This window comes from Aythya ferina (genome assembly GCF_964211825.1).
Source record: "Aythya ferina genome assembly, chromosome: 20".
NCBI classification, from domain to species: Eukaryota; Metazoa; Chordata; class Aves; order Anseriformes; family Anatidae; genus Aythya; species Aythya ferina.
In genome coordinates this window covers 6195616-6336771 of record NC_140318.1, presented here as the reverse complement: position 1 = coordinate 6336771, position 141156 = coordinate 6195616, and the positions used below count along the sequence as shown (strand labels likewise).

General features: G+C 51.6%; 2 protein-coding genes and 3 long non-coding RNA genes across 8 annotated transcripts in view; 1 reads left to right on the top strand and 4 right to left on the bottom strand.

Annotated features, from left to right (window-relative positions):
* The window catches only part of PPP1R26 (protein phosphatase 1 regulatory subunit 26), a 12641-nt gene extending 12269 nt beyond the window's left edge, over window positions 1-372 (bottom strand). The window contains exon 1 of one of the 2 annotated variants that reach the window (XM_084494206.1): window positions 223-372. The gene's annotated coding sequence lies outside the window, so the exon portion shown is untranslated. The remainder of the gene's footprint in view (window positions 1-222) is intronic. The other variant, XM_084494205.1, reaches the window with a different exon arrangement.
* A 41487-nt stretch (window positions 373-41859) lies between these two features.
* LOC311421791 lies at window positions 41860-43114 on the top strand. The gene is made up of 2 exons (XR_014685004.1): window positions 41860-42019; window positions 42641-43114. It is a non-coding gene; the product is annotated as an uncharacterized lncRNA (long non-coding RNA).
* Window positions 43115-65322: 22208 nt separating this feature from the next.
* On the bottom strand, window positions 65323-88046 carry LOC311421860. The gene is made up of 3 exons (XR_014685083.1): window positions 87924-88046; window positions 67815-68066; window positions 65323-67248 (listed from the first exon to the last, which is right to left on the bottom strand). It is a non-coding gene; the product is annotated as an uncharacterized lncRNA (long non-coding RNA).
* A 4369-nt stretch (window positions 88047-92415) lies between these two features.
* On the bottom strand, window positions 92416-93781 carry LOC311421888. The gene is made up of 2 exons (XR_014685098.1): window positions 93234-93781; window positions 92416-93029 (listed from the first exon to the last, which is right to left on the bottom strand). It is a non-coding gene; the product is annotated as an uncharacterized lncRNA (long non-coding RNA).
* A 9571-nt stretch (window positions 93782-103352) lies between these two features.
* OLFM1 (olfactomedin 1) lies at window positions 103353-134705 on the bottom strand. Of its 3 annotated transcripts, none has more exons than XM_084494215.1 (6): window positions 134192-134705; window positions 121783-121932; window positions 116592-116747; window positions 114055-114274; window positions 108259-108365; window positions 103353-105107 (listed from the first exon to the last, which is right to left on the bottom strand). In XM_084494215.1, exons 1-6 carry the CDS (start codon window positions 134255-134257, stop codon window positions 104433-104435), a joined length of 1374 nt encoding a protein of 457 aa, XP_084350341.1. In that variant the 5' UTR covers window positions 134258-134705; the 3' UTR covers window positions 103353-104432. The 3 variants fall into 3 exon arrangements, with proteins under 3 accessions (XP_084350341.1, XP_084350340.1, XP_084350342.1); XM_084494214.1 differs by lacking the exon at window positions 134192-134705 and adding an exon at window positions 123897-124325; XM_084494216.1 differs by lacking the exons at window positions 103353-105107; window positions 108259-108365; window positions 114055-114274 and adding an exon at window positions 114470-114829 and having other exon boundaries at window positions 134192-134695.
* Between the last annotated feature and the right edge of the window lie 6451 nt (window positions 134706-141156).

Sequence of the window (141156 nt, the reverse complement as noted above, 5' to 3'; positions counted from 1 at the left end):
CAGCCGGGGGACAGCACCGGGCACCCCCCGGGGCCGGCGGGGCTCCCTCTTCCCTCGCCGTGCCCGCCTCAGGCCGGGCCGAGCGGCGCCGCCATGGCTCCCCCTTCCCGCCTTCCGCCGCCCTCCGCCGGGCTCGGCCTCGGCTTCGGCCCCGCCGCCTCCTTCTCCTCCTTCTCCTCCTCCTCCTCCTTTTTCCTCCTTCTTCCTCCTCCCGACCCTCACCTGCTGCCTCCGCGGAGGTGACCGAGGCGGGGACGAAGCGGGGAGCCAGGCAGCGGCGTCCCGGTGCTTGCTTCCCTTCTCCCCGGGGGCCGCTCGCAGCCTCTCGGTCGCGCCCCGTTCCCCGGCTTCCGAGCGGCCGCTGCCCGCCGAGCTCGGTGCAGGGGCGGGCGGTTCTTCCTTCCCTGCCCCCGGCCAGAGGGAGGCATGCGCCGCAGGGCTCCGCCGGGGAGGCGGGGGGCGGCCGGGCCGGGCCCTCGGTGGCCGCCGGTGCTCGCTGAGGGGGCGGCGGGGCAGCACCGGGCGGCACCGGGCAGCCCCGGGTCGGTTCGGCCCCGTTACCGGGGCTTAAAGAGAGGCACGGCCGGGCCCCTAGGAAGGAGGCTGCAGCCCTCATGGCTCCTCTGTAAGGGGAGGAGGACAAGGGGGCGGCCGGTTAGTCGTGGGTGCAGCCCCACGGTGGGGAAAAAGCGAGGTGTGGGAGCCGTACCTCGGCCCCCCCCCGCTGGAAACACGCGTGTGGGGTGGGTGGGAGCGTGGCCCCGGGCTGTGGAAATAATCCCCACGGGCTGCAATGTGCTGCCCGCAGGAGAACTCGCAGCGTTTCCTTCGGGGAGCAAAGGGAACCAGGCTTAAAATGTCAGCAAAGCTATGCCAGCTGCTGTCCCAAACCTAAAGTTTGGGGTGTAACGCCCAAAGTGGTTATAAGAGCCAAAGCCTGCTTTATTTGTTTGTTTTCTTTCCAGAAACTTGCTGCTACAAGTACAGGTTACCCACTGGAAAACCCCTGTCCTGACCCACCCGTGACTGTGCCCTTGCTGCAGGGCCACATCCATGCTGACGGTGTTACAGATCCCAAAGCACCAGGATCCTCCCTTATGGGACACCCGTTTCAACCTGCTCCTTCACCTGAAGCTTCAGGATCACTCACAGCTTTTGGTTTCTACATCTTCACAAGCACTTCCATTCTGACTTTCTGACTTTTATGTTAAATAAAAAAATTAACACCTTAACCACAGGTGCTGCCCGTTCTCATTTTGCCAGTGCATTTTATAGTCGTGGTGCTTGAATACCTGTGATAGTACAGGTGAAACTGGCATCTTTTGGCTGGGTGTTGCTGAAATCAGTAGGGAAATGCTCAGGTGATGAAACATCAAGTGAACAGCAGTAGGGAACAGCAGGTAAAAGGGTCCCAGGATGAAGAGGGCGGCAGCTCGTGGCTGTGCAGACCAGACACTGTGCTCCCATCCTGCTGGGCTCCTCTGTGGTTTAAGGAATTATTCCCAGTGCACAAGAATGTGGCAGATGTCAGGGCCCATTGCCCTTCATAGGAGTATAACACAATCATTTTCCCTATCCCTCTCCATTCAAAGCTCCAGGCTCTTTGCATGAGCACGGTGGCTGACTGCCATTTCTGCTGCAGCTCTGACGGCACATCACAGCCCTGCAACTCAGGAAAAGTTTAACTTGGCGTTAGGGGGCAGTTTCCTGATGCGGTGTTACACATCGGTGAGAGCTAGCTTGGCTCCAAGGCGAATCCATTCTGTCCTTGCAGAAAGAGGTGTTGCTGGAGCTAGTGATGCTCCCAGATTGAGCCTGCCCTGTCCCTGGTACAGGTGCAGAGTGGGTGCTGGATGCTGCAGCTCTTTGCTGCAAGGCTTCTCTGATGTTTTTGTGCTCAATCTGCAGCAATACATCACAGGATTTGGGGCTGATGTATGCCATGTGCTGTGGAAGGTTTTCTATCTGCTTTCACCCTGAAGGTGCTTCTTCTGGGGAGCATGCAGATTTTCAGCCTGAGGCAGAAGGAATTGTGCTCTTTCCTAGATTCCAATCTCATATTCTAATCTTTTTAAGAAGAAAATTATTATTATTATTTTTTTTTCCCCAGGAGTTGCTTGTTGCTTACCTACCAGACCAGGTCTGATCCTGCTTTTATTCAGGACATGAGACAGGACCATGTTTCAAACATTCACGCACATTTATAGACTCAGCTTAATTTATCTCCTGCTCTTACAATAAATAAAACAGCTTTCTTTTCTTTTTTTTTTTTTTCTTTTTTTTTTCTGGATATGCAATAAGCTTTTATATTCTGAAATGGCTCGCTTGAATGAAACTGCTGAAAACAGCACAGCCAGCATCTGTGTGCAGAAGAAAACAATGAACATGCTTTTCCTTAGCTGCAGAATTGCAGCCCGGAGGTGAGGAAACTTTGCTCTTTTCACCATGTTCCTCCTAATGCCACTCCAAAGGAAAGAAAGGGCTCTTGTATTCATGTATCCTCCCAGGCCAAGTCAATTTGCATGTGAATGCACTTTAAAAATAAAATTAAAGTCAGAGCTATGGCCAGAAGCCTGATAAATGTGCTTGTGCACATGCAGTTGCTCGGAAGGGAGGGAGGCTGGCTGCTGCTGGAGAGCACTGCTGTCACTGGCGGGGGTGGCAGTTTATGGCCCCGCAGAACAAGTTGGCCTCCATGTGCATCCTTTCACTTGAAATAAAAACGAAGCCTCTCCCCGAGGTCCCATTAGGGATGATTTGTCTTCCTGATCCATGATCTTTGTGGAAATGAGAGCAGTGGTCCCCATCCGCGCGTCCCTGGTGGATGGATGACAAAGTCACAAGCACTAATTGGACCCCTTGTTAGGACGGCTGGGATGGCAGGGAAATGTTCATGTTTTCAAAATGAAACATCTTCCCTGACCTCAGGATCTGCTCATCCCATTTGCAGCTTATTGCAGGGGGTAGGAACAGGCTCTCATTAGAGGTGGCTCCGGCCACATTAGAGGCAAAAGCTGCTGTGGATTATCACGGCTGAAAACAGAGTTCAGGTGATGCCTTTTTTTTTTTTTTTTCTTCCATAACGAAGAAAGACAAGATTAAAACCAAAATAGTAAGAATAAAAGGACTCACCTCGCAGATGTTCCTGTTGTCTGGAAACCTGTGGCTTCAAGGCCAATTACAGTCCTCACGTGGAGCCGTGTTCGAACGCCAGGCATTTCTGCGCTGCAGTTTCGCTGGGATGTGAGTCACATCCGATGCCGGCCAAGGGCACAACCACGTCTAGGACGTGGGGGAAATCGATAGCCTCAGGTTCTGCAAAGCTTTTCCTCTGCTGGTGCCAGCTGTGAATTCACCGAGTGTGCCGTTGAGTTTCGGGGCGAAACCACTCCATTAAAGTGAAATCCCACCGGGACCTTTAAGTTTTTGGTGGAAGCCGTATATGGGAAAAGATGCGGAGTGAGCGTGGTCTGCACCTTGAGCTCAGCCAGTATTTGGGGTCCGCCTATCATGAGGCTCCACCGAGCTTCAGAAGGTCCAAAAGTTTTGGCAAAAAAAAAAAAAAAAAAAAAAAAAAAAAAAAGGCAGTGCAAGCATTGGCTTTAAATAAATTGAGTGGGCTGCTTCTCTCTGGTTCAAAACAGGGCTTAGGTGGGGCTCGAGCACCTGCTTCCCTCTTGCATGAATTTGCTCATGCTGTGAGCACATGGCACGTCCCAGGGCAGCGGTGGTGGCCCCGGTCCTGTATGTCCCCCCCTCGGTTCAGCCTGACCGCAGGCAGCACGTCAGCTGGAGTACAACTGCATCATGTAGTAACATGGCAAATTGAAGGGTTTAGTTGTTATTTAATAAATGCCAAGGAGACTCATGAGGCCTCGAAGTTATAATAGAAAGATCTAATTTAGAAAAAAAAAAAAAAAAAAAAAAAAAAAGGAATAGAGATGCCTGTGAGAGCTGCCAGCCAGCAGCAGATATTGAACATTTCTATTTACCCTCCGAGCGGAGCGAGCAGCCGTAGCAGCAGGGCTGGTGCTGCCGGGGAAATGGCACCGGGGGCTGGTGGAGGGCTGGGGTCCAGCTCTCAGAGGAGCCAGCACGAATCCCACAGCCATGGGAGGCTCCTCTCTGTCTTGCCTCAGCAGCCTCCGTTGTAGTAAATCAACCTTGCGTGTCAGATTTGTATATATATATATTTTTTTTTTTCTTATAGAGAACCACTGGTTCTGTGAAACGCATCCGGTAGAAAGTATAGCACAGAGGCATGGTGACAGAGTGTGTTTAGTGGTTTTGAGTCAAATCCGGCGAACTTCCCGTTCGTTACTGACCATTAAAAGGCAGCTGAAGGGCTCCAGGGTGCACAAGTGCCTGGTTTAGAAGATGACCCCTTTCGGTAGTAACTCCTGGGTGTCTGGCATGAGGAGACAACCCCAGAAGGACAATGCAGTGCCAAGAAGAGTGATTGAAACCCTTACAAGTAAACTTGGTATCATATGGTGCTGGACAGTTGTGAAGTGAGGGCACCTCCCTTGTATTCTGGAACTAGAATCTTTGAATGGTTTCAAAGATGCCCTTGGCACAATTCCGCTTGTGCCCGTTAGGTGTCACAGTGCTGCCTCCAGCCCCGGCACCTCGCAGAGCAGAGATCTGATCCTAAGAAGCCCCTGAGGCACCCATGGAGCAGGGACCAAGCTGTGGGAGCTCACTGGCAGGAACCTGGGGCTTTCTGCTGGCCACGGGCAGCTCTGGGACCGCAGCCTGCTCCTCCTGGGGCCGCAGGCTGAGCGCACGCAGCATCCTCTTGGGGACGAGTGGTTGGAGTTGAGTGCCGAAGGCTGGTGCCAAGCCATCGAGCAGCATGCTTGCACGGTGCCGGGGCAGCTCGCTTGTTTCCTGCATCTCAGGGCTTGGGAGCACTGAAGAACACAAGGGTTCATTCTGAGACCAAGTCCCTTTCTTTCTTTTTTAATGAACTATTTGCAGTTTCCCGCAGCAGCGCTTTGATTTTGGCCACGGGCTGGGATACGAAGGCATCGGGTGCCATGAGCCGTGGTGAAAGGTGATGGAAAGGGGTCCGGGAGCTTCCGAATGGACTTTGTAAAGGGCAAGATCAAAGCTGTACAGTGGGATTGCTTCTTTCCCTGCCACGCAAAGAAAAGCCATAATGAAACTGAGGTGCTGCGGTCGTGATATATTTCAAAAGGAAACCTCTTTGCCTTTGTGCTGCAATTGCTGTGAGCTTTGAGGGGATTGGCAGAGGAAAAGAAAATGCCCTGTACTCTCCAGCTCCTGTTATTACGGCTTTGCTGGCTTCTGCTGAGAAGTCCCAGCAAGACCACGGACTTGTCCCTGCGCTGCTAAGTGTCATGTTTGCAGAGCACCTTTCTGACCTGCCCAGGAGCATCCCTGCAGCCCCCTGGGGAACCTGCTGGGAGGGCTGGAGGCTGCCTGGGGTGCACCTGGATAAAGCCCAAGCATCACAGGCATCCCTTGGGATCACGGCACGGACCTGATGTGGACCTGATGTCACATTGGAGAGGTTGTGCCTCCCTCCTGAGCTGATCTGGGAGCAAAGTGCCTTCTCCTGAACCACGGGGTGATTTCCTCCACCACGGGGCAGGGGCATTTGTGGGCTCCCTTCTGGCAGCTCTCAAAGCTCGCAGCCGCAAGCACTGAGGCACTAAGCCCCAGAGATGGGGCTGCAGGGTGTGTGGGACACTGGAGGGGCTCGTGCCTTGCAGCACAGTGCCCGAAGCTGGCACTAAAAGAAATAGGAACTTTGTTCAGCTCCCGTGATGCGACTCCACCAACATCCATATGGGAGCTCCAGGTGCCCAGCAGAGCCGGCTGCAGCACCCTCCCAGCCCACTAGCTCCAAGCCAGCTTTTTCAAAAGGCATCTTCCCGTTTAGGAAAGCTTTTCAGATCACCTTCAAGGAGTGCTCTCTATTTTTAGCACTCGCGGACTCTCTTGGCTGCAAACAACTGAAGCCTCTTGCAGCGAATTCACAACGGGGTTGCTGGCAGGAGTTCAAAGCCTCCGACCGGAGCACGGCACAAAGGGATCGCCTTCCCCCCGAGGTCCCCGTGGAGCAGGATGAGTCCGTGCTGCCCCCACAGGATGCTGCCACCACCCCGGTCACACTGGGGTGGCCGGGGAGGGGACAGGTTGGGGTTTGCAGTGCCCAGTGGGGCTCGGTCGCCCACGGCTTCGCACATGCAAGGCGCATTTTGTGTGAGCAGGCTTTGATTAAGGATTTGGGAACTGCTGCTGCTCGGCTGAGCGGCCAAAAAGCTGCATTAAATAAGGTTTGGATCAAACCAAAAAATCACCACTGTTTTGGGTTTTCAAACTGGTTAATATATATATATATATATATATATATATATATATAAATCCATGTTGAGACAGCAAAACCACACAGCTCTTTGACCTGAGCTCTCCTCCAACAAACCAGCACAGCCACCCTTGGCCGAGCAGCCAGACAGAGCAAAAACCTCCCGGCTGCTCTGCGGGGTGCAGGCACCTCCCAGAAGCCATTTCAGGGTGGTAGGAGCAGCATTTGGCAAATATGCCCGAAGTATTTCCCTCCCCCAGTCCTCATCCTGAGCCCGGCGTGGGCCAAAGTCACCTCCTGGTGCTCCAGGGGCAGATTCCCCCTGCCGGTCCCCAGAGCTGTTGGGGATGGAGAAATATTAACCGAGCACTGCGAAGGGCTTTGGGGCAACAGAGCCCAAAGGGGACACTGGAGGAGATCAAATCCTGTCCTTTTGGACCATGTTAAAACCATAGGGAGGTGCTTGCTCCTGGATGGGGTTAGTGCTGATGGCATTATCCAACAGCCCTTTTAAAATGTCCTCTTGTCCTGGCATCGAATCCTCAGGCTGTGGTCTGAGCCCTTTGGAAAACAACCCAAACCCTCTCTGGCCCATCCTGCACCCCTGGGACAACTGGGGTGAGACAGCAGCATGGGGTTAGAGCACTTGACCCAAAATTTGGCTCCTGCAGAGTGAGCGATGCTGCACCCGTACCCGGCACTGCCCTGGGGAGCTCACGGAGATGCACCCAGTCCCATCACCCGAAGCACTTGGCTGCATCCTACACGGCGTGGGGCGAGGGCAGGCTTCCCTGCTCATCCCCAGCTTGGCCGCGGCTCAACAAAGCCACGAGCACGGGTGGGAAGGAGCGGGGGCAGCCCCCCGGGCTGTGGGGCAGGCGTGCGGGGGCTGGGAGCAGCTCGCAGCCGTGCGCGGCCCACGGGAAGGAGCCGGCTGCGAGGAGCTCGTGGGAGGAGGAGAGAACCGGGTGTCAGCAAGCGAGGCAGACTGAGAGCTGAGACGCGTCCGTGGTTGCGTTTGGGATGTGATCAGCGTTGCCTTGTGACTTGCACAATCTGCAGAGGCATGAGTGGTAGGCAAAAAAAAAAAAAAAGAAAAGAAATAAGGCAAACAGTGGGAATGGAGCTGCTGCATCCCTCGTGCTGCAAAGGAGGGAGAAGCCCTTCCCTGCGTCCCTACAGCCATTGCCCTGGTGTTTTGCTGCCCAAATCTGGATGGAGGAGCTGTGTCTGCACAAACCTGCCTCGTGCTACCGCTCTGAGCAGCGACGTGGCCCCAGCACCCTGCGGAGCAGCAGCAGGATCCAGCAGGGCAGGAGGGTGCTGCCAGGCACTCGCTCACCTCTCCACAATCCATACGAGTGTCACCGGCACATCTGTTCGGAGAGGGAGAAGTAATACAGGTCCAGCTGAGCAATGAAATTGCTTTCAGCACTGTTGATTCCACGCTCGGGGGTGTGCGGTCAGCCTGGCTGCAGGCTGGAGAGTTTTAATTTATTTTTTCCTCTCCCTTGCAGCCAGAAGAGAGATCAGTCACACACTTAAAGCAGGCAGTGCCATCATCTCTGCCTCCTGTTCCTCCCATTCCCATCCTCTGGGAAAGACAGGCCATCTAGGCTCATCAGCGAGGCCCTGAAGTCGCTCACACGGAGCCTGCCTGAAGGATTCACACCTCTCTCACAACCGGGCTGCTTTGCTCATCCTTTTCCCACACCCCATCCACCTCGGCTGCTTTGGCCTCTGCTCCGGGACCAGTAGCCACGTCTCCTCTAGATGGTGCAACAGCCATTGGACACCAATTATGCACTGTGATGTGTCCAGGACCCCTACCCACTGTGGGGTTGTCCTAAGCCCCCTGCCATCGCACCCCGGTCCCCTGCTGCAGGATGGGTGCTGTGGGGCACCCCGCTCACATTAGGGTCTGCACCAGCTGCCTGTGGAGCACCAGGGCTCTGCTATAGGGCTGCACAGAGACAAGGCGATGGGAAGAACCCAACTGGTGCATCCATCCCACTGGAGATCCATCCTCCTTGACGGCGGCAGGAGGGACACACGGAGATGTTCTGCTCCTCCAGGGCCCCCAGCACCACCCCAGGAGAGCCACCCCTGCAGCCGCAGGGATTTTATGGCTGGGGGGCTGAGCAGGGTAGAGGAAGCTCAGCTGGGTGAGGAGAGGCACCTAGAGCAAGGAGAGGCACCCGCTGGCCCAGCAGCTTGGGTGTGGGCCCCTGCAGGAGCAGAGGAAGCCTCGGAACACCTCTCACTGCAACATCCCCCTTTGTTTAGGCTCAAATCAAATAAATACAAGCTTCATGCTTTGGGTGAAACAATAGGAGAGGTTCCAGCCTAAAGAAAGGTTTTCTCCGATCGAGCTTTGCTGGCAAGCTTTGGAGCCTGTATTTTAAATAAATGTTATGGGTGCATTTTAAAACACACCATATGTTCTCCCGCGGATCTTTCTGGTAGCTGCTATAGCGTGGCTCTCAGCTGGGCGCGCTCCCCTCCGTCAGCTCTCCGGGGTGTTCGCCGTGCCACCCACGGGGCCGGATCCTGGCACAGGGGAAGCCACGTGTGGGGGCATCCCTGCCCCGGGGCTGGGCACCAGCTCCTTTCCCACTGCCACCGAAGTCCCTGCTGCGTTTGGTTTAATGCAGGTCTCAAAAAAAAAAAAACTCTGATTAAAAGTCAGGACGCGTTTGTTGGAGAGGGCGTCAAGTGGTGGTGCCGCTGGGGACCTGCCCTGCACCCCTGGCATCGTTCCCTTGCAAAGCCCATCCCTTGCATTTTTCATTTGGAAAACACCTCAAAACCCAACGAGAGGGAGAGGTGGAGAAGAGAGAAGGGCAAACAGACCCAGGGAAGCTGCAGCAGGTTTTCTTAATTCTCCCGGATCGCTGTAGATGGCAGTCCAGCCCCGCGCCGCAGCGCCCAGCCCAGCCCAGCCCAGCTCGCTAATGAACTGTAATGCATGCTGGCAAGGAGTCAAGGGATGAGCTCTGACTAAGTTTACAGCACATTTTCCCTTCTGACAGATTACTGCTTCATTTGTACAAGGAGAACTTCTCATTAAGTACATTTTTGACATTTTGTTGGGGGGGGGGGGAAAAAAACCCCTCGTGTTGCCAAGCATGCTAGAGTGCGAGTGAGGCTGAGTCTTCACAGCTTTGGGTGCTGCTTTATTTTATTTATTTATTTATTTATTTATTTATTTTTTCCCGTGCTTTGGCACCAAAGTCTCTTTTCATAATTACTTGTCTCCGAGCACAATTGCTGCGGGTGGGAGGCCCGTTTATAACCGAGCCCAGCTGAAAAACCAGCAGGACTTCGTGGTGGAGAAGCGGTGGCTTTGCGCTCCGGCACTGCTCAGATTTCAGTGCTAAGCCAATAAGGGCTGATTAAAGTGTATTTTCCAAGCAGAATCAAGTCTAACTGCTATTATCGCTGCGCTCAGTGCTGGGTGAGGCTCTGGCCAGGCTCGGGGCTGGCTGCGCCTTCGGTGGCTCCGTGCTGGGCTCCCAGATCTGTCCCAAAGCCCTGGACCCAGGGGCCTGGCTGGCACCACACAAAGCCCTGCCCTTGCCAGGCTCTTTGTGAGCCGTCTTCATCGTTATGACAGAGCGAAGACTAATTTTGGTGTTAATTATGCAAAATGGTCTTGATGGGAAGCTCTGGAGCGAGGTTGTTCCCCCCGCTGTTCCCTCCCAGCCTGCTTTGTAAATTAGGAATTTCCACATCCAGCCACGGGCAGCTTTTGCCGGACCCCTGGAGGCTCCTCTAAAGGCATTTTTTTTTTCCAGGGAGGGGAACAGCCCTTTTGGAAAATCCTTCTTCTTGCACAAATGCGAATCTTTCTGTCCCTCGGGCTTCTTTCAAGAGAGAAGATGCTGAGCAAGGCTGTTATCATAAGCTCCGAGGACATTTTCATTGATCCATATCATACTTCTAGAGAGAGAAAGCATGAAGAAGCATTGGATGATGCTAGAGATGTATTTTAATTGTGAAAAATATTGCAAGTGCCTCACAGAAAGCAAGCACTTCCAATATAAAAAGCATTTCACTTATTTTCCCTTGGAAAACACTTTTTTCTCATTACCCAAAGTGCTGAAATTGTGCTTTCCCCTATCAGCAGTGTGGCTGGGGGGTACCACGCTCCCCTTTGCTGCTCCCTGCCCCATCTGCCTCTCAGGGCTGGGCCAAAACCCAACCAGCAGCAGCTCAAACCTTCCTCCCCCTCTTCCTCCTCCTCCTCCTCCTCTGTCCTGGGGGGACAAGAGCTGCAGGAGGGCCATCAGGTGGTGACACTGCTGGCAGAGCCGACCCCATCGGATTTAGGGAACACATGCCTTCAAGCAGCATGGCTGGGTTTCTCCCTGCCCGTCCCCACAGGCTGCACGCTCTGTGCTCTGGAGCAGAGCCCCCGTCTCAGCCAAGTTGATCAAATCCTTCTCCCTTAGCGAGCGACATGCCCCTGCCCAAGAAAATCAGATTGCAGGGTCTTTTATCCACCATGGCTCGAAGTGCTGCGGCTGACTTGTTTCTGGAAGGAGTCCTGCAGATGGAGACAACCCTATGGGCGTTAGGGCTGAGTGCCACAGGCACCTGAAAGAATCTGCTTGAAGCCACGGATTTCCAAACCCGGCCACCTCCTCACCTGCTGGCACAGGGCTGTCGTGGCAGAGATGTGGGGGCACGAAAAGGAGACGCTCACTCCCCAGGCAGAAACACAAGGACTGGTAATGGAAATCGGCTACACCCCATGGCAGGATGAGTGGGCCCAAGCAAGCGTTTTTTATTTTCTATTTTTTATTTTTTTATTTTTTTCTTTTTAACTAGGAGGGCTGCAGCTCCGCACACGGTGGCCAGGCTCCCAGCAGATGGTCCCCCGGTTTCACTGCACTTGCCGGGCTGGTGGGAGAAGCTATTCTGAAAGGCTGCTGCGACATTCGCAGCACAGATCTGCCAAATGGTGTCTGGAGGAGATGGGGAGAGCACGTTGCGTTGCTGCATAAATTGGTGCAGAGATACATCTGATGCTGTGCTCTGTGGCAGGGCAAGAAGAAACCTTCGGCTGCCTGCGACCAGCGTCCCGCTGAGCCCCTTGCCGAGCTGCAGAGGGGCCGAGCCCTTGAGTTCACATTGGTGTCCCATGCCATCAGGATGCTCACCCTTCCTAAACACCTGGTCGTTCATGGCAGTGCCATTCCTCAAAGGATTACGGCTGGGTGTCCTCCCGGGGCTTCCAGCTGTGCCCACCCGCAGGGGTGCCCTGTCCCAGGCACAGCTGAAGGTCCCATGGGGCCAGTTAGATCCATTGTCCTGCTGCTTTTTGGGCAGAAAGCAAAAATTAAAAAAAAAAAAAAAAAAAGTAAAAAAATCCCCTCACCAGAAAGAGCACGGACCAGGTCAGATTTATGTGTGAGACCTCCCCCAGCCCAGGCAGGTGCCGTGTGGGGCAGGAGGATGCTGAGGGACCGGTGAGGATCCTGCTGAACCTGGCTGGGACCAAACGCTCCCTGCTGCCACCCTGCCCACAAACAGCCATGGCAGGGGCACTGGAAGCCCTGCATGGAGGCAGGGTGGCAGCAGGAGGCTCTCCGTGGAGCAGGGGGACACGGTGCCGAGGTGTTCCCACCCGCCGTGCGCCTCGGTGCCTTGGTCTCGACAGCCAGGAGGCGTCAGCCTTTGGCTCCCAGGCGAGGAAGCTCGCTCCGTTCATATAAACAGCCAGGGACAATTAACGCCCACGAGGATGACATTCATACCTACAAATTATCTCCTTCGTGGAGCAGCGATTAAACGTGTCTCTGCTGCGACAGCAGCGTAACTGAGAACCCAGGCGGCTCCCACCTGCTGTGCCTGCTGTCCCCGTGCTGTGTGCCACCCCCTGCACCCCAAATGCCTGGTCCTAACCCATGGTGGGGGGCAGGATTGGTGCTTCCAACCCCCCCAAGCCGTGTTATCAGCTCACACAGGAAGGCTGTGCGTGCCTCAGTGTGCTGCGTGGCCGCATCTCTAACTCCCCAAGGGGTTCCCTGCCCCAGGAGCTGGTTGCGATGGGGCCCTGGGATGCCCAGGGGGGATGCAGGGATCGGGGATTTGGGTCCAAACGCCAACGTTCGACGCAGGGCTCTGTGAAGAAATAATTAGTTCTCTGTTTTTCACCAGGAGTTTCTCTCCTCCCATGCCCTCTTGTGCCACGATGATGTGTCATCCCTAGAAGCTGCAGGATCATTTCCATAAGATTAAAAAAAAAAAAAAAGGAAAAAGCTCCTATTCATCATCGTGCTTTGTGCTAATAGCCCGTGCTCTTTAAAGAGGGAGCGTGGCCAGGGCTGTTCCTGCTTCCATCTTGCAGAATAAAGGATCTCTTTGCGCTGCAGTAATAACCTCTTTCATCTGATGCCCTCAAAGTGCTTTTGGACATAAATTAATTAAGCCTCACAACACCCTGTTGAGTTCAAGCTCACTCGAGGGTTTTCATCATGTGTTCAAACAATCCATTGCATCTTTGCATCACCAGTTTTCGGCAGCCCAAGGGTCACGTCCAGCTGGGGTGGGAGTGGGCGCCCGCTCAATTATTTCTCACGTGTCGCCTGCTCCTGCCAGAGCCCGGGCTGCCCTCGGGGTTAATGGTCCTTTCACACAGCCTCATCAAAAAGCATCTCGAAGCTGAAGCTGCACGGACACCCGCGGCACAGCTGGGCAGCCTTAGCCGAGCCTCTCAGCGAGCTCTGAAATATCCCCGTGCACGGGACTTGTTTCATATTTCAGCCTTTGGGGGATTTGTGACCCCCCTTTGGCACCGCCGAGGCTGCCCCCTGCCTCCTGCACAATGGGGTCCTGCCTGCCCAGGGCGAGGAGCTGAGCACCTGTGGGGCCAGGGCATGGGGCCAGGCCCCCTTGGCTCCCTTCTAGTTATAAAAATCTGGGTGTAGGCATGTCATCGAGCACTTACAGCCCCGAGGTGCCCCCAAATGTCAGGGCAGGAGCTGAAACAAGCCCCCGAGGCCAGACCTGCCCTTTGCAGGTGCCCCCCGGGACAATTTTCATCGCAAAAACCAGAACCCGTGCGTGGGCCCTGCAGCCAGGGGGTGTGCAGGGAAGAGCTCTGGGTTTGCTCCTTGTTTTCTGCAGCCCCTGACGAGGCTCTGCTTGGGCTGAAGATGTTTTTCTTCCCTGTGCCTGGTGGGCAGAGCACACGGCCCTGCTCCGAGGTCCTGCGAGAGGGGACGGGGGGCACGGAGCCGCTTGCGCGAGGCTGCAGTGCTGGGGAGCCGGTGTGCCTCATCAGCAGCATCAGGTTCCTAATTATATCCCTTTAATGAGCACCCTCACGGCTGTCAGGGGTTCCTCTGGGGCTAAGCAGCGATCTGGGCTTTTCTAATTACTTCTGACTGGTAATTTTTGTGCCCACACTAATCCTCCATTGTTCCCCTTCCTCGCTCGATGCAAAAGGCTCATTACTGGGAAATGTATCTTGCCCTCCGTCCTCCTCCTAGCACAAGCTGTTCGTCCCTGCTTTTTTTTTTCCCCCATATCTAACAGAAATTACACGTGCAGACACCGAGCAGGTGCCAGCATCACCAGCACTGGGCACTGAGGGCACCAATTCTGCCACCGTGCTGCTGTCCCCATCCTCCCCTTGCTCAGGGCAGCCAGCCCGTGGGCAGGCTTGGCTCCAGAGCATCCCAGAGAGGTTTTAATTCTAATTTTGGCTTTTGCTGGCCAGTCTTGCTGGCACAGGGAGGGTGCCCTGAAGGACACATGAAAGCGGAGGAGCTTCAGAGGGATGAGGAGAGGAGGACGCATGCTGGGAGAGGCAGCCCCTGCTCTTAGCACCACCCCAGTGGCCTTTGAAAGCCAAGTGGGAAGCTGTTTGATCTCCAACCAAGTCCTCGGTGTCTGTGATCATGATGAAACCTCTCCTGCCTGGAGCCTTTTTGGGGCTGGAGCATGGGGAAACCTCCACGGAGAGACCCTTGGGGAGGTGTAGGAGTGCTGCTGGCTTTGGGCTCCCTCCTGCAGTGCTCTGAGGGGATGCTCTTGCCCTCTCCAGGTGCCACCAGCATGGAGCTGAGCTCCAACACGGGGCAGCCCTGAGCTCCATGGGTGGTGACAGCCCCCAACGGGACCGGGGATGTTGCTGGGTGCAGGGACGGGGGTGCTGCACCCTACACGTGCTCCCCGCTGCCCTTCGATGCTTTCACCATTTTTTCCCCTTGCAGAAGGTTTTTCCAAAGCAGGTCTTGGGCCTTGAAGTGACAAGTCATTGAAGGTGGTAATTAATGGCACTGCTGAGTGCTGTGTATAAAAAAAAAAAAAAGGAAAAACTAAAGGAAAAGTGCCACTTGCAATTTTGCGATTTAATTAGGTTTGCTGCTTTTCATAGAGAGGAGTGAGGCAGGCAAACCCCGCAGGCACGGGACTTTCTGCTGCTGCTAAAAATACGAGGGAGGTGGCAGAGGGCTCTGCAGTCATGTTTTCCTGAGGAAAACTGCACAACTGCCATGCATTAAAAGCCAGAAATTAGCAAAAGACCCTTTTAATTAATTAATTCATTTTTTTTTTTCCCTGAGAACAGAAGAGCTTCTTGAAGCAGAAACTTTCAATAATTAAAAAAGGAGAAAAGAAAAATAATAGCGCTTGTTAGAGAAAGTATATGAAAAGAGATCGGTGCTGCTCCGAGATGCCACCTGTGGCCACCACTCTGCCACCAAGCTGAGCCCCCCCAGCAGTGGCTGGGCTGGCCGGGGCCAGACATGGCTGGGGAGCCCCAGAACAGGCAATTTTTTTGTAGGGTAGAGGCTGGACGGAGAGCAAGAGGAGAGCTTTTGTGGCTGCAGCTTGAACGGGAGTGTTCTCGCTTGTGTGGGTCCCATAAATCTTCCCCCCGGATGAGGGAGCGCGCGCATAAATATGTAGATCCAGGCTCCAGCCCTCATGACTTATTCACCAGCAGCATCATATTGTTTCTAACTTCGGCGCAGTTCCTGGAAACTGTGCGTTCTTCAAATTAAAAAAAGATATATGGCCTTGCCGGAGCAGCCCTAATGCTCTCCTGAAAACGCTCGGTTTGCTGAGCAGGGGCTGGCGCGGCGGGGCCGTGGCCCTGCAGGGATCCTGGGGTGCTCGAGGCGGCCACCCCTGCCCTCCCAGCACCGTCCCTGGCACAGCTCTGCCCTGACCCCCTGCTGTGAGTAAATGGTGGAAATCTTCTCCCGGGGGCTTTTCTCGCATCTCTCTGCTTGTCTTGTGCCTGTGCTGCCACCGCGGGCTTGTTCATGCTCTTCAAGCCCCAGCTGCTTGTGCCTAAATGAGCTCCCTGCACATTCGGATTTGGGATCAGGACCTGAAGGTGACAGCACCTGGCCAGAAACGAGGCAGTTTCCCTGCAACAGATGGGCGAGCAGCTCTGTTTGGGGCCATTTCCTGGTAAATGAGCAGCCCTGAGAAGGCTTAACTACAGCGATTGTTGCCCATCCCCAAATACCACGCTTAATGGACTCCATCAAGTCAAAATTGTCCTAAATGGTTCGGAGCGAGGAGCGGCTGAGGCAGTAACAATGTGGACGTGCCATTTGCAGAGAAGTTATGCCTCCCCGAGATTCATCGCTGAGCTCCAATAGCTGTTAATAAATCCTGCTTTTGCTGGTGCAAGGGAAATTGGTTTTCACTGGGGCTGGAGGGATGCGAGCAGAACGATCTGGGTGGCACCTCCAGCACAGCAGGGAAATCAGCTCCTCTGATCCTCACACAGCGAGGGGGGGGCACGAGGCTGCCTGGCCAGGGAGGGGAATCTCGATGGCTTATCTCCTTCTAGTTTGTTGGCCCTTGAAGCACGTTTACACCATTTCCAACGGGTTTTAAACTTCTCTCCATTCCCAAAATCTCCCTCTGAAAATGCCCCCATGCACAGCCCAGCCCCGCACCAACCCGTCTCCCTGCCTGTTCCCTGCCTGCTGCCTCTGTGCCGCCTCCCCCAGCTGCCAGACACCGTCCGCTTGTGGTGAAACACAAACACAGGAGCCAGCCTCTTATTTATTTTCTGCGGTTGTGTTGTTTTCCTTGCCCAACCTGCGTGCCTCGCGCGCTGGGAGGAGCGGGTGCTACAGGAAGTGCTGCGATTTGATTTGGGAATCCTTCTGCTCGGAGGAGCTGCCGGGAAGGAGAGCGGAGATCTCAGGCCCCGATAATTCATGGCTCGTTGGGAATTTCACAGCTCTGCACACAACTTCTCGTGGTGCAGGGTGGCCACGAGCATCCCTCGCCCCCATTCCCTCTGCAGCAGGCCCCATGCACAGAGATGGCTGAGATGGGGAATTAATATTTATTTAGCTTGTTTGCCTAAGAGGCACACATTTGCCTGATGTATTCTTGGCAAATCGAGGACATTAATTACCGGGTACCAGAGCACTGGAGTGCCTGTAATCCACTCCACACCTCGGCAAGTCCCTGCTCTCATATCTGCTAATCCAATATTTGGAAGGCAGCCTGCAGCGAGAGCATCGCAGAGGAGCCTGAGGTTGTGTTTCTGGGCAGCCTGCAGGGATGCTCCAGCCCAGGAGGCTCAGTCCTGGCCCCCTGCTTGTACCAGGGGCTGGGGGCTCCCAGCACCCGTTGACATTTCCCCTCCCCAGTTCCACTGACGGGGAGGTGGCTGGAAAATGTCAGAGCCCAGCAAAAGCCACGTTTCCCCTCCCATCCCCACCTCACGGAGATTAAACCAGAGATTGAGTCGCTTTGGAGAGCTGAGCAGCCCTCTCCACTGCTGCCAGAATAGCAATGACCAGGAGAGATAATTAGCTGAGCATCTCCAACCCCGAGAATTAATTGAACCTCTCCAACCCTGATAATTAATTGAACCCCTCCAACCCCAATAATTACCTGAGTTTCTCCAAACCCTGGTGAGGAGGGTGCTGACCCAGTGAGTCTTTGCTTACGGGGTTTGGGGGGTCCGAGCGATCCCTCAGCCATTTTTTCCCCAGCTCTGCCCACCCTGGGCCCCCCACAACCACCAAAAAATCCCCAAACCCACTGAAGGTTTGGGAGCGGAGCAGCAGCATCCCTCCCAGCAGCCAGCTTGTGAGAGACTCAGCAAGGTGCTCGGGGGATGGCGGGGAGTTTTTCTCCCTGCTTATTCCCGTCTAACAAGAACTGGCAGCTTTTTTATTTTCTGCTCTCCCAGGCTTTTCCAGCTCCGCCATCCCCCCTCGCCCTGCAAGGGCTTTCAGCAGGTTTCTTAAGTTTTATTGCTTTGATCCCGTAATGTGCCGTTATGCAATGAGACAAGCTCTTTCCCGTCACTTCCCTGGCTTCAGCCAGGCCTTTTGCTGTAATAGGCACAGTCCTGGCTTGAAATATTAACGAGTTTTACCTTAATTACCTTTTGTGCTTCTCAGGGCTCTTTTCATTTCCCTTCTCACTCTGTTTAATAGCAGCGACGAGCGGAGCCCGCACGGTGCGGGACCATCCTCGGAGGGATGGCAGCCCTTGTGCATGGGCACATCTTCATTTTGGTTACTTTTGGTCTTAAGGCAAAACATTTTCCCTCTGAAATTCAGCAGGTAAGAGGAGCAGAGTGTCTTACGTTTTCCCACCATTTCAGGCAAATGAGCCTCTTTCTGAAGATGAACTCTGGGGTACACAGACCCGTGCCGCCCAGATGCGGTCTCTCCATCCCACGGGAAACCTCTGCCCTTTCCCCACAGCCTCCTGGTCCCCTGTGGCCACCCCAAGCAGAGGACAGTGCCCTCAGCACTCACGGAATAAAAGGAGAAACCCGCTCCCTTCCCCACACAGGGAGTAAATCCTGCTCCCTGCCCTGGGCTGACCTGGGCATGGGAAGGACAGAGCCTTCAGTCGCTGTCTGATTTCCTCCCCCACATTTTAAACATTCACTCAGGACATCCCAGCCTCCTGGGACAGCCCAGGCGGCTGACCAAGACCCGTGGCAGTGGACATCAACCCATGCAGAGCCACTGTACAAGCCCTGGAGAGCAGGAGAGGTTTTACATCCTGAGCCCTGGCCTGAATCTTTCTCCCCATCCACCAAATCTCTGTGTTTTTCCCCAAAGCTGCTCCAGATGGGGCCACACCGCGTCGCGCAGGGCAGGCTTCTCCTGGGCAACGGGGGGACGGGCTGTGATGATGTTATTAATGCCACGGACAGCTGCAAACCCAAACTAGCCGCTTTAAAATGGTTTCTTTTTCCCATACAACTTGATCATCTCTGCTCAGATCCGCAGCTGCTCTAATGAGCTGTCTCACACGGCCGAGCGGTTGGGAAAAAAATGGGGAAGCAGAAAAGTGGTGTGGAGCTGCGGGGAGCACGAGGCTGCTGGCCTGACACCCTGCCTGGCACGGTGGTACCCCTGCAGGTCCCCAGGCCCCTCCTTTGGGGACATTTCTTGCTTTTTCAGATGCTTTCTCGGTAGAAAAGTGATGGGTGAAATTCCCTGTATCCCATCAGCGCAATGCGCTGCCACATCAGCACCAATAACTGATAAACATTTCAATAGGGGAGTCATTTCCTAACGAACCGCCTGCTTTCTCTGCTGCCACACTTTGCCTGCCCCTTAATTTCTGGGTGGTGGGGGGCTGTGAACGTGGCCCCAGGTTATCCCTGGAGCTCCTGGGCTGAGGAGGTACTTCTGCCTGAGACGCTGTGCACACACAAGCTGGGGACAGGGCTGGGGACACAGCCCCCTGCTCTGGGGGATGGCTCCCCAGCTGGGCAGGACCCCCCTGAGGGTTTATGGTGCTGAATTTTGGGGTCTCAGCCCCCCCAGGCTGCTCTTTCTGCCCCCTCTCCCCACGCTTCATCAGCCTCTGGTGCTGCAGGCGCTGGGAGCAGCTGCCACTGTCTCAGGCTGTTTTAACTCAAAAAAAAAAAAAAAAAAAAAAAAAAGCAGAGATCAATACATTCAGCAATAGATTTTCCTTCTCTCTGTTCCTTACACGACTTCCTCAGTAAGAGCTTCTGTTGGGGCGATGTAAACCTGCTCAGGAACAAGCAGCAAAGAGAGCAACAAACGGCTGCGCTCGCAGGGACCGAGGCTGCTGAGGGAGAGTGCGGAGCAGAAACCCCAATCCCCCAAATCCCCAAATCCTCCGCAGGAACAGGAGGGTCACGGGGGTGCACAGCACCGCCATCAGACCACTGGGACACGTGTGTGAATCAAACATTCCCCAGCAGCTCCTGGGGAATAACGCCCTGAAGGCCCAGATGTAAAGCCAGGAGGGACCCCTCACCCACCAAGCTTAATTTGCGTGAGCAGCTCCACGGAGGAAAGGACATCAGGGCCACGCAGCGTGCCAGGGGCTGGTGGTACATCACCCTGGGGGTGTCAGGGATGGGACACATGCCCAGGGCAGCGGGGACACGTGTCCCTTTTCTGGGATGCTCCGAGCAGCTGGTGCAGGGTCCGGCTGGTCCCAAAGGCAGGGTCGTGCTCCCTGGTCAGGCTCTGCTCTGCCAGGGCTGGGGACATGGTGACAGCCACCACTGCCGGGTGTTTTTTCCTGCAGCTCTCCCGCTTTGGAGCATCTTTTTTTCCCTGGCAAGTTTTGCTGCCAATGAATGGGCAGCGTCTGAGAGCGCGCTGTCTGCGTGGTTCATTAATTACTCAAGTTATAGGGCTATTACAGCCAAGAAATTGCATTATTAAAAAGAAATCTCTGCAGACGCTTCAAATGCGTCAACCTATTCAATAGCTGACACCGGGTCGTAATTAAAAGTAAAAAGTGTGGGCCAGAAAGGGACAAAAAAAAGGCAGACTTCCTGAATATGGCTAATGGAAACATTATTAACATTAGGAAATTGTGTACGAGAAATCACTGGCTCCTGGCCCAATTTAAATATGCATAAGGCTCCTGACATGCGCCTATGGTGATTAATAACATTAACAACAAAAAATGCTAAATTAAATTCATCAAGATGCCTTTAATGTCTGTGGGAGGCTCCTTTTCTCCCCACATCATAGCTGGCAGAGGGGGGCTGAAGCCCCCCGAGGTGCCAGGCTCCAGGTGAGGCTTTCCCTGTGCTTTCCTCGGCTCGAGGCTCGTGGGCTTGTCACCACTTTGCTTTCCTTTCCCTCTTTTGCATTTTTACATTCGTTCTTTACGAACGTCGCCGTGAATCAATCTGTCGTCGGGCCTATTCTCCACCTAATATTTCTAAATAATTTATTATCGGTGGTTTAATCCTCGAGGGAGCTCCTTCCACATTAAAGCCAGTTGTCGAGTCAGGTCATGTCCCGGGCTGGAAGCACTTCCAGACCTTTGATTTGTTTGTGTTTTATGTTTTTGTTGGGAGAGCAGTAAAAGATATGAATTTTTCCCCCCTCTTGAAATTGATTTATTTCAGTTGTTTCCTTTATTCTCTCCAATTGAACCATAACTTTCTGGCTGTTCTTGTCTCCCTCGGCAGCAGCCCTGTTCCATATGGATGCTGGGGGATGCAGCGGGATGCAAATACGGAGCAGAGCCCTGCTGCTGGGAGCTGCTAGGGACCACGCTCGGTGTCTCTCATCTCCTGCCTGGCAGGGGGGGGCCTGGGACATCCTCACCCTCATGCACAACCTGTTCCCCCCATCCCTGGTGTTTTCCAGGGAGAACATCCCCCTGGTGACCCTCCTTGTCTGGATTGTTGGGGTACAAGCGGAGCTGGCTGACCGCCCCCTCCCTCCCCATCATATCAACCCAAATCTGGCCTCAAAATCTTCAAAAAGATACAAGGAGCTCAAAAGCTGAACTCCCGAGGATGAGGGTTGGGGCTTGGAAGGAGACTTTTTTTTTGTTTTAGTGGGATTTTTTTGGATGAACCCATCACTGCCACTCCTGCGGGTGGGTGACCCCAAGGCAGGACCTCGGTGTCTCTGCAGGGCGCCCAGGAGTTACACAGCATCACTGCCAAGGGGTTCTGTGATACCTGGTTAAAACCAGCCAAGGAGAATAACATTAATCAGCATTTTTACCCTCTCCCTACGAGGAATTAAACTGTGTGTGTTCTTGGTCTTGTTCACCTTACCACTTTGGATCCTGCATGCTCTGGGCAGGGCAGCACCCTGGGTGTGCCCCTGGCTGGGCTCGCAGAGCCAGGATGTGTCCCCTGCCAGCCCCTGAACTGCAGTAATTCACACGGCCTCCAAAGTGACATAACAGAGAGATTTTACGCCAAAGAAAAGCGGAAGCAAAGCGTGGGGCTGGTCGGTGCCAGGTAGAGCCCAGGTGCCTCCCAGCACCATAGCTGTCAGCTGGAGAAGCGGCTCGTGGATGAGGAGCGGGCACAGAACGGGGATGGTGGCACTGGCAGGGGACACCATGCCGTCCTGGCTTCGTCACACGCTCTGTCACACTGGTGACAGGCTGGGCTGGTGGGGACATTCAAAAGGAGGGTGAGATTCATAAAGATCCTGAAAAAAATCCTGCTGGTGGTGGGGCAGAGCTGCTGCGGAGCTGCAGTGCTCCTCTTGCACCTCCGCGCCCCAGAGGTGGGTGCACTGAGCACGTGGCTTAAGCCAGAAACAGGGGCAGCTAGCTGGAGATTTGCATATAAAATATTGAGATCCTCAGCCCGTCAAAGTGGAAGGCAGAGCCGATGCAGCTTCTGAATAAATCATTGGAGCTAACACATGTACTTGCTCGCAGTGACGTCTTCAAGGGGAGAGTGCATGCGTGCGTGGGGTTTGGGAAAGAGGCAAAATAAAATGCTATAAAACAAAATACAGGGCACTTGTTCCCCTAAGAGCTTTTGTTAGGGAAATAATTAGCTCATCTCAGCCTCCTATAATGTGTCAGCCTAAATCTGTTCCCTCATTTGTCTCTCATCAGCTCCCCATCCATCGTCCTCCTTCGCTGCGTAAAAGGAGCGTGCCTTGGCAAGGAGCGGTATGTGGTTAAAATTTCATGGCCTCTGTGTAGCTGGTGGCCAGTTTGGGAAAACGCCGAGGTCCTGGGTCCGTGGTGCTGCCCTGAACTGGGTGAGTGCTGGCAGAGGCACGGCCACAAACAATGCGCGGAGAGCAATGCGCATGCAACGCTCGGTTCAAGGGATGCTCTAAAATTCAATCGCCTGCCAGGTGAACCTTAAAACCCATTCCTGTTAAGTATTTGATTGCTTCCCAGCACATCTGAGAGGCAGGCAGTTGTGGCAGAAGTGAATATTTGATTGCAGAATGGAGCAGGCTGCTCGGTGTGCTGACGTGCATCAGCATTTTGCATAGGAGTGAAACTGGGGAGAAGCTGCCCTCGGTGGGGGGGTGTCTGGGCTTCTCCCCCTCTCCCTGCAGAGATCCTAAAATCCTTCTGAGCCCTCCGAATGCCAGCGATGCAGAGGCAGGGAGGGCAGAGGCAGACAGAGGCACAGAGGGTGGTACTGAGCTGGAGGAGTGCTGGCAATCCCGGTGACACGGAGCCGTGCCCGTGCTAGGAATCAAATATTTCCCAGGGCGTTAATTCGTGTCTAATTAACAGCTTCTGAGATCCACAGAGGAGCAGCTTCAGCTGGTTCCCGGCCCTCCCTGGAAATGATGTTTTCCAAAATTTCTAGCATCTCCCTTAGAAGACGTCTCTGGAGTTAAATCCTCAGGACAGACTTTGGTTCTTGAAAAATGCATCGCAAGCACATCATCCCCTGCACCACCACCCGAAACTAGGGCAGGCACGGCGTGTCCCCCCCCTCCTACCCGCTGGGAGCTCTGGGCTCCTGGGGCTGCCTTAGGAGCAAGCCCTGGGTCCTGTGCCGTGGTTGCCCGCCTCAAATCCAGCTCCCCTGCTTCCACCTGCCCCCTTTTGTGCCTTTTGTGCTCCTCTCCAGAGCTGTCCTGGTGCCGTGACGGCCTCGTGGGGCTCGGTGCTGCCCTGGGACATGGCCACAGCTCCTCGTGGAGCCCAAGTCTGCTCTGCTGGCACACCCCGTGCAAAATTAGGTCTGATTGCTGCAATTAAGGTGGCGCTGGATGGTGTGTGTTGTGATAGGAAGCAATTATATGCAAATAAGAGCCTGTGCAAGCATGAGTAAACGTTTTTTTTTTTTTTTTTTTTTTTTTTCTTTTTTTTTTCTTTCCTGCTGAACCCCTGTGATTTAAAAGCCATTAAAGGGAGCAGCCTGCGCACCGATGTCAGCAGTTTCCCGGAGCTGCTCGTGGCTCTGAAAGCCATTTGCTCACCGTTGTGTGGCTCGAGCTGCATTCAGACACTTCCCTCCCGCAGCTCTGCTGCCTCTTGAACCATCATTTGGCTAAGACCTGGGCAGGACATCCCAGTCTGAATCCACGGGCATGATCCTCCTGGACATCCTGGTGCACACCAGCAGCTGGTGCACATGGTTCCTGCTGCAGGACCAGGGGTTTTCCATCCTACCTGGGGCCGCTGCCTTCTGGGGAGAGCTTGGAGCAGGCTTGGCACTTTCAGAAGTAAATGAAGTCTCTGCCCCTCAGCATCTCTGCTAATAAAGTGGCAGTAAAAGTGAGAGCTGCTGTTAATGCGAGGACGGACACGCGGGAGCTGCGGGACCAGCAGGTTATTGCCTGTGTCTGTCTGTTGTTTGCTGCTGATGCTGAAGGAAATGAGGGCAGCAAGGGCTGGATGTGGGCCGTGCAGTGTGGCCGTGGGGCCATGGGGCTCGGTGCTCTGTTAAAAGGCAGAGAGGTTGGGAAGGGACGGAGAAAACTGTGGGTTGCTGCGGCTGTGGGATGGGGCCTGGGCAAATCTTTCCCAAGGGATGGACTCAGCAGAGCTCCAAAGTGCTTCGTGAAAAGCCTGGGGTTGTGATCCCACATGGTGCTGCTGGGAAGGGGGTTTCCAACGGGGGGATCTGTGTTAGTAAAACTGCAATTCAGAGCAAGGAAATCACTGAGAAAACAAATATGGAGCCCCAATCCAGCCATTTGTAACACATCACTCTCCTGACAGTGCCGCCAAACAGCCCCAAAAAAAGCTTCAGCCTTGGAATTTTTCTAGCGCGAAGATAAATGAAGAAGATTCATGTCTCTGTTGGTGCTACATTGTTTTGCTCAGCTGGCTGCAGAGCAAATAAGATGCGGTGGTGCATTGATTTGTAGTCGGGGAGCTGTCCTCGCAAACAGACAGGCTGGGAAAAAACTTCATTTGTGACTTAAAAGGGAGAAGGCAGCAATGAGGGTGGGCAATAACAAGTTAGGGGCAGTGTGCGGTGGGTGTGGGGACAAGGCAGGGAACCCAGCATCCTGGTTAGGCTGGGCTGGGTGCTGAGGGCACGGTCCCCAGCCCAGGGAAGGAGGGGACACACGGAGGGCCTGATCCTGCACCAGCCTCAGCGGGGTGTAGGTCCGAGGGCTGGGCTCGTGCAGGGGCTGCAGGGAGCAGGTGGATGTCAGCGGTGTCACGCCTCTCCCCCGCTGTCTAGTGGGGCAAAGGATGCTCGTTCGCTTAATGGGTACATGAAACTACCAGATCAACATGGAAAAAGGAAAAATAAACTGGCAAGGGTGGCATGTTTGCACAAAGCTGGGGGTCCTCAGCGTTCTGGTACAGGGGCTTCTCCAACCAAATCCTCGGGGACAGCCAGGGCAGTGCCTGGCCCTGCTCCACGGGCGGCGAGGATGAGGAGGGCGAGGAGGATGCTCTGGGGCTGTGAGGAGGGTTCCTGCATGGCTGCTGCCCCCCAGCCCCGCTGGAACGATGGATCCGATGCAACCTTCACTTAGTAAAATTCCCCCCCCGTGCTCTCGAGAGGCAGGAGGTGATGTTAAGGACCCGGTGTTTCCAAACGGAGCCGCGCTGGCTGCGTCCTGGCGGAGCGGCAGCTTGCTTTAACGCAGAATGCAAATGAAAAGGTATAAATAAACAATTGCTAACAAATAAGTGTGTGCCTTTAATGAATATTTCATATACAAAAGAAGTCATTGACATTTTGCTGGATTGCTTCAATTAGCTCTTAAGCCTCATGTTCATGCAAATAATAAGCTTGCTTATCATAATGCTTTGTTAATCTGTTTCATAGTGTGAATTTATACAGTAATGCATCACACAGACCTCCTGCTGCATCCCTTATTGGATATAAATGACTTAGTAATTGCTATTGATCATTAAAGAAGTGCGGTGCTATTTTGGAATTAGAACATGGGGGATCTTGGAAAGGCTGCAGGATCGGGGTGGCTGGCTGCACGCAGACCTGGTTTGCATTCAGGGCAGTGACTGACGGGTCCTTGGGAGGAAAAGTCAAAATGTGCCAAGACCGAGTCTGGGGAAAAGCACGGCTGAAGTCACCGCTGGCTTCACACCATGAAACGCTCCTGGCTATGTATTCAGAACACACGTCAATATATTCCATTTCACACATCGATCCCCACTCTGAGTCCGACTTTGCTGGGAGAAGCAGGCAAACGGCCAGGCTTGCAGGGGACAGCTCACAGCCAGGGGTCAGGGCAGGCACCGGGCACAGCCACAGCTGGCCTGGGGTCCCCATCGAGGGCTGAGGGTGCTTCACCTGGAGAATGAACTGATTTTCCAACTTTCAGCTGCAATTTTCAGTAATTACAGCAAACGCACGGTCATGCAGCTTGCAGTATGTGTGATCCCAGCTCCAGATCCTGAAGCCAAGCAACTCACCTTGAAATGAACAAGGCTGGGCTTTCACTTTAAGATCATGTTTTTATATTAGAAAAACCCTTTTCATTTTGCCTTTGGGAGTTTTTGCTTTTCCTCCCCAACATTTCCTCTGTGTCCCCACTTCCTCTCACTGGAGGAGCCTTCACCAGCCAGCACCCGCTCGTGGTCCTGCCACCGCTGCCTCTTTGCAGCCTGTGTGCCCTTGGGAACCTCTCTGTGGCTCAAAATCCTGCCTGCTGGGGGCTGCCAGACCCCTGCTCACCAAACAGGCACCCCACAATGCTCCCCCAGCTGCAGGAGGGGGCATTTCCATGAACAGATCCCCTTAGAAAAGAGTTCGGGGCATTAACTCTTCTCTCCCTCGAAGGGGTGCCCTGGGACTTGGTTAATTAACTTCTTGAAAGGGCCGCGAGATTCCTCCATGACACCGCTTTTATTAAAAGCCTGCATGCACATTTCTCCCCTTCCAATTTACAGCATTTCCCCCCTGGAATGTGCTTTGATTTTTAAGCAATTTATAAGTCCTCAGGCTTTGCCTGGAAGGTAATTTATACTAGTTGGTGTTTTTATGCGTGTGTACATGCGCTGCAGCGCGTTGGGGAGAAACAGAAGAAGCAATCAGCTCTGCTGAGGCTGGTATTGATGGAAGCAGGGGGGGTGGGAGTTACCTCCAGGAGCCGCCAGCTTGTGCTGGCCTGCCCAGGCTGCTGCTGCCGCGCCAAACTGCAAATGAAGCGAGAGGCTGGGACCTGCCTGAGCTTCCCCAGGTTCCACCTGGGCTATTCGGCCACATTCCCTGTGGGATGTGGCTTGGGGAGGGTCACAAAAGCCTTTCTGGGCACGTAGGACCATGGCACGCATCCATCCGTGTGTGCTGTGTGGCAGGTGGCCCTGCTGCAAGCGCCGTGGAAAGGCTCGCGTGGCTCAGCCAGTGGGTTTTTGGGCAGCCTGGTGCTGGGAAGGTGATGTCCACAGTCACCATCAGCTCAGCCAGTGCAGCTGGCATGACTTTGCTCTTGTTTTGTCACTGGGAAAGCCAGAGGACTTCGCCAACGTCTTTATGTGACGCTAAAATGCTCCCGGAGTCACCCCCAAGCCCCCTGGGCTGTTCCAACGCGATCCTTCGCGCCACGAAAGTAATTTGTTTCACGGAGTTTTATTTATGCAAATGCCTGGCCGTATTTCATGGCATTCACATCTCCCGAGGCAGGTTTTTAATAAAGGCTGGAAGGCAGGAGCATGGCCAGAAGGCGGGCGGGTCGGAGAGCCAGGAGGTGAAGCACCGCCTGGGATTTAACGGCACCGCATCGATCCGTGCCACTGGGATGTGACCCCCAGCCCCGGCCACTGCAGCTGCTGGCATTCCTGAGGCTGCTCTGTGGCTGCCCAGCCTTTCTCTTTTCATTTATATTTTAGATCAAACTGCTGTGCACACCGCCGCCAGCCCCCTGCCTGTTGCAGTCCCCGTCCCCTGGGCATCACGCTCGTTTCCTCGTTGTGCAGCCGGTTTTCTCCTCACCGACTGCTGTGAAGCAAATCTCCGGGCATGTCGCAGCGGGAGAAGACAAAGTTGAGCTTGGGGATTTCTTTTTCTGGGCTCAGGGGCCCTAGCATCCCTTTCTCTTCTCGTTCTTGGGGAAATTAGGAAGGTTTGGGGTTGGCTTCTTGGGTTTTCAGGGGTGTTCGACTGCCCAAAGGAGAGGCAGAGCCCAGCACGATATGTGTGGGTACCCTGCTGCAGATACCCTGCATCAGCACCCTGCAGAGCTTTTTCACCACTGAGCTGTGAGAAATGCTTGTGTTTGGCTGTCCAGGAAGGACCAGAAGGGAAGAGCCGATCTTTCCCAAAGCCCTGCCAGCAGAGAGACAGAGGGGCGACTGTGGGCTCCACCAGGGCTCATCTCTGAGCCTCCCAGCCCTCGGTGGTCATCATGAGCCTCAAGGAGAGCATCTCTGCCCAGCAGAACTGATGGATTTTCCTCCTCGGCTTTCAGTTCTGTTGCTTTTATAATTTATTTACAAATTGTATGGAGGTTTGCGGCATTTCCGTTTTTTTAAAACGCTTTTCAAAAATGAGAAAAAAAAAAAGCAGTAAAGGGTTTTTCAGCTTCATGTTCTCAGGGGGACACATCTGGCACTTTGAAGAGCAGGCCTTTACGCCGGCAGTGCATTTCCATCAGCAGAAAGCCTTTGTCTTCAAAGGGCTGATTCGACTCTCCACCTGGTCTCCACTCTGTCCTGTTGGAGGGCAGCGATCAGCCCTGCTGTCTGTTTTGGGGAAAATGTCCTGGAGCAGGGCAAAGCTTCTCCTGCAGCAGCTCCCAGGCACAGCCCGCATCCATTTGGGTCTCCTTCAGGATGGGGCCAGCTCATGTTTGCACCCAAAATATCCCCTGTTCCCCTCCAGGATCCTCTGTCCCCCTCCCACACCCAGTTTGCTCCAGGTACCAGCATTTCTCCTGTTGCTCCTTGCCCAAACCAGAGTGAATAGGAAAAAAAAAAGCCCCCCAAAAAGCCACCTCCCAACAACAGGAGAGGGACTGAACCAGGAGCACCAGGGCTGATCTGCATTTAAAAGAAGGGGAACCAGCAGAAGGGACCAGGCGAGTGGTGCAGGGAGGGGAGCCAAGGGGGGAGATAAAAGGCAGAGAGGCCTGGATTTGCATGTTGTTTTTCCTCATGGCGAAAATCATTTGAAAGCTGATGTACTGCCAATAGGAACAAAAAGAGCCCCATTGGCAGTGCCCCAGGCTCTTCATTTACTCTTTTACAGCGAGGAATACTTATAAAAACTGAATAAAACATCTAATAGGTCTGTTTAGGGTTCCTTGAAAGACGTCTCCATCAAAGCAGCCGGGGTCAACCCGGTTCCCCCTGCCCCTGCTCGCACCCCCTGGCCGATGCTCCTGGTACCCACACACCCTGCCCGTGCCTGGGACCAGCTTCTGCTTCGGCACAGAGAGGTGCAGGCAGCAAATGTGAGCTCTCGATAAAGGATGGTACTGCTGCTTTTACAGGAAAACCAGAATATGCAACATAACCTACAAAATCATGACATAGCGAATCCTTATTCTTAAATATCCGAAGTAAGGGTGTTATCGGCCAAAGTAGGAAGACTTCTGGGATGTATCTGGAGGAGGGAGGAAAAGGGATGGGGAGAAGCCCTAGGGTACAGGAGGGACGTTTGTGGGGCTGGGTGTTTGCCATGCCAAGAGCACGGGGAGGGAAGGCAGAGGCAGGCAGAAAAATGTGATTACACCACAGGAGCGAGCGGCGAGCTTTGCAGGGCTCCACACCCCATTAGGCACTTGTGAAACTTGCAGACCATTAGCTGGGGCTTTCAAACTCCCGAATCCTTTCTGCAGCTGCAAACCACTTTTGCTCTGAGTCATGTCCTGGGTGTGACACGAGGCTGTTTTCGGCTGCCCCAGCTGCAGCTGGGCTCGGCGACCACCGCAGGGTCTCCAGGTGCTGCCCCACGGTGCTGGGCACAGGGGAGCTGCTGGCATCTTGCTCTGCCTCTCATGCACACCTGCCTGCAGGAAAACCTCTCTCCCATCCTTTCCTCTGCTAAATTAGCCCGAGGGGTTCATTAACCGGGGTTGCATTAAGCAGGGATCAGCTGGACCCACTGACTCGCCAGCGGGGGAGGCAGCCACATCAGGCCCCCCATGTATGCCCCAGCTGTTAATTCTTGCCTTGCTGGTGCACGGGTCCAAGCCATAAGAAAATGCAGTTGTTGATGAAATGCAACGATTTTTACCAAACCGATGAGAACAAACAGTGGAAGCACAAGGACCTGGGTTCTGTTTTATTCCCATTTCCTAAGCACGGAGCAATTCAGTAAGAAATGGCTCAGGGACAATGCTGCAACCCAGGGCATGCACCAGGACACTCTGCACTTGGCTCCTAGGATGCCTTGAAGCCCAGACCTGACCTGCCTGCCCTGGGCATGCAGATCACCCACTGTAGGATAAAGCCTTTTTCCCCCACGCTGGTTTCTCCCAGCACCGAGGCTGCTGCAAAGCTCCTCTGCAAAATGCCAGCAATTTCCAGCCCTGCACGAAGCCTCCCTTTGCTCTGCATTAAAGTCAGGAAATGCCACCACAGTTGCGATGATGGAAGTGTCCAGCAGAAAAAAATAACCTGGCCGTAAGCTCCCAGGCCATTAACAACTTCCCTGCTTGTAAAGGATCACGCACAAATACCCAGGCCCTGCTCCCATCTCCCTCACTCTCGGTGTTGGAGAGGGGGTAGGGAAAGGAGAGCAATCACTGCTGTTAATAGGTGTAAATATTTTAGAGTTTTTAATTAAATATGAGAACCATGCTGGGGATGGGAGCGGGGCCATTCTGGAATATGAGTTATCAAGAATCCGCCTTCCCAGATGTTCACTCTTTCTACCCCGGCCTCCAGGCATTTCAGACAAATAAAACAGAAAATAAATCCAATTTAAAAAAACAAAAACAAAAACACAACAACAACAAAATAACAAACACCACAGCCCTGTGTGGCAGCTTGCAGCCTTCAGGATTTTTCTTCTGCCCTGATATGAAAAAGGAATAAAACTGGGGGAAAAAGGGACCTGAGCACGTGAAGGATGCTCACCAGGATTTGGCCGTGACTCCGTGAGACAAGTTGCTGGTCTCAGAGGCAGCTGGATTTGTTTTGCATCAGCCCAGCCTAATTCCCTGCTGCTGCTGGGCTCTGGCAGAGGGGCTGCATGGCACGGATGCTCAGCAAGGAGCAGCTGCTGAGGCTGCTTCTGCTCTGGTGCTTTGGGAAGAGGCTCCTGGGGAGGTCCTCCTTGCGCCGGGGGCAGGCAGTGGTGCAGGGAGGCTGGCGCATGGAGCACCTCCTGCAAGCTCTGCACAGCAATTACGTGGTGCCTCCGGAGAGGAGATTAAGTGGATACAATTGGCCAGGATTGACCTCAATGGATCTCTCTTGATTTACACCAGCTGGGGAGCTGATCCAGGGCGTGCTTGGGCATCCGTTACGCAACGCTTGTCCTCAGAAACCCAGGGCATGGCTTGGATGGCTGGTTCTGGATAAAGGGGAACGGCACACAGCCCCTCTGCCAGGCCCCTGGTGCAAATGAAGATCGAGGCAAGGCAAAAATTCAGCCTGGAAATCATTTATACCACTCGCCCTCCACCCTGAGGACTGAGGGGTGGATGTGGATGTGCATTAGACTGATCCCTGCAAGATGCTCAGCTTCATGCTGGGGCCTTCTCATGGGAAAAACAGCCAGAGCTGCTGATCCTGCCTTTCCTCCAGGAGCAGAAAGCCGAGGACACAGCTCAGAGCACAGCTCAGGTCCAACACACGGGCATGGGGGGTGCGAGGAGCCCACCGAGCAGGGCAGAGCTGGCTGCGGGCAGCCTGGTGCTGCAGGAGGTAACAGCCATGTCCGGGGGGGCTGAGAAATTTTGCAGAGAACTCTGATTAATCCAAATCAATGCTGGTACAGTGTCAGAAAGTGAAGCTAGAGCTTTAAGGAAATGAAAACTGCAGAACCCGGGCGAATGTTGAGAATCAAGGAGGAAGAAACGTGGAGGGCTGGCTGCACTGAGTCAAGCAGCGAGGAGCTCTTATTCCTCAGTGCCTTGGAAAGCAGTGTCCGGGTGACTAACTAATAATGTTCTGTGCTGGAGCTGGGGAGCACAGTGGAGCTAAAATGGGCACAGATGGACCCCTGGGTGCTGCAGGAACATCTGCATCTTCCCCAGCAAAATGCATCACCTCCTGCATGAAGCTGGTGCCTGGGGCAAAGCGAGGCGCCAGCGGGGAGTGGATGAGCTTCTGCCGTCCTGTGATGTTCGTAATTAGTCTGTTGGGCAGCGTGACATACATTATTCGCCTCTTTGTTAATAGATGTCTCTAATAAGAGTGCCCTTAAGTGACCTCGGCGAACATTCCTCTGCTTCTACTTGGATTTATAACAGCCACGGAGCTGAGCGGTGCTGGAGCTTGGCTTGGTTTGTTCCACGTCTCCGCTCATCTGCGGGCAACTGGATTCCTCCCATGCAGACTTCAGGGCTAGCGTCTCCTTCAGCAGCTCACAGCACTGGTGAGAGAGATCCCCTGAACCAGGAGCGAACAGAAACCCCCTGGGAGGCTGCCAGCCGTGGTGTATTTGTTTAGTGAACCACCACGAACATCCTCCTGGGGCACCACACAGCCCCTCGTGGCTGAGTCCTGAAAGCTTCAGGCACTGTTTGACCCTGCTTTTTGACCCTGTCTTTTCTCTGCAATGCTGAGTGCGCCTCCCCAAATTCCCCCGTGTTCAGGGGCTGCCAAACCTCATCCCTACATCGCTCCTCTTCCATCAGCTTGTCCACCACCTGGCAAGCTGGTTGACCACCAGATGATGAGAATAACTCAGACCTCTTTGGTTCCACTCCTCTATAAGCCAAAAGAAGAATCAAGCATCATTACAAACGCTTCTTCACCTCCTGCAGAGCACCCTGAGGGAGTTAAGGCATGCTATGCCTGTCTCTGGTGCGTGGGAGCACTGCTGCCCGAGGGGTGCTCTGGGGCCCGGGATGAAGGCAGTGCCTCTGTTGCCTTTTCTTCTCTCTTTTTTTTGGTGCTGGAGCTGCAGGATCGTGGCTTGAGCTGGCAGTGGGAGGAGGGAGGTGAATTCCCTCGAGGCGTATTTTAAAAGAGCTGCAACAGATAAAATCCCAAGCAAACAGACTTCCCAAATGGCTAAAAAAGAGGGCCACGGGTAAAACAGAGGGCTGCGGCTAAAAAAAGCTGTCTGCATCCCCTTCACTGCGTGCAAGTGTGAGTGAGCATTAATGTCAGGCACCAAACATTAAATCCACTCGCTTTTATTGTGAGCTTCCCTGCGTGAGCTTTCGGGAAGGCGCTGAGCCTCGGGGGCCTTGGTGAGCTCACAGCACAGAGACCGAGGCACTGGTGTGTCCCACTCTGGCAGCAGTCGGCCCTGCTGGGAGCTGTCCTGCTCCCAGAGCAGCCACCCCGGATGGAAACATGGAAACCACCACGCTCTTTCAGAGGAGGGTGGATTATTTTTTTCCCAAAGCCTTCTCTGAGCCAGCACCGCTGGGGAGAGCACTGCAGCAGCCCTCCCTAGCGAGGATGCTGATCAAGTGCAGACCTTCGGGGACCTTTTTTTCCTCCCCAGCTAATTGACTGCCATTTGCCACTGGTAATCTCACTCGCTCGCTCTCTTTTCACGACAAAAGACTCAATTCAAGGAGGCATTTTTGGTTAGCAGCTGACCCCAGCTGGTCCCCCATCAGCACCTGTCTGATTCCCTTGCTCGGTAATTGCATGTTTGAAAGGCTCTGGGATTTTTTTTTTTTTGCTGGGATTTTTAATTGCATGCTGAAGCCAGCCTAGGGGAATATTTTTATTTTTGGAGCATTGGCTGTTTGGTCAATACCCTTCTCACCTGAGAAAGTCAGTGCAGGCGTGCAGTCCGACTTCTTAGCAGTAGTGATTTTCCATTAGCCTTTGAAACTGAACCAGCTCCGGAGCTACATGGGAATTCTTTATGGACTGTGCTCTTGATGAATCTGCATCCCGGAGCAATGAGCTAAGCTCTTGGTGAGAGACCGGCTTTGTGAGGCTGCCTCACTCAATATTCCCTCCTGCAGGAAGGGGAAGGAGGGTGGGAGGAGAGGAGGAAGAGAAGGGAGGGTGAAGGCTTAGGGAAAATAACGCGGAATCCTCAAAACTTTCCCCCGGATCTGCTTTGTAAGTTGAAAGCTTTTTTTTTTTTTTTTTTTTTTTTTTTTTTGAATCGACTTTGTTTCAAAATGTTGGTAAATGCACCTGCCCTAAGGCCTGCAGCGAGGTGTTATGTTGAAAGACAAGGTCCGGATCCCTCAGCGAAGACATTGCTGAATCTCTTGGTCCTGCAGGAGAACAAAAAACTTTCTCCTGGGACTCTTCAGCCATGGCAGAGCATTCCCACCAGCTCATCACCTGCGCAGCACATCCCTGGTTTAAAAATGGATTTCTTTCCCATGAAAATCTGAGCTGGCTGCTGCAAAGTGATACCAGCTGAAGCATATATACTGAGCACATTGTTATTAGCCCAAATGCTTTGGCTTGCTTTCCTGCTTTCTATATTTTTTTATTTTTTTTTATTCATGCTGTCGGCAAGCAAAACCAACCAGCTCCATTATGTATAATTTATTCTGGATTAGATCAAAGGAACAGTTTATGAGGTAGGTTTGGGCGTTATTTTATTTTATTTTTTTTACCTTTTTCTATTTTTTATAAATATATATTTATTCTTCCCCCCTTCCACGCTCCCAATTGCCTTTCCTGATGAGCAAACTATAAATTATTCACCAGCCCATACAAGACAAGTGCTTTTCAGGACTGGAAACCAAACTGGTGCCAGTTTTGGGGAACAGAGGTGGAGGCAGGGATGGGGAGAGGTGGGGGGGTACAATGGGAAGGCTCCAGCTCAGAGGGTTCAGGGGGTGCCTTGGGGCCCATGGAGGGGGGACAGAGGAGCTGGGGGGGCTATTTTTGGCCAAGATGCCCCTTCTGAAGCTGTGCCTTTGCATCAGAAAGTCAGAGGGCTTTTTGGCCCACAGGGAAGCACTTTGCTCTCCGCATCTCGCTTAGCATAAAGCTCCGGGGTCCTGCAACCTGAAACATGTGTTCTTGTAGCTGATGCAGGCCCTTCATTTCCCTGCAAAAGCGTTTTTAAAGCCCAGCAGAACGGCGTGCTCTGGGAACAGGGCCTCTGCTCGGCAGCCAGCTTGCTGGTGCTGGAAAAAGCTGCTGGTAATTTAGCAGGACGCCGAGCCAGGAGGCATCTGCTCGCCCACACCACCGGAGCCTCCGGGGGAATTGGGGAAGCGCCCACCCGGAGGAGGCATCCTGCAGGGCTGGGGGATGCAGGGCCAGCCCCAGGCACCCAGCTGGGATGGAGAAACCCAGGGAAGTGCCCGAGGGACCCCTTTGGCCCCTTTCTGGGTGCCAGGCCTGGGCTGGCAGCTGCTGAGCCAGTGGGTTGCTCCGTCTGTCCTCATGGTGTAATTAAGTGATGGGAAAGCATGGGGGGGGGGAGTTCTGCCATGGGATGGAGAAGCCAGGGAGAGCCCATGTAGGGTCACCCCTGTTGTGGAGCAGCATTTTGTTCCCTTTTGCCAAGAGGTCTTTATTCTGCAGGGCCCAGCCCAAGAGCCCTTGGTTGCGCTGCTAGCAAAGAGGCAAAGAACACGAGGAGACACCAGAAATACCAGCACGTTACCCCAAAAGCAGCGCTTCCGTTTTTAGTTCATTGATTTTTTTTTTTGCAGGTGAGGTCTGGAAAGAGTCTCACAGCCATCAGAGGCAAGAGAGGGAAGCAAAATATCTCCTGTCCCCACCTCTGCAGGTCAAAAGATGCTCAACCCGAACAGAGGCAGTGAGCCTCAGCAGCAAGTGGAGGAATGATTGCTCCTGCTTGCTCCTGCACGACCCTACATGCTTCTGCATGCTCCTGCATGCCCAGGGATGGGCTAGAGTTTGCTTTTTTAGGCAAATTTCCTTATGTTCAAAATTCACTCTGTTTTTCAAGTTCCCTTCCTACAAGCTCCCAGGCTGGGGCAGCAGAAGGAGGCAAAGCCCAAGGCTACGGTCCCAAAGCAAAGCTCCCAGGCATTGCTGGGGGGCATTGGTGGTGGGAAACCCTCTCCGGTCTCTCGTTTTGGGGTCTTTTTTGCTGCCACTGCAGTCTCAGGAAAACAGAGCCGAAAGACTTCCATAAAGCACAGGGCAACAGGGTATGGTTCTGCAGCTGCACAAACGCTCCCAAATGACAGCTCAAGGGCACGGAGCACTTGAACTGCATGCATGAACCTCTGCCTTCCCAGCACGTAAAACCATGTAAAACCGGTGCTAATGTCGAGTGAATACACAGCAGCAAGCGAAACGACAGCCTGCGGGGTCTGCAGCACCCCGGAGCGGCCACAGGCCTGATCCAGCTCTCGGAGGTGTGGATTTTGGGAATGGGCTTCCTAGGGCGCGTGGTGCAGGTAGGGGGGAAGCACCCTCTGGGACGCCTGCGTGGAGCTCGGGGTGCTTTGTGCCAAGTTTGGGGTGCTCACACAGGGGCAGCAAGCAAACATCATCACACAGGGGAAGCAAGAAGGCAGGGTTACTGGGAGAGGAGCGACTGCTGGCCCTGCTTTTCCAAGACAGAGAGAGAACATACCCGGCTGGGTTAGGAGAGAGACACAGCAGAGAGAAGGAAATTGGAAGGCACTGTTTGCAGCTCCTCGTTGCTCCCCTCCCAGCCACCCGCCTGCCTCCCAGGGGAAGGATCAGGGCCTTCCCCTGCCTCTGATGCAAATATTTGAAGCCAGCCAGAGCCCTTAGTTAAAGGCTGATCCCCAGTGAAGCCAGGACAGACCTCCTCAGTCCAGATGTGAAATGGGCCCTGCTGGATGAAAAGTCAAATTATGGCTCTGGCCGTCATGCCGATGAGTTGATCCAGTTGGATCGGCCCCAGCAGTGCCACTGTGGTCCCCAGGATTATTGGATGGCTCCTCTCCCTTCCAGCCTGCAAATAAAAGCAGAGGCGGGCGGTCTCCAGCCTAGCTTTGCAGGCTCTGGGTGGACCAGCCAGGCAGGCACGCCTAACCCGCGCTCATTTTCAGGATCAAAACCGGGTCAGAATACAGCGGAAACATCTGCCGTTGATCAGTGTGTCACGACAGAGCCAGCGAATAATTGTCTCTTTGAAAATCCATTATCACCTCCACCCTGTTTTGAGCTGGAAGCTTTCCGCGCTGACACGGGCTGCGCTCCGAGCGCGGATGCTAAACACAGCGCCAGATGGCTGCGGTGCTCCTGGGCTCCTGATGAAATGCCATTATCATGCACATGCGTTAATAACTCCCGCATCTTTGGAGGGTGCACGTGTGCTTGTGCACAGCTCACTTACTGAAAATCCTTCTCTTCCAGGACACCTCGCCAGCAGGGATGGGTGCGTGCTGCAAATGGGGCTGGGTGGCGCGGCCAATGCTTTGGGCATGCAGAGGGAAGCCTTTGCTGGCACTTAATCTCTGTTCCTCTGTGCTTCTCCGTCTTCAAATGGAGGTTGGTTTTTCCAAGGAGCCTGCTGGCTTTTTGGGCAGATCCCCCTGGGGAGGAGGAGGGCTGGGAGCGCACGCACACAGCGCTGGGGACGCAGGAGGGCTGGAGGAGCAGCACCCACAGGGACGTGGTGAGACATCTCCTTCCCAGCTCCCCGCTTCTGCAGCACCATTTTTTCTTGCTAAAACCGCTTTCTGCTCACTGAGCTACACGAGAAGCCCTCCCTGGTGGCAGAAGGAGGAAAGCTTTCCTGGGGCAGACAGGACGCATCCGTCACAGCCCGGCTGAGCCCATCGGTCACCCAAGGCAGCTCTGGCTCACCCTGGGCTCATCTCCCATCTCTCCTCCTCTGCACCCTCCCTCCCCCTTTGCTCCAGACAATCCCATTGACTGCAACATCCCCAAACCTTGCTGAAAGGTGCAAATTGTCTCATTGACAGGTGCTGTGCAAATTACCCCGAGATTCATTGCCGCAGCAGGGGGAGGCTTTAGGAAGACGCCTGAACATTTCTGAAGTGTAGGGTTTAATGTGATTGGATTTACAATGACTTTTAGATTGCTTTTTCTATAACTCTTCACAGACTCAGGGGCCATCTCTCTTCCTCCCGAATACGGACATTTCTCCTCTCATTTCTGGTGCGTGGATGAAGCCCTGGGCTGAGGCTGTCAGGAGCTTGGAGGGGCAGGCAGGGGGGGCTCCGTCTCCTGGTGCCTCCCCAGCTCCCCTCCTTCTTTTTCCCATTTTCTTCTTTTCTGGAGAAGCCCCTCTGCAAATGACCCTTTCCCCCCAGCCTCAGCACTGCCTTTCCAGCCCAGCACAAAACTAACAACCTGCTGCTGGCGATGAATCGGTGCAGAAGAGCACTGCCCTGCTCCGAGCCAGGAAAATGCAGCAGAGCCCTGCAGACCCACTTCCAATCGGGTCACATTTCCCCAAACACCCTCATTTTAATTGCACAGCGCTGTAGCCCCCTCCTGAGCCCCCAGACCCCCAAAGCAGACGTGTCCCAGCCGTGCCAGCAGCACCTTGGTGGCATTTGGTGCTGCCCAGCTGTAATTAACAGGGCTCCTGCCCCCCAGCTCTGCGTTAATGCACTATCAATTATTGAGGCTGAGCTGTACTTTTCCGAGCTGGTGAATAACCGAAGGGACCGCTGAGGGTCCAGAAGTGGCTGTCATCTTCTCATTAGGTATTTATTAACCGGAATTTAGAGGCTGTGCCCGCCTGTTAATGGGATCACAGCAGCGCGGCGCCTGCGCGTGAGCTGGGGTGGTGCAGAGCTGCGGGCACATGCGAGCAGGATCAGGCCCTGCGGGAGGCTGCAGAAACAAGCCCTGGCCTCCAGCTCAGGAAAACAAACCCTTGGATGAATTACTCATCTAGAGTTTATCCTGCCTACCCCCTCACATCCCAGCTCCTCTCGTTTCCTGGGGACGCTTTACTTCTTGTTACCCTCCTTCAAATAATTCCTCTCTCTGTTGATTGCTGCACCTCCTTGGAGAAGGTTTAATGAGACCAACAATCGAGGGCAAATTTACAGTCAACTTTCTGAACTTTGGTCAAATTTAAGCTGCGACGTGAGAGCAGCCAGGCTGGGAGCTGCCTGCAGCCTGGGGAGCTCGGGGAGTGCTTGCGGGGTGCAGGTGGAGCTGCTGCCCCGTGCTCCCCTCCTGGGCATCCCCCTTCCCTCCAGCCTCACGTCTGCTTGGGGAGCTGGGGAAGGGATTAGAACAAAAAGAAACAAATATTTCCTCGGATTTATTTTATTTTTTTTTTTTTCCAGTGGGAGATGCTGGGGTTTCCAATTCCACAACAAACAAACAAACAAACAAAAAACACAAAACAAAACAAACAAACAAAAGAGTTGTCTTTTTTATTTTTTTTTTTTCTTTTCTTTTTTTGACAAGGAGAAGCAGGTTTTCTGATTCTTCCCACTGGTGAAATCGATTGCCAAAATGGGATGTTTGCAGTTGGGGCTTTGAGTAAAATCCAACAATTTCTTTTAAAACAAGCAAACAAACTATATATATATATATATTCTAAGACATGCATCTCAGGGCTGAGGAAAGGAGGAGAGCAGAGGTTTATTTTTGGGGGTGAGGCTGTGCTGCTCCTGTTGCACACGCCATCGCCTTTATCTCTCCGTGGCTGCCGTGGGGTTTGATCACAGCTGGGGGCCTGTAAGCTGCCTGTAATCTCACAATATTCATAAATAAATGTGCATGTCCCAGTGCCTTTGGCCAATCCCTATTTATCCAGTGCCTGGGGGGGGGGATGCTGGTACTGGAAGGGGGCCACTAGCCCCTCACCACACACTGGGGCCAGGACCAAGCAGACGGGACCCATCCACGAGGCTTTTGGGGGAGCTTTGCAAAACAAAACCCCTCCTGGGCAGGGGGCTGGGCAGTGCAGGGTTGGAGCTGGGCTGGGGGCTTTATCCAGGACCCCTGGGCTCATGGGCATCCTCGTGGGCACTCTGTAAATCCAATCCCACTCTGGGTCCATCCATCCGAGGCTCAGCACCTCCTGGGGCCTCTGTTCCCAGCAGGGCTGCAGCCGTGCTGCATCTGCCGATCATTTCAGTAAATCTCTCAGTGCAGACACTATCGGTGTCATCAGTGATTGATATATTTGCTAATTGAGGCTTGCGCTTGGGCTGGTAGCTGGAGTGTTTTATTTCTTTTATTGTTTCGTGTTGTCTGATGATTGGCATGTTTGCAGGAGCACTTCTTTAATCTGATTTAGCAAGAGCCCCGGGGAGGTGGTGGCGTGCAGGGGCCGCGGGGATGAGCTGCTCTGTGGTGCCCTCGCTGCAAGGGGAGGCTCGCAGCAGGGAAGGGGCTGCCCGTGCCTCAGTTTCCCTCCTGGTGAAAGATAACTCAAATGGCTAATGAGAAGGTGCACTGAGAGTTAATGACGCCCCGCAGTGCTGCATTGAAAGAAAACCCTGGCAAAGGCCAGCACTGGGAAGGAGAGAAATATTTGGTTGCTTTTACCTGTGAGGGGGGTTGTCTGGTCAAACCTCTAATGAAGTAAAGGAGTGCTCCAGAAATGCCCCGGGTGGAGCAAGCGGGGAAGCTGCTGCTTCCTTCAGATCTCGGCACAAACTGGATGAATTATCCCACAGCTGGAGACCACCGATTTTCCTCCAGCACCCCAGGTTGACGGGTGGATGCTGCGCGATGCCGTGCCCATGCCCAGCACCCTGCAGCGGGCTCGGCCCCTTTCAGCGCAGCGTTTTGCTTTTGTCCAGCACCTTTGTTCGAAAATGCATGCCGGTGCCAGGAGGCAGCGAGGCTCTGCACTCACTTAAACCACCAATTAAACAATGATCATCCCTTGAACGGCGGCCAGACCTAAACCCCACTGCCCGCCTTGGAGGGGCACCAAAAGCGGCATCTGCGCTCCCCGCCCTGGAGAGCTCATCAAGCACCAGCCCCAGCCGTGCTCACCGGGGCGCTGCCCGCAGGAGCAGGGCACGGCTGGCATCTCGTTCCCCTAAATGAGTGCTGGGACCTGGTTTTATTAACCAGGTGAGCACGGCGAGGCTGGGAGCTCTGGGCAGCTGTCTGTGGCCACGCCAGCGTGCCAGGGCTCGGTGTTAATGCCCATCTGGTTGTGGAGAGGGGAGGTACGTTTGCATAGCTGGGGTAGGAAATAAGTAAATAAAATGGGGCTGCTCGAGCTGGGGAGCAGAAGCAATTTTCTTTCAGCGCAGGCCCATCTGCCGTGCTTTGAGAGCACGATCAGGCAGGAGGAGGCACGGGGATGGCGGTGCCCAGGCGGGTGGCCGCAGGAGGGATGCGATGCTGGGCTCACCGATCCCAGCCCTGCTCCCTTCACACCCCGGGGTGCTCCAGAGCCATGCAGCTCGATCAGGACAGCCACCTCCCTTCACCCCTGATGGCTTTTCTCTGCAGATCGAGGCTGGTAATAAGCAGTAAATGAGACATAATGAAGCGTGCCGTGCCCTTGGCAGCGTTCGGTCCTCGCATGACAGAGGCAGGGCTGGGCAGCCCATGGCGTGCTCGGGGCCATGCAGCCTCATCCCATGAGCAAGCTGTGGGTTAGCAGCGAGCAAGGGGGGGAGAGGAGGCAGCCAACCTCGCCAGCAAGGCGGCAAATGTGCGGTGGCCAATTTAAGCCAGCATCCTCTGGGGAGGGCTGTGTCTGCAGCCAAAGCTGACCAAAGGACCTCCAGAGCCCACCTGGCACAAGTGTGCTTGGAGAGGCAGTGTCCAACACTGTCCTGGGCTGGCTGGCTTCCCAAAACTCACAGGGCCACCCCCAGGAGAGCAGCGGGATGAGCAGAACCTGCAGCGTGCTTTGAAATGTGACCTCTCTCCAGAGCACCCAACACCCCAACACTTAGTGGTGCCGACTGTCATCGTTGCCTAATCGAGTGCAGCTGATAAATGGGGAGTGGGAACCTAAAGGCTTCGCAGCTCCGGGAAGGAGCAGGTTGCCATGGCGATGCCAGCTTTTTTCTTTTTTTTTTTTTTTTTTATTCCCCCCCTCCCTTTCCTCCTCTTTGGGGTGGAACAGGAGGAGCCTGGCAGGCTGCTGGGGGGATTTATTAGCTGCAAAATGGGCCACGGTTCAGGAATGGGGAGAAATACTGCTGCTGTGAGCTGGGCCCTGCTGTACGAGCTGGGCTCTGCGGGAGGACATAAATCAGAGCTGGGCAAACACCGGGGCAGCATGGCATGGAGCTGCTCACCTCCCTCGCCTCATCCACAGAGGGGCTCCGTGCAAAACTCCTCAGGGATTTCGGTGCAGCTGCTGCTGATCAAGGCATAACGAAAGAGGGGAAGAGGAGGGCAGGCATCTTAAAACCAGCAGGGTGTGGCCCTGGTCTGGTTTGGAGTCCCCAGGGGCTGGGCATCATTTTGGGTGCCAGCCCAGGGCTATTTTGAGGGTTAATTTTTGCACGAACCTCGCTGGGTTTTGGTCAGGTCTTGCTGGTGCCCTCCCCTTGGCTTCATGGATGTTCTCGGGGTCAGGACATATGCAGCAGGGTATGAGTGAGGGCTGTGCGGGGCAGCTCCGCATTGAGCTCTATGTTTCCCACCCCTGGGGTTAGGACCGTGCCCCAAAAGGGCTGGGGGAGGCTGGCGGGACCCCCCCTTGCTCCCCACCATCCTCCTCCTGTCTCCTGGGTCCCCATCCTGCCTCCTGCCAGCCCTGCTCAGGCTGTGAGGCACCATCTCCTCAGCGCCTTGCTTCTTAGCTCCTAACAGTGCTCTTGGAATAATTACCCGGAGTAGCCTAATGAAAGGAAACAAGAAATCCCTTAGGGGCAGTGTGCAGGAGGGCGGTGGGGAGATGGCACTCACTCACAATGAACCCCGGCCTGGAGGTGTCTGAACCACCCCTGCTGCTCCCAACAGTGAGGATGGGCTCAGCACCAAAATGGGGAAGCACCAGACACCCTCACGTCCCTCCAGCCCCTTTCCCCTGGGAGCCTCACTGATTACTCTCTGTGCATCTGGTCTGTGGGAAGCTCCAGCCCTGCTGCTGTCCTGGTTCCAGGAGACTGGAGCTGGCATAAGGGAGCTTCTCGGAGAAGAAAGAGAGGGTAACAGGTAAATAAATGTCTTTACCAGAGTGCCTTGAAGTTTTTATCCTCTTATTTCAAGTGCCGGGAAAAGAAAATGCCGATCAATCTTGAAAGAACAATATAAAGAAGAAGAGAAGATTACTGGGGAGGATGCTTGAGGATTCAGAGCCATGAGCTGGTGTAGATGCACGTAACGCCTAACATCTAATCCGAACCTCTTCCTAATCACCAGCTGCTGGAATACATTTGTTTCGGGTTCCCAGGGTGGCTCTTCTTTCGCAGCTCAGCCACGGCTCTCATGAATTTGCAGCGGCAGGGCCATGTCTGGCTGTCAGAGCGAGCGGCTCTGTGCCCAGCAGCACGGCTGGCACCCATTTGGGCTGGGGCTGCGAGGAGCTGGGACCCCCCCCCGGGCACCTGTGAGACGTTTGCTGGGGTTTGGGCAGAAAGACGATGGCACTGGAGGGGCGTTTGCTCTCTGAACCACGTTATTCCCTTGCTTCATCACTCGTCTTTCTTTTTCCAGAGTTGTTCTGTTCATTTTAGGCTCTTGGAGTGTCCCAAATTGAGCTGATTTTGCACCGTGAGCCGTGGACAGGGCTGCAGGGCCAGCAGCACCTCGCGGGTGGCAGGGGAGCTGCGCTGAGCCCGGGTCCTGGTGAGAGCAGCAGCAGCCTCCCAGAAACGAGCGGAGCTGTGTTGCTTTCCATCAAGCTCAGAGCATAAAGAATACCAGGCCAGATGGCAAATTGTGTGTGCTCCTGAAAACAACAGTAATGGATGCTGGGCTTGAACGGGGCTTTGGTGCTGTTAATACATCTCCAAAATGACCCTGCTGGCAGGAGCTCAGCCACGAGCTGCCGTCCGCCCGCTGCGGGCACGGCACAGCTTTTGGGTTTAACCTTAAAACACCTGCATGGGTGTGAAGGGGGAGAAACCCCCCTGAAGCACGAAACTGGTGACGGGTAAAGCCAGCACGTTTTGGGCTGGGATCAGTCGTCTGACCTCGATTTGCTTCGTGTCCTTGGGTAAGTCCCTGGCCTGCTGTGTGCCCCTGCTCCTCCCGCATAGCAGGAGGCAGCAGCGGAGGGTGACCAGGGGTGCTGAAGCTGCAAAGGCTCAGGGATGTGTTGGTTCCAGCAGGAACCAGCTATCCCAGCAAGGCTCTGCACCTTCCTGGTGCTTTACCACAATTAACTAATTAGCAGTCAGTGCCCCATCACGGGCTTGCACCACACAAGTCAGACATTACCTGGCGTTTCTGCATTTATCCTACAATTTCCAATTCATTTATGATGGACACATGAATGGGAACAGGAACTCAGGAGCCTGTGTGCACAGTCCTGGGCTGAGGTCCAGCTCCACAAGGCTCAGGGGAGGCACTCGGGGCCAGGACCCACAGCAAACACCCTCCACCTCGCTGGGTGCCATCTGTGGAGTGGGAAAAAGTCCGTCCTTCCCTGCTGGGGCAGACAAATAACTTCCCACTGTTGGGTCCTGGGGTTTGCAGACTGGGGCAGCCCGTCTCCGAAGCTACGTGCTGCCCCCTCCTTTAAGGCCTTCACCCAAAATCATAGCTGGGAGATGCTTTGGGGTCTGACCCCCAGGGATGACATCCTGCTGTATCCGGGTGGGCTGGGTGCACGCACGGCTCTTCCTCCAGACCTCGGTCCAGAGGAGCTGGCTCGGAGCCATCGCTGATGTCTGCTGCACTGCCCTGAAATACCAACCGAGCTGGTGAAGAGATTGGCTCCTAAGGGCATTCATCAACATCTCTCCAATGCCTTGAGGCAGTTAAAGGGAAGCCGTTCCTTGGGGACACCCGGGAGCTGCTGGAGAGGGGAGGAGATGGTGCCTCACCCAGATGGGGTCTGTCCCTGTGGGAAGAGCACCAGCCCAGCCCCGCGTCCCTCCGGGCTGCAGCCAGGAGCTGTCATTAAAGTGTGCTCAAAGCATTAAGAAATTAAATTAATTGAAGTGTGCTCAAAGCACTACCCTGCCCTAGGAGTTCTCACTGGTTTAGGAGCATCACCGACACCCCTGGTGTCTCCTGATCCGTATTGGTGGATTGCTCAGCTTCCCAGGAAAAGCCTCATTACATGCCTTTACCCCGTTTCATTACACAGCTTACCCTGGGCTTCTTCTTTACCCCTTGTTTCATTACACAGTTTATGCTGGGCTCCTCCAGCCCCACCGCTGCTCCCCTGCGACCCCACGGTGCAGGGGGGCTGCAAGGAGGGACCCCCGGCTCTCTGCATCACTGTGGCTGCTCCAGGGGGGGATTACTGAATTAACCCCAGTGCTGCCCAGTGAGCTGCTCTGACTGCTGGCCCCTTTACGAGCTGCAGAAAGCGCTCAGCTGCTTTTTGCCTTTTGCCCTTGTGCTTTTCTCCCTGCTGTGCAGGCATCCACAGGTGGCATCGGGATTGGGATTGGGATCGGGATCGGGATTAGGATCACCTCACTCCCTCCTGGCTTTGCTGACACCAATGCCTGGGTGCCCTCATCCCAGGCAGCTGGGGGGTGAGCATGCCCACCCAGCAGCCAGCCAGCCTGCATTAGGCCTGATTGCCCTCATTCGCTCTCTGATGACAGCAGGCAAAGTCACCTCTCTTTTGTGCGACGCGTGTGTTGTTTTTGCTTTATTTTTTATTTGTTTCTTCCCTTATAAAACTCATGTGAATAGGCCAGATGCGGTTTCCATAGCAACCCTCGCTCTTCCAGCGGCAGATGCTGGAAAAGGGTTTTTCAGTTTAATCCTCCTGGAAATCTCCCCAGCAGAGGCTGCTGGTATAAGATGATACTAAGAGACGCACAGCAGCGGTGGCTGGCATATTTTAAGTCCCACGTGCTTCTTTTTGCATGAGGAACCTGCCCTTTCACCCCTTGGAAATGGCATGCGTCAGGGTAAGAGCAGCAAACCTACCCTGATGCCTCTTCTTACCTTTCAGCTGCGTGGCTTCCAGAGCACTTTCCAGAGTCTGGGATGGGAGCACATCGTCCTGCAGCCCCGTGCTTGTCAAAAGGGGCAGCTGCCTTGGTGACCCCTGCCCAGCCCACCCCAAAACACCCCCAGCACTCAGCACACAGCTTAGGACATAAGAGTGACCTCCCCTTACTGAAGAAAAAAAAAAGAAAATAAAATCCTTAGGACTTAGCATGAGTGCTTCCCATTTTCCATCCACAGATCAGTCACTTGTGCATGCCATGGTCATGTTGTAGGAGACATATTAATGCCCTTTGCCACCACAACTGACCCGTTCTGGCTCCACAAGGCTGCACACATCTCATTTTCTGCTCTGTGAGTGGGGCTCTAAATGCAGGCACCTGCCCCATCCCCGTCACGCTCCGTCTCGCTCTCTAGACTGTGTTGCTGCAGCCACATCAATCAGGCTCCTTAAGGGGATGGATGGAGAAGGCAGGATTTCAGCTCTGCTTGTTTAACAAAAGTATATCCACTTAGGAAAAAAAAAAAAAAAAAAAGCCTGGATTCAGAAGCTGAAATTTATCTAGTGCAGAGTGAGCTGTTCAGCCTCCCTCTCCAAAAAACAATCCTGTAGAATTTGACTGAAAGTAACAGCCATTGTATTTTTTTTTTTTTAATAATTATTTTTATTTAACATAAATTTTGGTATAGGTTTAGGAATAGCAGGAAAGTTTCCCCTGATGAATTTTAACTCAGTGTAATTAAAGGAGTTGAAACGGAGTCAATTCCCTGCTCCCCAGTGCAGAACTGCACAGCAAAGCAACGTGCTGATTAGAGTCAATCTCCTTTAGCCATGCAGCTCCTAAAGGGAGATTTTGTTGTGTCCTGCAATCCTGGCCTCCTGAACCTCAGACCTGACTGGTGGTGGCAGGTTCCTGCTGGAAAAACATGTTAAGTTTCATGTCTCATTGCAGCAGGAGTATGGCACATCCTCACAGGGTCAGGCTCCGAGCTGCCCCAGGCAGAGGCAAACCGCCCAGCCACCGCAGACTGTTGGGAGCTTTCTTAAAAGAGTAAAAGAGGTAATTGCAAAGTGATCATGACACAATATGTGGGCCCAGATGCTGTTTCCAGAGAGCCTGTTCCTTGATCCCCAACCTGTGTGTGGAGGGAGAGCCTAAGCCCTGGTCCCAACACAGCCCTCGGCCCTCTGGGCACACCGCGTGGGGTAAAAGCCTCCAGCCTGGGCACAGATGCTCTTGCAGAGCTGTGGACTGCCGAGAAATGGAAATGAGTTAAGAGCAGAAACAGGGCGAAACTGGGATTAACAACTCAAATCTGAGCAGGAGTCAGAACATTTGCAATTCAGTGCAAAGCTCCGCTCCGGTTCCTATCTGTTTGCTTTCCATCAAGAACAACTTTTTTTCTTGTGATTAAGCTGTGGAGGTAGGGATCAGGACTCCTGGGCTCTGTTCTTAACTCTACCATTAATTTGCTTAGTTTCTTTGGAGAGGTCACATATGATTAAACATCCAGAGCTGGTGCAGGCTCAAAATTCCCACTGACGTCACAGGGACGACAGGTTTTCAGCACGGGTGGAAAAATCCAGCCTTTAACACTTCCTTTGCCCTGTCTTCCCAGGCACAAAACCCTCCCAATCCTGTGGCATGGATGGGTTTATTTAGGTTTATGGAAAGGAGCCCGCAGCATTCCCCTGGTCTGCTGGGATGGCGAATAAAAGGGAGCTGAGCACCATGGAGCCAACCTGCTGAAAAAACACCCCACCAGTTGGTTCCTGGGACCTGAGCCCCATCTGGGCGCAGGGAAGGGGAGACCATGTGGTGCAGGCACAGCCCAGTGGGCAGCTGGGATCCAAACTTGCCCTCCATAAAATGCTGGCAGAGGTGGTTTACCCGTTATTAGCATGGCCACTGTGTCCCCAAATGCCACACCATGAGAAGTGCTGGGCAGATAATTGCTTGTGCCAGCATGGACAGGCGAGCAAAAAGCCCACAGCTTCATCAGAGACGCAGTCCCATCTTTAAAGCTCTGCTGCCAGAGCCCACTTGTTTGGAAAACAGCAGTGCCTGACCCCCTGGCTGTAGACCATGGGCTTTCTCGCAGATAAATGGCATCCACTTTAAGCTCTGCTCTCTTCTTTCCTTTGTGGGTTTTTTTTTTTTTTTTTCTTGATGTGTTTGCCTGGCAGAGGCGCGGTGAGATCACGGCAAATTGTCCCATCATTCTGATTGTCAATCATCCCTTGTCAAAGTGACAAACACAGAATAAATCCCCGTTCAGAAAAGCACTCTACCTGCATACCTGGCCTTCAGAAAGGGCAATGGGCTGCTAGGAAAACACAGCTCTAGTCGCCTGGTTTGGTTTGTGCACAGCTTCTGGGACATCGCCACGGGTTGGGCAGCGTAGCACTGTCTGTCCTTTTATTTCTGAGGGGCTGTTAGGAGCGATTAAATATAATGATGGTACTTATCCCCTTTCCAGGTATCTATCATGGAGTCCAAAGTAGATGCTTTTTGCTCTGGGAGAAAGGCCTGACATTAGGAGCTGCAGGGACAAGATTGTCACAGCCCCCAGTGAAACAGCCCCTGGCTTTGGGGAGACCAGGACTGGGGTGGCACAGAGCACCCTGTGTGGGGAGCATCCCATATGCAGAGTGTCCCGTGCACTGAGCATCCCATGTGCTGAGCATCCCACATAGAGAACATGCTGGGGTGCTCAGCCCCTGCGTGGGTCAGGGCTGAACAACCCCCCCCAGTAGCCAAGGGCTGAGGTTTAGGGAAAGAGGCAGAAGGGAGCAAAATGGCAGCTCATCTATTGCCATCGAAATCAAACGGAATTCATTAGTTTGAGCATTGTGGATGTCCCAGGGAACTCCCCGCTCCAGATGGCATTTGTATTTGAATTCTCTGGGGTGTGCTTCGATCCACAGCTCTGAGTTATGTTTGAAGGATGCAAGTCCATGGTGTAACTGAAGTATAGCTCACAGAAACCTTGCAAAAGGAGGCAAATCTTCCAGCCTAAACAAAACAATTACAAAAAGCTACTTATTTTTTTTTTTCCTGTATCAAACTGTACTCCATAATCCAGAGTTAAAAAAAAAAAAAGGAAAAAAAAAAGAAGAGAGAGCAAGAGAAAAAAAGCAAAAGGCAGCAGAGGGGCAGCCTGTAGCTGCAGCATGCAGCCAGCTCCCACTTAGCATTATTTATCATCAATGATCTCCAGGCTGGGCCATGATGCATAATTCATTTTCCTTTCGGAGGCTGCATCTCGAACGGAGCAGCGTCCCGCTCCCCCTGCCACAGCTGAGCTGCGTCCTGGCTCTTCCCAAAAAGCAACGTGGGCACCTCAGCCTGCGGGCAGGGCTGCTGCTAAGTTTCTCCCTACATGTGTTGTCCCTGGTGCCTGTCCCCCTTGCTGCATCGCTTGGGTTTTTGCATGGAGCTCTGGTTGGCTGGGGACACCGAGGGAGCTGAGCTGAGCTCCACGGGCTCAGGAACAGGCTGAGAGCTGCTGGAAAGAGGGGGCAGATCCAGGTCCTCGTCCTAGACTCTGCCTCAATCCCTGCTGGTCCTGAGCTCAGCATCTGCCCCTGGGGGCATAGCACCACATCCCCTCCCTGGACGTGCAGGGCAGAAGGAGAAGGAAGGAGGAAAGAAGAGCCAGCAGCCTTTTATTCTGGGGCCCGCTTGCAAACGTTTTCTACAAGACCGGTAAATAATTAATAGCTGTTATAAGCATATTGCAGACACGAGGAATTTTTGCTGCAGATGGTCATAAGGACGTTGTCAGCAAGCTATTGACTGGAGGGCTGCGTAATCCATCGCCATCGACTGGCCGTTTATTAAGACATCTATTCATTAACTCTTAATGGACAATGAGCAGAAGTTTAATATAAAATAGAACAGCCGCAGCCCCCCAGCATGGCTGCGCTTTGCAGCGGGGAGGAAAAGTTGTGTCCTCTGTTGCAGGGAAATTGGAACCCAGCATGAAGGATGAAGAGTGAAGGGTGATAGTGGCCAAACTGTTCCCAAAATCTGTGTCAGAGCCAGAACCAGAGCCTCTGCCTCCCCCTCCCGAGGGCCAGGCGCCGTCCGAAGGCAGGTGCCCGGGTGTCTTTCCCAGATCAATTCCCCTTCACTTAACTTTGTCTCCTCAGAGCTGGCGCCTTGTTCCACCAGTAACAATAAATATATCCCACTGAGTAGGACCCACAAGTTTTCAGAGGCATTTCCAAAGCCTGGAGGAAGTGTCTGCCCAACGACTGGGCATACTGGTTGTTACTGGTTTCTCTCCCAGGTCACCAATTATTGCTGGGTGGGTTCACTCAGTGACTGGAGGAGTTCACAGCCAGCAAAGGGAGAAGAGGAAGAGCTCCGGATGGTTCCCTCCTGCAGAGCAGGAAGACACTGATGATTTATTTCACTCTCTCTCTAAGGTAATTATGTACCTAGGCAGTCTTAAACTGTGTATTTCTTTTCTCTGGCAGACCAGAACAGCCTCTTTGGTTCCAGTCTAGCAAATAAATATGTATTTACACACTTTATTAAGATGGGTATTACTTTCCCAGAAGACTGGCATAACTCTTCTGCTCGGGTATTTTATGGAAAAGCGTATTTGCACATTAGTCTGAAATATATATGATGGGCAGGACAGACCACAGAAGCCTCGGCCGTCGCAGAGCGGTGCTCAAGGAGTGGTTTACAGGGCTGTGGGTGCTCTGGGTGCTCTGGGTGCTGTGGGTGCAGCCCACACCTGAAGCTTCCCTGGGACCGTACGCAGCACATGCAGCTCTGGCTCAGCAGGAGATGTCCTCGTGACGCTCTGAGCTTTTCTCAAAATTCCCAAAATTCAGCAGTAAAATATCAAGCCAGCTCCAAAGCTGAGGAAGGTGGGTGAAATTTTGGAGAGGTTGTGCAGGGAGTTCAGCCCCTGCTGCAGCACACACCTGGCACAACCTCAGTACTGAAGCACCCAGCAGAAGCAACATGCCCGGATCGACCTGACGAGGAGGCTGTCCATAGTATGTTAATTCCAGTATAATTTCATAAAGCCTCTTAACTGTGAACCTCAATGCATTTAACACATATTAGTAGGTAATTGCAATTAATTTCTGGATAAAACACACGTCTGACACTGGCAGGACAGCTGCTCTGGTGGTGGGCAACTGTCCACCTGTGTGCGGGGCAGGATGGAGGTGCTGTTTGGCCCTGTCCTGGCACAGCTCTGTGCTGTGTCCCACCACTGCTGCAGCAACAATATCTCAAATTTGAAATATCTCAGATCAAAACTATGGGATTTGAGCTGTCCCTGGGGGAAATTTAATAAGGAATGGCCATCAGGTGTGTAATATTAAAATGAAGTGTTATGCAGGAAGGAGAGGTGGCTGCTAGGGGCGCACAGCACCGTACCAGCCCCATGGCATGGATAAGAAACATCTTGGACTTGGTGCTAAAGCAGGCTGGAAGCCTGGAAGGGGCTGGGAGCCAGTAGCAAGCTGATATTTGCTCTGCTGCTCTGCCAAAAGGGCCAGGGAAGACCTCAGGCAGGCCATAGGTATCACCATCCAATAAATGGGTGCTTGCCACATCAGCTGCTTGCTCTGAGATACCTTGAAGTGGCTTTTTGGGGGTCGCAAGTCCTACTGACTTTCCTCTTTGTGCTGTTGACAGCCGTCAGTCTTTCCTAACAGAGCAGCATCCATCCCCTTGTCCCAGCCACGCTGTCGCTTTCAGCAAAACATCTCCACATGTGCCTGATATTAAGCAATGACTGGCTTTAAGGGAACTATCTCATCTCCTTTAAATTAAGCATATGATTGGGTTTTGGCTAGATTGGGGCCTTGGGCCTTAATCTCTTTATGCCCCACTTTTTCAATCTGCAAAATAGTAATTATCTCCTTCATGGGGCTAAATTAATTTCCCATATTTCAGTGATGCTCATTTTGGCAATATGCAGGTTGCCGTTCTCCCAGAGATTGCAATTTGCATGCTGCTCAGCAAATTATGTATTATATATCCACATACACACATACACACGCACACAAATCTAAGCCTCAGGGGAAAAAACCTAAATGCCACAATGGCCGAGACAGGATGTAAGCAATAACAGAAAGGATAACAAAAATGCAATTCAGGGATTCAGAGGATTTAGTGGATGGAGAATAGTCTGGGTTGCATAAAAAGAAGGTAAGAAACTCAACCGAGTTAGGAAGTAATGAAAAGACTAATGAATATCAAACAGGATGGAAGAGCTTAATTAAGAATTAACTTTTTTTTTTTTGAGTACAGCCTGGGAGAGCCGGCTGTTGTCAATGCAGAGGACAAGGAAAGAAACAAAGATACTGTTTTCAACCCATTTGTGAATGTCAGGGGAAAAGGAATGGCAAAGGAAGTTTGTGCAAAATTAAGTGGGGCAGGCTCTGCCTTGCGGGACTTGGAGGTGTGTGGATTTGGGGAGAAGGGACAGACGTCATGTGTTTTGGGGGAATCATGAAATGAAGAAGGCTTTCACATTGCCAAGAAGTGAGGATATGGCCCAGGGCATGGCCATTCTGGGACACTGCAACACGCATAAAATGTCAGAGCTGATCCGGGGACAAGAGCATCGTGCCTTGGTGTGGGCACCTGGCTGGGTCCCTGAGCCCAGCTGGGCTTTTGGTGCCCTTGGGATTTATTGCACAATTTGCCACACATACAGGGATCCAGCACATGGCTACAATGCACAGAAGAAGAAAATCCTTTCCTAAAATTACTTTGGGAATTGCCCCTCTTTATCTTGCTCAAACAGCCTTGCTGCCTTTGCTCCCCGGGACTCGAGGCACGCAGCCCGCTGGGACCCAGCGTAGGTTTTGATTCTGCACCCACCACTCGGATGTTCCTTGTTTGTGCTGGGCTGGAAACAAGCAAAGATTACATTAGGGATGGTGCACTGGTGCAGAAATGTTGGACAGATTAAATCTTGTTTCGGTGCGGCTCTCTATCACATCTCAGCACAGCTTTGCTGAATGATAAGGCTTGAAAGGCTGCTTGCTAGCACTCGCTGGGTTAGTAATGTTCATTAAGATAAAACCAAAGACAGTCTCCTGCTTTCTGTATTCCAGAAGGACTCATTTCATAAAAAGGTAAAAAAAAAAAAAAAAACACCTTACTAAACAATCCTCATGGGAAGCTGTGGGATTTGACTTCACATTTTTTATTTATTTATTTTTTTTCCTACCACAGTCTGCAGAGAAAAAGGACAGGCAAGAGACCAGAAAGGAAAAGAGAGAAGTCAAAAAGTTACTCAGCAGCAGCAGCCTGGTTAAGTTTAATTCCAGTGCATTGACTCCGCACGGCTCCTTGGGGAATGAAGGAATGAAAGAAAAGGAGGAAGCGGAGCAAAATAATTGAAAGGAGTAATTCAATTTGGAAAGAATTATTCTGCTAATGATTTATGGCTTCATTAATGACTGATTGAACGAATGATTTTTTTTTCTTCTTCTTTTTTTTACTTATTAGGAATTAAGGCTGCTGGCTAAAAGGTTATTGGATGTCACAGCAACAGAGACTCATTTGTCTCCATTTAAATACTTAATGATCTCTATTTTCTCCCCCTCGATCAATAAGATCTAGAAGCACTCTGCTGCAAACTTTCCTGGCCTCATAAAGATGTGATCTGGTGCTCTGAGGAGAGGGAGGACAGGCGGTAACGAGGCAGGGCTGAAAGGGCACGAGCACTGCAGAGGGAAATGCTGGCTCTGGTGTGAGGCAGTGCCTTGTCCCTGTCCCCATCCCTGTCCCTGTCCCCATCCCTGTCCCTGTCCCCCTCCCTGTCCCTGTCCTGCTGTGCTGGGGGCTGCCACCGTGCTCTGACCCTGCCACTAATTCAGGGTCTGTTCTGATGGAGTTGATCACTTTTGGGGGGCATCACTGCTTCTGGCAGTGCATCAGCCCCAGTTTGCAGCTCCTGCTCCTCCCTGCAGCCCACGAGATAAATGTATTTTCCCTTTTAGGGCCCCAAAACCTTCAGTGCCATTGCATTCGGTGAGGCTGTTGGTGAGACCTGTGCTGTACACGTCTATAAAGGGAGCTAAGGCCACGCTCACGTCTGCCTTCCTGGCACTGCACAGCCATGTACATGGGTGTGCCTGTGTAAAGTAATCCACACACGATGTATGTGGGCACACACACATAGGGCACACCCAGATAATTCACTGGTGTGCGTGTTTTATGCATTGCTATTAGAAGTAAACACAATAAATGCAGACTTAGACCAGTTCACAGAGCACACATCAACACAAAAGTCTCCGGATTGCAAAAACCCCTGTGGGTGCAAGGCTACTGGGTTAGCAAAGCGATTTAAAATTCATTATCCATCACTCAGCACTCAGCCGCCTCCAGGCTCGGCAGTGCCTGAGTCAAGCGCGCGTCCTTCAGCTCTCTTCAATTAAACAGCCTCCTAAAGTTCAGGCCCTGTTAATTGGTCTCAGAACTGCTCAGTGCCAAAACTGGAACGTCTCTGCTGGCAGCGACAGCGCTGTAGGGTTTGAATATGGTTGGGGCCATACAGCACCATCCTGGCCCTGTGCTGGACCCACGCACCATTGCAGGAGCTGGTGCTGGATGCTGGAAGCAGGGCAGGAGCAGAAGAGGGTAACGAATTTATCCCTTCACCCAGAGATGCCCTTGCAAAGCCTAAATTCAGGTTGCAGGCTCTCCACCAGCTCCGGTTGGATTTTGGTGGTGCAAAGGGGCCGGGGCAGCATAGTGGCGGTGTCCCCATGGGTGCCCCCATCACTGTGCTGAGGTCGAGCTGCCTGGCAGCCAAAGCTGTTCCCTCGGTTTAGCAGCAAGATTTGAGAACTGCACCACAGCATGACCCTGTTGCTATTGGATATGATCTCCATACAGATGATATGCAAACATATTTAAGGTTTTTTCTTGTCTGTTTGCAGGAGCAATATCAATTTGCCAGGATGAGCGCAATTAACATAGCTCATTACTCTCCCACATGTAACTTATTTATGTCAAATGAACACCTCCTTCAAAGAGACTATCAAGGGGGAAATAGCTTGAGCTCTGTCTGTGTGTAAGACTGCTGCCGTGATATAACAGCACAGGTATTTTCTTTTCCCATATGATGGGAAAACTCCCTTTTGCTAAGCAGAGGGAGAGCTTGCATGGAGGCTGAATAAAAAAGACTTTGGCAATTCTTTTTGCACAAATATAGGTTTGGGGACATCACTACAGTCTGCACATTCATGGCAAATACAAACTGCCTTCTCATCCTGTGATTTTTCATAGGAATGAAGAAAAATTTTCCCCTGATGAAAAAGATTTGCAACCATTCTGAAGATATTTAATTCAAGTATTTTTCCTTTCAGATTAACCCCTTCTTCATTTTACTATAATAAACTATTAATTCATCTCATTGATAATACCAAGAACTGAAGTTAATAAACTCAAGAAGCAGAATTGCCTCTTTTGACCCTTCCTGTAAGCCCCAGGTGCTCCTGTTAGCCATAGAGGACCAGCCTGTTGCCCACCACCTCCCCATAGCTGACATCTTAAATTAATTTTACCAACAGGAGCCGTGGCTTTTAAGCCCACGGACTTAAAAACACCAGCCCAGCAGTAGAGATAAGCAGACTTGGCCACGTGTGGTCCTGCAAGGGGCTGGGGCTGCACTGGGTTGTGGCACAGGAACCATCGGTGGCTTTTGGGAGATACCAAGAACAGCAGTCAGCAGTCCCTAAGGCATTGTGGCACCTCCACTTATTTTCTCCCTGAAGAAGTCACTTTATTTCTTACATAATATACATCCAGGTGGCTATTTTATGTCTTTGGGTTGTTAGTTCCTCTTTCTTCTAAAGATTTCTAAGGGTGTTTAAAACAAAAAGGAAAGGCACACTGCTCGGTGTCTCCGCATGTCTGCGCCCCATTTCTTGACAAATAGTTTGGGTTGGGGATGCCGCTGACTCTATAGGGCTCGTCCCCACAAAGGGCTCTGCTGGTGCTCATCCCTGATGAACTCCCTGAGCTGAAGTTCCCATCAAAGGGAGGAGAAGAGCCACGGCTGTCTCCCTGCACCGATTTCCTCTGAGCGCTTACAACTGCTTTTATTACTGCTCCAAAAATATTTGGCCTAGTGATTTTTTTTTTTTGTTCTCCCCAAGGAAATATGAGGGAAGGAAAAATGTCACCGGTGTGTGTTTATGCTGGTTGGGGGAATAAAGCCATCGTCTGTGGCTGCTGAGCACAGTTCATGGGCAGGCAGAGGGGGTGTGTGAGACCAGGTGTGGGCCCTGCCACATTCAGGAGCTTCTCCCTCTCTCTGATTTTTCTCTCTTTTTTTTTCCTGCTTTTTGGCCATCAGGTGGGCAACCCCAAAGCCTGCAAGTAGTCCAGTCTTACTCGGATAAGGACACTTTTGTCCCAGTTTTTTGCTTTTCTGCAGAGCCTGACGGCTGGCTTGGATGCGGGGATGTTTTTTCAATTAGAACAACCTCCCCCTCCCTTTGCTCCTGGTCTCAGCGGAGCTTTGGAAATGTTTCTGCACTTAACATTGCATGTAATTACGGGCTTGCTGTCTCAGAAGCAGCCCCCGATGTACACAGCAGCAGCAACATCTGATTTTCAAAGCAGAGCTTGCTGGGCAGAAGGGGAAGGGAGAGGAATTGCCCAAATCTTGAGGGAGCAATGCAGCACGCTCAGCTTTTTCATCCCCTCTGTTCGGCTGGAGCTCGTGACTCCTGGTGACACGGCCACCACTGGCCAGGGACCTGGCCTCCGTGCTAGCCACAGAGGCCACAGACAGGCTCGGCTGAATCCTGCTTCCAGCACCAACCAAAAGAAATGCCAGCAAATGGGGTCTTTGGGGATGAAGTTTCCTTTTTTGATCCATGAGCCAAATTAAAAGATTATTTTTCTCCCTCAATAAACAAATCCCCTCTTCCCCTTCCTGCTAGCCAAGACATCTGCTCTGCTGCAGAAAACCTGCGCCTCCCACCACGTGTCCTACTGTCCTTTCCGTGTTTGGGTTGGTACCCTCTATATTTTCTTTGGGTTATGCCAGTCAGTCTCCTTGCTTAGATGTGGTAATAACGCCGGGGGTTTTCATATCACTAAATGCTGTTAACCTTTTGCGATTATTTGTCTTATGCGTCGGCATGTGCTGCAATACCTCTTTTGTTATCAGAGTGGGAATCCTTCAGGACCACTATCAAACACTGCGCCTGAGCGGCGGCAGGGCGGAGGGAGCTCTGTAGTGGTAATGAGCAGCTGCGTACATCTCAAGTCCTGGAGGTTAATGCCTGGAGCTTTTAAAACAGGAAAGATCAGAAATGCTGCGAGAGACGGGTTTAATAGGCAACCGAGCGCCCAGATGGGGACCCCAGAGGCAGGCTTGAAAGAAGACAAACCGACTGATTTGCGTTTGCATTGCCATCTCCGGGTGAGGGGGATGCTTGGGGAAGCTGCCAGCCCTGTGCTATAAAACAGGTGGAAGACGGAGGCTCCCCCAGCATGGGAGGTTCCCCAGGGGGGTTTACCGTGTGTTTACCCCCCCGAGATGAGCCAGATGTACATGTACAAAACTGACTTTGCTATGACTACCTGGGTACCTGCTCTGGGGCTGGAGGACACAATTTTACCAAAGTGGTTTCCAGCCCTGCAGACCTCCCCACTGCAGCAGCCCCAGCCAAGCCCCATTCTGGTGCCCCTGTCCCTCCCTAGCTCTGGGGTGGGATGGGTGCAGGGATGGGGCTGCATTTTGGGGTCCCTGAGCAGCACCCCTGATGGAGAGAGGAGCGTTTCCAGCCCCAGCCCTTCCACCAAGCTCGATGCCAATGAGCAGAACCTGTTACTTACTTCAAACTGTTCACTTTGGTTAAGGAAAAGGTCATTCTAACCCATGGAAAATGTAATTTTATTGCAGCGCAAGCTTTCCATCTTCTCCCCCATGCCCAGTAAAAATTCCCATAAGATTCATTCTCCCCTTCCTGGTGTCTTTTTCCTCTTCCCAGAGAAGAAAAACAGCAGGAAGAGAAACACACAGACTCCAGATTAGACAGATTGTGTGAAAGCACATCGTGTTTTGGGGGAGCAGAGACTCCATGAAGATTTTCCCAGCAAGGTGGCATGAGTGTACATTTATACCCAGGGGGATCTGTCACTGATCAGATTTATTTTTCCCCTTCTGATAGCAGCAAGGAGCACAGCCCATGCCCCATGCCCTATGCAATGCCCCATCCTCCCTTGTCTGGGCAGATGGAAGGCAGCAGCTTTTTAATTATTAAAATTAGTGCATCCTTGAAAATAAGTAGCCTGCTTTTGGCTCTGCAAATCATTGCTTTCATGAGAGAGAAGCAGTAATAAAATTAACTGACGGAGAGGAATAAACAAGTGGCACAGATGTAAATATTATATAATCTGCATTTCCTAAAATATCCCCAGCTTGGCATCAGGCATAGGATCGAGAAGAGAAGCGGAGCGAGGATGCTGATAGAAAACAAATAATAATAGCAGGCAAATAGTAATTAATCATTCTGTGCAAGGGTACTCATGTTTGCAGCCAAGCTCAGTGCCAGCTGCTCAAGGTGTGTGCGGGCACCCCAGGGTGCTGTGGAGCAGGGCAGGCAGGAGGATGCTGATGGTTTGGGACTGATGCTGCGAGGGGCTGGGTGCTGCCCACCAGAGCTGGGTTTTGGTGGTGTCCTTCTGGGTGCACAGAGTGACACAGCACGGGGAAACGTCAATATTGGCTCTTAGTTTGTGCCTTCTGAACCCTCCAGAAGAAAACTGGTTTTGTTTCAGTTTGGAAACCCCACTTACAACCCCTTTGCACCCTCTGCACCGCCTCAGCTTCGTGCTGGGCACCAAATCCCCTGCTCCCCTCCGTGGGTCATGCCAGCCACTCTGCCTGGACCTGGGATCAATACCCCAGGAGATTAACTCCGGCCCTTCTGCGTGGCAGGCACGCTTGACATTTCTGATCAAAAGCCCTTCCTTAATCTGGGAGACAACAAGGGGGAACTCGCTGACAGCAATCGATGGGAAATTAACTGCGCTTTAGGCCTGATGTCTCCAGCACCGAGGGGCTGCTGCGGGGGATGAACTCGTTCCTGCTCTGCAGTGCTATCAAAAGGGGGCTGATCCCAGCTGGCTCCCTCTTTTATTTTTCCCTTTTTAACCAGACTTCAAGCAGCATCTGTTGCAAAAGGACGGTCGGTGCCTCGGTGTGCACAAATTCTTTGTCTCAGTGCAGAGGTGGGGACACGGTCCCTGAGGCAGCAGGGACAGGTTTCCCCGAGTCTGCCTCCTACACTCCCAGTATCGCTCACTCCCCAGCTTTGTCCAGAAGCCGAACTACAGGCAGGCACGCTCGTCAGTGCTTTAAATGTGATTTCTCATGTCAGACACATAATCTCCACACACAAAATAGGTGAAGACCATGTTCTCCCAAGGCACGGCCTTTATCATAAGCAGCCTACCAGCACTTAGCATCCGAGTCACAGTGAAATCAAAAGAATAAAAATAAGTGAATGATTACAGAGAGCGTAAAATCTCCTGCCAAATTGTCCCAATTGCCTTTGAAGTTTCAGCCAGAGATACTATTTCTTTTGGTGTTATTACTGTTTTGAAGCAGAAATCTGTATTCTCCACAAAACCGGTTGCCGCTGTACTTTTTATAAATGCCTGCCTTCTCATCAGTGCCACATTAAACCAACATTTTGAATTCAGACCAACTACGTGAGCAGATAAATGTAGTAGTAATGGCAGGAATTAGAAAGCAGGGCAAGGACTGAGGCAGGGATGATTTACGAGACCCAGGCAGGAACAATCAAAGGCATTGGATCACCTCCCTGCTGCCCTGCAAGCACCTATTTGCATTTTATTCCTGACGGTGGGATTTTAGGGCTCAGTTCTCACCCGACCAGCAAAGAGATGTTGTTCTTTTGTTCTTAGCCAAGCAAAGTCACTGGCAAATGGGTGAGAGGACTGGAATTGCTGTTCCAGGGGCTGCCAGGGCCAGATGTCGGCACCCATTAGGGGAAGCATTGAGGTGTGCTGGGCTGGTTTCCCAAAGCATTGATCCCACTGAGCCCTGAGACACCCTCTGTAAGGATGCCACCATCAGTGATGCACAGCCACACTCTCTTTCACCAGCACCTCTGCCCCGTGCCACAGGCAGATCCCCCGGAATTAGGAAGCAGCTGCTAGAAAAGGGGATCTGGATCTGTCCCCAACCCTGGGGAGCCAGGGGCTATTGGAAATGAAGGGTGATGGGACTCCAGTGGAGTTGAGCCTGTTGTGTTGGAGACTGTTTCTCCCAATGTCGGAAGTTTTTCCATCAGCACTGGGCTTTTTCCTGTGGCAGAATGCAGTTTTGAGCCTCACCTGTAGGGAGGAGGACAGGCAGGAGCCGTGCAGGGCTGCTGAACTGTGCTGGGATGCTCCAAGCAACCTCCTCACACGCCCCGTCATCTGTAAATCAGCCACGTTGGCTCCCTGAGATTCTTTTTATGGCAATGTACTGCTGAGTATTTGATCAATGGACTGCAGGCAGATACTAAAAGGGTATGTGTGACCCCGCTGGCCCCGCATTGGAGGCAGTGACATCGGGGGCTCCTCCAGGGCAAGGTTTGCTCTCGTGCCATCAGCTGTTGAAGCACAGCTGGCTTTCGGGCGGGGGGGAGATGGAAGATGCGTAAAGAGGGGAGAGATGCGAGCACCAGGATGGATGGAGAAGTGTTGGAGTGCTGCAGCTGGACCCCACAGCCCCAGCTTCTCCTCTCTGTCCCTGTCCCCCCTGCAAGCACCTCAAGCATCCACCTGCAATGGAGCAAAACCCCACACCACCGCTTGCTGTCAGCCAACAGAGAAAACAGACGTCCCGGAGGGGTGCTGGGTCACAGGATGGCACATGGGGGTCCCTCAGCTTTTCATCCCCATCCGAGCATTTTGGAGTTTCGTGCCTTTTTTTGCTGAGCCCTCTCCTGAACAGCAATGATGCTTGTTTTCATCCATGCATTGAGCACAACTTCTGCCTAACGCTGGAAGGGACAGTTTGGGCTTTTGAAATCCATTGCACGTCCACTTCTTGGTACAAAATGCCTTTTACCTTGTGAGATGTTTAGAAAGCTGAAAAGAGGAGGGATGGGGTTTGTTTTGCTTCCCCCCACCCCTTTAAGCTTGCTTTTCATGCAGGGGCAGAAGCCAATATTTGCTCTGCAGGCTCCCTCATGCTCCTGCATGCATTTCAGCCACCTCTTCCCTTTGCCTGCAAACAAGAGGAAGGTGACAGCTGCCCCGTTTGCTCCCTTTGGTCTCCCCACGTCTCCCACCTCAGCCTCCTTCCTCCAGCTTGAACCTCCCTATTTAATCAAACAGGAAATTTTTTGCACTTGGCTCTCCCCCTGATCTAGGGCTGAAATAATGTTATGACAATCAGCTTTGCCTCATTATCAGATGTCACCACAGCCATCAGATGCAAAAACCAAACCAAGCCAGGCAAATTAAGCAGCTGGGCATTTCTGTTCTCACAGAAATCACCTTCCCCAGTACCTAAGGGCAGGGATGAGCAGTGAGAGCTCAGCAGGGCTGTGGGTCCCTCACTGCTGTGCCCACCCTGCACCTATTTTCCCTTAATTTCCACCTTCCAAAACCCGCCCCACCTCACCACTCACACACACAGACCTGGCCTGCCATCTTACGGCATTAGAAACTTCAGAAGGTCTTTAGATTTTGGAGGATCAGTGGGAAAAAATGCAAGACACCCAGGGAGTGCTCAGGCTTTGACTTCCAAAGCTCCACGGCGGAGGGCACGAACCCAGCCCTGGGCTCCGCCGCCTGCTCCCTTTGAGGAGCGGGAGCGAGGGGAAGGGTTTAGCTGTGGATGGAGCTGTACATCAGACAGCCCTTGATGCCACTTACAGACTGGGCTGTTTCAGCTCAGAGACACTCATCTACCCACTTCTGCCGCCACGCATATGTGAAAAAAAGATGTCGCAGGGATTCCTCCTCCAAAATCCCCCTGAACAAATGTTCTCTTTGGACCAGCAGTGCCTAAACCCAGGGGAAGTGGGTGGACTTCAACATTTGGAATGAGGAGACCATTAAAAACATGTCCTTAGTTCACTAAGCGGGGAAATACACTCTTTCAGCCAAAACACTCACCCGTGGAGCCCAGGTTCCTTTGCAGGCACCAGGAGGTCATCGCGCAGGGGTGGTTTGTGGTGCTCAGCAGCAGATGGGGACGGCAGTGGACACCTGGAGGTCACTGGAGGAGGCTCTGGGTTCCCTCCCAGCTCTTGTACACACGAGCAGGACTTTTAATAGCAAAGCAGGGCCTGGGATGGGTTTTGTAGGTGCTTGGCCACGAGTAATGAGGAAGAAGGTGCTGTATTGGGAGCCTCTGTGTCTAATAAAAGCAAATTTATTCAGAAGGCTCCTGAAACGTCAGACCATGACAATATCAACCTCGGCGAGCTGCTTCCTGATCTGAATCGCTAAGTGGCAGGAAAAAATTGCACCCTCCATCCTGCCGTGGAAACAAACGTAAGTGGTGACAGCAGCAACAAAACACCCTAGGGACAACCATGGAGCTGCCGTGTCCCACACCGGTCCCATACAGGGATGACCGAGATTTGCAAGGACAGAGGAACCCGAGGAGCTGGAGGTCTGGGACTTTCATGGGGTGCCACATCCCTGGCCACACAAGGTGCCTTTTGTGCTGAGTCAAGGCCAGGAGCCAGGTGGTGCCCACAGCCTTGCAGCGTGCCGGGGGGATCCGAGGCACTGCCGACCCCATCCCTGCTCAGCTCAACTTGGGAATCGCTGTTTCCTTTCAGCATGGCAAGCAGCTCCTGCACAAGCTTTTTTTTTTTTTTTTTGATCTGTGCTTGAAGCATGACCCAGCACGCTCCCGACAAGCAGCAGATGAATATGTATTGTGCCTTTTCTGTGGGTATTTTAATACAATTTTGCTGACGAGCTCTTAAATCTATTTTTATTGCTGGTGAAGTGTCTTGCTATCCCTGCAGGCGTGGGCGGAGCTGGCTGGGTGCTGCCTGCCCTCGCTGTCCCACTGCTTGCTGCAGTCCCTGGGCACCCATGGGTGCTGTGGTGGGGGTGACACATCGACCAAGGCCTGGGTGAAGCACAACCTGGCCGAAAGGGCTGGCCAGCTTGGAGGGACAAGCTGAAGGAAATGAAGGGCAGGCAGCTCTCTTAGAAGCGGGAATGTTTAAGCAATTCTTGCTTAACTCGGCAAGCCTTTCTTGGATAGAAAGTTTGCAATTATTACCTGCATCGAGACAGCTTAATTAAGCAATTAGGGTGTAAACAAAACAGAATGGGTTGCAGTGCCTTTATTTCAGAATTGCTCATGCGTGCAGGAGAGTCTCAGCTGGGGAAAAGGCCACCTTTTTCTCCCTCCCCAAACAACAACAACAAATTATTCAGATAGGTCACATCCCCAGCCACTTGCAGGGGTTTTGCCTGAATCCAGATGCAGCAAATCACAGAACAAAGCCCTGTCCTCACCTCGCAGCATGGGAGGTGATGGCTCCTCGGGGAGCCTGCTGCAGCCAGGACGTCTCGCAGACATCCCTCCTGTGGCTTCTCGGAGCTGCACAAGGAAGCAAACATGGCAGAGAGAGACGGCTCTGGGGAGCAATGTGCTGCTCCACACCCAGCAGCCATTGAGATTAACCAGCGCCAAACCACGATCAGAAGGACCCGGAGGAGCAGCCAAGGTTGGGGTACAGACACATGGGCCGGGGGTTTGCCTCGTTTGTGGACTCTCTCCATCTATTTAGGGAGACTGCAGGTCCCCAGCTTGGTGGCACGGGCACCCCTAGGTCACAGCATCATGAAACAGCGGTGGGAAGGTGCTGGCATGATGGGCAAGCTCCCCACCTCCACCGTGACGGACCTGCCTTGGCATCCTGCGAGTGAGACATCTCGATGTCACGGCCAGCAGCTCTGCATGACACAGCTCCTCTTTCTGCCGGTCTGGGGAAAGCCAGCATTTCACAGAATAAGCCTACCGGGTTTGTAAGCTGCTTAACCTCCATCTCTGGTGACCTAGAAACACCATATCTGCTTTAGTGTCCCATGTGCTCACATCCTCTCCTGCCCACGGATGGATTTGACAGCTCCTGATGCTCAGAAGACCGGCTAAGCCTGAGGCTGAGCTGAAGGAGTGTAACATGACTGGGGAAAGTATAAAGCTGAGTGATTTTTGACTTGGGTCATAAAATCTTTATGGTAAATAAGACGAACCCCTCGGGGCTTGAAACTGTAAAATTCTGGTTCCAGGCTGTTGGTCCTGGAAATTAAATTCCCATTCTGCAGCCTCAGATGTGCCTCACACACTGCTCAGCGAGAAGTGATGCTTGCCAGCCCCCGTCCCACCACGACCTCCAGGAGAAAGCAACAGGGGCTGGCTTGGCCCAGCACCCACCGGTCTGGAGCAAGCACGAGGGAGATGACAGGTTCGGAGCTCACTGCAAAAATTATGGGAGCGCTACTCTCCGAGAACAGGACCATTTCTCTACTACTTCCAGTCCGCAGTTAATAGCACGGATCCGACACATCCATCTAAATGTGTCTGACGGAGAGGGCTCCAGCTTGGCCCACGGCCAGTGCTAGCAGTGTTTCAGTTGTTTGGATGGATTTTGGGGCTGCCCTCTGTCTTTTAGGGTCTGAATTAATGGCGGCTGAAGTCAATGGGAATCTTACTAAGAACGATTACGCACACAATAGATGAGCAGAAGAATGAGAAAGGAAACGGGTTTCCATTTCAGAATATTAATCTAAACAGCTCCCTTGGGGCTGCCCCTTTAAGGAAGTCTAAAATCATATTTAAAGACTGCAGGCACAAAACACAGCTTTTTCTTAATATCTTTGGGTAATTAAAATCTGGCAGTGGGGGAGGATTAGCACACGTTATATATAGTATTTCAATTTAAACTTTTTCTGATCCCTTGAAGTTTCTACTTATTATTTTTTAAAGAAACTTTAATCTAGCTACCGTGGATCTGCAAATTAGACCTCCTGCAATAATGAGGTGCGCATCATGTGAGACTGCTGACATGTTTGATTTGGAAGATGATGGTCTGATGGAACAGACTGAGCTGTGAAGGCTGAGGACCCAGCCAAAAAAACACAGATGTGGGAAAACTGATCTCGACTGGAATTAATGCTTTGAAAGCAGTGATGCCAAGGCTGAATTAACTGAAATTTCAAGCCAGAGATGCCCAGGCATGGTCCTGCCTCCATCACGTGCCTTTGGGCTGAGGCATGGAGCCAGGCTGAGACCTAAAGCAGAGCTGTGCTGCCCTGTTTGGGAAGGAAGTGAAGTGGCTGATCCCCAAAATGGACCAGCAGAAAGCTGAGAGCTTTGAACAGGAGGAGGACAGAAGTTTGAAGCAGGAAAGCCAGGACTCCAGTAAACCACAGGGCGGTTCAGAAGCACAAACAAGAGCCTGCAAAAATAGCTTGTGAACTGATCTCCTGCTGGTTACACACAGGTGCAAAAAGAGGAGTTTGCTCCTTGGTCATGCATTAAATACTTCCCAGGGGAGTCCCAGAGGGTGGTGTGCTCCAGGATGGGGTGATGCAGCAGCCAGCCCAGCCCCAGCAGCTCTGCTTCCCCTTCTTGTACCCACATGGGAAAGAACAGCCCCGAATTCAGCCGATAATGATGAATCCTCTTTAGTCTCCCCTGACAGAAAGTCACTTTAATAATCTATAAGACATGGTTGATTGAATAGGGAAAAAAAAACAACAACGGCGCAGCAACCCAAGTCAACGCTCAATAGCAGCCCATTGTTTGCTTCCCGCAGCAGTCCTGCAGGACTGCGCCTTCCTCCCGGCTCCACTCGCCCCCGTGTTTGTGCTTTGCCTTGAAAATGTCACAGACCTTGTTCACAGTGAAATTTGAAATAAAGTACTCGGATGCCCATTGGCCACCTTGGGGGGATAGGAACAAACATGGTTATTTATCATTGGGCACTCCGGCTAGAAATAAAATATCAATTGTAATTTATCATGCTGAAAATATGGCAACATTTTTTACTCCCCGTTCCCCCTCCTTCCACCCATCAACAAAAGTGGGTGGAAGTCAAAATTGCTGAGCAAAAATATAATGTATGTACATAAGGAGAGGAAGCAAACGACTGGGATTACAATTTATTGCAGAGACCGTAGGCGGCGTATGTGATTGCACACAAGAAAATTGCCAGAGATGCAGATATTTTGCAGAGCTTATTTACTCTCTTCTTACTTTGCAAGTAAATAAGATATTCGATAAGAGATGGCAATTTTCTCACAGCCTCCAAACAGCTCCGTATTTTTGATGATGAGTTGTAATCCCGACATTTTGCCTTTGAAAACAACACACACAAAACCACCCCATCTCCCACACTTTGTATTTTCCTATCAGAATAGGTTTATTCTTGTAGGAAATTACTCTTCATTTATGAAAACCTTTTGATTACTATAAAAAAAAAAAAAACACTATGGTGCCACGCTGATGCACGGTATTGTATTTCTGAAACACCCCAGCTTCTTTTGAGAACCCGCCGGCATTGATGTGAGAGTCAGATGGCATTGATGGGGCGGGAGCTCAGGAGAGCTGTGAGGTCCCCATCCCATTGGCATTCGTCTTCCTTAGCCACATCGACTGGAAATATCTGATGCCTTTTCTTGGAGGGGCGGCTGAGGATGAGTAGTGGGGTTGGAGGAAGCAGGAGCACAGGGATTTGTTCTGCCTTATGAGTATCGATGGTGCTGGGCGTCACATCACCAATAGGACATTTATCCTCCTAATTAGTGCCATGTGCAATCCTCTCCCCTTCTTGGAGGAAACCTCCAGGGAAGTCACTGAAACATGGCTGCACCTACCCCACTTTTGGGGACACAGGGCCAGTGGCAGAGCACATGTATCCCCCCATTCATTTCTCTGATTTTTGGTACCTGGCCTCCACTGGGAGGCCTCTGACCGATGGCCAGCTGGGTGCCAAGAGCAAGGCTGGAGGAGCCAAGGGACTGATCCTGTGCTGAGCTTTGATGGATGGTGAGAGAGAAATTGGAAAAAGCAGAGAGCAGGTATGAGACAAATGAACTGCTTTACAACTGCACTTCAGTATTTTTAGCTCAAAAAAAGGAGGCCCACATGCCAGTAGCACACACACGGGCATCTTCATGCACCTTTCCTTTTCTCTCCCAGCTTTTGAGCCTGTGACTGACCTTGGCTGATGCCAATAGGTGGAGCAGAGGCAGGATTCACACCAAAACCTGTGCCTGTGCCTTTGCAGCTGCCCCCACAGCTCTGCTGGCAAGGGCAGGAGGCTGAATCCAACCTGTGCTGAGGCAGCTGCCTGCCAAGGCTGTGCCTCGCGGCACGGAGAGCTCCTGGGAAGATGCATCCCAGGCACAGAATTAGCTCCCTGCAGCTTAAAAAAGGCAGTGAATAATGTTGACATCAAAACGAGAACAGGACAATCTGGATGTCATCCAGTTTATCCAAATATTGCTATTTTTGGCTTTGTTCGAGTTTCTTTGCAGCTCAGAGGCACATCCCAAGATCCCAGTGCTTTTGATCTGGAAAGTACTGAATAATTCCCTTTAAACAGCCATAAAAGAGGAATTTTTGACACTGCAGCCATAGCAACGACTGATGTCATAAATGCAGGAGCATGACTTCATGGCGGGATGGGAGATCAGACGGAACTTTTGCTCAAGAGCAAACATCACCTGCGGTAGAGTGGGGAATAGAGAAAATTGTGAGTAAACACCAGCTCGCTGCTTTGCATAAACGTCCCTTTACCTTGAGTGCTGCTGAGGACAAACACACCCCTCCCGAGGTATCAGACCGGTCGTTACAGGCAGGGCTCTCCAAGAAGACACAATTTGGAGGCACGATTTAGCAGGACAAACCCTGCAGATATTAACCCATTCCCAGCCCTCCCATGAGGCTGGCTTCGGACTGCACAAGCTGTGAGATGCTGGATATTTCCAGGGAGATCAAGGATGCTCTGGTTCCTGCTGGCACTCACAGTGCTGTTTAGCTGTGCTAAACTTGGGTGGAGATGGAGGGTTGGTCCTCATCCCCTCAACCTGTGGTGGCAGCAGCAGATGTCCTCTCAAAAAGGGGACATTTGCTCCCTGAGTGCATTTAAGCCACCCGGGTGGCTTATGGCTAGTGGCTGCTGCAGCAAAAGACGCTGCTGGAGGAGCCCCTTGCACATCCTAGGGACAGCTTGCAGGACGGCTCACTGCTGCTGCTCCTAAAAGGCATCTTGGACAAAAATAAAATGTACCGAGGCATTTTAAATTCAGCCTGGAGGCGATCTCTGTCTGCAGCCCTTGGTTCACATCACCATCTGGCAGGAGGAGCTGAAATCCATTTCCATCAGAGGGCTTGCCAGCAAGCACAGCGAAGTGAAGGTGGGAGCTGGTTCCTCCAAAAGCAAGGGCTCCTTCGAGCTCCCTCCTCTGCCTGGCAGCCTCCCAGAGTAGCGCCCGGGGGAGCAGGAGGGTTTGACGTGAGGCTGTGTTGTCATTGCCTAAATCTGCATCGAAAAGCAAGCACAGAGAGGGCTTCGTCTCTCCAAGTTGGCCATGCACATTCTGGGGCACTGGCCAAGGCTTAGAAAATTTAACTGCTCATGGACTTTTTAGTTCATGGGCCCTTTCTTCTGGTCCTTACTGCTGTAAAGCAAAGACAAATTTCTTCTGGGGTGTTTCTTTATCAGAAATAACCTGAAAACTGTAGGCAGAGGCCAACCCCCAGCATCCCATGACAGCATCCCTGCACCCCACCACAGACACAGTGCCCATATCAGAGAGAAACCAGGAGGCACCTCTGGGTGCTCACAGTGTGCTCAACCCCAAACCAAGGCGGATCAGAAGGTGAGACAATTCTGCAAGGATACGGCGCATCTACGCACGTATTTCAAGTAATATTTTGTCAGGGAACGTTGTACAACAGAGAGGACTGTGTCTAAAGGGAGTCTAATTTTCCTCCATGACGGAGCCTGACTGCCTGCCAATACCAAATAGCTTCATTTATAAAATCTCTGTCATTGTCACCAGGCAAGTTTCTGCAGGGCTACTGAGAAATGGGCCTCGGGCCAAGCTATATTGCTTGCTTCATCATCCCGCATGTCTGTGTTGTCTGCACCAAATTTTCAAAATCTATTATTCACATCAGCCTGGGGGTTGAGGAAACAGATTTCCAATAGTTTGCAAATATCACATTTGGAACAAAAGCCGTTTCCCTTCTGCAGAAAAACAAAGGGACGTGCGTTAGAGGCCCCGGCAGGTCCCTGACCCGAGATCGAAGGGCGATGTCACTGGCTTGGCACAGACCTTGGGTAGGTGCAGGGGAGCCAGCCCTGGCTGTGGGGGCTCCAGTTTGGGCATCCTGAAAAGCTCACCAACTTGATGTCAGGAAGCTCATCCCTCCCCAGCCACAGCGTGCTGTGTAGGGTGCAGGGATGAGGAGCTCAGGGCAGAGCTCAGCTCATTCTGGGCTCTCCTGTAGCAGCCCTAAATCTCCGCCGCTTCTCACCCTGCTGGGTGGGCATCCCTCTGCCTGGGGGCTCCGTGGGGTTCCTACTACAGCAGTGGGTTTTGCTAGCATTTTCACTGCCCCAAAGGCATTTCCACTTCGTGATCCTGAGTTCCTCCTCCGCTCTTGGTAATAACTGCGTTTCAGCCACCAAAGCAGGACAAATGGCTTGACACTGATTTCATATTTGTTTTCCCAGAGATTAAATACTCTGAAATAATAACAACAGCAAGGCTTAGAGCAACAGAGGGAATTTTTCTGAGCTCATATGCATTCAGCACAGTGAAGAGACAGGAGATTACGGGGTGGGGCTGGGCTCTGCCCACAGGAAGGTACAGGATTGATTTTTCCTGAGACAATGGGTTTTGAATTAGTGCACACACAGTCCCGTGTAGCTTATAGTCAGGGGAACATTAATCTGCTTTTATGGTCCATGCCTTTAATCAAAGCCTGTTGTAATTAACGCGCACACTAATAACTCCATAAATGCAGGACAGATTTCATAGGAAAATTTACACAAAGGGAATTTTGACCAGAAAACACAGTTTGGGCTGTGTCTGACTGTGGGCACAGCCTGGGCACATCACCTCCCTCTGTTTGACCTCAGAGGCTGTTGCATGCTTTGTAATATTTGGGAGAAGTTTTCACAGCTCCTGCTATAGGGGATCAGACATTTTGGGGGTGAAGGAAGAGCCTGGTGCCTGTTCAGTGTTTCACCCCAGGTGGTCTGTTAGGGAAGAGCGGAGCCTTGAAGAGCTCTCCCCATGAATTACTGGTGACATTGCTCTCATCTAAAATCCCAGCCCATCTTGTGAATGCGGAGGGCTGCAAGCGTGGGGAAAAAGGTGCCAAAGGGGTTTCCCACACTGCAGAGGGTGAAGCTTACAGCAAAAATAATTGGCAAAAGCTGAATCTGGTGGCAAGCTGAGAAGAAAGGCGCTGGCAATGCGGCAAGCGAGGCAGATCCCTGCCCTGCCGTTGCACACCGTGCTCCGGGGAAAGAAGCCTCCTGTCACCGGGCAGGGGGAAACTTGTTGAATTAATCCAGAGATTTAACGTCCAGCTGTTGTGGAGTTTACAGGCATAAAAGATTACGGTGCTCAGAGGTCCTATGCCACAGAGACTAACAATTTTTGCTGCAATGGGGCTATCAAGAATTGGGATTGTGTTTTATGGGACTGATATACGACCCTATAAAGAAGAGACAAGATCTCTTTCTTTTCTCTCGGAGTAGCTGGGGTACCACGCGACAAAGCTGCAATAAACTCTGCTTGAGTATTCAGGTGTTCCAACACAGCAAAACCAAAGTTTTCATATTATTACTATTAATTATTACTATTATTACATTAATTTCTAAGGCATCAATCTCCATACTATCTGAGACTCATGACATAAATTTAGCACAAAATTAGCATACATTAGCTAAATTAATGTAACATACCATATGTGGCAAAAAATAACGTAACATAATGTGGAATAAATTACAATAATTTAACATTGACTCTCAGGACTTGATGAGACTGTAAATCTTCTTTAAGAACTAGGATTAAAGCAAGAAACATGAAAAAGTGGATTCATTTTACAAAGGAACAGCCTTTGCAAATGCAGCGTTTTGAAACACAGTTAATTTAGTGAAAGGTTTCATCCAATTTGCCACTTAATAGCATTGCTTTGCAATTACAACATTCTCTTTCACCCAAAGCACCTGCAGCCCTTTGCAAATAATAATTCATTTTCCCCGTGTCTCGTGGAGTCTCAGCGCCCTCGGGTTTTACACGGGGTGGAAACGAGAGGCTGATAAATGAAACCATTTGGGCAAGCCCAGCAGAGGCAGAGCTACACCCCAGTGCTGCTGCCCCCAGTCCTGTGCCCCCATTGCCCACCCGCTTGCTGCTGCTGCTCACCTGGGGCTGGGTGAAACCCCTTCCCTGTGCTGCTCAAACACAGCCCTAATGTCTGCGTGCCTCTAAGGGCATGAGCGTAGCGTGGAGGCGCTGGGCTGCAGGTGGCTGCCCCAGCTGGGGCTCGAGCTGCTGCCTCTCACCGCTCTCCTGCTGCTCCAAGGGGATGTTATATCCCATTTTCTCCCCACTGGTTTGTTTGAGGAGGCATCTGGCTTTAATGGAAGGGAAGTTTTTACCGCAATAACCATGCAGAGCTCAATTTCGCTCCTGCTGAAGCAATCCTCCCTGCTAGCTTGTGATTTAGAGCTGACAAAAAGCCCATTCTCTGGGTCCCCATCCACCTCCAGACCATAACCCTACAACACATGGAAGCCGTTAACCTATTTCTCCATCCCCGTGCGGTCTGCCTCTTGCTCGGATGATCAGAGGAACACAAGCAGCACACGGAGCTTTATTGCAACTGCTGCACTCACGTCTGCTGGGAAGGCACACGATTGCAATTTCCCCTCCACGTGAAGCGTTTTGCTGCCATTAGCTCGGGAGAGCCACGCTCCTCCGCGCCTCTGGGGGAGGGAGAGAGGAGGCAGAGTCAAGACACTGCCCTTGAAGAATGCAGCAGCGAGTATATTAGTCATAGGAAATCCATTGCTCAAGATGATGAATGCCCTTCCCTGCTCTGCTGCTGCTAGTTTTCAGAATTAAAACTGGGACACAAGTTGCAGCTCCGTAAGGACACTAATTTACGTGGTGAGTACACTGGTTGCAAACCACAGCAGAGGTGGTCTGGCCACTGGTGAGCTCTCCATTTCCAGCTCCCTCTCACGCCCAAAATTTCCTTGGCACATGCCATCTGCCTTGTGTGATGGACCACGGATGGCGCTGGTGCACACCTTCTCCCCTGTCTCTCAGAAGGGCCCCTAACCTGCACCCCCAAGGGAAGGGAGCCCCTGTGGGATATCTGCCACCCAAGCAGAAGGGGGTTGTTCATCCCAGAGGGCTCAGGAATGGACACAAGAGCCAAAAAGTAGCTGATGAGGAGGATGAGGGGACTGGTTGTTCCCCACTGCTAATCTGCAGGGTAGTTTTGAGCCCCCAGCATCCCAACCCCAATCCCCAGCTCCTTGAATGAGGTGTTTAGCCCAAGCCAAGGGGTTATACCACCAGGGAGGGCAGCTCCAGGGTCAGAGGCTGAGCTAATCCGCCCTTATGCTGCTCATCCTGAGACAAGGCCAACTCTCCAGCACTCTCTTTGCCCATGCAGGCAATGCACGAGCATCCTCCTGCTCCCACCCCACCAGAGCCATGGGGGAAGTCACTGCAGTGATGTTCCCAAGGAAATTGCCATCCCCATAAACACATAAGAGAGGAATGGAATGCAAACAGGTGGAAGGATGACAAATGCCTCAGGGCCCCCGACACACCAGGATGGCAGGAACCTGTGGGTGGAGGGAAATGTTGGTTTTCAACACAAAACCAATCCTGCACCAATTCAGAGGCAGGTGACAGCAGGGCAATTTAATCAACTGCTCCAAAACCTTTCAGGTTCAGAGCAACAAAATGCTTTAGTGAAAATATAGCAAATGAAACATTCCCAGACTTCTGAAATTCAGATCTGTGTTTCAGACAATCAGTTGAGTTATGACAACGCCAGAATGGCAATGCTGGAATTTTCTGAGGGGGGAAAAAAAACTTAAAATTGTGCTTGCTCCCAGTTTGTCACACATTTGATAGTGTGACAGAGGTTTTAAAGCTCTAGAGGTGATGAAATAACATTAATGATAATCTTAGGTGAGCAGTAAAATACACAGGTGTTGCCAATAAATCGAGTGTGCTTTTTCCACCATTGGGATGTTGGATGGATACAAGCTCCTCTGCGAGACATTTTTGTTGTGCTTTGCTGAAAGCAGCGGAGGAGGAAGGTTAAAACCAATGACAGTGCCTGTACTGGAAAGAGCCTGTGAAATTCGGTAGTTATTCATCAATTTAAAACAATGCAGACTGCGATTGAAGGAACTATTATAAACCCAGGAAGGGTAGCGTAAAACCTCAGAATTATTCATCAGTCCCCAACCCAGGCCTCTGCTTGTGCTTTTTATCTTGCAAATAAGATGTCAGATCTCTGGAGGCTTAATTCAGTCTCTGCTTCCCCAATTTGGTGGACCATATATAACGATTTGCCATTAAATATCCCACATTCACAAATTTCTACATTTATTGGCTTCATTTTAAAACATCATGGCTATCTTTTTATGTCAGCAGGAGATATGACAGAGCTCTTCGATGAAGAGAACCAACTATAAAAGGTGCTAATAAAGAAATCAATCTAACATTATAGCATATATTTAGAATTAATTCTACCTGTTCTCCCCTATCCCCCCCCCACTCCAAGCAACAGACAGCAGCTAATAACAGCAGGATCATCTGAAAGGGTATATCCCTTGATTTAAAAACTGATGTGTGTCAGGGTAATGGGATTAAAAATGAATTGCCTTTTCTAATAGCTTCCCACCAGCATCTATCTCACTGTCAGGGCTTCCCAAACAACAGAACACAAAGGCTCAGCCCAAAATTAGCCCATTTCATTTTAAGACTCTTCTTAATGGTCTTCCGAATGAATTCTCGCTATTTTGCAACATAATCTTAGAATTAAATATCAGCTAATTTATTTTTTTATATACTGGTAATGCACAACAGGGATCCTCACTTAGCAACGGTGCCTCACAGATTAAAACAGTGAATCCTTACGGGGAGATCGGGCTCTAGGAGCTTTCCTTGCTCTGTTAGCAAAGAGCAGCAGATGCCAGCCCCTCTCCCTGCCTTGGGACACAGGGCATAACCTCGTATGGGATGCTGGCAGGTTGATGGAAAGCAGAAATCCCCTTCAGGGAGTTCTCCCCTGTATCCCCTAGCCGAGGATCAGGACCTGCAGTGGTGGCAGAGAAACCAGAGGCAGGTGAGGCTGCTGGCTCAGGCAGGCAGCACCTTTCCCAAATTTATATTCTTGTGTACTCCAGCATGCGCTCTCAATTGACAATCATGTCCTGTTCTTAACTGCAGCCTTGACACCACTCTGTTTCTTTGGTGTACAAATCTGTCAGGGGTGCTGGCTGAGGAAGTACATAAAAGCATTTTTTTTCTTCCATTTGCTTGAGTCTGAGAGTTTTTACATATCCGAAGAGAAATAAAAAGATGATGAGTCTTTGATACTCTACGGCACATCTTGTGCAAAGATCACTTAGTTTTATTCGTGGTGTCTATGAAGGATCTCCTGACGCTACGCCTGCCATTCAAAGGGGAGGAGGCAGTCTAGGAAAAAGCACAGGTGGAGACAGATCCAAAATAGATGTGAGCCAGTGCCTCCCCTCCCGGCACTTCCACATGGCACACGGAGGGCTCGGGCTAAGGCAGGGTAAATATATTCATGCCTCGTGGATGGAAACAGCCCTGCAGGTACCGAGGTCTGAGGAGCTCCCCATGCAGAGGGCAGCTGGTGCAGCATCTCTGATGTGCACTCACCCTGATCAAGTCCAGGGTTTCCCAGTTCTGGTTGCAGGCTGGGACTGGGGACTTGCAATTGCAAGAGCCATCCTCCTGGGTACCAGAGGAGATATTGAAGGAGCTAATTGCAATTTCCATCTTCTAAGGGATTTATTAATAAACAGTGCAGGAAAATATCCTCTTTCCAATTATGACAAATACCTTGAAGGTATAGTGTCCTTTTAAACAAACATTAGAAGCCTTATTAAATCTAAATTAAATGCTCACTAAGGGGCATTCATTGACAAAAAGTGTTTCCAAAAGTAATGAGCAGGTCACCTCACTTGTGTATTACTGCTCAACCTTGGCTTCCCTGAGAGACAGCCCCAGATAATGCACCAAATGCTTGGCTGATGAATGACTCTGACAAAACGCTCTTGACCTTAGGAGGCACTCCAAAGTGATGAGCAGTTAATGATGAAAGGCTCCTGAAAGAAGTTGTTTTAATTTCTGACCATAACATGCAATTTTCAAGCCACTCCTCAGGGGGAGAGGGAGAAGAGTACAAGGGAAAGCGGGGAGGTGGTTGTATTGCAATATTTAACGAAACACAAGTTAACAGCATCACTGAAAAGCACTGTGCTCTCAGTTAAGGGATGCTGAAGGGGATGCACACTGCTTCCCTAAACCCCCTAAAGCCCCCTAACCAGTGAGTCTTTCCTTTAAGTCTTTGGTGGGTGTTACTCCTAACACACCCCACCCTCCTCAGCTTACAGCTGTCCTTGTGGTCTGCCAGAAGAACCCTGCTTCATGGCAGAGGGGACACCAGCTGCATGACATCTTGTCCCATCCCTTCGTGTTGTGCCACCCTACATCCCTTCTCCCCAAGCTATGGCATCAGCCCAGGTGCCTGAGAGAGTCCAACACCTGCTTGTCAGCCTGTGATTGCTCCAGCCCCTGAAGCACTCACTTTTCTCCCATTCTGAAGGCAATAAAAGTAATGAGAAGACTGATTGTGCCATCTGCTCCTGAACATTTTCACCTGCTCCAGCAAGGCAATTTGTTTCCTTGACTCCATCAGCCACCATCCCCTGGGCAGCAGCTGGGAAACCCAGCAACCTGGGTGCCTTTTCCAGCCCATACGGGCTTCTCCTGGTGCAGGGATCAAAGCAAGAGGTTTGCAACATGAGAAAGAGCCATCAAGGTGCATCCCTTCACCTGGAGGGACAGAGCAAAATGAGAAGTTGGGAAAAGAGAAAGACTTGGCCTCAAAAGTCCAGCTTTTGGGACCAAGTAGGTCCCAAGTGCTCTTTGGTAAATGATACCGAAACATCACAACTCTCCTTGGGGAATACTGACGTTGCACACTTGATGCCCTGGTAACCCCAATGATGAGAGCTCAAGGCTTCACTCAAGGTCACCAAGACAGGCAGTGGTTGATCATGGTGTGACCCCTCACATTTCCCACAGGAGCCTCCATCTCCTGCTCCTTCATCCACCTCTCCAAGAAAACGAGAGAGATTTTTTCCCCCCCTTATAGCTGAATGCAGCAAGATGTATTGGTTCAATCTAAAGGCACAGCAAATAGTCACAGGGCCTTGGCTCCAGAGGGATTTTTGGTCTTTTTTATACCAACTAATTACATTTAAACAAATTCTCACTGTTGAGCTCATTGGAAAGTGTCAGCTCCTGTTTTTGTCATTTGGCCTCACAATGCTCATTCTGGCTGCATTTGCCTAGCACTTTCATTAACCTTTCAGGGCATTTTGCTTATGGAACAGTGGGGGAAAAAAAAAATAAAATGCTACTTTGCTTGAAGTTTCAGTGCAGTTGCACTTTAATTGGCTTGTGTCCTGAATTCTGAACTGGCCTAGTCTTCATTCTGCATGCTTGTCCATGTCCACTCATCACAAAGCTAATGCCTCAGAGATATGCAATGTATGCACTTCCCACCTCCCCCCCCAAAAAAAAATAAAATATTAAAGCATCTTCTATTCTTTGCCTGAAAGGCAGGTCTCCACCCTATTCCTTAAAGCATATGGTCTTTCATGAAAGGAAAATGAAGTTGTAAAGTCTTTTGGGAACCCTTCATTGCACCTAACTGTAGGCAGCTAACTCAAAAAACTCAGTGGAGACCTTAATCATCTTAAGACAGAACAGAACTGAAAGGAGTAAATGCCTCCAGAGGGCTATTCTGAGTCACGGGAGACAGGGTGGAAGGACCTTGAGAAATCATTGAGTCCATTTCCCTTCCTCCAGGCAAGATCAGCTCCACCAAAACCACTCCTGACAGATGTTTGTCTGATCTCTCCTCCAGAATTTCTTCTGCTGCTATTTTAAGCCTATCACTTTGTGAGCACAGTGAACTTGTAAAAAAGAAAAAGAAAAAGAAAATAGAAGCCTCTTCCTCTCTGTGGAAAATGTGAACATATCTGGTAAACTGTCTTTCCCTTCAGCCTTTGCTTCTACAGAAGCAACAAACCCTGTCCGTGTTGCTTTCCTCTGTGGGGGTGATCTCTGGACCCCTCACTCTGTTCATTTCTTTTTCTGCCCATTCCTGTGCCTGATGCCTGCCTCAGAAGCTCTCAGCTTCTCACTGGGTCCTGCCCATTTCTCTTGCTCTGCCTTCCAACTACACACGGCAAAGTCAGGGCTCTAAAACAAGACTTAGCAACTACCCTTCAAGAATTATCTGAAATTGCTGTGTCTCATGCAGCCAGAAGGAGGTCAGAAAAGCAGCTCTGGTTTTATTTCATGATCCTTGCCAGGATGTGTGAAGAATGCAGGAGATTCATGCAGGATTTCACTCTGATCTTGACATCCAAGAGGCTTGAGAGACACCCCAGGGCCAGCACATTTTAAAGGAAAGTTTTTAAATGCTTCTGACCTTAGGTGAGGGCTGCTAACTTGAGTCTTTCATGAGATCCATCCTGCATTTACCAGAAGAAAATGTGCACCACTGGCAAGAGAAACTTGAAGGAGAGTGGTGTTCTCCCAAGCTCTCCTCTTGGAGCATGTTTCTCATCAAGCTCCTCTGCAACCTCCTAAGTCTCATCCTCCTACGATTTTGTTTCCTATTATAAGGAACAGCCAACTCCACAGCCCTGATTTATACCCTCTGCCTCCAGGCAATAACAACCACTTCATCACTTCCTCCAAAAACACAGGAAAAACTCCTTGAAACATGTGGCTCTTCCTGACCCAACACATAGCTGGGGATGTTTAAACCCAAAAGTTTCTTTGTAATGATCGTGATGGATGGGCTTCTGAACATTTCAGTCACAATACCTCCAGCTGGTAATGTGAAAGTGAGTGGGGAAGGAAGATCAGAGGATAAGGCCACGGCACACCTCATAAGTCAGGCTATGCAGAGCCAGGACAGCCAGCTTTGAATTGCAAAGTTCCCCTTACTGGGGAAGGATGCAATCTGTCTTGCAATGAAAGGAACAATGGGAAGATGTTAAACTTCTGGAAAGCTGATTTAGGAGACCCGGTGCTGAATGTCTGTAGGGGAACTGCCTGCTAACATTGAGTGGGATAGATGGGCCTTTCTAAAAGCATCTCTGAACTCATTCTGAGGTCTTTATTTTGCAAGGGTGGGGACTAAAGACAAATATTCACTCTTCTAAACCCCTGCATATGCAAGAATAAAAATAAGAGAATGGAATAGATGTGCTTGAGACAAGAATCACCCCAGTATGAAACCTGCCGTCCAATTCAGGTGGGCTCCATCTCACCTCTGGCAACCCCCTGCAGCCCACCTGTGTCAGGTTGGTAAAACACAGTCAGTTATTGGAAGTTTAGCCTCTCTTGCTCCTGCAGGTATAAAAGCCCCTGTGCTGTAGGTGCTACACAGAGATCCCTAGGGACAGGGATATCAGGAGCAGGACAAGCAACAGCTCCACAGCATCCCTGGCCACAGCTCTGCAGGCCATTAACTGACAGCACCCAAACGAAGGGCTCAGTGCAGAGCTGCAGAGAGCATCCATTTGAAGCTTCATTTCAGCTGCTAAAAATATGCAAGAGCTGTACCTCTCCTTCATGGTTTTCCCCTTACAAGACAAAAACCCTCCTGCTAATGCCTCGTAATCTCTCTGCCAGTCCTAGTGGCAAAGAGCTGGTGAGTCCCGAAGGGTGAGGGAGCTGACTTCTGCTACTTCTGCTCTCACAGATGGGAAGCATTAGCACTGACGGCTTGAGCTGTGCAATATGTTTTGCTCCGCAAGGAGAGAAGATGATGCTGCAGGAACAGCACGAATGAAACCGCAGAGTGGTGCAAGCCACCAGCTCAGGGCTGAGCAGGGAAGGAGCTCTGTCCTTGCTGGTCCCCTGGCAGCAACCTGGCTCACCCCACGCCTTCTGCCCAGCATCTCCCCTGCCCCAGCAGGAAGGCTCCTCCTGCCCAGCAGAGCCTCCCCGAGGGCTGCAGTCATCCGGAGGTGGTGCTGGGCCATCGCTGCACAGAAGGATGAGCTCAAAGTAATCTACTCCAGCAAGATACGGAGGCAGGTTTTGGCCAGGATCCAGGTTTTTTATTAATATCCCCGGCTGGGGGAAGGGAAAGCTGTTCTTCCTTTCATAGAGAAAGTACTGAGAAGAGGGGAGAGACATTTCTGTTCGAGCTTTCTGCTGCCTCCAGGCTCTTGCTGCCCTGGAGGGTGTCTTGTGGGCATGTTTGCAGGTCAGCAGGAAGGCACGGAGTGATGGATGTTGACCATGGAAGGACATATGTGTAAAATTCCTTTTTCATTATATACTCTGGTGTGTGGAACTGAGAGGAGGAAGTTTGCTTATTTATTTTTAATCCTAGCCTGTGAAGACACCTGACTCCTGGAGCAAATGCTCCAGCCAAAGCAAAGAAACTGCAGAATTCTGGCCAGCTCAGGGAGTTTTAGGATGAAAAGCACTGTTATCATCTCTGCTCTGTCCCCAGGGGTGCAGCGCATGGCCAAGACAGGAGGTTTCATCCCCAAAGGCTGCTCAGCCCACAGTTCCCCACAGGGATCAATTTGTGCCTTAATTTGAGCATCAGAGCTTGAGCCATGGCAAACAATCTCTGCCAATTATTTGTTTTAAGGCAGCCAAGATGCCCCAAAGCCTCCATAAGAAATTTTAAATGCAGAGCTGCTAGTCAAAAAGGAAGGATTTGGGGATTAACAAAAATATTAACAGCAGGAGAGAGGTGGAGGATGGACCCATGCAGTCCAACTTCTGTGGGTAATGTTTATTTTTAGGCTATTTTAACCTTTTCTTTTTTTTTTTTTTTAAACAGAGGTTGGGGGTAAGGCTCTAGACTGTCACAGATGACACCACTAATTTGGATTCTAGGAGGCCCTCAAGGAAGATCTCTGGTGACAGCTCTGCTTTTTTATTTAGCTACTAAAAAAGCCAAGGAGATAGAGGAGAGCCCTGAGGGCAGAGCAGGAGGACAGACCCACAGCCAGCCCTGGACAGGCAAGCTCAGGTGCATCACATGGAAATTTTGTCTCCGAGGAGCATAAACCCAGGTGACACTGGGAAGCAGGCACCCTACCTTTGGGAAATGTCACCTCATTGCAGGAGCATCACATAAGCTCTCTTCACAGGGACTCAAATTTCCCATGGCAGCCACACCATTTTTTTATTTTTTTTTTTGGAAGCAAAGGGGCTGCTTCCCTGCACTCTGGAAGCCATCAGAGTAGGCACCAGGATGTCCCTGCCCTCCTGCATCTCCCCGCTTCGCTTCCCACCTCCTGCACAACGGAGGCAGCAAAGCAAACTCCTCCTTACAGGGCCTTTGTGGACTGTGAGATTTAATTTGCCTTTCTGGGGGATCAGCTCCTCTCCTCTCAGCAGCTCCATATGATTAACCAGTTTGAATTTTCATAATGCCATCACTCATTCCACGGATACATAATGGGCTCTTGCTGAAATGAGGCTTTCACATACAAACAGCACTTAATCTGGGCTTAGTGCTTCTTCCTCACAGCTAAATGCTGCACCTTTATTTTGTCATCTCCAGCAGCAGCACATCGCACTCCCCTGCCTAGACACACTAAAGCCACCAAACACCAGAAACCCAGGAGCTTAATGACCAAGCAACCAAGCCCCAGCCAAAGTCTCAAGTTACCCAGGCAGTGAGAGCAGTTTGCTTGCAACTTGTTTACAAGCAACACAGAACAGCTTTTTTTTTTTTTTTAATAAAAATGTCTGCAGGAACAGGAGCACTTTTTCTGCACCTGTATGCCCATACTGCTTGTAACATGGAAAGGACACATCCCAGACCAAGTCTCAGCTCCAGGAGGCTGAAGCTGTAAGTGAGCTGCTTTGAAATCAGTAAATCAGTGCTCACAGGGCTGGGAAGGGCACATTGCCACCCCTCCTGCTGCTCCTCCTCCTCCCCAGGGAGTATTGGGCAAGGAAGTAAAATTGGAAAAACAAGCAAAAATCTTCTACCGCTCATTAACCACACTTTTGAGTTTATTCTCACCAGCAAGCATCTGTGCTTACAACAACCCCCTGTCCAAACACAAGGAAGATGTTTGGCTTAGAGCTGTTACAAAGAGCCAGACAGTTCAAATGATACAGCCTAGCTTGTACTACTCAAAGACTCCTCTTCAGTCACTTTTACAGGCTTTAATAGCTATGATTCCTAACCCATCCCTTGTCTTTTACATGACAGCATGTATTTAAACATACAGCTTCCCTACAACAAAGCCCAAGAAGAAAACCCTGTTGCTAGAGATCCCAACATTTATCTTTATCACTGCATCTTGGGCATCAGCATCTTGTTATTGGTTTCGTTCCACTTTTTTCCAGCGCTGAGAGACAGAAGTGGTCAGAGAGGTGGGAGTGCATCCTAGCCTGTAGTCCTGATTCGGGCTGGACTCTTAGAGCTGGCATGAGGCTGTAGCTCTTGCCTGATTGCAGGGAAATGCGAGCCTGCTCGGCAGAAGTCAATACTAAAAGCACAAGTTCACCCTGCCCTTAATGGCTTGTTATACCAGCAAAAAAGTTTGTGCCCAGCAGTGCATGAAGACTTCTTGCAGATTTCTCTCAGTGCCAAGCTTTAAAAATTGTCTCATTTTCTGAGCTCTTCAGGCTCATCCCTGTTTCACAAACAAGAGCTGCTTCATTTCCCACGAGCGTTCCTACTCCCCACCCTGCCCACCATGTTCTCTGTACAAGGCTCACACATGCCCACCGCCTCTCCATCCCCAGCCCTGCCATCCCACACCTCTCAGCCCTCTCATCACCAAGTGAATGAAATCCACCCAGCAGTGGAATTGCTCCTCACTGTCCTCATCCACAGCTCCAGCAGCACCTGCACTCAATTTAACACTTCGACCTCTCACCCGAGCCCTCCACCTGCACACACCTCATTTTTCAGTGCACCAGGCAATTTCAGATGAGTTTGTCTACCTTGCACTGAGACAATTCAGTCCCCAGGTCTTTATTTAGGAGGCTCTTAGAGCACTGACCATGTTATGTATTTCGCCCCTTGTCCATTGAACTACAGCTCTGCTGTCCTCTCTGACAGGGCTATGGGCTTTGCTTCCATGAAATAAAGGAGTCTGCTTTCCTGCCCTGATAAAATAAAGCTGGTTGCACAAGGAAGAGATGTCACTAGATCAGATCAACCCATAATACACAGCAGTATTTGAGATGAGCCACTGCTTCAAGTTAGAGAATGCAGACCCAGGAGTTACACTCAAGAGGAAAACAAGCCAGCAAGTTATGCTCACAAATGTTTGTTCAGAGATACTAATTCAGCAGCTACATTTTCAAATCTGGCAGCAGCAGGAGGCAGAGGTTGCATGGCATGAGCGTGCATTGGGTCTGCAGGATCCCAGGAAAGTCTTGCAAAAAAAAAAAAAAAAAGACAACCAAACAACAAAAACACTCCACACTGAAGCACTACAGGCCAAATAAATGTTGAACAATAAATGCTGTGAGCACAGGACAAGTTAATGCCACTGTGGCCAACACAATGGAAATGCTCCATGGATTCCTTCCGAGCATCATGTTCTCTGGTGGGGACCAGAGGACCAAGATTACTCAAATAGCTCACAAGAGACATCATGCTGGCCAATTCTGCGAGATCAGCGACTTCTGCTCTGTAACAATCCCTCAGCTGGAAGTACAAAGTTCCTGTTTAGTGTCCTGGAGAGCAGCACAATGGCAAGAGCAAATTATGCAAGCCAGGACAAAGAGGCTGGAAGAGAAGTGTGCAAGGAACAGTCTATTAATACCTGCCTGTGCTGTCATTGGCTTTAATCAGCACTAACAATCCTTCACTGTCAAGAGCATTTCCACTCACCCCCTAATTTTAAATAATTATTATAATAAGGATTCTACTAGAAAATGTTAGAAACAACTTCCTTGTCACTAAAATTGTCTAGTAATTGAAAAACAAACCAGCAGAGGATTTTATCAAGCATACATGCAAAAGAAAAGAACATTAACTACCGCACTGCAAAAAAAACGTTACTTGTCATAATATATTAGGTGTTTCATTACACATCCTGCTGAAGCTGCTAATGCATGGAAACCCAGCTAGTGTGTGGGAAGGAGAGACCTAAGGAGTCAACTTCTTCTAGGGCAAATCAGATTTGATCATATTGTCCTGCTCAAATGAATGAAACGACCATCAGAAGGACAGACTTCCAACTTGGGAACTCGAGGATTGCTTTTTTTGGGTGCCTGGGAAGCCACCCACCCAGCTGCACATGGCTCACGAGGGTGTGAAATTCTTGACGCACATCAGCATCACCCATCTCTGAGTTAATTTTGGGCATTGACATCTCTCTCATTACTTTAATTCTGTCCTAAGGACATCCTTGCCTTTGAACTATCATTGCTGTAACGCAGCTTCAAGATTCGTGGTGCTGGAAACTCTGTGCCAGGAGTGCAAGCCTAATTAAAACAGAGGAAGAAAGGCTGTAGTCAACCTGATCAATTAATGAATTTCTCAGTCACACAGCACACTGATGGGTGTTGCCCAGTGAGCTGGGCAGTTGGGCTGTCCAGGGAAGTGAAGCATGAGCCCAGCACTGGTTCATTAAGTGAGTTGATTGCTCAGCCTCCACACAAGCCAGACTGCAGCCACCCAGCAGAGTCACTGGATAAGGGATAACCAGAGGGCAAGCAAAATATTTCTAGGCTGCAACAGGAGGGCAGGAGGCCCTCCCCAGCACCCCCATGCCCACTTCCCTCACCCCAGCACCACCACTTGACTCCCAGGGCAGACACCCTGCAAGGATGCTCATTTTAGGAAAAAATGTGCTTTGCAACTCTAGAACAGAGCTAAAGATAAGAGCTGGTTTGTCTCTATTCCTTCCCTCTCCCTGGGAAGTCTGGATGGAAAACGAAGCCAATTAATTACATAAAAACAGAACTGCAACATAAATTTAATTATTTAAGAACAGTAAAAATACCAGAAAAAAAGTGGTGGCTGTAAAAGTTGCTCTCTGCAGAGAGACAGAATTCTGTCACTAAGTATAACCACAATGTACAGTTTTCCACCAGTGCTACCAAAGGTGTTTAAGTACTTCCCCAAATAGCACAGCAACAAGATCACAATATAGAGAAAGATCACCCTTCCCATTTCATTAAGCATGGGCATGAATTCCAGAGGCAATAACAGTTTGCTTAAGACCAGAAAAAAACAGGAAAGAACCATAAATTTCAACTGTTTCCTTTTAGCCTTTCCATGGGCTCAGCTCTGTTCCTGAAGAGCTACTCTTTATGTGGCACCAGCTTCTCCTCTGCATTTTACTGTCCTTGAAAACAGGGACTCCCAGCTCTGGCTTAAATTTATTATTGATAATAAAATAAATAAGCAATCATTGCAAAAAGCCCTAAAAGGCTTTCATGCTTAATTTAAATGCACCAGTATAACATTTGCAATAATCTCATGAATAGATGCAGAAACTAAGATCACGTAAAATAACATCAGCAAATTATCTAGTTGCCAACGCAACTTTCTGATAATAAAAGGCAGCTCAGGACGATTTACCATTGTTTAAGCTAATTTATTTATCTGCACATAATAGCAGCACAGCCCTAGGGAGAATACAGAGGGGGGAAAAAAATGGAGTTGATTTATTTGTATTTGTTTGCTCTGAATTGGAGCAAAATAAGAAACATGGGTTATTTTACTATATTCTGTTGAAGGAGCTGGTTTTTGGTTGCAAGTTGCCCACCAGGTTCTTCTGAAGGCAGAAAGGAAATTGGGCAGCAGCTGTCCCACAGGCACCAGGGAACAGCCATTCCCCTTCCCACAGGGGCAAGATCCATTCTTTCATTCAATAAAACCATTTTTTTGCTGCCAAAAGTCATGATTTTTGTAGAAAGGCTATTTTCCTGCTAAAATGCCAACCCAATCTGGAAATAACAGAGCAGGCCCTGCTAGTGGAAAGTTTGAAAAGGTTAAAGAAAGTCTGAAAGCTATTTGGAAACATGCGGCCACCTCTATGGGAAAGAAAATGCATCATTTCGAGGGTAAAACAACAACACCTGGGCTCCACAGCCCAGCAGACATGTTTTTTAAAGCATGCAGAGAAGATGCATGTCTTCACCTGCTACAGGCTTGACAGGAACACAAGATTTGGGGAGAAAAACAGAAAAGCTCACTCTATATTCAAGGTTTAATGCACCAAAGACACCTCTTTGCAGGGGAAACAAAGAAAGGTTCCTGCACACATCATGGTAGTTGAACTGATTTTCTCAGACAAGAAAGTATCCTCCAAACTGACTGCTTTTGGCTGGACTTTCTTGTAAACCCAGAGCAGATTTAGACTGAGAAAGATGTGCATGAATTTCAGAAAAGCAGAAGGCAGTGCTCTCTTAATTGCCAAGCTGGGAATCTGGTGACAAAACCAAAAAAAGGAATGAAATCTGACATGTAATTTTGGATTAGAACTTAGCAAAAAAAACCCTCCTACTGAGCTCCTTGCTGCAGAATCTTGCCATTCGAGAGCATTTCATTGCTCCTGAGCTGGAAGAGATGCTGCCAAAATGCTCACCAGAATCACCAGTAGGACCAGCACAGGCTGGAGGGCTGCTCCTGTCTCCCCTGGGATAACTAGGGTCACCCGAGCCCATGTGGCTCCTGGGTTTGATCCCACCACAGTCTGCAAGCACTTGACAGGAGGCAGGACTTCAGAAGCACTTGGCTTTCTATCTAGAAAGAGATCACCTTAAAAAAACAAAACAAAACAAAACACAGGACCACATACTTAATATTTCGCTAAAGTCTTGCTTCTGCATTGAAATCTTCACACAAGCAGCAAGACAAATTTCTTCATCTAAATCCCACACCACTGCTGATTCCCTCTGTCCCCACCCAGCCCCATCCCAATGCTGGGTAAGGGCCAGAGGGGATTTGCTCTCCACCTCCGCAGGGTCCCCACTGAGTGCCCTCTCCAACAGCACACAGCTTCAACCAGCCTCATTTCTGCTGCTGCTCAGCTGCACACTTGGGAACTCTAAGCTGTAAACCCTTTCAACAGTATGTTTGTTGTTTTCCTTCCACTGTTATCCATTTAACATCTTTATACATCAAAGCAGGCTATTTATAGTTGCCTTCTGGAGGCAGATCTGAACATCTCCTTTGGCTGTAGCAGGGACTCTTAGCCATAGGCCACATCAAGCGAGCGCACAAACTGAGAAAGATCTGTCTTTACGTTGCAAATAGGGCTGCTCTTTCAACTCTGCTTATAGACAAAGCCAAGCAGGAGCAAGGAACCCAGTTCTCCCAGGGGTTCTCTGCCTCGCCTGTGAAAACAAAGTGCCTCACATTTTCCTAGCACTAGGCTCTGCTGCAAGTTTTGTCTTGGCAACAACATTTCATTGCCAGACTGCCAAGGCTGAGATTGCAATTAATGATTTAATTTGTACGCAGCTTCTCAGATTGTTTGGGTCTAATTATTTTACTAGGTGGACCTGCTACCATTCGCAGTGCCATGTGCCCTGTGCCACTAAAGGGCTGGGGGTCACTGCCCTGGGACAGGTCTCAGGGAGCAGGAAGATGTCCCCAGCACAGAGCAGCCCTGGCTTGCAGGGTTACAACATCCTAGAGCATCAAAGTTGCATTACAATTTCTTCTTTGGTCCCACATCACCATCAGATCTATGGGGAAACAATTCCCTCCAGTCCTTTGCTTTAATTGTGTGTTACAACACCATTTAAATGAAGCTATGGCAAGACCAGCATGCAGCTGCCATGGGGTGCTCCCAGGGCTGCCTCTCGCCTGCCTGTTATTGAGCAGAAACATCACAACCTGGAAAAAAAATTGCAAACTCTGTGGTTTGCCTTGTTTTTGTGTCAACCCAGCCACTCTTTTTCTGGGAACAGCTGCAGTGCTGCAGGATGGATGTCCATCTAAACAAGACAGCAATCTCTGTTGCCTTTGGCATGTAGGTAAGCTGCCCCATTGGCATTCCTGTTCCTCATCCATCTGAGAGCTACAGATGGCAGGCCTCATCAATATTTTATTGACCTCTGCCACCATCTAAAATCCCCAAGCAGTTTAGTTTCTGCTTTCCTAAGTCTACTGAAATAGAAAGTTTACCCAGAGTGATTTTCAGCCAAGATGACTGAAGACAGAGTCCTCAGCTGAACTCCCTCCACTCTCCGATGGCACAGCCATTTTCTGCTCTTCTTACTTGCAAGCACAGAAGAAATAAAAGGACTGGGCTCTCAGACACTCGGTGAGCACAGTTGATCTCTACCAGTGGGGTGCCTGGACCAGCGCAGGGACTGCTGGAGCCTGGCTGAGTGTTACTAGGAATGAACAAACACGGAGCTGGTTCCTGTGACATCCCAGAGCCCATCCTGAGACACGAGCAGTCCAGGGAGACTGTGCAAGTTAACTCCAAGCTGCTTTCAAGTCTTAGAGAATTGCCAGAATGAGAGTTTTCTCCAAAATCTTTAGAGAAAAGCAGTCCACTACTATTAATGCCTAACACTATGATTTGAGCAAGAGTAAAAGCACTTACAGTGTTACTAAGTACAAATAGGAGAGGGTTTAATGCCATGCCTAGTCTGATGCTACCAAGGGTGTGTTCAGCATGGGTTGTTGCTGATGCACTGGAAGCCTGGCACCATGGGGCTGTACAACCCAACACACCCCACTGCTCAGCACCCAAGGGTCCTTGCTCTGAGTATGCCAGTGATGAAGGCACACCTAGACTGGAGAGAAACCAGTCCACAATGCTGCTGCAGAGGCAGCCTTCATCCATCCCTTAAGGTCACATCATCACCAGCAAGCAAAGGCTGGAGGATGGACATCAGAGGTGGCTGCAGAGAGATCCAGTTATTTCCCTGACACAGCATCCCCAAACTCAGGAGGCAGGCACCAGCAGAACCAACATCAATGGGCTGTGCCCTCCAGACATAGGCTCCCAAATCTCTGCCCAGCTTCAGAAATCGAGTGAGAAAAGCAAAGCAACGCAGCCAAGGTCACACAGACAGCGGAGATGCCAGGTACTCACCTGGACACATGTCTCCTCCTCGGTCCTACTATCAAACAACAACCACCTCCCACAGCATAGGCACGGGCACAACTCCAGCTCTCTAGTCAGAGGCAAACTCCCCCCCCCCCCCATCAGGAGCTGGGCTCTGCATCTGGGGGGGTATTTCATTGCTTGTGGCAAGTGGGAGCTAATTAGCCTCCTTTCTCACCAATTTCCTTCTCACCTGTTTCTTGTGCTGATCAGGTACCCACTCAGCCTGTTCAATTAGCACCCTCTCCTCGTGGGGTGAGGGTGGAGGGGATGCCTTGCCAGCAGAGACTTAACCCTTCACTGAAACCCATCCAGAAAGCCCACAGGCACCAAAATGCCTCTCTCCCCTTGCACCCGTGACAATCAGGCTTTGGCACTGGGGGTCCTGCCCTGCTCGCTGTGATGGTTCCTCGGCTGCATGGTTACACTTCCCAGCTGGCATTTACTGCTCAAAGCAACACCGATTTTATAAACTTACACCTCTTTAGCCGACGGGAGCAATTTTGTGCTTTGTCAGATTTGCGCAGCATCAAGCAGAAGGTTTGATGCAGAAGATGGGGAATTACTTGATTAATTACTTACACAGACCTCCCTGAGATGTCTCGACATAGAAAAGTATTGTTTTCTTTTGTTTATTTTCTCCTTTATATCTTAAGATTCTGCATAGCGTCTGCTGATGAATGGTAATTCATGGAGCCCCCATAATTTAATCTCCTGCAACCATCTACCCACATCTTGAGCACTGCCAACAAGAAATGTTGTTTATGCAACTGTGGCAATTTATGTTCATAGGGATGCTCCAGGGCATCCTGAATAATCTAATCTTTAGAAGTGATTTGTATACACATTTATGCCTGTATCCTTATAGACAGCACCTTTGTCTCTTCAGCTAGACATTAAATTGACTAAAACACAGCCCCCAGACCCCAAACTGAGTTCCTCTTGAAAACCCCTGGATGCTGGTGTTTGCTGATTCATCCACGGGGCCCCCTGTGCTGGTGGCTCCCCACCAGGTAGATCAGGAAACCACCAGCTGGGGTTTGTTGTATGGCAAGGAGCTGTGCTGAGCCCCATCCTGGCAGTGCTGAGCCCCTGGGCAAGCACGGCACCCTGCAGTAGCATCCCTCTGCAGCTCCGCTCCTTGCATTTTCCCTGAAATAATTGTCAAGAATCCCAAACCCGATCAACGAGTGGGTGCCCTGGCTCAAGAAAAACACACAGCTGGAAATGCACCAGGACGTCTGATTTCTCCAACCCGCGTTATAATCCCACATCATACTTTATAATGACTAACCCTCCGTCTGTGTTTTTGCGCTCCTGAAATATATTAATGTCGGCTTCTTTGCCCAGTTCCAGGCATTAAAGGCACTGCTGGATTTGAACGGTAATCCTTGATGCAGAAGTGTAATCCAAGCAGGACGAGCGTGTGTGTGTATAACTGGCCAAAACACCAGATTAAAGGGGCAGCATCTGCCTCAAAACCTCTGCTGGAATTCCTGTGCCGCTCCATGTGAGAGGATGAAACAACTCAGTGGTTTAATTTTCATTTCAAACTAACCCAAATCCTTATTTCTCATCTTCTTCCTGAATTTTGGGGAGGATTACAGGGAACCCATTGGGCAGGCTCTCCCTCCCCTGCATGCGACTGCACTGCTCCCACACCCAAGCTTGCTCTGCTGTGGGGGCAGGCAGGGTCCCATGTCCTGGGGACACGAGACCCCCATTTCATGGAGGTTGCAGTGAAAGGCACCGAAAATCAGGGGCGATTTGCTTGGCACTTTCACATCCCTCCTGGGTTTCGGGTTGGCAGGAGGAGCGATGAGAGAGAGGCGCCTGCAGTTTGGGGAGGCTGTGGGCCCGGATGGAACAGCTTTCAATTATCACGAGCCTCAGACATGGTAATGAAAATAGCATCCTGCAGAGCTGCAGCCTCTACCAGCAAGGACAGCTTCCCGGCGCAGGCAGCACCCCGTGGTTTCTCAGCTGCAGGGCTGCGTATCCTGCCCACACGTCCCCATGTCGGGCTGCAGACACGGCCACGAAAGAGGACAAACTCCTTGGAGCAGAAGGGACAGGGCTCATTTGCACCAGAGGGTCTGGCTGCTGGTGCTGTGCTCTTGCTGGATCTGGGCACTCGTGGCTGTTGCCTGCACCTTTAGGAACAGACGCCACCCCATGCTGGAGCTCCTCTCTCCCCATGCAGGAGCAGGGATTGCCCTCTCTGCTCTAGGGTTTATTCTCCTGGCTCAGAGGCTGTAAGCCAGAGCCCCTAAACCAAACCACTTGGTTTTCCATGCACCCTGTGCCTTCCCCACCTCCACCACCTTCCTGAACACTGTCCCTGGCCGCAGGGTAGCAGCAGAAGCACCCATCTGCACATCCTCATCAACCGCTCTTTGTCTTCTTGCCCATGCTCCTCCCGGCACCCTCATTTGCAATTTTCCCATGTTTTTGCTCTGTCTCCCTGGACTATAAATCAAACACCCGAGAAAGGCAAGCTGGGCTGACAGAAGACATCAGCAATAAGCCAGACAAGACGAGAGATACCATGGCAGCAGAAAACAGGACAGTGCTTTAATAATAGCATCTATTTTATTTATCATGCCATCTAAAAGTTCTTGCCGTCTGCGTCTGAATACTCAGTGCCAGGGGATGGGAAGGACAGCTGGAATATAATAAGAGCTGACCTGAGCTGTTGTGAGGAGCTGAAACAAAAGATGAATAGGGAAGAGCCTGAACGATAAAAAATAACCTCAATAATACAGGTCTTCAGGTGCCGCCTGCTCTTTCTCAAATCTTTCAAGGCTGATGCACGGCGATTCAACACCACCTCCAGACCTGCCTCCCCATTTGGGGCTGACATCTGGGATGGGGTGACTGGGTACTCCATTATTCCTGGTATTATTACTTGCACCAGGGCCACAAGGGTGTAAAATGCCACTGTTGATCAAGGGAATCTACCACCTGCTTGGCATGGGAGAAGGGGACAACCCAAATGACCCCTTACAAACCTTCCTGGAAGGGCTTGCGTGGCCCAGACCCACTCACCCCAAACATTGTCCTCAAGCTTTGCTGCCGCCTGGCACACAGCAAATTGGAGCGGGACCTTCTAAATATAGAGGTTTTCTAATGGCTGCAAGTGGTGAAAATATCCCGGCTCCATTTATCTTTGCGGGGGAGCACTATGGGGATTTAATAATTAAACTGTGTGCATCCAGTTGCTATGGAGCTCTTACCAGTCCCTGCATCCATCATCCAGAGGAAAGTGGGTCAGGGTGGCTTTTCGCAGCCACTGGTTCCCAAATCTGGTTCCTCCTTCCCAGACCAGTGACCGAGCCCATCATATGGTGGAGGTGGCCACGGATTGCACCAGGCTCGGTGCTGGGTGAGATCCCACAGGGGGCCCCAGCAGCATTTTGGAGCTCCTGGCTTCATAGCCATAGCACGGATGAGGCCATGGGAATCTCCACCATGTCACTGCGACTGAGCTCCGAGCCTGAAAGAAGCCCTTAGAAAATCTGCCTTTGTTTTTCATCTCTTCAACACCGTCAGTCGTAACTCTAAAAAACAAATAGAAGAAAAACCTTCCTTGCTGAACACCACAGACCGGGTTGGTTGCTCTTTCTTTCCTTCAATTTCTGGCTGCAAAATTCCAAGGGAAATCTCAGAGAAGTTCTTCCTGGAGATAGACATGCTCTGCTTCACTCACCTTCATTTTTTTTGTGAAAGAAAGCAAACGGCCCTGCTACCCTGCGAGCGATTCTTTGGAAGAGAGCATTACAGATAAAACACATCCCTGCTCCTTCCTTCAAACCACTCTGGGAAATACATGTGGATTTCCTGATCACCTTTAGCTGGGTTTACGTAAAAGGTCACAGCAGCTGTGTCCTCCCTGGATCCAGGGGAGGGGAAACCAATACAGACAGCCGAGCAGCTGTCCTCAAGGTGGTTTTGACCTTATCAGACGTAGGCAATGCAGGAAAGCACATTAAAGAAAATATTGCTGGTGCAATTAGGCAGATGCCTCTGAGACTGGGACAGTGAAAGCTCCTGCACAGCCAGCATGGGCTGTGATGTGGGCTGGAGCTACAGCACGTCTGAAAATTGCCAGGCAGTGGAAAGCAGTGGGATATGTGCATATATTACAGGATTAGCAGTAATCTCCCAGACCCCTGTTTGGAAGAGTCAGAGGGATACGTTATTATTGCTCATGTTCAATGCAAGAACTTCAAGATTTTCTTTAATCAGCTGTACCGCTGGTGATGATTAGTGTTTTGTTGGCTCAGAAATATGCTAGGATGGGTTTTGGCAGGCGAGTCTGTCCCGAATAATCACGGGGTGTTACAGACCCGCTTGCTGAGTGCATTAGGAGGAAAAACGTGTTCCTACAGGGCCACGCAGCTCCTGTGGGACTTCAGGACAAGATAACCCCAGTCCTGGCAGGCCTGGAGTCCTGCCAGGACTCCTCCCATCACTGTAATGTAGGCTCAGGGCAGAGGTGGCCCCATAAAAGCCACCATGGTGGTCAGGAAGGAGAGCCTTCCACTGGGAAGAGGCGATGTGGGAGGCTCTGCTCGGTCCCAGATATCTGCTCAGTCAGGGAAAACAATGTCAAGTGGCTGCCAGAGGTTTTGCAAGGCCCAGAAAGGTGCCTGGGGACAGGGCAGGGGCAGGGCAGGGACTTTGCAGCCTCAGCACAGAGCTGGGGCATCGCAGTCGCTGAAGAAACAGCCGAAAAATTCCCAGCCCCATGCCTGGGCTCCTGTGAGCTCGTTCCCACTGCAGGGCTGAGCCGGGACTGGACCGATTCTAAGCCAAATGCAAAGCCCACTTAATGAAGCTTAATTAAAACACGGAGCCTGGTGCCGGCCTGCAGCTGCAGACGCATCAGCAGTGCCATTAATACTGGGGGGTGCTGGCAATTAGCACAGTGCTGGCAATTATTTGTTTGCTGCTTGTGTCAGGCTTGCTGTGGGTTTTTGCTCCTCAGGAGAGGGCTGCAGACCCCACGCACCCCCCGAGCTGCTGCAAACTGGGCCCGGCTCCAGGTCAGAGCTGAAACATTGTCAAAAGTGCACCCAAGGCACAGCCAAACTGCAGGGAAAAGAGAAAATTGCCGAATTTTAATGTAAAGACTAATAGCGCAACAGAAAAAAAATAATCCACTCTTTGATATTTTCTAAACAAAGGGGTAGTCCCAGAGGCGAGCTCAGGCCCTGCCAGGGAGGCGGAAAAGCACATTGTGCAGTTCTGAGAGTTTCCAGGGCTGTTCTTTGCTCCTGAGGTTATACCTCCTACATTTATTTATGTGCCGTGGACTTAATTAGATGTTCTCCTGTCTCAGGCGGCGGCGAGATGAATCAGCACTCCCGTGCCCTGCAAGGTCTCCGCTCAGAGCAGCTCCGGCTTGGATGGAGGCTCGGAGGGGAGTTTTGGAGGGGAGGCTGCTCTCACCCCACTCAGGACCCTGTCCCAAATCCGCCCAGCACCGCATCGTCTGCTCCAGTCGCAGCAGCGCTGCTGCCAGAGGATACAAGCGAAGACACCACCACGCTGTCGCTTGCATCTTGGGCTGAGGAAGTCCAAGGCCCCGTGGGCGATGGGCTCACTGGAGTGGGAGGTGTGAGCGGAGCCCGTCCTGCCTCTCCTGCCCCTTGCACCCCAGGGATTTGCCACAGATCAGCTGGAGCTTACGGTGCTAAAACTTGTCAGGCAGAAGAACCAGGGAAAGCAGATGAAAAGGCTCCTTCTGATTAATCTATTTTTTTTTTTCTTCTGCCTTTGCTGATTATATTCCTCCTTCTGCACCCGCTACTTGAACACACAGCCTCCACTTCTAAACCCCTTCTGGCATCAGCATCACGTCCTCTTTGCAGCACCAAAGCCATTTATCCAGCGCCCCCTCCCCATTCATCACTGTGGGTGCCCCAGGTGTGCACCCACAGGTGCAGGGCAGGGCTACGGGCACCCCGCTCACATCACAGAGGTGCTGAGCAGCACCCATCACCTCGGGGCCATGGATGGGCACCCATCTCCTCCAGACAGGTCCCTGGCAAGGCAGAGCACCCAGAGCATGTGCAGGTGCAGCAAAGGGGCCCTGGCTTCTCCGTGCTGTGTTCTGAACTGATCTTCTTCCAGCAGAAGGACTGTTCTATTGCTGTTTTTTTTATAAGCTGTGCCCACATGGTCATGTTCAAAGTGATGCAAGCCTGAATTAAGTTTTACACATTTTCCCCGCTATCTGGTTTCATTTTTCTTCAGCGCTTTCCTATAGCGCTGCCAATATCACATTATAAAGCAAACGCGTGACTCTGTCAGCCAGATGCCTGAGCTCCAGCACATTTATCAGCTACCAGCAATTCTTCCTGGCTCTGGAGAGGGGCTGGCCATCGGTTCCTGCTCCGACAGCATGCAGGGGGCACGGAGCACAAAGCAGGTGCCAGCGCCTAGGGTATGGCACAGGCTGCAGCCATTCTTCCCAGCTCCCTTTCGCTTCCATTTGGGCAGGGTTTGTAGCTAGCAGATGGGAGTGGGCTGCAGCATTATTTGATTGCTACCTATTTATGGCACTCTCACAATATTCTGTTCAACCAGGGCAAGAAGCCATTCGCAGAGGGTTGGACGTGTGAGTGGGAAGTTGTTAGGAGCCGCTTTTCTTCTGCCTGCTGATTATGCAAGAGAGGACGGGGTGTCCCACCTGCAGCATCGGCTGGAGCTTTGCCTGGTGGGGGCAGGTCCCTTACGGGGCTGCAAGGGCCGTGCCACCCATGTCTGCTGGGCTGTGGTGGCCTCCCAGGGACGGAGGAGACAAGGCACCCGCGTGCTCACCCGGCTGCGGGCCCTGTGCCGCACGGTGCTGCAGGGGGTTGCAGTTTGCTCCTCGTGCAGCCAAGCTCACTGCAGGCAACGCTCCACCAAATGTGGCCAGGCTTGGGCAAAGAGTCCTCAGATTCACATCTTCAGGGAAAAATTGGGATTTGGCAAGAGAAAGGGGTCTGAGCATCCCCTGCACCTGCATCCAGCTGCCCGCAGGCATGGGGACGGAGCAGGGACCGGCTGTGGGAGCTGGGGTCAGAGCAGCCCTCGCACCACACCGGGGCTGCTGCTGTTATTACTTCCACGGCAGAGGCAATATGATTTATTGAAGCTTTTTTTATTTCCCAGTAGCTCATCCAGTGTTGTGTGTGTAAGGAAGACAAACTGTCTCATTATTGTCCTGATCTCTAATCATGTCACATTTTCAGTTACTCTGCAGTCACGGTGACATGTTGGTGTTTGGGGCTGCTCTGATGAAGGAAAAAAAAAAAAAAGAAAAAAAAAAAAGAGGGGAAGGAGTAAGGGAAGCTAATGCAAGTGTGATTCTGACTCCAAACTGGCATTTTCCTGGCTTTCCCTGGAAGACCAACACACACTTAAAGGACTCTGCTTGGGCCCATTGGTGTCTCAGCGCAGACACCTCCACCTCCGGAGGGCCTGAGAGCACAGCACAGACTCGTAAAGTCTCCAGAAATCTGAATCAAGAAGAAAAATGGGATTTTTTCTCCCTCCATATAAGGAGGCAACACATGGAAAGGGGGAAAACTCTGAACCCAGCCATCTGGGAGCTAGCAGGGTGCTCTCAGAGAGGCCTTTTATCTCCTCCAGTGGTGAATGCTCACCTCTATAAGCATGCTAACAGCACACTGATGTACAGACAGGGATTTTGGTCCCGATGGTGGAGTTCCTCCTTGGGCTGGGGATGCTCCAGGTGCTGTGAGGGCTGCAGGCACAGGGGTGAGCAGCGCTGCGGGCTCTGCCTGCAGGGCCTCTGCATCACTTGCCTGCAGGATGGTTTCCATATCTAGGGCAAACATTTCACACAAAATACTTATTTTATTTTATTTTATTTTTTTTTTTTATGCTATCATTAAGTAAGGGAATAATATGACCAGATGCTCTGAAAGAGACTGCTGGATTCATCAGTGAACAACAGAGAAGCTGTAATGATTAAACATATTACATAGTGAAAGACAACAGAGGATTAATTTCAGCACTTAATTAGAGTACCTCTAATCTTCCTTTCCATCACGATTTTCCTTCTCTTCCCTTCCCTGCTTTGTCCACATGTGCTTCCAGAGATCATCCTTCAGGGAAGAGGGAGGTGTGAGATATGCCAATGTTTATTTTAACAGCTCCTTTTTTAGGGATCTGCTGCGAACATGCTCCTCCTGTTGAACAGGCTTGTTGCTATGGGGTAAAGTGATCCAAGTTCCCCAGTTTTGTACTTTTTCTCCCCTCTGCTTACACGCAGCTCCTGTTCCTGGCTGGCTGTGTGGTGGCACTGGAGACACCCCTGGGACTGCTCCCATGGCACAGCTGCAGCCTCAGGAGCACCTGAGGGCTCCCAAGAGGATCAGGGCAGGGGTGTGGGTGTTTGGCCTAGCAGCGTATTTCCAATACTGATTTAACAGATGGGAATTATAATATTAACACCGCATCTAATATTTAAAATGCAAAACATCTTAGAACAACGCTGAGGACTATCAGGTCTGGTAGCCTGCTTCCAGAAGCAGCGACCGCTGTGTGCTTTCAGCAGAAGGCAGCGCAGCTCCTACCACAGCCCATTAGGTAGCATCACCCCTAGGACAAATCTCTGCCTGACCCTTAGCTGACAACCATCGTGCGCCCTGGTGCACGAGGGCTGGCTGCCCTTACGCAGCTTTTATCCCATCTGCTTTGACTTCAGAGGCTATTTTTATGCCCGAGGCTGGAACGTTTTACAGTTCTCTGTCCCCGATTTGCTCGTGCTGGGGATGCTCGCCCTGGCTCCCAGCCGGGCATGGGCAGCGCTCGCCTGCTGCTCGCTAAGGTGGCGAGGGGGAGCTTTGCACAGGGTGTGAGCATCTGGCAGGCACGGAGCAGCCTCTACTCGCTCTCATTACCATAACGCAGTAACGATGTTGGGTAATTAAAAGTCTGACAGTTTTTCCTGTGCAAAACACCGGTTTATTGAGTTTTTGAAAGAAAGTGTTATGGCTAAAATCTGGGCACGGGGCCCTGCTTGTTTGCAGCAGCTTTCCCTCCCCTCTGTCTTCCCAGCAGTGACGGATGTGCTACAGGCACCTGCACCTCAGCAGCGCTTGTGTCTGAAGCTGTTGGGCTCTTTGGGAAGCTCTGCAGGAATGTGGGAACTGCTCAGCACCCTGCCTTCCCCAGGGCTTCTTTCCCTCACAGACATGAGTGGGGTTTTGAACTTGAACTTGGACTTTTCCTCACTGCAACAAAAAACCTGCGTGTGGGTTCAGGAAAGTGGATTTGTGCTGATTCTGCCTGCTCTGTCGGGGGAAATTACAGGAAAGCAGAAATGTGGAACTTCTGAGACATTTCTCAGCTCTTGCCCGAGCTCTTCAATGCAGTCTGTTGGTCCGCAGCTGAAGGCTGCCAGCTCTTGAGCACTGTTTGCAAGAGGAAATCTTGTTTGAGAGCACAAATATTTGTGCTCAAAGACGCTGAGCCTAACCTCACACCTTTCCTTCCTGCAAACCCCTCCTGGATTACAGGACTCATCTGAGTTTTCACTTCCCGCTTTGCTCCCCGAGCACTGTCCAAACCCTGGCTCTTGGGGCCACCAGATCCATGCGTGCTCCCTCACCAGGGCTCTGCAGAAAGCCCCGTCCCCGCCTGCATCCTTCCATCCATCCCTGCACTGAGATCACCCCGTGTTTCTGCCTCCTCATCCTGCTGGTCACAAGAAGCACCACCAGGAGCCTGGTGCCACCGCCGTGCTTCCCTGAACCTTGCTCCCGCAGCTGAGCACGGCTGACTGCCCTGTGCTCATGGCCAGCATCAGTGGCAATTAGTGCTCAGCTGCTAATTTAAAATCCCAGCACAGCTCTTGAGACTCACCCTTGCGGCTTCACATTGCAGAATTGCAATAAAACTTTAATTGAATGCCTCCTGCACAAGGGGACCTCCCTGAGCTAATGTCAGCCCCTCCGAGTGACCCTTTGCAGCCACAGTATGTCTATTTTATTATGGCATGCCATGGCCAATTTGATGGGAAAAGGAGACTGCTTGGGCCGCAGAGAGGGAGCGCTTTAACATTCATTCAAAGTGACAGTGCCCTAGTGCAATATGACTGGTAAATGCTAAATTGCCACAGATGGCAGATTTATGTTTCCTTTCCCCAAGGTCCCTTGCCTGCCTTGCTGGGACTCGATGTCTGTCTGAGGGAGGACCCACACTGCTGCTGCAGGTGCTACTTGGCCTGTGGACACTTTTTTTTTTTTTCTTTGTAGCTGGATTCTCAGAAAGTATGATCCTCAGAAATGGGAAAGTATGCATAGAAAAGCATAAAAAAAATTCCTGGAATCAATGAAGTCTTTAAAAGCCAGATCAAAAAAGCCAGGAGGAAGGCGAGAAGCAGAGCTCAGCCCTGGCCTGTCGAGAGGGAGCTGATTCACTGCAAAGCCACCCCAAAGCTCTGAGGACACTGGGGGCCAGCAGGGAAGAAACAGCCCGTGGGTAAATGGAGAAATGGTCCTGATCCCCTGCCTGGGTGCTGGCTGGTGCTCTGGGATGCTGCTCCCTGTGCTGGGGTGCAGCTGCCTTATTCCTCCCCGTGGGGCACAGCAAAATCACGAAGCTGCCACTGCCCGGGGTGGCTGTGGATGCCTGCACGGTGAATGCCTTATGTAAGCCCTCCTTTGCATTCCTCCTCTCGTTCTTTTTTTGGTTTTATTTGACAGATTTGCTTAAAAAACAGCGTGGGAATACAAATGACATGTTCAATCCAGATCAGCTCTCGGCTTTACAACATCCCAAAGAACATAAGCACCACGTTATCAGAAGTCCTCGGCGCAGGCTGAGAACAAAAGCCCAGAGCACGGCGCACGGCAAGGCGATGCTCGTCCTGCATGGCACTGAACTCTCCTCGCAGCTCTGCCCCTGCCAAAGCCACATCCCTCGATGGCTCCCCTCGGTGACGAGAGCCTTCCTGGGGTGATTAGACAAGATTCTTAATGACCGTGAACTTGTTCAGCCTGCCGGGCCTGGGGACTGCTTTGCAGGAGGAAGGAGCTGTTTGCGGTCGGTTAAAGCTCGGCGCAGCTGAGGTTTTGTTTAAAGCCTGCTGCAGACAGGCTACGTCCCTCCTGCATGCTCTCTGGGTGAGAAGTGGAGACAGTCATCTCTTCTAAATGGCTTGGGACCCATTTTTAGGAGGTTTTAAGCAAATCACTTAGTCCCTCAGCCTTCACCCCAGGACAGGGGAGCCACCGTGGCTCCGGCACTGCCTCCTCCTGCTCTGCACCAGCTCCGCAGAGACTGGGAACAGCTCGGCCCTGGGCCGCCCACCTCCCTCTTTTCTGGGCCACCAGCAGCAGACGCACCCGAGGAACCCAAGCAAAGTCTGTACAGCTCAGAGCCTTGCAGGAGAGACCCATTTTTCTTCTGTGCTCACGTCTCGGAGCTGCACTCCTCCGGTGAACAGCTTGCGCAATACAGCGAATATAATCCATGCCCATCTGGCTTTTATTTATTCATGACGGGCCCGATCCTGCAACGTGCTGCCGGAGGAGCTGAGCCTCGCTAACTCCTGCCAGCCCCTGCACAAACAGAGGGGCTCAGCACCTCCCCTCATCTGGCAGGGACTTATCCAGGGTAAATTGATATAAGGAGGGATGCGCACATTTGTTTTTATAGTTACGGTGCAGTAAAAGTGGACTTATTAGGACATCAGCCCATAATTGCCCTCTTAATGATTCTTACTCTTCTGCACTCATTCAAAGAGAGTTATCTCTATTGTGTTAGGTACAAAAAGTGTCATTGGCATAGTTTATGACTTTATTAAACCCAAGGATTTAATATTAATAGCTATCAGCTCCTCAGCTATATATCCCTAATGAAGGAAATGTGTGTATTTGTCTAGGTCCAAGGTAATTTGTAAACACAAAGTATTAAAAGGCTCAACAATTCCAAAAAGTTTTAATTGGAAACTCACCAAATTGCTTGCAACATCTTAATGCTTCAATATGGAACTCCCAGATAATGAGGAGCTAATTAAGGGGCCAGGATTCATTTTTTTATGATAACTGTCTCCATATGGGCTCTGCATTTGGTGCTTGCAGAACTAATGAAGGTCAGAGAAGGAACAGCAAAGAAAGAAAGGGAAATTTTGAGCTCTCGGTGTTGTGACAATGCTCAGCAGCTGCCAGTATTTCTGCCTGGATTGGAGGCCAGGTGTGGAGTGAGCGGCACATAATGGAGTGGGACAGCCTGGCCATGCACTATCGCAGCACCCAGCTGTATTTCATAGCCCACAGCTGCTCCCGATGGGCTTTGCTGCTGGTGGGGAAGTATGTAGGGATCCCATGTGTCAGAATAGGAGCTTCCCCTGTGCACACAAAGCCAGTTATGCCTGTACCAGAAGCAGCCGGGAGCACCACAGGATTCCCAGGGTGAATCTCCCTAGGAGGAGCTGAGCCTGTTGCTGGTGCCCATGCTGGCCAGCCCCAAGCCACTTTCCAGGAGGCTGTAGCCATGCAGGAGCCACACCATGCCCCAAAACTGTGCCAGTGTCCTCCGGGGCAAGGACTGTGGCTGCAGGGAGGAGGACTTGTCTCAGGGTGAGGAACAGAAAGGGCTGGGGGAACTGCAGAAATGGAAGCCAGCCTCGTGACTCCACGAGCAGATACACTCCATTCATCCCCAGCTGGAGAGCAGTGCTCATCCGACTCAAAGGACAAAGAATAGAGGAAACATGACAGGCAAACTTAAAGCTGCTGTTGTTTGCTCAGATTCCTTGCCAGGACTCGTAGGGCTGGGAGCAGACCCTGGGTGCTATGGAGCCCTCTGAGCACAAGGCTCCTCTCTGTCCAACTGAAACACCCACAAATAACTTGTAATCTGCTTTTAAATTAATCCCTTGTAAAATATTAACAACACATAAACAGACATACAAATGTACGGTCAGATGTTTTTCTGAAGTAACTTGCTGACTCCCATGACTAAATTTGGACGAGCAAGCCTCGTGCACCAAATAATTAAGTCATAGGCTATAGAAAGCAATCCTCTGGGACGTACTTGTCTTTGAATGGCTCATCCACTTGAAAAGTAATACATACCATTAACTATATGACCATATGGCATCCATTTATAGAATATTGCACTACAGGCAAATAGGACAAAGGTACACCCCTTAAAGCGCTTTTCTCATCTCATTAACTTTGGGTACATGTTACAGAAGAGCTGCTCTGCCTTTGTTGTGTTCAAGGACATTTTGTGCTGTTGAGTCTTGTATTAAATGAATTGCACTAGGAAAATTAGAGTCTAAATGTAGCTATGCCCTAAAGCAAACAGCATTATTTTGCCTTTCTGTAATTCAATTTATTTTTTGCAGATCAATGTTTTCAAGCAAATTTGTTCTTTTGTCCTCAAATCTTGCTTAATGACAAAACTGACTTTGGGTAATTTGGTGCACAAAGAGGCCCGCCAGTGCTTTGGTGCTAGCAGGTCTGGGTGGTGCCCTGCTATGCGCATCAGTATACCCAAAACAGCCACGTGCACTTCCCTGGAACTGCACAGATTGGCTCAGACAACCTCTGTGAGCACCGACAGAAGTTCTCGAGAAGACCCATCTGGTGCTCAGCGTGATGCACTCAGCTCCATGGCTTGCAAAAGGGCAGGAAGCAGAGTCTGCAAAGCCCAGTTGCTGGGACAATAGGCAACACCAAAAAGCAGTCATTTGTGTCCTACAGCTGACGGTGGCTGCGATTCAGCACTTCAAAAAGACTGTGCAGGAGGAACAACCCTACGCACACAGAAGCTGAGCCATGAGCACGCTCAGCTTGCTGCAAAAGCTCAGTCCCTCTTGTAGGCATCAGCATCTGCCCCACTGAGTCCTGCAGCTGCTGCATCCAGCTCTAAAAATTATAAGCATGCTGTGTTCCCTTTAAATTAATTTGCACTGAAGAAATGCATTTGTTAAGTAGAAGTGAGTGCAGGTGCCTTAAAGGTTTTTGGCTTGACATATTTCTCTTGTACACTGAAAATCAATATTTCTGCCAAGTACACTGTGGGTCTATCCCCCTTTCCTAACTTCTTGGAAGGAAAACCACTGCTATATATTAAAGATCTCCACAAATGTGGTGGTCCAGTGCACTAGAAATATAATTCGTAGTAGAGAAACGAGTCCTCAGAGATGTTCCATTCTGGATACAGCCAACATCTCAGTAAGAGGAGCAGTGCTGACACAGGGCAGTATCTCAAACCCACATAACTGGCTCAGACATCTGCACGTGGAGGATCATTCATTGCTCATGGTTGAACCCAGCTCTGGGAACCACTTAATGTCTTTTTTTTTTTCTTTTTTTTTCTTTCTTTCCCCTCTCCTCCTGCTGAAGAGTCCAGCAGAGACCTTCCGCAAAGGCCGAGAGGTTGAAATCCGCACACACAATTAGCAGCAATCACCTGTTGCTTACATTTAATTTCCGGACATTGGCGAGCCTCTCTCCTTCCAAGGGCCCAAACACTCCAGTCTGCTGAGCTTGAAGGCTGAACTTCAGCAGCAAACATAGCTGTTCACATCCTACTTTGATGAAAACAGGCTGCTCAGAAAAAGAGGCAATGGTCTAATGGCACCTTTGCACCGTTTGCAGGGCTCCCTGGCATACCAGTTGCACATGAGCTGTAGCACTGGGGCTCCTTGGCAAAGGCAGGATGAGGCCTTTCCTTTCCCCATGCAGTGTGGGAACATGCTAAGCACTATTCTGCCTGCAGGCACCTGCAGGGACCCCGGGCAGTGGCAGCAGTGACCCAACTTGGTGCTGGGTTCCTGGTAAAAGGAGCCCTGCTAGAAACTTGCAAGGGGATAGCAGAGACGTGTGGGATTTATTAAAGGTGGTTGCGATGAGCATGTTAGCATCCAGCATCCTCAGTTCCAAATATTAAATGCTTTAGGAGTGTTCAGCTGGAAAAATGCCCTGGATCATCTCGAAGTGTGTGCTGCTGTGCTGCAGCAGTCTGCAACGCCGTGAAGTCTCCGCCTTGGCAAAAACAAGATGAATGATTGCGTGGAGTGCTCAGGCCCCAGCAGCAACTGTTGCTTGTTATAATAAGCATTGCAGTGCTGGCTGCATGAGATGGAAGACTTTTACTAGTGCAAGACTAGCCAGACCATGATGAGAAGTGTTCTAAGTGCCTGAGAAGGAAAACGACCCAATTGCATCATGCAGCACGAAGAGAGCCCTGCAGAGGAGAGAGCAAAAGCCTCCAGCCTCTGCTTCCCAGTTGCAGATGGGCATCCCGTAATACTTGATTCCAGACACTAGGGAAGTCAGGATGGTTGCTCAACCATCACCCCAAAACCCACAATACCTCCTGTATCCTGCCCCCATACACCTGGCCACTCGTACACAGAACACGCAATGACCAAAGCAGGGAAGTCTCCTAATATTTTTATTGTTCCTTAGATAACTGTGGATAGTACAAAGTTTTCCTCTTAAAAAAAATTAATTACCTTCACACTTCCATAAACAGAGCTTTCCATGGGAATCTGATGCCACAGAATTTCCACGGAAGCGATTTCCAACCACCATAATGCTATGTAGATATTATAACAGTAAGAGAATATTCTTGTAATTATCAACATGAAATTGGTTACCTGTGTATAAGGGTGAACACTGATCTTTTTTTCTTTTTAGAAACAAAACCATCATTTATTAATCCAAACTACATCATTGCATTTACAACATTCATTGCATAAACTGGACATACAAAGTTTTGCCACCTCTGGTAAATAACAGACATACATTATACAATATATTTGCTGAATACATAAGTTCAAACAATATGGGTACAACAACTTGTTCATAATACATACTTAAACCATCGTGTTTAATAGTTACTAAGACACAGATCCATGAGCTACTTCGGGTCTCAGCACAGTTAATCTAAGTGACAAGAACACAGTTGAGAGACAGTAGCTGCAATGGAAGGCGAATAAAACTAACCTGTGATAGGTCTTGTTCAGACAGCGAGAGCTCCTCACGGGTCAGCTTTTCTGCTTAGAAATACAAATCACACATCCATCACAGCTGACCGCGATGTCGGAAAATGTCCATGCAACCCACACACAGAAGAGAGCGAGTCTCCCAAGGATAAACTTCCAACAGTCATTGCCTTACTGCTTTAGTATGTACTATAGGTTTGCTATCGGAACAGAAACAAAACAAAACCCCAAACTTAAGTGGTTCTTCAGGTGCAGTTCCAGCTGCAAGTACATGGTTAGTCATGAGTCTATAACACAGGGCCAGACTTCTAGAAATGTAGAGGTAATGCTGATCTGTCAGGTTTATGCTGAATAATCCTCCATGACGTTGGTCTTCATTTTGGCAGCTGTTTATTTATTTACTTATTTAAAGTGTGTTTCCTCGATATTAGTATTCCTTTTTCATTCGTTTCTCCCTTTTTTCCTTTTTATTTTATTTTTTCCTAAATCAGTTTCTAAACAAGGATGGACTACAACTCATCAGACCTGATGACGTGGAAGAGGGTGACATTGTAAAGTATTTGGTGCCCGTTGTTCCAGGCATAGAGGGCCCGATCCTTGGGGTTGTAGTCCAACATGGAAATGTGCGAGTACTTGTTTTGGAACGGGATGTCGATGTACTCATAGGTGGAGGCGTTGGTCTGGTAGGCGTAGTGCACCTTGGTGCCTCCCGAGTAGCCGTTGGTGACGTAGAGCGTGCCGCAGATGATGAAGGCCTCCCCGGCGCTGCGTTTCGGGTAGCTGGTGTTCCAGGTCTGGAGGCTCTGCAGGGTGTTGGGGTCCAGCTTGCTGATGACGATGTTGCCCGCGTTCTGGTTGGTGGCGTAGACGGCCCACAGCCCGTTCTCGTCCACCATGAGGTCAATGTCCGAGTGGCCGCCCCAGGCGTAGTGGTACATGTTGTTGTAGCCGGCATAATCCAGGCTGCGAGTCTTGAGAATGGTCTCTGTTTTCAAGTCAAACCTGATAATTATGTGGCTTTGGTATTTGTTGAAATAGATAGAGCCGTTGTAGACCACTTGACCGGTGCCTGACCATGGGTGAGGGAGACGGTGAGAGGTAAAGTTGTCGGTATTCATGAAATCTGCCATGGATTTGTATTCGCGGACGAAGCGGTTGTTGTGGTAGCTGTCCATGTACCAGACCTGGTCGAGAAACAGAAAAACCTGGGGTTAGGAAAGAGCAGAGACCTGCCCGAGCCCTCCACCAGGGAGAGGTGCTTCACCTTTACATGTTTCCCTAGAAAATGTTCTGGGTGCTAAATCTGCGAGGAGGCTGGCTTCATTGAGCCACCCACTGGAAAACCACGCGCCCAAAGCCTGCCACCTGCGCCCAGAAATAAACCTCAGGCTGCCACCCCAAATCAGCCAAGAAATCAAGTGAAGAGCGAAGCTTTCCCAGAGGTAAGCTGGCATCTCCCTGGGGGCTGGCACTGTTCTTCCGGAGGGCAATCAGCATCTTTCTCTGGCTAAACCCAGCACATTACACTGATGCTGCCTCTGCTGCCTCTAAGCCCCATCACAACTGCACTCAGTAAATTATAGCAGCTGCTGTGCAGAGCTCCGCTAATTTGGCACGCAGAAGCAATGAACGTAATCGCTCATTGTCAGGGAAATGCAGGCAAAGTCCATATTGGTTTAAAAATCATACACTTCTGCATCAAAAGCTTACACCGAGGCTGCTGAAATACAAAAGACAAAGACATCAAAATCTTGCTGTCAGGAGATGGGGGAGAGATTTTAGACCATGACTTAAACACTGGTTCACTGGGGACAGTGTCTAGACTTCTTAAAAAACAAAAAGAAAAAAAAAAAAAAAGAAAGAAAAACAAAAGCTTTCATCATTTGAAATCAATTCAGAGGCAAAGAAGAAAGAAGAAATATCCATCCAGTGAGAGACATCCTGTATGCCTTTGCTGCCTAAAGTTGAGACAGCTGCTTTCTATAAAAAACGTTTAGGAAGGTAAAGAGGTAAATGAAATAGCAGTGGGGAATGCCTTTAAGGACATAGATTTGGGTAATGTTGTAGTGCATGCTCCTTTTGCAAACACCTTGCAAAATCTGATCATACCAGAGCCTCAATACAGCCGTCTCCAGGGTCCATTAGAGCAGCAGACAAACATTTACACATGCCTGTGCGTGCATGCACGTTTGGGCTGCTGTATTTGAAAGGCCGAGTGAGGTCTACAAAAACTTTGTAGGAAACTTCAGAGCTCCCTCAGTACTGCCCCAGAAACACTGCAGAGGTGGAGAATAATCCTGTGGCAAATTGCTCTGGGCTTCACATCTCTGCTGTGGGATCAAGGATGGCTGCCAGAGCACCAGGAGAAAACCACGCGCATCCCTGAGCCCACGGCAGAGAAGTGCCTGCAACCTGGGAGAGCTTCTGCTGCTGGACATGATGCTGGAGAGCACTCTTTGGTTAATGTAAAGTCTGTGTTTAACTAAAGTAGCTTGGGAAATTACAAAAAATCCTGAAAACTGATTGTACCTCAGCTAATCCCATTTCATTATTTGGCATTAAATAACTCCACGTGGCAATGCACTGTGCTCAGTTTTTGGAGAGACGAAGAGAAGACCACAAGAGCAGCCCCTGTTATCAGGCTGGTGCTGCAAGGTGGCAGGATCCGACAATGTTTTGTGCTTTGGAGAAGCAGAGATTGATCGGCAGCAGCGCCTCGTCGTGCCGACTGGCTCTGAGCAGCCTTCTCCGCACTGTCCTGCCAATACACATCAATCCCGGCGCTCAGCATCCACCTGCTGTCTCGCCGCTCCTGCGAGACTTGCAATTGTGCCTGGTTGTGTTCAATGATTTCATGACATGAACAAATGACCATGAAAACCACCAAACACCTCCCGGGGCCTGGTGAGGGAAGATGGATATGATAAAGTGCCAGCGTCTCCCCATCACTGGTTTCCCACTCCGCCAGGTAGCCAATGAAGTTCACTTGGGTGATTGTGTTTGTAATAAAATCTGCAGTAGATTTATGTATTATACACACACACACGCTTGTGAAGCTTGAGATACAGTCCAGAGAAAACTGCCTGTGTACTCTCACAACAAAACACACTGCAGAAAAAGACATGGGCAAAAAAAAAAAAAAAATCCATTTTGAGATAAGACTCTCTGAAGACATGGGAAGATCTTTAGCACGTAATTAATGTACTTCAGCTGCAACCCAACTCTCCCTTTACAGATGTATAAATCATGCCTAACCCTGTTAGTGCCAAGGGAGGCAGCAGACACAGCCTGGAGGGGACAACTCCGTCCCTTCTGATGAGGAAAACAGTGTGTGATGTGGGTAAAACCTTCCCGTTCTGCTTCCAAATTGGGATTTCATGGGGTGATGCTTTGTTTAATAATTGTAAAATAAAGAGGTATTGTACTGGGAAGCCAAGCTGGCTGCTGGAAGGAACTAGCCCGACATCCCAAGTCACTGCTGCTTCATCGCAGCACACCTCCAGGCACACGGAGCCACCCCCAGTGACGGCTTCTGCCGAGCATCCCTCGTGTGCTCTTAGCTACAGAAAGCCGATCACAGGGCAAGCTCCCAAAATAGCTGCCCCGACACAGCCCTTGCCAGCGCCTTTATCTTTTGATGAAGGCTGCTTCACGCAGGAGGGAATTGCCATGCAGCCAAGGTCTGTGGTTTCTGTTTTGTTTTGCTGCCTGCAAATCCTCAGCAAACACTCGAGATATTTTCCATTCCATCAGTCATGGGAAGCCTGGATTGATTTTCAGCCAGTTATTGGCCTCCTACCTCTTTGGGATCAAAATTGAATGGTCTGAATGAAAAAAAAAAAAAAAAAAAAAGGAAAAAAAAGACCAAACCAAATCTCTCGCTGCAGTCAGTTAAACCCTCACAACATTGCAGGTGGAAGACAGAGGGACAGAGGACAAATGGGAGTTCGATGACAGTACTGGGGACACAGGCAGCAAAAAAACAGCAGGGATCAAGACCATGGGCCCCTCTGCTTTGCCCCAGCTCCCTCTGGGCTTCCAACTCCAGACAAGAAACCCAATATTTGATTTTCCATCCCCAGATCTGGTGACACATCCAAGACCAAGCAAACAGTGGCTTCACTGAGGTTCACCTGCCCTGGGAAGGGACCACAGCATGGGGCTGCTCCCCCATCGTCCTCCTGCCCTTCCCCACCCTCAGCCGAGGTTGGCAGAGCCCCACGAGGAGGATTAGGCACCTAGGGGCACTACCAGAGCTTTGGTGCTGGGATTTAAGGAGTTTTCCATGGCTTTGGTGGAGGGGGGATCACGGGGACGGCGCCGCCGCGCTCTTACCTTGTTCTCTCCCTCTGGAGCGAGCGGGTCCGTCATCCATGATCCGAATCGGGAGCCCGAGGTTTTAATTGTGATGGGGTCACTGATTCCCGTCAGCTTGCCACAAGCTGGAAAAAGAGTGCAAGGCTGGTGAGCACCATTTCCAACACCCTCTGCGGCCCGGGACTGAGCCTTCTCACGGCGGGTCTCTGCCTGCCAGGCCCCAGCACAGGGTGCTGTGCCCCGCTGATTTGAAGCTGGTTTTTATTTAATTAGAGGTAATTAGGCTAAGAACAACTGCCGGGTGCTTTTGTTTGTTTCATGCCTCTTAATAACAAGTGTCCTTATCACACTGCCCCAAGAAAACAAGCTTTCCTGAAGCAGCCACGCTGCTCGAATGGGAAATGAGAGGAGTTAGCCAGGGTCGAGCAGCCAGGTGGAGAAATTAGCTGAACAGCTCTGCTCGTTTCTGCCGTAATAGAGTGGGTGCAGCCAAGATAAAAAGACAGACGTGTCTATTCCAGCCCTGCTGGAAACGCGCATTTGTTACGGGTTATGCAGGGGAGGAAAAAAATAAAAGTGGGAAATTCTAGGCAATATAAATCTCTTCCTAGAGAAGAGCATTTACCAGCTTCTAGCTGCCACCTTCTCTGCTCTCTGCCATGTCTGCTTGCTCAGGAGACACCCGAGACCACCAGCCCACCATGGCCACCCCGCTAGCCCCAGAAGGGGACGCTGGGCACAGCAGAGGATGGAGGCTGTGCAGGAGCCTCTGGGACCCAGCCTCAGCATCGCTCCAATGGGGATGTGCACCCACACAGCACCCTGGGGCTCGGAATGAAGGGCCGGGTTGTGAAGCACTTCACCCCGTAGGTTTCATGCCCCTAGACTTAAGGTCAGCACATCTGCAAGTCCAGCTAAGCGCCTGGCTGCGTTTTAAAGCCATAAATACCAGGTGAGGCAGCAGCACCTCTCCCCTGTGAGCCTGCTATGCTGGCAGCCCACGGCAGCTCATTTTCCTTCCACCTATCTGCCCCCTGGCACTGAACCCAGTGTCCCTTTTGGGACACCCGTTACTAGATACCTGCAAAGCTACAGCCTCAGCATTGCAGGCAGCCCTACGCCGATGTCCTCTTTACGCTCATCTCCCCATTTTTCAGCCCAGCTGCCATTCTGGTCTCCCAAAACACCAGCATCTCGGCATATGTGCACGGTGTAATGACAGGCAAAGAGACCAAGCTGGATGCGACAGGAGGGGCTGCAGCCGGTGCTGAAGGCTCTGTTGCTACAGGAGCAGGCATTTAAAATCTGGACACATTCCCACAGAGCCGGACTGGCGGCAGCATCTCTTGCCAAGGTCAGCAGTGCAAGGGGACACCGGCCCCTGAAGTTCACCAGGTGTTTCTGGCTTCTCCCCTGGGATGAGGATGCTCCTGGGATGCTGAGGAAGGGGAAATGGTGAGGTGCTGGGCTGGAGAGGATGCTCCAGGTGCTGGGTCAGAATGTCCGGGGCTGGGCCAGTAGGTGGGAGCCTGCAGGGTGCTGCTGAAAGGCACGGGGAGCTGGACCAGATTGGGACAGGGTTCTGCTCGGTCACCAAGAACATGCCCCAGGAGCTCTGCACTACCCACCGGCTGCCCTTCTCCTAGCCTGGTCTCATCAGTCCCCTGGGCTCCTGGTTATGGCCACGGGACACATCCACGTACCACAGCTCCGAGCTGAGGGGCAAAGGGGCCACCTTGGCCTGGGACATAAAACAAATGAAGATTTGCCTGATCTGCACCAGTACGACACGGCCACAGGGACCATCAGCCTTGCCACAGCCTTCAGACACCAAGCAGCTAAAGAGAGCTCCCACCAGAAAGCAGAGAGCTTCCCTGGCCTCACAGGGGAATGGCAGGGGGAATTCTGCCCGGCTGATGCATTCAAAGCCTCTCAGCTCAGGAGGAAAGCAAGGTATTGACAAAGGGATGCGATGGGTTAAAATAATAACTGCTTAATGTCTGGTAAATTCCCATCGCAGAGGACCAGCCTTCCTCTAATCACAGATCTGCTCAGTGCTGCCTTCCATTATCACCGCCCTACATTGCTGTCACTTTATCTCTTTCCTTCCATTTCCCTGGAGAGAAAGGTTGTATAAAAGCTCATTGATCAAAAAAAAAAAAGAAAAAGGAGAAAAAAAAAAAAAGGAAAAAAAGCAGAAGCAGCTGATAAGGGTAAACTACTGTTGTTTGAACGTAGTGAGGCTACATCTCATACACGTTTAGCTGGAGGCACATTCACAACAGCTCTTCAGCAGTGCAAGAGGGTTGCTCTTATACAGGATGAGGTGTTTTCTGTCTTGGAGTAAATCTACGAGAGGCACTTAGACAAGAGAAAAAGTTTGAAAAGGGTCCTGGAGCCAAGTGCTTCCTGGCCCCCAGTGAGCTAGGTCCACACGGCTCTCATGGGGTTACCAGCCCTGTGGTCCTGAGCTTGGGGCGAGGGTCCTGCTTACAGCCCTGCTGCTTCCACCGCGCTCTGCAGTGTTCTCGCAGGGCTCCCAGACCGTCTCCAATATTTCATGAAACACAAGAAAGGCAAAGGCTCTGCTCACTGCTTATTTTCCTTCTGGGACCCTTTTTGATTGCCGAAATGCTACAAGCATCTCAGCTCGCTCAGGGATGAATGAGCAGGAGGGGAGCTCATTCTGGTGGCCGTGCCTGAGTGCACGATGTGGGGGAAGCTGGGACTGACGGGTCTGGGGACAATCACAGAGGTTCTGTTTCCACTCCACTTTCCCCAGCACTATTTGGGGCCCACAGGGGTCTGCATGTCCCTATCCCTGGGCATCAGCATGGATCAGCCTCTCCCAGGGCGACCCTCCAGGACTCCTTCCTTCAGCCCCAGAGAGCAGCAAGGAGATGCCACCGCTGCGCACAGCCCCTTCCTCTACCCACACCAGGAATTTTCCAGCAGCAGCAGACAACTTCCAGCCAGTTACATCGAGCGCTGCCATCCTCCCAGGATGCTCACACCCCCGCTCCATCTTTTTTCCTAAGCTCCAGCCCCCCCGGTGACGTTTAGCAGCTCAGGAGCAATTTCTCCACCAACGCAGCCGCCGCACCACCACCAGCACTGCCTCGCGCTGCCCAGCCAGGAGCCTCCCATCCCAAACACATGTGGGACAGGCTGGCAGGACCCTGCTTCTCCAAAAAGGAAGGACACGCTTGCTATTTCCCCACCTCTGCACCAGGATTGTGGGCTGGGATTCTTTGCAGGAGTTGGGGAAGGCTCGTGCCACCAGCAAACGTGAGCCTGTGGAGTGCAGACGAATTGAATTCCCCCTTGACTCGAGGAATGACAGCCTTTCCCCTGTTTGAAGGCTCCTCTCAGGAGCATTAATGGAAACGTTAAGATCCCAATATAAATAGTGATCTTTAAGAATGTAAACAGAATAACAGATTGAACGTGCCATTATTGATTTCTTTTTCCCTTCACACACATGCCAGGGTCAGGAAGTGTTTTCACTATTGATCCATCAATAATGCTTAAGAAACCCAAAATACAAAAAGGACCTTGTCTAAAGGAAATGCTGCTGCACTGTTGAGCATCAGTGCTACCTGGAGGACGGGGAGAGGCAAATGGGACAGAAGCATGGCACATCTCCTCTGCCTCCCTTGTCCTGTGCTCCCCGGTCCTGTTTTTGGTGCTCCGAGCTGTATCCTGAGCACTAGCAGGCCAACACGCACCAGATGAGCAGTGCTGCTAGCCCATGCAGGAACAAATTTAAGCTAAAACATGCTGCTTGAGACTCCAGTGCATCCCTCGGAGCAGATAATTTGCAGCAAACAACAATCCTCAGCAAACAGGGTCTCATCGTGTGCCAGCAAAGTGTCTGTGAGGTTGTTATCTGAATTTAACTCAATTAACTACCATTTTCACTGGTTTACACTCCGGAGTGATAAACAACATTGGAAATTCAGTCTGTGCTGTTTGCTGCTAAATGACCAAATAAATCACCCTCCCAGGCGAGAAGCAAATGCTCCCGGGTGCGCCCTTGCAAGACTCAGCGCTGGTCTCTGTGAGCAGCCGGGGGGGCTGCAAAGCCCCAGGGCAAAAAAGCTGCTCTGGGTGGCACAGACACAGAGGGAGCAGACAGGCAAGGGGAAAAAAAAAAAAGAAGGGGCAAAGCCAGAATGCCTAAATAAAACCTCAAAGAAATAAATACAAAAAAAAAAAAAAATCCCCAAAGTTTCTGGAAAAGGCTGCCTACAGGATCTCAGCACCCCAGCTGCCTCAGACTTAGCTGGGCTGGTGACCTGGCCGGTTTTCCCAGCTGGAAGACCTGAGCACTGGGGGACACAATGAGCCAGAACAACACAGCCCAGAGCTGAAGGGGCTAACGGTGCAAGAGCAAAACTTGGTTATTTTGAAGCCCTGAATGGTCTGGGATTTATTTCTTAAAGTCTGCCCAGGGTCTGCGGGAGGATCATCACAACGTCCCTGACTCTGGTGGAGCCAGCTTGGGCTGGGCAGCTCCATCAAAGCCCACTGGAGAGGGGCTATGAGGTCTGGGAGGGATTTATTTAAAGACCTGTCCCTAGGAAGGCAATTGCACAGCCCAGATTCAAATCCCTGATCCTGCTGCTGTTCCCCCTATCCATCATCAGCATCTTCTCGAGATGGGCTGAAGGCTACGGATGTAGCAAATGGATAGTCGGGCACCATCTCCCCCAACCAAACCCAGCCCTGCCCTCCAAAATTTCACTGGAGAGGTAGCTGATAAGGGGAAATGCAGGGAGGAGGCAGCTTGCAGGGGCTTGGAGGTGTCTAGAAACAAGCAAAAGCAATTCCAACAGCGGAGGCATGAGAGAAAGGAAACGTTACCTTGCCAAGGGTACACAGTTCTGAGAAGAGATCAGCTCTTTCTTGAAGTTACCTGAGAGTGTAATTTCATATGTGCTACCAAAATAGACTGCAGAGCAGTTAATGTGTTTAGATTACCTAAATTGCTTAACGAGAAAGTCAATAACGTAAGGAGAAATTAAATCAAGCCAACGAGCGGCAGGGAGCCCTGCAGTGGCAGGAGGCAGCACCCTCCTTCCCCCCTGCCCGGGGGCAGGACGTGGATTTTGGCTACAGCCAGGACCCCTCGGGCTTCGGGGCAGGCTTGAGCAGCCAAAGCCATCCAAAAGGCTCGGGGACATCTCCCTGGTGCTAGCACTGCTACGACCCAAGGGGTTCCCGGCTCTTTTGGGGAGGGAAGAGGTGAGGAGGGGCCCCATCCTGCACAGTCTGCACCGACCGCGAGCCCGCTACGTCATCATGCTCTTCTCGACAGTGGTTTGCAAGATGCAAAAGGAAAAAGGAAAAACTGGGTCCCCGCCTGCACGCTCGCTGCTTAAGCGGGGTGCAGAGACATTTGCTAATGTGCCAGGTCCGGGTAGCAAACGGGTTGGCCACCGATGCGTAAGCAGAACGGGTGCATGTGTTTGCTGTGCATAAGCGTTGCTTAGGAGGCCGCGTGTCGCCGCATTTCACCGCCCGCTTATGCAAACGCTGCAAAGAGTCACATGCCTACTTACGGGCCTGATCCTGAAGCACTTGCACCATGAGCAACATCAGTCGTGCAAGTAATCCTCAGCAGGACTACTCCCAGGACGGATGCTCCTTATAGCGCAGGTAATTGCAGGATCGAGCCTGGCCGGGCGAGCTCCTCTCGCAGCCAGGCGAGGCACCGGGAGATGTCCGGTCTAGCATCTCTGTCTGCAGGCGTGACGTGTGTTTTAACATCGATGGTGTTTAGCCAGTGCCACCATGTTGTTCTGAGCCTACCTAATTTTTGCATGCATGCACGAAGCCTTTCTTCAAGATTTGACACTCTGTTCTGAAGCTCTTCGTAGTCATAGGCGCCAATCTCTTCCTGGAGTTCGTTTAGAACTGACGTCAGATTCTGGACCTCCTCTTTAAACTGCAATACCAATTTTGCATCGGCTTTGTACTCTTCCAACACTGGTATCAAAGGCCTAAGTTCCTCCATTTTCGCTTTTATTGCCTGCAAGGTTAAAATAAGCTTGGTTCAGTGCTATGCGTGCAAAAATCTGCAACACTCTGCCTTGACCTGGTTGCTTCCTACGTGAGTGCAATGTTCATATCCCCAAATTATTATCATTAAAATTATTTAAATTATTATTTTGGTCCAAATGATGTATTGGAAAGAACATATTAAACAGGCTGCAGAACACCAAAATATTTGGGAAAGGCCTTTATTTGTCATTTTTAGAATGCAACATCTTAGGGTTACATGCTTCAGATCACATACACAAAGAGTTCTTTTTTTTTTTTCTTTCCAAAAAATAAAATAAAATAATATATATGCATTGACAAGGGTTTCAAACTATTCATGAAATGCATCTACAATTGCATGCAAAGGAAGATCTCGGTTGTGTGGTTCAAGGTTCCTTAGTGAGATATGGTGCTAATTTGGAAAATAATCAAAAAAATAAATGCATGGTGCAAAATGCTCTGTGGCCCTCTTTTCATGGTTACATGGGAGTGAACTGCTTCTTCAGTCACTGCAGCATTGAAAAAACTTGCTTTTAAGTTAGCCCTGTAAGCAAGAAAATGAAATACTGTTGAGGATCTAGCTCACTAACCTGCCTTATATAGATAGCCATTCATAGACAAATACGGAACTAAAGAGAAAAAAACAAAACAAAACAAAACGAAAAACAACACAAGATCTCCAAACCACTCATATTTTAACGCTGGCATTAGCAGAAACAAAATGCTGTGGCTGTTACTTAAAATGATGCTTTGGCAGCAAATTATACAAAAATTCCTCACTGTTTTCAGGCCTGCTATGAGGAACAGAAAAATCCAAGTCATTACCACATTTATTTTGCAGCAACGAAGGCTTGTTGTTGTTTCGTTTTTGTTTTTAATTAAACGAAGGCCTTGTTTAAAGGCACAGTATGCAGCATTTTGTTAAGGATGCTTTGCTCCAGCAGCTAATGAGTAGACATAAATATGCATGCACCTACCCGTTAATGAAGCATGTCAGTGTACAGGGTATACCTGGCGCTGCTTGCACCAGCCAGAGCAGCGCAGGGGCAGGCTGTGACCTCTGCCTGCCTGGTGAAGCAGCTCTGGGGTGGGACAGCATCAGAAACTGGCCCCAGCCTTGTTTCTTTGCCTCCTATTTAAGTTGAAAGGCTTTCCCTCCTGTGGCTGGCGTGTGGGGAATTTGTTTATTTTCTTAGTGGCTCGTGCTACCTTGGTGCAAGTTCCCTGGCAGGTGATGGGGAGGATTAAACTCATCCGAATGGGGAAGAGCAAAAAAAAAAAAAAAGGAACTCATGCTCCACTCAGGGAAATGGGCCTGGCATCCTGGCTGTGGAGCTCAACAGGGTCCTGGGGATGGGGAGCGGGGAAGGCAGAGTTGGTGGAAAGTTTTAAGAGCCTTCTTCCCAGCTTTTTATCACATAATCTTGGTATTTCGGCATTTAGCGTATCAATTAAGAAATACCTGGTTTAAAACACCAGTCAGCTGGGCAGCAGGATGGGGATCAATGGGACGGGTCCCCAGATTTCACTAGAAATCTTCCAAATTTGTGCTTAGTTTTTAATCCAAAATATTACTGAAGTGTAACATTACAAATTGTACTGGCAGCCTCCTTTGGGCAATTTCATTTTGGTCATGTTCTTGAAAGTTGCTGCATTGGCAGCTTCATTTAAAAGGCTGATTTTTTCCTCCTAATTTGCGTGACACCAGGACAAAAGGCACACCAGTGACCAGAAGGCCCAGGCTCTGCTGCCAACATCCTGATTCAAAACTGGACGTTTGCACCCCTGAAGATGCTCAGTTTGCCAGTCTGATGACAGATGAATAGCCAAACATTGATTTTTTTTTTGGGGGGGAGTTGTTTGCTTGACTGATTGCCCCACTGATGCAACCTCACCAAGGAGGGCAGCAAAGGGGTGAGAGTCTGGTATGTAGAGAAACATACACAAAGCCTCTACTCTTGGCTCTTCCCAAGGAAAACTGGAGCTGTGCAGGGGTGGGGATGGGGACAGGACAAAGTCCCAGCTCTGCCTGGCCTCATCCTGCCCAGGCTCTCCCAGCACGGAGCCCAGCCTCGTTGGGGCACCGCCAGCCTGTGGGTATGGCAACATGGGGATTCAGGGTTTTACCCTGCAGAAAAAATGCTCCGTGGCAGAGGAAGCAATCCTACAGCCTGGATCTAGCCCTGCTTTGGGCAGGAGGGTGGCTGGGTGGCCACGAGCACAGCAAAGCAGGGCTGGGGACACAGCGCGCGCCCCGTGGCATCGCCAGCCACGGCTCGGTTAAGCGGATTGGAAAGCACACCTACCTTAAACTGCCTTGCCAGGTGCTGCTTGTGGCTTTCTTCCACTTGCTTGAATTTGGATTCCAGTCCCCTCATCTGGTTTTCCATCTTCTCCACATACTGTAGGTCTCTCTGAGTCCGCCTGTCCAACACCTCTATCGACTGGGACATGTTTTGCACCTGTCAGACGAGAAGGGACTTGTCACGCACGAGGCACATATTCAGCAGCAGGGCAGCACTGCTCGCGGCCGAATGCAGATGCTGACATTTTCCCCGAGTCAACAAAGCTAAAGGGCAATCAGCAGATGCATTATTTACTGGCTAATCAACAGCATCTCCTCGTATTATGACCCCACGCTCCAAACCAGAGCAAAGTGGTTTCAGAAATGTTTATTCTGCTGTGCTGCAGAGAATAACACAGTGATCCCGTGTGCAAATGAGGGCTGTAGCCAAGTACGAGACGCATTAGTGGTAACGGCCTCTTTCGGTCTGGAACAGCACCCGGTGCCTGGTGCAGCACAAGGAGAGCCTATTAGCTTAACAGGAGCACATCTGACTCCGAGAACCACCTCTGCTGAGATGCACGTTATCGTTTCTTTGTGTGCATAAGTGACGCTGATTGCCTAAGTGCAAACTTTCCTCCCAGCTAGTAAAACTTGGTACCTAAACAGCCCTATGGTTTAAGCAGCATCTGCCACAAGGAATCCAGCTGTGGATTTGGGGGTGCCCCAGAGCTGAGGAATAACGGGTGCATCCCTGCCCTGTGGGTGGGTGCTGTGCCAGGCTCTTTCTTGCATCCCCCTGTGTACCCATCTGGCCCTGCTGAAGGAATGATGCAAGGTTTGGCCAGGCTCCTTGTGAGAAAAAAGCTGCTTATGGCAGAGGTGTAAGGAACAGGGGAAATGATAGCCTAAATGACCTGATTTGGAAGGCTGGCTGTCCCCTCACTTATTGAGAGATTTGCTTCTCATTTTTCAGGCTATGAGAGGGCAAACGAAGCTCTGACTTAGGCAAGTACCTAAGCACATATTTAGCATTAAACAATGGGTAAAATTAAAGGTCTTTGCTTCGGGAATGGTTGTGTTTGTACCATGTTTGGTACATTCTGGGGCTCAGCCTCTGCGTGGTGCCACCACCACTGCCAAGGTACCCATGGAAATGCCCCAGCCCTGCCAGCATTAATGGGGATAATGCCCATGTTTAAAATAAATCAGGCATCCATGCATGGTGCTGCATGGTGCCTAGCATCAAAGGCCTCCTGGTTCAAGCCTCTTCCTCTGTGGGGATCTGAGCAAAACACAAATATGAGCCAAAACGATCTCTGTGAAATGCTTCCCAGAGCCCTCCAACTCCCCTCCAACTCTGTCCCTCATGGGGCAAAACGCAGAAAGCTGAGATGGGGAAAGAAGGGTGTAAGGGCAGCGTTTCCTCCAGCAGCCCACACGGTGCTGCTGCGACTTACCTTAGAGGCTGGGACACCCGCGTGCATCGAGCAGCCTGCCTGCTGAAAGCAGCGCAGGTCAAATGCCAACTTTTGTGTCTGCGTCTCCAAAGTGATCAAAACGCCCATTGCTCATGCACGCCGACAAGAAAACTATTACAGGGAACCATTAAAAATGTATGGGCAACTGGTATTTCAAAGGCCAGGGGCAAGGAAACGTTTTGTACGACCAGCGCAACTGCCCTGGGGCTCTAATAATCGTCCTCAGCAGAGGTGAAGGTATTTGTCAGGCTGAGACCGTCCACAGGACTGGGAGGTGCCCCTTGGAGAGAGAAGAAAGGCCTCAGACAAGCCTGACTGGTCTGCAATCCCTCCTGTTAGATATCCTTATCCCATTAATCCAGTCTATCCTCCTTTGAGTCAAGCCGTATCTACGTAGCAGAATTGTTTCAACGGGTTGGAATAGGAACGACTTGTTGGGATCATACAAAATCGATCTCATTTAGTCCACTAATGCCCAGCCCCAACTTTAGGCCAAGCAATCAGATGAGCAGAGATCATAACCCAGCCCTGCAGGTGCTGAGCAGGGGGCTCCTGGCGCTGCTCCCGGATCGTGTAGAGGCAGAACAGACTGTGCTGGGAAATGAATCAGAGCAGCTCGCGCAGGCTCCTGCTCTGAATCACCTCTGGAGGAGCCTGCCTCTCCCCTGACTGCAGAGGAAATTAGCCTCCTTGCAGGGCTCTCAACTCAGACATCTAAAATTAGCCGCCGTGCTATTTTAGGGATCTGTTTTACAAGTTCAGGCTCTCACTATTTGTTGCCTGTATTGTTTTCAACCAGGCAGGATTCTGGCCAGACTGGTAAAAACTCCATCTCCGTCATTCCTAATCTCTGACAGTAATGCGTGCTTCATCATCTGGAGATCTACTTGTTTTCCTTCATTAGCATATTAAGCCCTTGATCCAGCAAAGTACTTTGGCACATGATTAGATTTCAATGAGACTGCTCATAGCTTAAACTTAAGCATGTACATAAGTGCTCTAATGAACTGAGACCTGAGGATATTGTCTCAGATTCCCTCTGCTTTATCCATTAGCTACTACCCTCAAATAGCAGCTAAAATGCTTTTTGCCCCCACTGGCTGAGCACGCACTCTCGACGTGAAACCTCATTTTCCATCAAGCTGATGAGAGAGGTATACCTGTGGTTGTCTTGGGGAAAAGAGCCCACTTCAGCGTATAAAACAGAAAATACAGGCAAAGCTTCCAGTTCTGTTCTTGTCATAAAGTCAGGATGACTTCTTTGTCATCTCGAAACATAGACCAGTCCTGATGAGCTCAGGAAGGGCAGTTCAGAGCCCATTTTGGGGGTCTGAGGTAGGATGAATGCTTAGCTTGAGCTTGGGGTAGCTGGACAAACTGATGGAGTGATAGCTTGAGACACCTTGAGGGAGATTGTTGTGATCTATGGGAAAAATTGGCAGAGAGAGGGACTCAGCCAAGGGATCACTACAAGAGAAGTCCATTTTATAAGGATTGTGGAAGGCTGAGCAGATCATTGTCCTCTCTAAATACACCTCCGAGCGAGTATCAAAGGAACAAGAAGAACTGTTTAAGCTGGAACTCAGTGCTGGCAAAGAATAAGCCTTGGCAGGAAACGAGAAGTGGTTTAACTGTCAGAGGAGGAAGTCCTCCCAGATAACAGGGCCAAAAAAAAAAAAAAATCCATTTGAAGATAAAACATAATCTGTTCGTGAACAGGATTTCGGTGACGGCTGGGTTTGGACGCAGCCCAGGATCTGGCCTCAGCACCTGACGCACGGAAGGCAGGAAGGGCTCCGCGCACGGCAGCCAAGGATGAGCTCAGGCACCTCGGTGTCCGAAGGCGGCCTGAACAGCCTGTGCGGCGGCGAGCAGACCTCGCTCATCACCTTAGCTCACTTGCACCTGCTGCTCCTCACACTGATGGGGTGCCCAGGAATCACCTGCAAGCAGCACGCCCCGTGTGCCGAGGGGAGCTGGGGTCTCGGCGGCTGGGGACCTCAAACTGCCTTCAGCCCCTGATGCCCCTGTGCGGAGATTTTCACTGAGGATGCTGTAACTGCCTTGTGCACACACACACACACACACAGGCAGCTTTCTTCTGGCTCACGAAAGCAATGCCTTATTATTTCTGTAGGTGAGTGCCAGGTTTCCTGCTTTGAAAATCCAAACAGAATTACCTCGCTGACACATTATGCTTCTTCATCTGCTGGCGGAGAGAAATCCGGAGGTGAGAGTTTTCCCATCACAAAACTAGAGGTAAAACGTCAGATTGGGGGAAGAAGCATCCAGGTCTGAAATCCTTCCTGGGGAGCTGGGAGCTCTCCGCAGCAGTTGCGTTTCCCTAAAGGGATTTTCGTTTCAGCCTTGATCGAGATCAGATGTCTGGCACCAAGAGCCCACTCTTTATTTTGGGGGTTTGATATGGGTTAGCGTAGGAGTGAGATGCAGACAGATCCGCAGGCAGGTAGCACATCCCCAGAACGCACGCCTTCATGTACTGCTCCCCCCTCGCTTTATCCACTCGCAGCCGGAGAGCTGCCCAAGGGAAAAAATCCCCGAGCGTTTCCACCCTCCGCAGTGCACCTGCTGGTATCCCAGGGCTGCTGCGCCCTGCTCGCCTGCCCATTAGCAGAGGGCGTTGGGTCAAACCCTACTTGTTTTCTGCATGTGAGCAGTTCTGGGAACGCGAGCGGGCTCTGACTGCCACAGCAGCTGCTAGCACAATGCCTGCTGCCTCTCAGACAAATGTGCTGCCGGACCAATTGCCGGTGTTGCTTAGAGAAATAAAGGCTTGAGTGCGATTATTTTTAGAAGCCTATGACATACCGAAGAGCTGTTTAAGGGCTAAGTGTTTTCTGTCTGAGTTTATTGTCCTTATCACGTAGGAGAATCAGTTAAGTGTAGGTTTAATGCTGTTATGAGTTCCTAATACATCAACTTCCCGAGAGCATCAGGGTGGAAGTTATTTTGTCATGCACAACACACGCCAACGTAGCATTAGGGCACAAAGGATAATTACACATCCAGCACACGAGTCCACTTATATTTTAAAGAGAAGAGGACCATTTCGCATGAAGCGGCATTTCTTCAATGAAATCTATTATCTGGAAAATTTCTTGTTATCAGGAGCGTTTCCCTAATGAGATTCTTTGATCTCTTCGGACAGCAGACTATTAAAAACTAATCAAGTGGATGTCAGCATTAGAAAGAAAACCACTAACTGTCATTTCTGTAATATTTGATGTTGACAGCTCGTAGTGTTCTAGTCGACCTTTTCTTTTTTTTTTTTTTTTTTAATATCAGCTTGGCTAAGAGTGCACGGGCTTTGGTTTTTTAATTCTCTCTCCTCTCATCTTGTTGAGACTCATCCTTTCAAACAGCTTGTGTTAATGTAATGGAAAAAAAAAAAAAAGCAAGTTACACCCTTTTATAAAAAAAAAAAAAAAAAGAAAACAACTGATGTGATTCAATATCGTTGCTTTGATCTCAGCAGTTTTAACCTGACCTCAGGCCACGGTCCCTTTTCCTCTGTGCCTCAGAAATATTTAGACATTCGTCCTCCCGGCTGATTATTCCCCACTGCACACCTGGGGACAGCGACAGTACGGGAGGGCTGGCCCAAGGGGGCTGTCCTTTCTGGAAACGAAGGCTCAGCCCAACTCTCTCGTGTTTTTACCCCCTGTGCCATGTCAAACCAAACCACCTTGCCCAGAACGGGTCAGCCGTTACCTTTTCTAATAGTTGTCTCAGCTGCTTTGTCCTGGCATCACGCGAGCACATCGTCTGTTGAGGTGCCACCACTGTGCATATACAACGTCCCTCGCTATCCTGGGCAGAGCTGTAGACCTGCCAGCTTTCCTCTGGGTTGGTAGGCAACACCTAATTAACACAGGGAAAGATGGGTTAAGTCAAGGGAGGGAGGGGTGGGGGAGATGAACGAGGAAGAGGAGGGAGGAAGCAGCACGGACTGAAGGATACTGGGGTTGTGCAGCAAGCGGAGGGAGCTCCTCCGAGGGCCCAGCCAGCAGAATTCACTTGTAATGCAAAAATATGGATTGGGGACAAATAAAGGAAGGGTCTGAAAGGGAGAGCAAGAGCTGAAGCAGACAGGGCAATGCAAAGGGGAAGCAGGGACAGGAGGAAAGGCGTGCTGCAGAGGGGGTGGGCAGCGTGCTGTAAGGCACCGAGTGCAGCGGGGTGCCGAGCCGGTGGGAAATCTGCTGCCCGGCTGTCATTACAGAGCACTCATCTTCTCCTTGACACCGGGAGAAGGATGTGCCCGAGCTAACAGGGGGCGTACGGTGTCCTGGCTGAGCGCTGAGCAGTGATCAATGAGCATCTGCAGAGCTCTCCTGGAGCCGGCGACAGGAAAATCAGCTCTTCTGAGGAAGCAGATACCGGGAGTTACGTTTCCCCCGTCCTCTGCCAGGTTCACCAGGACAGCCACTTCTCTCCAAACAATCTGTGGGTCCCAGGCAGGGAAACCCTGGTGCTGTGCCCCACAAAGCACACCTGCAGTGAAAGGATGCAGGATCGGAGCCTCCGTCAGAGCTTCCAGGACGCAGCGCAGAAAGGGAGCCCAGCCCCAAACACAGCATATGCCCCAGCCCCCCCCTCGTGCCCCTTGTGCTCTCCAAAGCTCTCTGATCTTAATTTCCCTTTGATCTCGCAGCACTTTACAAAATACATTATTTAATCACAATTCAGCCTCCGCTCACTTTGAAGGTGCCACTGTTTTGCCAACCGAAAGGGAAATGTTCTTTCTACAATTTTAATACATTACAAATAACCTTGCACATACCCATGTGGACAGACGCGCACTGAGAGGCAGCTAGCAGACAGACAAACAATTTGATTCTCTAGCAAAAGCAACCAGAAATAATAACAATAATAATAAAAAAAAGGTCTCATCATCCCTGGTAACACGGAAAAAAAAAAAAAAAACTAGCTTCATTCACAACCAGCAGAGCCACTACATTAAATACTCATCCTGGAACAGTAGAGCTGAAATACGTTAGCTCTTTTCTAAGGCACGAGCATGCAGCCTGGAGGCGAAAGATTCCCATTTTTTCCTGCTCCGGGAAGACAAGGCAGAGGGGTTGTTTTCCTCAGCCATTTCCAAAGTGGCAAGACCAGCCACCATAGCAGCCCTCCAGCATGGGAGGCATCAGGCACGACCGAAATACACCGCAACTCCTCTGCTGCATTTTCCATCCCATTAACGACTATTGATTAAAGGCAGGGAAGCAAACGAGACCCTGCGGGACTCGCACCTGCTGTCCCGAGCCGCTTCGCCAGGCGACGGCGGAGCAGCGCCGAGGGAAACTTTGCAATCCCCTGGCTGGAGGCAGGGCAAAGCCCCCCCCCAGTTTGCCCAGGGCTGGGGATGGATGAACCCCAGAGCAGAACTGGCGGCGCCTCCCACACCGCCACCCCACTCCCCCATCTCCTGCCAGCCCCCGCGACCCCAAACCGACCTGACCGTGCCTGCACGGCACGGGGGGGGGGCACTGGCAAAGCACCCCCCTGGGTGATGCCCCCATCACCCGAGGGGCAGCAGCGCTGCCTCCCCCCGGGGGCGCTGCTCTTTGCAGCGAGGGGGCTCCCGCTGGGTCTGCCGTGAGGGGGGTGGCAAGGACAAACCCAGACAGCCCGAGGGGGGGTCCCGGGGCGGGATTTAGCCAAGGAGAGATTTTGGCGACCCGGGGGGCACCCGGGTGGGGAGGGACAGGTTGGCCAGGGAGGAGCGGGGCGAGAGCCGGGGCGCAGCCACCCCCGGAGGCAGGGATGCTCCGGGCAGACCCCGACCCCCCCGCAGCCCCCTCCCGGCCCCCGGCACTTACTCCCGTGCTGCGATCCAAGGTGCCGCCCGAGGCCGCCGTGAGTTTGGTGGTGTTGAGCCCCACGAGGGAGGGCAGCGTCTGCGACATCCAGTTGGTGATCATGGCCATGGTGCTGAGGACCACTCCAATCTTGAGTAAAGGCACAGACATGTCTGCGGGGGGGGGCGCCGCGCACCCTTCATTCTGCACCGGCGCCGGGCTCCATGCCGCTGGGGACGGGCTGCGCCAGCCGCCCGACCACCGCCACCGCCTCTCGCCGCCTGCCCATCGTCCACAACCTCGCCACGGCCCTGCCCGGGGCTACCGAGGATGCTGAAGGTGCTGGAAGCGGTGCTGGAAGCGGTGCCGGTGCCGGAGTCGGTCCCGGAGCGGGGCTGCCTCCCTGCGCCCGCCGCCACCGGGCGCGCCCCAGCCGGAGCGGAGCGGCTGCAGGAGGAGGGACGGGACCGGGAGGGAGGGGCAGGGTGGGTGGAGGGGAGGGGAGGGGAGGGGGAGAGCCCAGGCAGCCGGAGAGGCTGCGGAGGGCGGGTGGGAGGCAGAGTGGAGAGGGGGAGAGGGAGGGGAGAAGGGATTTGGGGAGGGGAGAAAAGGTTTGGGGAGGGGAGAAGGGGTTTGGGGAGGGGAAGGGGGAGCGGGGATTTGGGGGAGGGCGAGAGATTTGCTTTTGGGAAGGGGAGAGGAAAAGGTTTAGGGAGGGGGGGAAAGAACAGGGGAGAAGGGGATGGATTTGGGGAGCGGGGAAAAGGAGTTGGGGAGAGGAGGAAAGATTTGGGGAGAAAGGGGAAAATTGGGGGGGGGAAGGGGAAAGAGCCGGGGAGCCGGTACGATGTGGTGGTGGGGAAAAGGAGCTGGGGAGAGAGGAAAAGACCTGGGGGGGGGAGAAGGCGGGAGGAAAAGAGCCCGGGGAGGGTCGCGGGCGGGGGCCGGGGCCGGGGGGCGGCTCCCCGCTGCGGCGCGGCGCTGCGGTGCCCCCTGCCGGCTGCCGGGGAGGGGGGGGGGCGTGGGGAGCTGCGGGGCCAGGGTGCGGGAATGGGGGGCTGGAGGGCGAACAGCCCCCTCGGGGACCCTATGGAAGACCCCTCCTGGCCGAGAGGCTGCTTCTCCGGGGGACAAAAGGGAGCTGCTGGCCACCGGGGGGAGCCAGGAGCAGCCCTCTGGAGCCGTGCCCCCCCTGTGAATACTCAGGTGTAGGGGGCTCCCCGACAAACCACGAGGTGTGGGACCCAGGGGAGGCACCTGGTGGTCTCCAGGCCCGCAGCCCCCTTCCCCCTCCCCGGGTTGTGGTGTATCGGAGCATCCCCCACGTTCCTGCACGCCCCCTCGCCATGCTGCAGCCTCAGCCCGTGGCACACCACGCAGGAGCTAAACCCCAATATGCCAGGCAATCAGCCTGCCCTCCAGCTGGCAATGCCACCCCTCGTGCTGCTCTCGCCCCACTCCCAGCAGGCAGGGTTGTATGGCCAGGGGAGGTGGGACAGCACTGGGTGCCCCCAAAACATCCCCCAAACGTCCTGCAGTTGGAAGAAACCTGGTTGCTGTGCCTGGGGTGGCTCGGAGGCAAACCCCGATGAGAAACCCCGTGGGCTGTTAGACTGAACAGGGTGGTGGCTTTGCCCCATGCAGCTCCTCTGCACTGAGACAGCACTCATTTGTGACCCCCCCAAAGGGGTTTGCAGAACTGCCCCAGTGGCTTCAGAGCCAAAAGTCCCCAGGCAGCAGAGAGCTGAGGTACCCTGCACACCCACCCTAAACAAACCTTAACCACTCAGGGAAAAGTGAATTGTGAAGTCGATCCCCTGGCCCTCTCCAGAGGATAAAAGTGATGCCCCTTGCTCCACCGGCACAGCACCGGCCTCAGCACAATGAAGCAGCCACCATGGCCCTGCAACAAAGACCCCCAGCCTGGCTGGGACCCGTAGGGGTCTGATCTGACGAGGTCCAAATCTGCCCCCTCTGGCACTGTTCCCCCCATGGCACAGCTCCTGGGGGTGGCGGGTGTCACAGCTGTGAGAGCACTGAGGGGCACCCCAAAGCTGTGACCCCCCAGGATTTCCTTGCCATACAGCGCCCAGACTGGTGTGCACAGCAAATCCCAAATGGGGAAGCAAGAAACTGTCCTAAAATGCATTCGCAGCAGAGCTGGCGTGTCCCTAAAGGCACCTTGCCCCTGGCTGGGGACCTTGCCCTTAGCTTGGGATTGCCCCAGTGCCCCCCAGCACTGCTGCTCTGGGCAGAGAGACCAGGGATGGATGACAGCAGAGTGGAGCTGTTTCTGCAGCGAGAGCGAGGGAGTTTCAGGGAAGCACTGAGTGTACATGCAGCAAGTCCACCAGGTGGAGAAAAAGAGATGAGTTTGAGCGTGAGCGCGGATGCCAGGTCGGATCCTGCCCCTCTGGCAGCGCAGCAGCAGAATTGGATGCTGTTAGCTGGGCGGCACTGCCTGGTGCATGTCACGGCTGCGGCATCTGGGGCACAATTCCCTTTCCTCGCTGCCCAGCAACCTCAACCCTGGCATCCCTGCCCTTTTCCCCACTGTTCAGGACAGACCAGCGCTAACCCCGGTAAGGCAGCCAGCCGACAGGTCCATCTGCTGTGCTGAAATCAGTGAGAAAACCACTCCTGCCCTCTGGGTCAGAAATTGTCCTGCTCAGGGCTCCTGAATTAGCTAAACTACTTCGATCCCATGAAATGGGCTTTACCCAGACCCAGGTTTTCCTCAGGTTTTGGGGCATCCCTTCCATGGCAAAACTGCTGTCAGCTTGTGCAGAGTTGTGCCTGTGAAGGGAGTCAACACCAAGGAGGTGTTTCAGGCTCTGCAGGATCAGGTTCTTTAGGCAAAAGCCTTGCATGACTTCGATATTTTAGAAAAAAATCGCAGCTCCTGTTCTGCCTCAGTTCGGCCTGTGCTGCTCTGAGCAGGTGCTCGTGCTGTGCTCAGACCCTGGTGGCTGATCTCATACCGTGTAAAACACCGGAGTGCTACGCTTAAATCCTCCCAATGTTCATTTTGAAGCTGAGTTTGTAGGTAAAGTTTGTCCCTCGTATTTGTCTACTCCACACACATACAAAGGACTTAGACCTACGGACCCATTATTAATTAAAGTAGTATTCACTGAAGGAAAAAACACCCCTGTGCCCTGCTGGGGCTTCCACCAGAACTGAAGAAACATTCCTTTCCACCACACACACCTGATTTCATTCACGTGCCCTTCAAATGCAATGATTAAAGCTTCTGCAGGTGGGGACAGCAGGGCTCAGAGCCACTGGCCCCTGCCATGCAAGGAGGGGCCCAGCACCAGGACCCCTGTGCAATTCCCCAGCCCACCCCCAGCAACCAGCGGTGCTGCTCCGGCCACTTGGCGTGGAGCCCTCTGGAAACGTGGGAGAAATCAGTCTGAATTTGCTGCTTTTGCTTCCATTAGTGGTGAAATAGCCAAGAGAAGCAGGGTCTTGGGAGTCTTTGCTGCTAACATAAGGGGCGTAAAGGGAGGGACAGCATGAGACCCACGGTTCTCCCACACCTTTGCAGAAAGGTCGGTGCCTGGATGCACTGATAGCTGAGCAGGGTGGTGCTGAGCCCTCAGGACCCAGCTGTGCCTGCAGAGAGCCAGGGCCCTTCTCCATGGCAAGGCCACACAAGTTTAGCCCACAACATTGGGGTCAAAGCAGGACCTGGCCCACAAGAGGTCCCCAGAAGTGCCTCCCTTCTCCTTTCTCAGGGATGAAAGGTTTTCGGAGGCAAGAGGTGGTGCTGGCTGCTGCGCTCGGAGATACTGCTGGTCACCCCGGGCTGTGCTAGCTCGTGGGCAGCAGGAAAATGACTTGGGTCACCTCCATGCCCAAAGCAAATGACCTGCAGATGTGGAAAGCGCTTTCCTGCCCCAATGGCTTGCCCAGTTTTAAAAGCCTAGCACGAGAATAAAACCAAAGAAAGCAAAGGCAACAAAAAACAGTGAGGGCACGAATCTGCTGTAGGAGCCCAGCATTCACTGATGGGCCTTCCAGGATCTGGCCCTTAAAGAGCAACTTCCCACCGTAACATCTGCTGAAATCTCCTCAGTGCCAGTTTGCCAAGCTGGTTGAGCTCACCTTTCTCCTGATCGCTTTGCTTTGTCTCACCCAGGGCATCGCCTTGAAAAAAAGGCTCCTGATGTTCCTGAGTTCTCCCCGTGCCCTCCCTCCCTGCAAGACCCGTGCGCTGCTGTGCACCTCGCGGGTGCCCCGAGGAGAGGAGGGCTGCTGGCAGCAGCGAGCAAATAGCAGGAGAGGACGAAGAGTTGGGGAACAAAAGATGCTACTCACACGCATGTTTTCTGAGCAGGGACAGAGAGAGAAAAGCAAATAAGAGAGTCTCCCGAAAGAGCTGCTTGGGGGAAAATTCCACCGCTTGGTTTGTTTTCCTGGGGCAACGCAAAACGGGAGCGGGTGCTGCAAGGAGACCCACGAGGGTCAGTGTCCGCAGAAACCCCACGCGTGTGCATGTGTGTGCACGTGTGTGCGTGTGCACACGGTGGTCATTGTCTCCCTCTCCTGGCTGGTTCCGAGAAGAGGTGCCGAAGTCTCCGCCACCACCAAGCTTCAGTGGAGCTGGTGCCCGCAGACCCCAAGCAGAGCGCTCCGCAGACGGCACGGGGAGCGAAGGGGGCTCCCTTCAGATGCATACACCAAATTTTAGCAGCCTCAGCTCTTGCTGTTGCTCCCAGCTGGCTCAGCTCAGCTGGCACCCGGCATCCACAGCAGGGACTGGTCCCATTGTGCTGGTTGCCCACAGCACCCAGGGCAGGGCCCAGCACCTTTCCCAGTGTCCAGCAGCTTTCTGGAGCTGTGTAACCTCAGGGATTCTGCTTTGGCACTTGGGTTAAGGGTCTTTTCTTCAGAACTCGTCTCTGTAGATGCTGGACAGGCTGTGAACCCACCTCTGGTGGTCTTTGCTGACCCCTGGCATCCCTCCCGGCAGCCTCTGGTTCCTATTCCTGCCCCACCTCCGGGTGCCGCAGCTCCTGCAAAGCCACGGGGACTGTGTGCAGGTGGGAGAGCAGCAGGGTGGAGGGGACCCACCCTCTGCCTGCCATCACACACGGATGGGGAGAGCACCCTGCGAGCCAGGGCGAGGTGCTGAGCTCCCTGGCACCAGCGGCAGAAAGCCCTGGGGATGCTGAGCAGCTCCGCAGGGCCTTTGGGCTGAGGTTAAGGAGCTGTCAGGGCTCTGAGCCCACCCCAGCATCACATGAGGCATCGCTGTGCCCCCCTGCTCTCTGCCTGGCACTCAGGGGCTAAGGGGACAAGGACGATGTTCCCCTTCCCTCAACTTGGTGAAAGTTCTTCCCTTGCATTCCCCATCACCTCTGCTTGTGGCAGGGGGTATCCAAAATCCCTCTGCACCGGTATATGGGCACTGAAGAGCTCCAGGTCCACATTTCCTTTCCCTTTTGGCCGTTTTTCTCACTTTTGGCTGTTTTTGTCACTCATACCAGCTTGCCTCAGCCCTGGAGCTGGATGCTGCCATCTCAGCACTGCACCAGCACAGAGCTGACCGTTCTCTTCCCATCATGGGCAGGTTTTGGATGGACAGACGGGGAAAGCAAAGAAAGAGAACAGCACTTAAAGACCCCGAAGTGCTCTGGAAACAGTGTCCCCAGTGCCCCAGGTGGCAGCCAGCTCCCAGTGCTGCACCTTGCCCCTAGAGCAGCCACATTTGGGGTCAGGCAACCCAATGTGCTCCAGAGAGTCCCTGCAGGAGCTGGGACACCTTCTGCACACAAAACACTCAGCGATATTTCCCTTTGGTTGTCCCACGGCGAGTAGAAACGCTCTTCTGCAGGAAGAAGACGCTCTTTGTGTTACACTGCAACCGAATAATCCCCTTTGCAGGTCTTCACTTCGCTAAATCTGTGTTTAGCTAAAGCTGCTCTTGACATTAAACCCGTGCTCTAACAGAGTGCCAGCACACGTCAGAGCCTCTGGGCGAGAGCTGAGCCCATTAAAGTCGGCACAGGTTTCAGTGGGCTCCTGTTACTCCAATGTTTTGGTTCGGAAGGATGATTTTTTTTGGCGTATCTCCCTGGGTCAGCCGCACGCCTCCAGCCAGAAAGTGCCTGTGCATCGAAAACTTGCTCCGTGCGCTGCTTGCTCGGAAACATGGCATTGTTCTGGGCAGAACAGTCCTAGACCGAGGGCTGGGCCATGCTCTCGTCCTGCTGCCCATCTGTCCAGGAGATTTTTTTTTTTTCCAATTTTGGCTGATTTTGGATGCTGCCTCCTGGCTGGGATGGGAAAAGGGGCTGGAAGCCAGGACATGGGTCCTGAGAGGGGAAGAAGCTGCACAAGGCCAAAACCCCAGACAGAGCCATCAGGAGGCAGGGACCGGGGCTCAGCTCTGGGACAGTGGCAGCGAGCAGTGCCTATGGCCCACATAAAAGGGAGAATCAGGATTTTGAGGCACTCTTTCCTTGTGGTCAGGATCTGCTGCTGCTAAGGCACAGCTTTGGCTCCGTGCCTCAGTTTCCCCAAGTGCAAGCTTCAGGAGGAACAGCAGGACCAAATCAACCTCTCGGGTACCCCTTTCCAACCCAGGTCTCCCAGAGAGCCTGACGGAGACACCTGTGGGCAACACACACCACAGGGATGCTCCTCGGTGTCCCTGTCCCTGCCCTGCTCCCGTTTGTTTGTGGCTTCCCCAGGGCAGAGCCGAGCCACCACGAATCACTCATAACCCAGGAGTTCGCTGCTGCCACAGCCGGTGCAGCCTACAGCCCGCATCCATCTAATTCATTCGGATCGTAATTAGTTTTGTATTACTTTCCTCAGTGATGCTAATACTGATTACAAGGACTGATAACTTGAGCAATAAATACAACCTGGGGCTGAAAATTACCTTTCTTTTTTTTTTTTTTTTTTATTGGTTAAAGCCGAAGTTGGCGAAATGAGACACAAATTGGTTTATGAGATGAGGCAGCTGCCTCCTGCTACAGGCTGCAGATTTGCAGCTTAATCCTGCCACTTCCACGTGTGTCTCCCTGCCAGTGGGGGGAAGAGTCTGGCCACTGGAAGGTCCCCGTGGGTCCCACAGCTGGGCAGGGGGCACTGGGACACAGCAGCTCCAGGGATGGGACATGCAGGCACATTCCCAGCCTGGTGGGACTGGCAGCTTTCCTCCTTCCCCCCAAAACAGCCCTGAGAGACCCAGCGAGCTTCTAGGAAAATCAATGGCAAAATTCTTTTTCTTTTTGTCTTGCCAAAGCCCTAAATGTTTAGTCCCTCCCCGCTCCAGGAACCAATTTCTTCCCCTGTGGTTTCAGGGATTATTGGGTATGGGAGCGTCAGGGCGCCGGCTGCCCTATGAAACTTTGAGGAACACAAAGAGCTTTCCCTGGAGGTGTACAGTCAAAGGCAGCCAGAATAAGGAGGGACAAAATGATGGGGTGGACAGACAGAGAGCATCCTGCGCCCCTGCTTTTGCTACAGCTTCCCACACCCGCCATCCTTCTGGCAGCTCTGCCCTGCACGTTACAAGCAATGCGGGGGGGCAAATCCTTAGAGTGTAGGTTGGCTCTGCTCGCTCACGGCCACCCAGTGAGCTGTCCTGGGCTCTCCTGGAGAAGAGGACCAGGACAGAAAGCCCCCTGCTTTCCTCAGTAAACCCCTGCTTTGGGCAACGGGAAAGAATCCCAGAGCATCCTGCAGGTCTCACTTGTGCTCCCCCCTCCCCCCCAATCAGCACTGCCTGCTGGGGGCACGTGGGGGCTCCTGCAATGGGTTAGGATGGAGGGGAGCGTGTAAACCTACCACCCACCTCAGGCAGGTCCCAGAGCTGGGGATGCAGCCTGCAGCGAGTGCATCCCCTCTGTGCTCTCAGGACACAGGCATCCTCCCTCCCAGCCAGGTGGATCATCAGAGGATGCTGAAGTGCCAACACATTGAAGATAACGCCCTCCCCACCACGAGAAGAGCTTTTTGGGCATCCAGCATGGTGCTGGCTGGAAGGACAGCCACGTGCTTGCCCCCTGCAACCCCTTTAAACAGCCACCCCCCCTCCCCATTTCTACCCTTCTTGCATGCTGGCCTTCCTGTGCTGCTGCAAGGAGGGAAAGCAGCGGCTTCTGCACCATCAGGGAACACTGCCTGAATCAAACACCTCTCCCCCCAAGCCTCAGTCCATCCTCCCCCGGCACGGGATCCCTGTAGGGGCAGGCAGAGACTCCACGCACGTGATGGAGATATGAAGCCGGCCCCGAACTAAACGTGGAAGACACGGAGCTGGGCGGTGCCTGGGCTGAAAGGCGTATTTGGGGATTGCATCTGGCAGCTGTGCGACTGAAATGAGATGCTAGAACTCGGTGAGGGCTCTGCAGTGCCAGGCGAGGTTGGTGAGATTGCTCCATGGGGCCTGGCAGGAGGTGGCTACCTGCAGGCACTGAGCCCTGGCTACCCCTGCGAGCCAGGAAAGTGCCCTGGCCAAACCCAGCTGGGCAAAGCCACGGCTCCAGCAGGAGCTTCAAGCCTCTGCTGGTGGCAGGGCAGGGCTGGGAGGTAGCCAGCAGTGCTCAGCTCTGCTCTCAGGGGGTTCAGTCTCCGCTCCCACCCTGCTTTAAAGTTGGGTGAGAAGTTGGCACGCTGCGCTCACGGAAAGGGAAGCAGGAGGAGGAGGAAGTCACCAGGCACAGAGGCATCCTCAGCATGAGAGGTGGTAACTCAGCATCCGTGCACGAACCACCGGAGCAGAGCAATGGGGACTGACAAAGCCAAAAGAGGGGTGGCAGCACCCAGAGGGGTGCATCAGCGGGGTCCCCACACCACAGCCACGCTCCCTGGGGCAGGCGGCGATGCTGGGGGGGGCAGCAGGGCGAGGGGTGGCCCCCACAGCACCACTTTGCTTCCCCACACAGCTGGCCATGCCCTGGGCCGGGTGCTGAGCCCCCTTTTTGCTGATTTCTGAGCGATGCTGGGGGATCGGCGGCTGCTTTGTCCGGCACGACGCATGCGCACTGCCGCGTGCCTCCTCTCGCACACAATGGGCTTCTCTCGGGCACTCACTTCCAGCTCTCCTTCCTTCATCCAGAGCCTGGATGTCTTCCCTCACCCCCAGTGAATTATTTCCCCCCCTCCTCCCCTTCTCTGGAGGGCTCCATGCAATTAAGGCAGCTCTTACTCGAGCTGTTTCATCCTGGGGGCAGCAGAAATACTCCGAGGGTGCAAAGCCCAAAGGCTTCAGCTACAGAAACTTCAGCACTAGGGCAGCGACAGGAGAGAGCATTGTCAGCAGCAGAAAGGAAGAAATAATCTACATAAAGCATCCAGGATGAGAGCCCAGCTGCTAATTGCTCCTACACTAAGAAGCCTCCATTCCTCCCCTATTTATAGCGTCTTTTTCTTTGCTTCTAGGCAGCACCACAATTAACCCCACAATCTAGAGCATCCTCTTGCAATTACTTTACTTCATTTCCCACTGTCCGTAGGAAATTAAAAAAAAAAAAACACAACACAAAAAACCCACAAAACACAACCTCGCTGCCTCTCTCTCCCCAGTGATGCTAAAGAAGTCAAATGGAGTTTTTATTTCCACTTGCCAGGGATGTGGCCGTGTGCCTCCCCTCCTGCTCCTTCCTCGCCCCCCCAGCCCCACTACTCACTCAGCGCAGGGGCCAGGAAAGTAGAGGCGAGCATTAAAATCCGGTGAGGAAAAAGAGGGGAGGGCTGAGAGGGGGGCAATAAATAGGATGCTTCTCTCTCCCCCACAAGCCTGTCACAGATGGAAGCGTTGAGGGGTGCTTAAACGTCCCCTAAAACCCGGTAAAGCTGCCCCCACGCCAGCAGCTGCACAGGCAGGGATCACCACGGGGCACTCCCAGCACGTCCCCGTGGGGACACCACGGGGACATGTGGGGACACGGGACACGCAGCCCCAAACTTCACCAAGCCGCAGGCAGCGAGGGGCCATGGAGCACCCCCTGACCCACAAACATGAGTGGGGCTGCGGGGGGGCACCGAAGGGCCCCGTGTCCCCCAGGGGGGCTGCGGGAGAGACCCCTGCCCCTTCCCCACCCCGTGCAGCCCCTCTCCTCCCCTCCCCAAACCCCTGTGCCAACACCCCCACCCTGTCCCCCCCTGGCCCCGCTGCAGGTGCACCCAGGGCACGGGCTGCAGCAAAAGGGGGGGTGGACCTGAGGGTGCAATCCCCTACTCGAGGGGGATAAATTCTTTTTATTTGAGCTCTCGAGATTTAGCAGAAAATGGCGTTGGGGAGAAAAAGGTGGGGATGGGGAGGTTGGAGGAGAAGAAGCAAGAGCGAAACCTACTTGAGTGAGTTCTGTGCCCATCAGGATGAGAAAGAAGAGGGTCAGGAGCTTGCTTGCCGGTTGCATGTCTCGCACCCCGCTCTAGGCACCTTGCATGCAGATCGCCTCCGCTCCTCCCGGCGAGCCTCCCTGTGCCGATCGCCGAGCGCCTCGCTGCCTCCTCGCTCCCCTTTATTGTACGGGTTGTTTTAATTAAAAATAAAAATAAAAAAATAATAATAGAGACAAGATGTAATTAAAAAAAAATAATGAAATAAATCGGTGATTTTTTTCCAGGCGGCTCTCAGCACCCCCAGGAAGCAATGCAAGAAATCTGCTTAGCAGAGCCTTCACTTTGCATATTTATTGGGATCCCAGGTTCTCTCCTCTGCTCTCTGGCAATTTTTTTTTTTTTTTTTAATGGCTCCCCTGCTCGAAAGACATTTGCGAGGAGAAATTCACCGGAGCACGAAACGATTATCCCTGCTATTGCCAAAAGTTTGCCGTGAAAAGGGGGAGGGGGGGGGTGATGGGGAGAGGACAGGGATTAAAAAAAAAAAAAAAAAAGAAAGGAAAGGAATTGGTAGGGCTGGCTACTGGCAGGGGATGGCTGTGGAACAGGATGTGACATCAACTAAGGCGGGGGAAATTTAACTAAACACGGCAAAGGGAGAGGGGGAACGGGCAGCCGGGGAGCGGGAGGCTCACGGATGGGGTGGGGGCGTTAACCCCCTCCCCACCAGCACCCCGGGGCAGAGGGGCTCCCGCACCCGAAGTCCCAGACCCCCAGGCGAAGCTGTGTGCCCAAATCAAACCCTCCCGGAGGGCTCTGGACACCTCTGGGAGGCTCAGACCCAAGCTCACGGCAGCAGTGGGGTGGCCGTGCTCTCGCTCAGCATCCTCTGCGCCCACCGCCCTGCCAGGGCTCTGCTGGTGGTGCCCTTCCCCTCCCCTAGGGGCTCTTCCCCTCCCCAAGGTCCCTAGGGGCTGTGCACCCCTCATTTCTCTCTCACGTGCCCTCTGAATGCTTTCCAGCCCACGGTTTTCCCAGGACCTCAGAAATGCTATTAAGTCTCTTAGGACCTGGCACTGCAGGTGCTGAGCATCACCTCCCTGCCTCAGAGGTGAGAAATGCAGTGCAGAACTTCTCTTAACGATCATCAAATGCATTAATAGAAATCGCTTGCTACCAGCCCCCAATTAACAGAGGCCCCACAAGAGGATTTTCTTTCCTTGATTGCTCATTGCAAAGGGTTTTTTTTTTTTTTTTTTTTTCTCTCTGCAGCCACGTGGCACCAGTCACTGCAGGAGGGGTCAATGGGCTCCCCGTGGGGATGAGCTGACACAGGGCATTCCCACATCCAGGGATCATCAGGGGCAGAAGTCAGGGTATTTGCAGCCCTCTGACCCTGGGCTGAGGTCCAGCAGGGACAAACAGCCAAGAAAATAATGGAGAAAAGCTTCAATGCATTGCCATCAGCAAATGGCCAGGGGAAAGCTGGGCTGTGGGCATGGCTGCTGTGGGTTTCACCAGCACCATGCATCAAGAAAATCAAGAGATTCGTTTAGGAAGAGCTCAGAAAAAGGCACTCCAGAGAACAGCCAGGGGAAAGCTGGCATGTCTGGCTATCCAACATAGATCTCTCTTTAATATACTTCCCCCAGCACCTCCCTTTAAGGTCAATGCTTTATAGCCCATAAAAACGAAGGACCTTTAAAGAGCATTAAGCTCCCCTTGACTTTAGCAGGAGGAGTGCACAGAGGCCAAAAGCATCAGTTGCCTGATGGGATCTGAACTCATCTTCCCCTGGCACCTTACCTCAGGCATCACCTGCCCCCATTGGGATCCCATCAGGATGCCCTGCCCAGGTCAGCTCCAGCCCAAGGCAGGGGAAGGCTAGAGAATTACTGACAAGTGGTACCAAAAATACTATGAAATGGCATTTTTCCCAAGAAAGCCACAGCATGCTCCCAAAGTGGCATCTCTTTTCTTCCCCCCCCCCTTTGCTTTTATACGCACCCAGCTTCATTGACCTTCATGGTAATAGTCATGGCTTGCAGCTGGGTAAACGACAAAAGCATCAGCTGTGTAATTTGTCTTAATTTATTCCTCTTTTACACTCTTTCATAATCAATGTCAAGAACCTAGTTGTAGAATGTAGGCTCTGGGCTCCCAAGGGTGAGGCCCTGCAGAGCCACCCTCCAGCCGTGTCCCTCGGAGCTCCCCTCCCAGGACGTAAATCACAGAAACCAGGAGAAATGAAAGGAAAAAACGGGCCCGGTGTGACACAGCCCAGGAGCCTGGGAACAACCCAGATCCTTTGATTCCTGCGGTGCCTTAACCAGACTTTGAAAAATACCTCCAGAAAGTTGGAAAAGGTTCAGAGCCGTGAACGTTTCGGGGTGTGGAGAACCTGCCCGTGGCGCCAGACTAAAGCAGCTCCAGCTCTCCCACCAGCTAAAGGCAGTGCTGCGAGGAGGCGGCCTGGGGGGAGCTTTCTGTACATGAAGGCTCTTTTATCTGATAAAAAAAAAAAAAAAAAAAAAGAAAGAAAAAGGTGAAGCTGGAGTCCACAGTGTGGACTGGAAGTCGGAAAAATTCTGGTTAGAATTAGGCCCTGTTTTTCCCTCGGGGGAGGATAATCAGAGTGTGAAACCACCCGGCTGGAGGCACGGTGCCTCCGCTGCTCGGCACAGTTAACTCGGAGCCAGGAGCCCTTCCCAAAGAGGCATCCCGGCCCCTCCAGAATTACAGTGCAGTCAAAGAAACTGCTGTGCAATGCAGGAGAGCAGATTACAATGCTTCTGGATCAATAAGTCACAATTTTGGCCAGTGCTCTGCTCCCTGGAGCCTGCTGCCCCCCTGCCCTGGGTGCTGGCATGGTGTGGGCAGGGGGCGGCCGTGGTCCTGGGCTCTGCAGGAGGGCTGAGCTGGCAGCAACATCTGGAGGGGAAAAACACACATTTCCCTCTTCCAGTCTTGACTTGAGGCTGCTGAAACTGCCCCGGTGTCCCACTGAGCTCCTGCCTGGCCCTGGGAGCTGGGTTTGGGCTGCTTCGGTCCCTTCACAGGCGTAGCAGAGCCATGTCCGTGGCTTTCTCTGCAGAGGGCTCTTCATTCACGTGGCCTACTTCTCTCTGCCCTTTGCTGGGTCTGGATCTAAAGCACAGAACTTTCTATTTTCTCCTGAAAGAGCGGCGGTGTCCCTTGCTGTGAGCTTTCCTGGTCCTGCCATCTCCTCTCGCCTGCTGTTACGGCTCTCTTTAAAACCTCTCGTGCAGCCAAGTGCCTCTCGCACACTAGGATCCAGCTTTTCCTCCCCGCTGGGATGAAGGCTATTCCAGGTGGGGTGAAAATAGCTTCTGCGATGCTTTGTTACCTACAGAACGGCACATTTCAGACAATTTTTTTCAAAAGACCTAATTTCACACTCATTTGTCACATCCCTTGTGTATATTCACTGAAGGCACCTCCCCATCTTTTTTTTTGGGCCCTTTCCCTTGAAATATTGGTGTCAGGAGTGCCAGGGGGAACGTTTAGTGCAGGTGTGGCTGCCAAAATGCTCCTTAAGGACAAACCAGCTGCGTGCTGCTCCCTGAAAGGGCCTTTCCTGCAGAAAGTCACAGGGAAACGAATATTTTCCACGCTGTGGGTGCCTGCCCCGCACCTGCACATTTCTCTGTGTGGATACCAAGGGACATCCCGTGCAGAGGGGGGCTGCCCCAGGGTCACCAGCCTGGGGGACTTTAGAGGATTCACAAAACCAGGGGGAGGGGAAGAGCTCTGGTAGCCCTGATACAGCCAGAGGACAAAAGAAAGTGAACTCAGTGGAACAGGAGACATCTTCAATTTGGGATGGTTTGGATGAAGCTCTGGAGACTCTCAGCAGCCCCAGGCTGGCTGTGATGACCCCAGCAGCCTTTCACCCCTTGTTGTTATCTCCCCCCCGCCGTGTGTGTGTGACACCAAGGAGGAATGGGGAGTAATGAGCGATTCTGGGAGCAGCCACAAATAATTTGCACAGCCAAAATCCCCCTGAGGAGGAAGCGGGCCACCACGTTCACGGGACAGATGTAGTAGTAATGGCTCTAAGGCAGATGGCATGACTTGGATGGGCACCAGGCAGGGCCAGCTGCCCTTTCTCCCTGCAAATAAAGCAGGCAGGAGAGGCTGTGCTACCCGGTGATAAATACCCCCACCGAGCCATGCAATCAAACTACACTCGACAACAGCTCCAAACGACACAAAACCCAAGGAGACTGCTCCACGGACACATTTAGGTAGGTACATTTGTAAAACATTCCCGTCTCCTCCCCTGCTCACCACTCGCACCCTCGGGGAGTCTGGATTTATCTTGTCCCTTCCCAAGGCTCTGGCTCGGCTGACGTTTTGTTGGTGGTCTACAAGGGCTGCCAGTGAGAAAATTGACTTCCAAAAGAGACCCAAAGTATCGATCCCTTTGTCAGAAAGCTGCCAGGGGATAGAGGAGAGATGCCTGGCACGAGCATCACTGTCATGGGGCTTCAGCGTGTGTGACGGGCGGACTCGCTGCAAGGACCCCTCGGGGAGCACTCAGTCAGCAGGCAGCAAGGGCTCCGTAGTGTCTGATACTCAAGGAGCAGGCAATCTATCCTCAGAGGAAATCATACACGTGTGATCCTCCTGAACAGCCCATTTCATGCAGACAAACTCAATGATGAACGCGGGATGTTTTCTTCTGGCAGCCGGGATGCCACCGTGACTGCCTGCGTGATGGATTTCTCCTCCTCTTCCCTTAGGAATTGCCTTGGGATCCCAGCTACAGAGTCTGGGGGGGAATTTCTCTGGTGGTGTTTTTTACTGACATCAATAAAAAAGAAGCAAAAACTGTTGTTTCTTGGAAAATTGGCCCTCTCTTGTAGGGGATGTTAATAAGGACAGTACAGGTGGAGATGCTGGATGAAGTTGTTCCACGCTGCGCATCCAGCCTGCCTGTGGCCACCTGCTGCCCTGTTCCTTCTTTTTACAAAGTTGAACCATCTGGGGGAAAATAACCCCCTTTTGCTGCAACTTTATACAGCAGGTAGTCCAAAGTGACTCCGGGCCATGACCAGACAGTGCTGTGGTCCAAGCAGTAAACCTAAATTAATGCATTTCCTCCTGCTCCATCACCGACTTCTGTGGTTTCCCTGGCGAGGGTGCTGGCTCAGCCGGGCTCCCTTTCTGTGGGGAGAGGCACCAGGAAAGACGGATGTGCTCCTTTAAGGCAGGGCTCCATGTACCTCGGGCAGAGCATCACCATAACGTGATGCGGCAGTTGCTAAGGTAACAGCACCAACATATTTTTTCATGAATAGCAAAGCAAATTGTCATGGAACAGTAAAACCCACATACATTGCCAGGATATATGTTCCGTTGCCCCAGGGTTACAGGTATTTACAGGTTGTTTATTCTTTTTTTCCCCATCTTGAGAAATGATCCTACACGTGCCCATGTGCTACTGATGTCCAGAAACATCTTGCCTGCCCCTGTCCTTGTGTGCTGCCAACAGAGGCACCAAACTGATGCTATGCATTCGGTTCGGTCAATGCATGGGAGGAGAATTCATCTGGGTCTTCCAAACCCCTCCTAGGTGTGAGTTTGCTCTTTGCTTTGCTCCTTGGCTGAACACATGTTCAAAAAGTGGCCCTGTAGTGCCTCCTGATTCTCCCTGGGAGGTTTTGTATTCAGACCCCAGGTGCAGAGCTGAGGGACCCCGATGAGCAGCAGCTGTGCCCATTCCCAGCTCTTGGATGAGGACAGCTCTGGGGCCAGGCGCACGCCACCTTGCAGATCCAGCTGGGCTGTGCTGGGTCTGAGCTCTCGGGGGCTGGTTTTGGGGGCCCAGCTCCTCCTGCCAGAACCCAGCTCCTCCTGGGATGTCCCCTCCTCACCTTCACCAGCTGAGAACAACCTGTTGCGGATGCACAGAGTGCACCGGTCATGAAGGAGACCTGGCAAAAGCAGTTGTTGAGCTCAGAGCCGTGATAACAACCCCAGGTCCCACATAGGCTCAGTCAGAAGGACCACGAACAGGAACAGGGCTCCTGCCTCCCCCTGTTGCAGCTGGAGATGTGAGGCTTCAGCAAAAGCCTTCCTGCATGCCCCACAGCCGCAGCCTGCTCACAGCACAGCTGCAAAGTGTGTGTCCACACTGACACTGGCAAAGCTGCCTTGGTATCTGCCCATACCCTGAAGTGCCATAAGCAACCTTGGGCCAACTTCAGCTGGTTTCAGGCAAATAGCATGGATTTACCTCCTTCTCTGAGGACCTGATCTCGTGGGCTGCTGATCTGAGGTCAGGCAAGGCCACATCCCATGTCTTTTCACTTGTTGTCTCAGCACTGGCGATTCCAAATGCACCCAAAGGACAGAGGGGATAGGAAAGAAATGCCAGTTACACATACGTATCTGAAAAAATGGCTTTCTTTTTATTATTATTATTATTATTATTATTATTATTATTATTATTATTATTATTTATTTTATTTTATTTATTTATTTTTTTTTTTTCAGGAAACAACTCTCATTCTGTGCAGCTCTTCACCTTCCTGCTCAGAAACGGGTAGAGGAGCAGACACTGCCAGACTTCAATCCATCCACTAATGCTTCAGGGAGACCAGGCGAGAACAGGTCAGAAAGCAGCAGTGTGCATCAGGAATGGTAAGAACCAGCCTTTTACATCAGAGACAAGAAACAATCCAGCAGCTGAAGAACCGGGGAGGTGCAGGAGACAAAGAGTACGAAGGGAAGTGGAAAAGAGCTCGGTGCTTGGTTGTACTGGGCACTTTCAGCAGCCAACCTAGCAGCAGGGAGGGTCTCGTGTGTCTGTGTGGGATCTGCCTCAGCCTGGGGGGCTTCCTAATTAAACTAATGACTATGATCTTCCTCAGCCCTACTCCTCCCATCTCGGTGAGGGGCCGACTCCTGTCCCCTCGCTGCACCAGGTCTCGGATGGTCCCGAGGC

Excerpts from the sequence above, each read along its gene's own strand:
- OLFM1 (XM_084494214.1), bottom strand. The coding sequence starts at position 124,046 with ATGTCTGTGCCTTTACTCAAGATTGGAGTGGTCCTCAGCACCATGGCC. Across the intron at positions 114,275-116,591 it reads ACCTGGCAAGGCAGTTTAAG|GCAATAAAAGCGAAAATGGA; the intron begins GTAGGTGTGCTT and ends TTAACCTTGCAG. Across the intron at positions 108,366-114,054 it reads TGCATGCATGCAAAAATTAG|CTTGTGGCAAGCTGACGGGA; the intron begins GTAGGCTCAGAA and ends CTCTTTTTCCAG.